Source organism: Apus apus, chromosome 4, assembly GCF_020740795.1.
Source record: "Apus apus isolate bApuApu2 chromosome 4, bApuApu2.pri.cur, whole genome shotgun sequence".
In the NCBI taxonomy this organism is placed as follows: domain Eukaryota; kingdom Metazoa; phylum Chordata; class Aves; order Apodiformes; family Apodidae; genus Apus; species Apus apus.
Genome location: NC_067285.1, coordinates 100253369 through 100380564, shown reverse-complemented (window position 1 = coordinate 100380564; position 127196 = coordinate 100253369). Strand labels below are relative to the sequence as shown.

At 39.5% G+C, this 127196-nt stretch overlaps 1 protein-coding gene across 4 annotated transcripts; it reads right to left on the bottom strand.

Annotated features, from left to right (window-relative positions):
• Positions 1-11894: 11894 nt before the first annotated feature.
• Positions 11895-48626, bottom strand: BOD1L1 (biorientation of chromosomes in cell division 1 like 1). 4 transcript variants are annotated; one of them, XM_051616847.1, is made up of 25 exons: positions 48012-48623; positions 47436-47560; positions 45981-46171; positions 44153-44773; positions 43546-43689; positions 42018-42187; positions 40862-40985; positions 40365-40509; positions 39607-39682; positions 32623-38755; positions 30650-30717; positions 29205-29265; positions 26402-26445; positions 25414-25501; positions 24308-24387; positions 23604-23688; positions 22689-22762; positions 21295-21370; positions 21180-21214; positions 19252-19297; positions 15975-16009; positions 15788-15872; positions 15192-15345; positions 14493-14636; positions 11895-13279 (listed from the first exon to the last, which is right to left on the bottom strand). In XM_051616847.1, exons 1-25 carry the CDS (start codon positions 48216-48218, stop codon positions 13171-13173), a joined length of 9120 nt encoding a protein of 3039 aa, XP_051472807.1. In that variant the 5' UTR covers positions 48219-48623; the 3' UTR covers positions 11895-13170. The 4 variants fall into 4 exon arrangements, 3 of the variants coding, with proteins under 3 accessions (XP_051472807.1, XP_051472808.1, XP_051472809.1); XM_051616848.1 differs by lacking the exons at positions 15788-15872; positions 15975-16009; XM_051616849.1 differs by lacking the exons at positions 11895-13279; positions 14493-14636 and having other exon boundaries at positions 15200-15391; positions 48012-48624.
• Positions 48627-127196: the final 78570 nt, after the last annotated feature.

The following is a 127196-nucleotide window of genomic DNA, read 5'->3' as shown; positions in this document are numbered from 1 at the left end:
ACCAAAAACCCCACCAAACCAAACCAGGACAGTAGGCAAAACCTCAGTTAGAAATCCCTCGGAAAACCAAGAGTGTCCTTGTATTTCTCCAGTATGTTTTTCACAACAAAAAGATGCAAAAATCTGCCTGTCAGTGAAATGGGGAAGGCAAAGGAGTGCTGGCTGACAGGATATTTTTGGCAATATTTTCAAGATGGCAAGTTCTGATTTCCTGCACTATGGATGAAGTTATTGTTGGCAGGAGGAATGACAGCTTTCTGCTCTCCCTGCTTGGAAAATAAGGTAGTTCTTGGTGTGGCCTTCTGGTGCATTATAATATTGTCTGTATTTTATGAGACCTGAATAAAACCTCCACACTTTTCTCAATACACTCAGCCTTCCAGCTCCATATAGGACCACTGTAGGCTGCTGTCTGTAGGAAGCATTAAAATCTGGTCTTCAGCCAAAAAAGCTGCTATCAACTGTCCTGCCATCTCTCCAGAGGACTTCTCATGTGACTATATTTCTTTCACATAGTGTATACTTTTGACAACATCTCTGTGTCAAAGGGACAACTTTTGAGAAGGGCTGCATAGGAGAAAGTGCTATTTTGCATTAGATATGCTCCCTTGTCAGGAAACACAACTCTTAACAAAGCAAACTGTTGTGCTTCATAGCTTCAAAAAGATGTCTGCAGTACAGTCTTCTGCAAAATATGCAACAAAGTCCTTGTAGTATAATCTCTTTGCCTATAGTTATGGTGGAGGAGACAAAAATAATCCAAAGGCAAAGGACCTTCACTTACAATGCTATTCCATCCACACGGCTTATTTTTTAATTTAGCTTGTGCTTCCTCAAGAGCTAACTGTAGGAAATCTCTGCAGCCGTAAGGTGTGTTGTCCCTGAAGCCCTGAGAACTGCTGACTGACTCTGGAAGAGCAACAGCACCTTTGGAGACGAAAGATGACATCCCTGCAGTCTATGAAAGCTGTGGAAGAACTTCCACCTTCCAACCCCAAATGCCTTGCTCCTTGGTCCACATTTGGCCAGGTGCACTACTACAGCTCCTAGAGCTATGTGGTAATACATGGTGCCTGCAGATGCAGGCCTGGGCAGGCCATGTAACTGCTTTGGTATAACGTAACAGCTACTTTCACAGAGAGCATATTAAATGTCAGAACACCTGCTTAATGAGATAGTGAGATCCTTTCAGTGAGAAAGTTCTGTCTTGGCTGGGATTGAGAAGAAGACAAGACTGCCAGCTGTGTAGCTTAAAAGTAGCCTGTCATCCACAAATCAGTGTCATGAGAGGAGTCTGCACATTGCTTTGTTTCAGTAGCGTAGCTCTTTGGACATGGTATGTGGTAGTAGTATTTCTCATGAACATCTCAGAGCCATGTTCTTGCATTTAATAAACCTGTTTTCAGAAAGTCTTGACTCTGAGCGTCATGATAAGACTAGCTTTTGAAAATATTGGGGTGTTATTTGCTCTAGCTAGCTTTGATATGCAACCCTTATCATGTGCCCCAGCATCTGGGCCCCAGCTGTCACACAGAAATCCCCTGGGCTTTTTCTCCAAGATGCAGAGAGTGCTTGACCATTTTCTTCAGGAACAGGCTTTATTTTCCCACCTGCTGGTTCAGCTGGTGTCAGATGTTGACTCTGTCGCAGTTCTTCTGTGCTGGGTCTGGGGAACCTGAAAGGTGATTCCAGTTACATCGGAGTTAACTGCAAAAAATGAAGAGTAAGGATGGCTAAGGAAAAGGGGATTATAATTCCTCTAATTGGTATTTTCAAAGCTTCTCTTACTATCTCTACTCTCAGTGGCTACTAAAAGTAAATGTAAAGGCCCCTTAAGCCTGTGTTTAACATGTTTGGATGTCAGCACATCTATGTACTTTTGCCATCCACAAAAGTTCTTGGTCATTGCAAGAAGATTGAGAGGAGGGAAAAATGGAGCTGAAAGAAAGATTTTTGAAGAAATAGAAAGAGGAAGCAGTCAGAGAAAGCGGCCAGGTCCAGCCTTATGCAAGAGCATCCAACAAACTGATGAAGGAATGGAAATGGAAAGGGGGAGAGGAAAGGAAGGAAGGACCAGGAACTGAGAGAAAATCAGAGAACACAGGATGGGAACAAATGAATGTTGAGCATCAAAAGACAGGTCAGATGAGAAGTGAGGAGTGATTTAGACTGGCAAAATGCTAAGAAAAAGGGGCTGGAAAATGAGAGAAACTAGAAGGTCTGGGCAAGGTACCTGTGATTGGAATGGATAGCTTCTAATAAAACTTCAAATCTTGTTCCTCAAGAAGTTTGATGTGCTTATAAACATAGACCCCTGCTATACTGAATGTAATATGCATATAGTGTAACTATAAACAGGACACTAGACAGATTTAGAGCTATGCATGGTATGCTATACAATACATTCATGGCTATAGAATTGGAAATACCTGTTCCTGTCAAAGCTGGCGGCATGCTGCTGTCTGACTTGTGCAGAGCAGCAGCTCAGAAGGAGCGGTTGGACGAGCAGGACAGGATATCCAGTCAGTGGTGTCTCCAGGGACGTGGCATGCAGGCCTTTCCTTGCTCCTCTGTCGTGCCCTCATGGGTCTGGTCTGACTCCCCCAGGCTGAGGGCCCCATGGAGTGCGGGTGTGCCCACGGTGCACGCTGTGCTACCAAGCAGGCACCAGTTGCCATCTAGTGGCTATTTTAGGACTATCTGTGAGTGGAAACCGTTTTCTTCCAACCAACCTACAATCCAGCAATCGTTTTTCTAGGACAGTTTTGCACTATTTGTCCCCCGAAGCCTTCTGACTGACTTGCACAGAAGCAAAGGGTCTGATTAGGGAGAATGGGCTTCCCTTTCTGCAACATCCATAGGGTCTGGCCTTGCTTTGCAACCAGGCAAGTTACTTGCCTGCCTTCTAGGTGTGGATTTTGCAGGAGGAGAAGGCTGGGAAAGTCTCAAAAAACAGTTGAGTGAGACCTCAGCCCTGCTGGGAAAAGGTTGGCTCCCTTACTGGCAAAAAGGCAATGCTTCCAAGGAGCTCAACAGTGCTGGGATCTTTGCCTCTTGCTCGTAGCAGTTCTGGCCCCTAACAGATCATTGGAATACTCAGAAAGTTTTTCTCATTATACTTTAGTATATTCATCCTTGCCAGATCCCAGCCAGACCAAACCATGATATTCTAGCTGTTGGGCAAGCGTAGAACAAACATTGATTCAATGGATGTGTTGCACTTTGGTGCACCATCTCTCCCCTGGTCAGTGAAAACTGAAGAGCTGGTACAGATAGACTGTTTCAAGTCTGATGCCCTTGACTGAAAACTTATTTCCCTTTTTTTAAAAAGCTGCCAATCACGTTTCCATTCTTTTCTTTGCAGAAGAAAAGAGGTAATATAACTTCAGAAATTTTGAAAAACGTGTGAAAAGAGAAATGAAGGGATGAGATCTGGGAAGGCTGCCCTGTATTCACTGGTGTCTTTGAACAATTCTACTGCCTCAAGAAAACAAATGGACAAATACCAAGAGAAGAATTAGGTGAATTTACTTATAAGTGAAATAAAAAAAAAACAAAACCCAAACCACAAACATTTTATATTTTCTTAAAAGGGAGACTGCTATGAAGGAATGCAAGAATTTTCTTCTCTGTCTCAGAGTGCCTCAGTACAACACGTCCCCACATCCAGTGCTATGATAGCATTTGCTTGTCTTTGTGTTCACTTGTGCTGGATTATTCCATTCTGGATTCTTGCCATTGTGGTATATAATCATAGCAGCAAATATTATCCAGTTGTGTTTTAAGTACTTAGTACTTACACCCTGATCCTATTGCTGTTTTCAGAAGCAAAACTTTCCCAATTCTGAAAGTATAATAAAATTGTATGAGCATCTATTATGAAGTTATAAGGTAACTGGATTGTGTTTTGTTCAAGCAAGAAAAATGAAGCTAGCAATATGTCTGTAACAGAAAAGCTTTGTGAATGTGTTATATGGCACAGCTGCCTTTCTCCTTTCTTGGCTACGCTTGAAGAGGCTCCTTGGTCTGTTGTCTCCAGGCTAAGACAAATTAATATACACCTGCAATGCTTGACTGCAGGACAAAAATCTGAAGCCTTTGCATGATAAAAAAGTCAGAAATTAAATAAAAATAAAATCATAGATGTCTTAACAGTGGAAACCCCCCTCTAGTTTTAAACACAGAACACTTTCCTTGTTTTATGTGTTTATTTCAAAATAGAAGAAAACTTTGCTTTATGCTTCCTTCTAAGTTGAGGCTTTCATGCTGTTTCTCCTTTTCCTTTTTTTTTTTTCAGCAGTGAAAGAGAGAAAGAAAATATATGAGACACAAAAATGGTTTTGATTTCTGAGAGCAGAACAGTAACAAAACTAGATTAAACAAAATGCAAGTCTTCAAGAGGGCAGCACCTTGCTTAGAAGAGATATGGTCACATAGGAAATAAAAGGCATAAATTGCAATAGAGAATTTCAGGTTAGGAAAAAGTGTTTTAAATTGAATTAGCAAGAAGTCTTAGGTGACACTGGGGACTGTCATCTCTGGAGATCTGTAGGTTCTGGTTAGACATGAAATACTTAGAATAAGCTGGAATAATCTGAACACCAGATCAGGCAGTCTTTGCTTCCTTCCAAGGCAGTGGCTACCAGCAAGCTGACTTCCAGAGGTGCCAGACATTCTTAGAAAAATTAACTAATTATAAACTCCAGGCCCCTCTTTGGCAGTCCCATCACACCTATTGCTGCAAGGAGTGGGGACCGGGAAGAGTACAACTTCCCAATGCCTGGCCCAGCAGCCCTTCATGCACATCCCTAGTGGCTTTTTCCTTCCACTTTCATATTTGGTCTCTGTCATCCAACCCTCCCTGATCCGGAAAAGGAGCTGGCATCTCACTGGGACCGTGTCCAGCAGTGCAGGAGTCCTGTTTTACTTTGATTAAAGAGTCCCCAAAAGGGTATTTCCTGTGCTTGAAGGCTGAACAGAGTTCTAAGTTCAAAATTAGTTGAAAAAAGTTTTATCATCAGTTTAATTTATTATTTTTTTTTAAGTGGCCTTACATTGCCTATTTACTTAGCCTGAAAAATCCTGGCTGAATAGAGTTAAATAAGCACTATATTACTGAGCAATTCTTAGCACTTGTTTATATAAAAAGAGCAGAATGAACCTATCATTGTCTGAAAGGAAAGTCACATTCCAGGTCTCTGCTTGCTTTGGGCACTGAAGCAGGAATAAGTATTTAATTTTAACATGTTTAAATTTATATACTGGAACTGTTGCTGGAGTATCATGAATGTGTTCACTGAGCGTTTTTCTCTTATGTATTTATCTTTATTAATTCATCCTAATATATGTTGACTTACATAAATCACTGCAGAGCATGTGTGACATTACAATAAAATCTAAAAAAGGAAGGGACATAATTAGAGGGTTGAATTGTCCAGCTGACATCAAGACTGATAGCTTTGATACTGCTCTGTTAATGTCAGTTACACTCTCAGCACACGCACAGAGGCAGAACCAAAGCCTGCACTGACTGGCTGTGTGATCAGCAAATGGAGCTTCTTTAAAAATAGGGCTCAGTTTTGGTCCATTCCTGTGGTTCACTAGTTAGGGAAGGCCCAAATTACCTTGAAATATGTGGTAGAGCATTTTATACTTAATCTGTTCCCACTGGCTGATTGTTCCAGGTAAGAGCTGCCCCTTGTGTATGGCTTAGCTGAAGCCATGTATAGACATTGTCCTTCCATGAGGAAAAGCCCAAAACATTGCTTGCCATGACTGCAGCAGGTACAGAATCATAGAATCATGGAATAGTTTAGGTTGGAAGGGACCTCAAAGATCATCTAGTTTCAACCCTCTTGCATGGGTAGACACACCTTCCACTAGACCAGGTTGCTCAAAGTCCCGTCCAACCTGACCTTGAACAATAATTTCCTCCTAATGTCTAACCTCAATCTACAGTCTCCCAGTTTAAAGCCACTATCCCTTGTCCTCTCACTGCAAGCCTTGTTAAAAAGCCCCTCCCCAGCTTTTCTGTTGCCCCTTCAGGTACTCAAAGGCCACTATAAGACCTCCCTGGAGCCTTCTCTTCTCCACGCTGAACAACCCCAGCTCTCTCAGCCTGTCTTCATAGGAGAGGTGCTCCAACCCTCTTATTATCTTCATTGCCTGCCTCTGGACTCGTTTCAACAGCTCCATGTCCTTCTTGTGTTGGGGGTTCCAGAACTGGACACAGTACTCCAGGTGGGGTCTCACCAGAGCAGAGTGGGAGGATTAGCTCCCTCAACTTGCTGGCCACACTTCTTTTGATGCAGCTCAGGACAGAGTTGGCTTTCTGGGCTGCAAGTGCACATTGCCAAACTGAACTCGTGACTGACAGAAAGTTTGTATTTCCCTAGTGGAAATAATATTTAATTTCAATATATTTGGTGACATTAAAGATTAGGGCTCTCAGAAAGCTTTTCTACATTATGCAGTGCCTTAACTTGCTGATACAAGATGTTGATGGTGAGGGCAGAGATGCAGACCTGCAGCACACCTGTGTCTGGCAGTCATTGTTAACTCTCAGCAGTTACATTAGTACTGTGAATGCTCAGTAAGTACAAGGCTAAGCTAAGCTAACAGTAAGCTCAGAGGTGACATTACAACCACCAGTCCCAGGCAAGTACTTCTAATAATTTTTCAGTACTTGCTTTTCACCTTTGCTTTCTAATCTGTGTCTGCTCTGCCCGTCACATCCTGCATAGCGTAAGTTTTTTGCATTGTACTAATAAACATCTAGATCTCAGTGCTAGCAGGGATCAGTAAAGTGACCCAGTCTGTCCCTCCTGCCTAGTCTAGGTCATTGCTTGGTTCTCTTGTCATTTCTTCATCACATTAACACAGAGGCTGCAAGTTTCACAATCTGTGGTTGTGAGATTTTGAAAAAGTATTACATCAAAAAGCTACTAACATCTCCCTCACTGCTCCTGCTTTGCCTTTCAAGTGTCAATGTATCTTGCTGCCAACCCCAAACAAATACACAAAATTAAAAAGAAAACCTCGTTGTTGGTGATGGTTTTTTTTTTTTTTTTTAAATAAACTTCACGCTTGTGCAAGAGCCACAGACATGACACCCACCTTGGAATTAAAAGCCTAAGCACTTCTTTTTTGGCAAACACTGGATGATGGATGATGGAACTTGTATGCCCCTAAGATCCATTTCCTCAACATGCTATGTACTGGAACAGTCATCTGGAATGTGGGAGATGAGACCTAGTTCATAGCTCCTGCTTCAGCAGGTAGGACATGTCATGTGATGTGAAATGCCTTAACAAGAGAGAAACTAGTATCTACCTTCAGATACCCTTGTCTTGCTTTCCTTGTGGGTTGAAGTCCCCCCATGCTCTAACCATAGCATAAAAAAAAGCCTTCTTTCTTTGTGTCTTTGGAAGAAGGGTCAACAAAGGTCCATCCTTGGTGAAACCTAAGCAGAAGGTAGATATAATCTTCCAGCACTACATGCTTGTCCTTGAGGAGCTAATCCTAGATGTTTCCTACAGGCCAGTGCTGTCAGCTTCCAGGACAGCCTGCTCAGCTTTGTGGATCTCATCTGAGGATCTAAGCCTCCTAATACAGGAAGTTTTGATGCTTAACTTGGATTCCTAACTTCTTCAGGGAGCCATCTGGTTAAATTCAGATGTTTCAACATTAGATGCAGTTTAATCTTTGAGCACAACCCCAGCCTTTACATCAGAAATGGGGCTTCAGTTCCTAAAGAACCCTGAAAAATCTTGTTGTATTTCAGAATTTAAAGCATCTCACTAGGGGATAATCCATGGCACCTCTCTAAGTCATCTCACTGTTAAACTGCCTGCACTGCTGAGAAGTGACACAGCACATTATATCTAGTCTGAATTAGCTTGGCTTCAGCTTTCAAAAACTGCAATGATCTCTTCTTGGTACATGGTAGACACCATGGATCCCTGACTACGTGGATAAACCATGCTGCTCCTGAGAAACTTCCTTATTTTATTACTAGGAAATGATAAAACCCACACATGAGCTCACTGCCTATTTACAGACCAAGTACTTGATACAGAGCTACCATAAACGTGTATGAGACCTGGGTGGCCCACTTAAGTGTATCCAAACCCATGGTACAATGGAAGGGTGATTCCACATCCCTTCTCTGCCACGTGGCCATCATCTTTATGCCTATTTGCATAGCCTCATCAACAGCTGATTTGGTAAACTGGTCACATTAAAACCTAATCTACAGTTTTGTTTTGCAGAGGGAATTTCAGGCTTTCTGGTCCAGCAGCCTGTGATTGTACAGCTCAACACTGGCACGGCAGAAGGCACTGGCCAAGGGGCAGAAAGGGGAAGGTGAAAGGTGCCTTGTAGTCCCAGCCTGATTATGAAACCCCACCCTGGCTAATTAATTGCACAGTCAGTGCCAAAAATCCTGCCCTACTAAGTTACAGCCATTTCAAACCGTATTTTTCTTCCCTGGTTGTTTGGCAAGAGTGTTACGTTCCTAGCTTTATATACAGCTATCTAGGGACTCCCAGAGAGACATTCACTTTTATTATGTTTTTCTTTTGGACTTTACCCACAAAGCCAGCAAGGATAAGACCTAAAAAACTGAGATTTGAAAGAGGAAGTGGATTTAAATAAGGAATAGCCTTTCAAGGAATTTTGATGAAACATCAGAATCTGGAAACAAAGACTAAAATGTAGATAGAACAGCCTTGGTGTTTAAACGTTCATATTTTAGTAGGAAAAAACACCCTACTTGAAACAGACCCAGGATTTTTGAGAAACTGATGGAAGTAATGGAGTGTGACATACATAGTTGGGACAAGGAATCTACTGGAAGAAGCAAGCACAGTATCTTTAAGAACTTGCCAAAACCTGCAGAAGGCTGACACGGGCAATTTCCTCTGAACTGAAGCTACAAGCAAATGAACTAGATGGAAGGGCTGTTGAAGTCATGAAGATAAGAGGCTGCTTAGAGCTGGTGTATGAAATGAACAGGCAGGCACTGTTGAGAATGCCTGTGTTACCAAGCTTGGAGTGGGTCTATGCTACATGAATATGCAGTGACCTTTGTTAAAACATTCATATTAAATCTTAAGACTGAAAACATTTCACATGGAATTACTTTAATGGGAAGAAAACAAAGATCTACCAGCTAAATTCATTCTTTACAATATAAACAGATACAGCTCCAATCAAATCAACTCCTGCTTTGGAAGGGTATGTAGAAGTCACTCGGTGTATCCCAGCTTCAGGGCAGCAATTCTCTTCAGACCAGTAACTCTCAGCATCACAGATGTCCCACCATCTCTTCCAAAAGAAATGAGTGACAAGAGTATGTGGTGGCAAATGGTCTTTTCCCAACGCTGTACTTGATATAGGTATTTTACTTTGTTCACTTCTAGTGTCCTATATTGGATTTACGTCATAGTGGACATCTGTTGATAGTCACTGTGGCCAGCAGCACTTGCTGCTCTTGGTTGTCAAGTTTTATGGGACAAATTTTTACTGAGTTTCTGGACAAACAAAGACAACTGAGGTCAGTGTGCAGCCCCTGAGGGATCAGAGCCCGAGGTTGTTCTGTACACCTGATGCTCTCAGAACATAGGCTGAGTGAGAAAAGAGTGGACATGTGTATTTGGGATGGATGTCACAGACTGAAAAACAAAAAAAAACCCCAAAAACCAAGTAGTAGATGTGTTACTAGAAAAGCTATTGGGATAGAAAACTGAAGCATTCAGAGATCTGCCAGGATCAGCAAAAACTTTGCCCCAGCTGCTCAGTGCACCTACTGACTTTGGATCAGGTTCTAGAGGGAAATTTCACCAGCTGCAAGAGCTACAAGCTTGCCAGACCCTATCAAAAATAAAAACTGCAAATGAACTTTTACTGATGACCTTTTGATTGGTTTAAAACAGCACATCAACATAAAGCCAACCAAGCAAAATCCATTTATTTGATCTAAAATCTATATAGTAAGTAACCCCATAGTATTTTAGGTTGAAGACAGTAAAGAGATGCAAATAACTAAGTAGAATGCACTAGAAAAAATGAAGAGATGCTGACAAGTAGCCACCAGGCAGCTGTTTAGAACAGGCAGCTTAGGTATGGCAAGAAGGATTCAAGTTCTTGTTCTGTAAAACGCAGCAGGGGGACTTGAACTCCATAACTCCTTCTTCCACCAGTGTTTCTCATTGAGTTAATATTTTAATATTCAGAGAAATGAAGCAGTTCCAAAGAAAGGAACTGGAAGAAAAAACAGCCACTATAATATTAAAAAAGTAGCCAAGGGGTTTAGAAATGTATTTGGGCTGCAGGGTAGCCATGCTCTTGCACTAAAGGTGGCCAGAAACTGCCTCAAGTGAATTTCTTAATAAAGCTTTGAGGACATTGTTTCATCACAGTGCAGAACAGTACTTTTTTCCTGAACTTTCTAAACTTTCACAGCACAGGGAAGTATAGCTGCATGCACAAGCGTCCAAAGTTCAAGCTGGACTAAGAGCGTAACTTCTGAACAAGATGGATGTGCCTCGTGCTGCACTCAAGGGAGAACCTGTGCTCAGGAAGAGCTCTGGGAAACAGTGTTAACTTGGAAACTGTAAACATTCAATGCCCAAGTTATGCTTAAATACAGCAGACCACTACTGTACCTGTAAAATACAACAGTAATTTAGATGACAGGCACATTAAATTACTAAGCGAAGAGAAGAAAAATTCCTAACATGGATTGACAGAGATGTGGCCTGGCAGAAATGTCTTATTTTGTTGAAAAGGAACAAGAGAATGCTATTTTCATACCATCCTGCAGGGAGTGACATGTGTGAGTTGCAAGAGTTTGCACAATTGGCACCAGCCCCCTCCCCCTAACTTTTATTTCAAATTGCTCTCTCACTGGAAGATACTTCCTTTAATGTCTTCATATTATGAATTAAATTAATGATAAAAGATACATTCCATAGACAGGGATTTTCCTAAATGTTATCCATAGCTAAGGGGAAAGACAGCAGAAGACCTGCTATGCAGTTTAACTCTGAGAGACTGTCACTGATCTTCAGAGCTGTATTTCTCTGCTGAGATCATTAGACAACAGACAGTCAAAGAGGATGTGACACTTAGGAGTAGGAGCTTTGTTAATCCTTATAATCCATCACAAGTGATGTGTCTGTGAAGCAGGCAAATGTAAACTGTACTGTGGCAGGAGAGGCAATTCCAGCAGAGAGACAAGAAGAGATGACAGTGACATACAGTGTGGTGTGGGCTTCCTGAGAAACCTCCTGAGCAATCTTACTGCTGAAGTCAGGTGTAAGAACAAAACAGAACACATGCAGGAAAGGACTCCAAATATGATCAGAAGTCTAGAAAGTACCAATTGAAAAATCAAACAGTTCAGCTTGCTTAGCGTTACAGAATGAAGGCTGAAAAGAAATCTACAATTTTGGTCTATTCAAACTGCAAGGGGAAAAAAAAAGGAAAAAAAGGATTCAACCCATCCCACAACTGCCTATGAAGAAGTGCATAAACATTTGTGTCACTAATGCACAGGTATGTATCAGCAGTAGGTTAGCTAGGTATGCATTAGTATGGCAGCAGAATTAAGGTAGAAATTAAAAGGAGTTAACTTTCAGAGCAAAATGGTTTTCTTTTTTTAAACTCAATCTTGTTTAGGAAAAAAAATTGTGTGTGCACCTGATTTATAGTGTACCAAGCCTGATATATTTTAGGTCCTTTCTCTACTGTTTATATACCTAAAATATGAACACCTGTAAATATTTAGACACTAATCAAGTAGCTTATAGATATGGCTTCAACCAAATACAGTTGTAAAAACAGGTTGTGCAGCAATACAATTAAAGGAAAATAAAATGTAGCAACTCAGATTTTTGGCAAACATTTTATAGTTTTTATATAAAAAATCTCAGTAAGAAACCAAGCAGAATATCTGACGGAAACATCTGCCTTACAACAAGTTCAAAAAAACTTCACAAAAGAAAAAGAAAAAAAAAGAAAGGTAAAATTCCATCCCCCCAGAATTCTTTTTAATTATAAACCAGAATATCAACAAAACACTCAAAATAATCTCAGATTGTTTGGCAACTTATCACATCATAACAAGAGACACATTTGATCATAAGAAAAGTTTAACTTTATATACAACTTCACTTGAACATTTGCTCTTACCAGAGTTAATATACATTAAAAAAAGATTCTGGCAATAATACCAGGTTCTATTTTTAATACCTGTGTATAAAATGTAACATAAAATGCTGAAGCTCTATAGTTAGGAGAAGTGACGTTTGATTTCCATGGGTCCCTCTTTGTTGAAAAAGACAAATACCAAAAGAACAGGTGTTTGGTTGCAAAATAAAACTCTTTCATTTCTGGGTCATGTTGGCTGTCTGGGAATACACCTAACCTAGTACTAATTGTTTCTTGAGGTTGGTAGTAAATTCACAGGTGAAAATATAATCTAGTAAGATTACATTTTAAAATTTTATACTTTGTCACCAATGTGAACAGAAAGGAGCAGAGTCCTTTTCACTATGCTAAACTACTTGAATGCATGCGAGAGAAATACTTGACCAACTGTCTGAGCACATTTTAGAGAACTTCAGGTTTTAGACAGCCCTGGGGGAGCAGAGGGGAAGTTTCCTACTGACATCTGCATAGAATGTAAAATATATAATTAAAAAAACCTAAGGTATATACTACAGTTTACAGACCAATGCTTTCCATATAATAAATAAAATGTCCATTGTCGATTAGATTCATACACAGAGTAAAATACAACCTATTTTTACAAGTTTATATACAAAGTGTATTAATAGGCCCAGGGGCGCCTCATGGGTTGGAAGCATCTGCATTAGCATGTCACATTGGGAAACCCCAACTTTCCAAGTCAGTGATAAAATATATAATTACTTTGTTTTTCATTCAAATACAAAGTAAACTTATTTTTCTTTTGAAATAAATGTACATAATATTCTGTATAAACAATAGTTTATAAAGCTGTTTAAAATGTAACTTAAAAGTACTGCATTGATTAACTTAGAGCTCTGAAACAAGCACGTGCAAATCCCTTTGCTTTAAAAAAAATAGAAGCACAGATGTTTTTTTTCTTTTGACTTTTCCATGAACAGTACTAGATGATCAAGATTATCGTTTTGCTTTCTTGACCGGTGTCTCCTCTGGTTTCTGCTGACCTTTTCTCCGTACCACTGTTGGGCTGTCTTCCCTTTTACGCTTGGCAGACTGCACCTTGAACCTGAAAAGCATTATTAAAAGTTCTTTTAACAGTGGTAGGACACATAAAACAAGAGTGATCAGGCACAATCCTGTTCAGAAGAAGATAAACTTAATGGGCCATCTCTGATAAATTACTAGGATATGTTATTTAAACGCTTACTACTAAAACATCATATACCAGCACAGACCATAGGGAGACTTTGCACACTCCCATCACATCTTAGCAGGGTACTGCATATTAATTCCATATATTGGAGTGCCCCAGGTGTAGAACTTGGGGCCAGAGATCTTCTTTCTTCTTCCTCCTCCTCTATTGTTTTGTTGTTTTTTTTTTTTTTTTCCTGGAAAGATTTGCAGGTTATAACATAATACAAAGAACTACATTTTCTTGTACCCTGTCTCACAAAGACAGAACAGAAATAGGGGCTTAAGTCTCACATACACAAGAGGAAGTAAAGGGCAGACATCATGTACCCTTCTCTCTATTTAAGCATCCACATATAAGCCCACCATATTTCAGTTGCAACCAATTTTAAGTGTGGCTTAAACTCTCAGCCATGCATAACTATGCAATGTAATTAACAAGAGAAGTGCATGATACACTTGATCCTGAGGTTCAGATTGAAAAGACTGCCACATTTCAGAGTGGATGACAACTAAATGTATTTGGCATACAGCACATTTTATAGGTAAACTACAAGATGAGTGGCAACTGTGCATCAGATTTATTACTCTGTTGCTATTTTACATTGTGGCCTCAACTTTAAAAAATAAAAAATGTACCAGGGAAGGAGGAGAAATACTTTCAAAACTTGATATAAGGACTCCCAGAGTTTCTCCTCTTTTCTCAGCTGATCACAGAAAGATCTTTGAAGAATTAGAATCATGTCATCATATGTTGCTTTAAGCTGAACTACAGCTGCTTTTTCCCCCCTCCAGAAAAAAAAATCACAGCTCAAGTTAAAATACTGAATAACAGCATTTTCAGATTCTCCCAAGAGGTTTCTGAGGACGGACAGAAAAGAATTCTAGTCTTCCAAATGTTAAAGAAAGGAAAAAAAAAAGTAAACAGAAGAAAATCCTTTAAAAGCTTTTATATATCACAAGAGAACAGAACGGAGCAACATTAGACTGCTGTTCATATTTGGAAGAAGTACATTACATATAAGGAAAGTATCAATGTAGTGGCTTCCAAAACAAATAATGGAAGTGGATTCAACTTTAATACTTACTGTGTTAATGGAGGAGATTTATTAATTTTTGTATCACTTGAAGGTCTTTTTTTTGCTGCTAGGCTCTGTCGTTGTCTAGGAGAAACTGAACTTGGACTGCTGCTTTTAGAAGTTGCACGTGTGGTTGGCTTGCTGGGCTGCTTTCTGTAATACAAAGAATGATGAATGTATATATAACAAAATACTTTTACCAAGTCACTTTATTCTTGCATTCCAAGTGCAGAAAATTAAGACTGCACAGTATTTGCAACAACTAAATCAAAGTTGCCAAAAGAAACTGTGAAAAAAACCCAACATTTGCATGCTTTTAGGCACAAATGGCAGTACTGAGCTGTACATTTTCACATCAAATATATACTGAGAAGGCTACCTTACTGACAATATTTAGTCTTTTAATAAATAAAAATCCTAGTTCTAGGTCTGTAATAATTCTAGTACATGAGTGTCCATGTTTAAAATATATTGCTTGTAGTACCAGCAAAAAAAAAAAAGAAGCAAAGGCAAACAGGCTGCAGAAGAGAGTTTGCTCATCTGGTGTCAAGAAAGAGCTCTAAATAGCTTCAGTATCCACCAGTTCAGAAACATGGAAAAACTGGTTACTGGTGATCAAGTTCATAGTTTGGAGTATAGGTTACATATGTCAGAAAAAGTCCAACAATATAGAAAAAGCCTGCTATTGGTGCCTCTACACACAGTTACCTTTGAGCTTCTAATCTTGTGGCCGATCTAGTTGTGGCTCCAGAATGTGCTTCATCATCTTCCTCACAATCTTCTTCCTCCCCTTCCTCCTGTTCTTTTAGTTCATCTTCAGAAGATGTTAATTTCCGACGTTTTCTCTCTGGCTCCAGTGTTTCTGTCCATGTAAAATTTTATACATGTGCTATAATTTTCCAAAAGCCCTCCAAAAGGATATGGATACTTAGTTTAGAAAACATATTCTACTCATATATCCCATTCTAAGTAAGTAATTTTCTATTTCCTTTAGGCTTCAACATTTTTAGTTCACGCTTGTTTGACTTAATCTTGCTAACACATTCACCAGAGTTTACTTACGCAGCTCACAGCCAGAATTCACAGAAAATTCATGAGGCTTTATAGAAGCATCTGGGATGTAGCAATTCTGACATGAGATTACAGCAATTTACACATATTTATATAATATTTACGCTAGCTGTATCTCAATGATTTTTCCTCGAGAAAGGAAAATTCAGGCTTATCTTGTTGCTGTTAGTACACAGAAAGGCACAGTATTATCTCCTCATTCTGTTAGAAGTAGCACAGTTTCAGGTTTTTACCAGCTTCCTCTGATTGAGCCACAGAACGTCTGGGCTTTCTTCCCCTTTTACGCACAATCATTTCTGCTTTCTCAGTTTCATCTTCCTAAAAAATAAGTAAGGCAAGAACAATTTAATTTAAATAGAAGACAGACATTTTTCATTACATAATCCTTATAAATGTACAAATTAAAATCGTTACACTTACATGTGTTGTTTCTGTCTTATTAGATATGTCTGTACCTAAAAAGAAAGGAAATAACAAAACTTAATCATGAACTTCAAATCTTCTGCAAATCAGTTTAAAACGTTATTTCAAACTGCCAACTTAGAACACCACAGAAGCTCAGAGAACATTTTAATTCTCTAATTTAGAATATGAACCCTAGCAATCTTGTTGCAGTGCTTAACTATGCTCATGGTGAAGCAACAAGATGACATTAGCTCAAAGAGACAATATTTAAAATTCCTGGTCTGCAGATTAAGTGACTTCTCTGAAGTATTTCTTAATTCCAAATCAGTACTTCTTACACACTGGCCTGTGCATGTTAAAATACAACCCACATCTCAACCTGGCCTGTCTTTGTGGTAGCTGCTTACCACTTCTACCCTGACTAACTCTGTGATGAGATTATTTTACAAGGCCTTTGAGTTTTGTCAAACGGACTTATCTGCAACACTGCAAGGATAAAGAACCTTGGCAGAAGAGACCCAACGTAAAGCAAATTTTTACACCTTTTATCCCTGCCATCAAACTGCTGCCTATTTTTGTTTTCTGAAAGCTACACGAAAGACGACACAAACTAAACTTGTCACCATTTAGAAAGAAGAATGTCATGGCAATGGATCAAAAATGGATGTCAAAGAGCAGAAAAATATTCTAAAATTCCCACACTAATTATTGTAGTTCCTTTGTTAAGGTTACAGGGAAAAGCTTTTACACAAAAGCAAATACAAAGGTGTTTCAGTATTCAACAAAGACAAGCAATAAGCCATGGGACTCTCCACTGTATTCAGTATTTTAGACAAAATAAGTCTAATATATAACAAACAATTATTACTTCTGTTGTGTTCAAAACACATACTTCAAACTTATGGTATGTCGTAGCAAATTTGTAGCAAAATATGTTTTTTGATTGAAGAACACACCACATAAGTACAAGACAACCCTCTCTTTAGGATGTACTAATGTAGTACTTTTGCCTCAAGATAAATACAAACCTAATATAAAAGTTTTACTAACTTTACAGCACCTGCTGCTGATTACTGCAAACTAATTTTAGTTTCAAGTTCAGTGTGTTACAGGAGGATGCTGCCTTCAGAAACCAGTTACCTCTTAACGGCATGAGTTGTACTGAGAAGAAACTCTGCTTCCCACTCTACATGTAAGTCTGTCCCTATCAGAACTGCAAAGAGGGATTCCACTTTGTTTTTCTCTGCCAGGGGTCTTCAACCCCTTTTTTCACATGAATGATAGCATGTGACAAAAGCTTAACAGGATACTTCATCCACTCTTCTTTATACCACTGTAACATCAACAACCTTTTACCTGGAAAATCAATTGTTACTTAACACACTAAATTAAGCTTTAAGTACACAGTCAGGTGTCCGTCCTTTTGAATAAAAAGCAAATCAAGATGCACTTTTATACCTTTCACACATTCTTGTCTGTTTTCTTTGCAGCTGATAGAAACCAAGTACTTCACAAGCAGCTAACCCTCTAGAGACAAGTCTGAAGCATTTGGATTTAAGCTGACATTTTAACAAAGGCAGAGAAAATAGGAAATAGTCTGTACGTGCAGTGCAGCCAGATTAATATTTCTGTAGAAGCAAACTTTTGGAAACTCCAGAAGATTTGTTGTGAATACTTGTTTTCTCAGACTTGTTGCACGAGTGTTTGTATTTGTTTATGAACAATTTTTTAACCTGTCTTTCAGGTTCATCTGCATCCTGAATGGATTTTCAAGCTTATTTTATGAATGGCTATAATTAAAAATAAACATTTAAACAAGCAGTGTAGTTCAGACTCCATACACATGTAAAATTAAATATGCTACCTAATATTCACTAAAGTTTGAGCTCTTAAAAATCACAGATGTTTGAACAGGAAAGAGGGGAAAAAAAATAATCTAACTTTAGTTTGAAGCACTAAAAGTACTTTTGTGAGTAAAGTTAAGAGAACATCTGCTGTAAGATCTTTAGAGCATGTGAGAGGGAGAAAAAATATCACTTCAAGCTATCACTAAGCTCTTTAGACACATATCCAGATAATCCAATTAACTGAACAAAAGTTCCAATTTGAACAAAATTTCTAATTACAGTGAATGTAATTAAATGTGATGTGTGTTTGATAGTAGCTGTATGAAAGAATCATAAAATTGGTTTGGGTTGGAAGGGACCTTAAAGACCATATAGTTCCAATTTCCCTGCATAGGCAGGGACACCTCCCACTAGATCAGGTTGCTCAGAGCCCCATACAACCTGGCGTTGAACACTTCCAGCAATGGGGCCTCCACAACTTCCCTGGGCAACCTGTCTCATCATTCTCTCACTAAAAAATGTCTTAATAATGTGTAACCTAAACCTCTCTTCTAGTTTTAATCCATTACCCCTTGTTCTCTCACTGCAAGCCCTTGTAAGAAGCTCCTCCCCCCAGCTTTCCTGCAGGCTCCTTCAGGTACTGGAAGGCTGCTATAAGGTCTCCCCGGAGCCTTCTCTTCTCCAGGCTGAACAGCCTCAACTCTCTCAGCCTGTCCTCATGGGAGAGGTGCTCCAGCTTTTTAGAACATTTGGCTATGTCAAATATTCAGTTTGAAATCTTGGTTTTCCTTTTTTTTTTTTTCCTGAATGTCTCTCAATCACAAAGAAAAACATAGAAAATACTTTAAGGCATTTTCTAAAAGAAATCAAGACATATAAACAACCTAATGCTCACATTTTAAAAGTATTTTTGAAGGTTAAGTATTTATTTTTAGACAATGATTTTTTGAGTCTGTCATGATTTTTTTTTTTTTCATACGTTTTCTTGCCATTTAAGGGTTCTTGAACTTGTATAGAAGAGATTCTTCTACAATTGCATTTTATTTTCTGTGGTTTTGGTATAAACAGAACAAAGAACTTTCCAGGCTGAACTATAAGCAGAAATTGAAAACAGTCACTCAAAACCAGTTTGGTGCAGTATCCACCTGACTCTGAAGCTCTGCTATGTGCCTATCCACACAAATTATTTGGTATATTCTGCAATGAACTTAACAGCGTTGCTGCACCTTTGAAATAAATTCTTACCAAGCTGCTCTTTTTAAAAAAAATTAAAACTCAGTAGAGATCAGGGACCAGTGTGCACTGCTCTCTGTTCACTCAGATGTTTTCACACACTGATAATACTGACTGCCAGGGATGATGTTTAGGAAGGACCCATGTGATTTTCTTGAAGACCCTCTATTTCTTCCATTGTTTATTTGTTAAAGCAACTATCACTTGCTCACCTGTTTGAGGTGTTTTTCCTCTACTTGCAAAGATAGGAAACTGCAACTGAAATTAAAAAAAAAAAGTGTTTTATTTTAAAGAAAGCCAGAAAAATCCAGAATTGTATTATATAAAAACAGAAACTTGCTCCCATTCACAATAGAATATATCTGCAAATCTAGAAAGCATGAACATTCCAATGAGCACACAGAAAGTTTGTACTGAGTTTCTTAATAGTAGCATGCATCTTTCCATTTATTATAAAGATCTGAAATGAGTCAAATCAGCCCATAAACAAAATAAATCATAACAGCTTCAGTAACTGATTGACACTGAAGTCATTACAATAAAAGACACAAAGTTAAAAGCAGTTTCAGGAAAATACACTTCTGAAAACTTAATTATCAACAATACAAGGAAAGTTTAGTGCAGTCCCTTTATGCAATCACACAGATTTGCATAATCAGAATTACTCAGAATGCAGGGAGAGCTACATGTAACTACATAATCTGCCTATGATGACTGTTCAAAAAATCCAGTTGCTTTAGTCACGAAACACTAGGATGTCTACGCTTCCTTCGAAGGAACAACGTATTCTCAAGGCAGGCTCGGGGAAACTGTTATGCCAAGACAGTATCTCACCTTACAGAACCACTATCTCAGATGAAGGGCAGATATCACTCTTCCTGGAGCCAGCCTGTAGCTGACTGACACACCAATCAGTCATCACTGAGAGGTACAAAACCTTTAGAATAGTCAAACTAGAACAAGATGATCCTGTTCCAGAACTGAGGGTGCCAAGGTATTTATATATCTGAGGGTCACTTTTAAATTATTTCTAATCCCTACCTGAAAAAAAACACCAAACTACCACAAAACTAAAAAAAAACCAACAACCTGTAACCTCACTAGTTCAAATTAGATTTCATTAAATTAATAAGGGGGTGGAATTGATTAGGAAAGATTACTCCACCAGACCAGCAGAAGGGACAGGACTGAAAGGGCTGCTGAAATGCTGCAGGGACAGAACAAGCAGGAACAAAAACTCCTGCTCTCTGTAGGCTAGGTAAATTCCCAAGACTTCTAACACTCATTTGCCAACTGGTGGATCACCAGGCAAGCAGGAAGAAAACATAAGCTTTAATACCACTTTATTTTTAAAATCACCTCTTTTCTACGCAGTGATGCTGATACTGACAATACAGGAAATCCCAAGAGGGAAGCCTCCTACCAGAATATATCCAACTAATCATACTACACAAATATTCCTGAATCCAGTACTACCCTGTGCTGTACTCCAACTGGATTGCAGAAATATTCCCAACAGAACACTTCTCTTAGTAGTGACAGTACCTCACAGGGGTTAAGAAATTAAGATACTGCTGAGCTTTGAAGGATAGAGGTATGTTTCATGAAGTCTTAAGCTACTAACCAGCATGTATCTATCTTTTGAATTAACTGTACACGTTTTAGTATCGATAACACAACTGAATTACATAATACTTCATTTTAGAGCTATTAAGAATTACTGTGAGCTATTATTATAGGTTCAGTAGAGAAAAAAAACCCTCAAGTTTTTCAAACAAAGTCACCCTTGATGTTCAGGCCAAAATTACTCTCAGCAAAAATTAAAAGATGCATGTGTACATGATCAGGATTTCACCCTGTATACAAGCATATTGCTAGTCAGTGTAACATTTTGATTTGTATTAAGTATGTTGTATTAAGTTTGATCCTGTTAGGCTATTTGCTGTGTTCAGACTTAACAGTATATTTTCCTGACAAAGTTCAGTTACATTAAGAGATACTATTAATAGTTTTGGTTTGCTTAGACTGAACTCATTTATCAAGCTTTCTGTGAGATGCTTCTGAAGTATCATTACTGAACAAATATATGGCTCTTGAAATACTGTGTTTAAATGCACCCAAACAAAATAAAGGCACTTACATTCCCAGTGCTCATATCAGCTTTTGACTCCCCACCTGAGGGAAGAAATATGAATTCAGAACTTGAATATCACTATTTTTCTTGTTTTCTCACACAGGTATTATGAACTACTTACCACCAGGCTGTACAGCTTCAAGCGGGTATTTACGAGGCCTTCCCCTTTTCCGTTTCACTATTACGGGCTGATTTTCCTATTAAAGGACAAAAATATTTTAATTACTGTAACTGACATTTAGTATTTGAGCAATGTAATGCAGATTGCTGCTAACTTCATAATGTGACAGTGGCAGAAGTAGTGTTCTGCAGTCTAAAAAATACAGGTGAGGCAGGTTTCATAGGAATAGACATTGACTGTTACAAAATCCATTGACATTGGCTGAAAAGAAACAAGACAACTCCCAGTTATACAAAATACTCCATGTCTGGCCTCAGGCACAAAGCATGCCTGAGAACACAGTGCCTTCTGCCCCCTCCCCTGCAACAACTGTTATCACTTGGTCTCACAAATGCTGCTGACCTACCCTATATACCCCACCACATCTTTTCAGTCTTAGGAGAACTCCAAACTTTGCATCTTGTGAGACCGTCTTTTCAATGCCATATAGCACAGGCTACATGTTTTAACAGGTGAGCAAGTGCTATTAAACAGTCAATATCCTAGTTATCCCAATTTACAGATTGGTGACATTCTCTATATAAACAGGGCCTTGAGTAAGGAAGGCACCTTAACTTTGAAGTTTAAGCTTTGAAAGACAGCTTTAAGTAATGAATACGGTCAGACGTTCAAATTGCAAAGATCCCAATCTCAGGTCACAAGATCTCCAATAACGAACTTTCTCCTAATTCCAAGGAAAGAAGGTTAAGTGCCTCATTCAGCATTTACTGAATTCTATCTTGCTGACTCAAGCGCTGAATAAACAAACATAACAATTTCTTCTTTAAATTTTCTTCCACTTCCAAATTAGAGGCAAAAAAGGCAAATTTCAATCCCCAATGTCTTTATGAGAACTGTGTCCATTTCTAGGGGCCAGCAGTAATTGTTATCCCTGTGGTTCAGACATTTATTTACAACCACCACTGTACTACATGATAAGCATATGCCTAATAGAGAGCTTAAAAATTGCTGAGTGATAGAATTTTTGTAAAGCCAAGTCTTATTTGCTAGTGACTAAAACGTTCACGTCAATTACAAGGTTTCCAGAAAACAGGATTTCTACACAACATAACCCTACAGAATTGCTCTCTATACAATTTGTAAGTAGTATCAAAAGTAGGAAGGGAGTTACTTCTGCCTCAATAATCAACCAGTGATGTCTTATGGTCTGCGAGTTTATTCTTTGTGACACAGAACTCTATGAATCTCTGGTACTTTACCATACCAAACATTAATTTTCACAGCTATACCTATGTTGGTGAAGTCGAAGTTTTAATACTTCAGTCAAAAAAACCCCTTATTTCCAGTGTGAACCAGCATTATGGCAGTTAGTTAACGTGAGTAAGACCACTCACCTCTGGAGAATTTTCATTTGATTCAAGACCATGCTTTTCCTTTTCAGACATCTCCTGCTCGATGGCAAATTCATCTTCACACATAGAAAACAGTAACAATGGATAAACTGTACATCTTTGTATTATTAGACAAAGAAGAAGGTACAAACCACAATCTTTGCACTAAAAGCATTATTCCTTTCTGTAGCCCAAAATTCCCAAAAAAGACCCATCAAATATTAACACTATTTGCCTTGTAGCAACAATATATTGGTCTGCCAGAATGCTTCTCTGAATACTAGATGAGTTAGACAGGTCTTCTAATTTAAGATAAAAACAGAAGTGTAAAAACCAACTGTAAAATGTTAAGATAAATACAAGCTACCAATCAATTTTCTTTCACATTCCATGAAACAGGAAGCTGAAGGATACAAGCTGTTTGCAGAACAGTTTCAGACTTGTCAACATGCTCACTGGAGAGGCAAAACTATTACAAAGTCACACTAACATTAAGGAAGATACACCCACTGTTCACACAAAGACAGACTTAACATTACATCAAGCTCAGTATTAACACTGGGGACACACCATCTTTTATTATTTAGTGTAATTAATAATTGAATTATGACAGTGCAAATTGCACACTCTTCTGGTTGGTTTCTCCAGAGAAACAAAACAGGATGGTGAATATGTCCATGTCCCCCCCCCCCTCTTCCCCCCCCCCCCCCATGGAAGGACACCTCTTATTTCTGGGCAGAGTTAGGAGAAGTTCCTCTTGTTGCATAGGATCATGCTATTTCCTTATCAATCTGTTTATTTGCAATTAACTTCCCTATCCAAGGTACACACTGAAGCAAAAACAGAGTGGATGGGCCATAGCACCATTAGCAATCAGTATAGGTTCAGAAGATTGCCCAGAATGGGCAGTTTCATTACCTTTTTCTTCCATAGCACTTTTAGGAGGTGTATGCATTACATCAATTTCTCTGGACACTTCTGCTGCATCATCTGAAATAACTTCCTACATTATTTTGAAACAACAAAGGAAGGAGTGTCTTACTACAAATTAAAGATAATTGCCAGTTACTTATACTAAAAAAAACCAAAACAACCCACATCCCAGTACATGAGTAGTTATTTTATCCATCAAGATGTCATAATGTCTATTAAAAAACTTTGATGCTGATAAGCTTCATTAAAATCAATGGTGGAGACAGTCCCAAACATTCTGCGTGCTTTTAAAAGGGACACCTATTTTGTCCTCAATTCCTGTTTTGAATTAGAAAGAGTCAGTCCAAACCCAGAACTTGGGTGAAGTCCAAGTTCTGCACAGCTGGAATCCAGCAATGCTCCATGCAATCCCAAGCTCCTAACTATTGTGCCCACTGAGCCACCACACCTCAAAGGGATTCAGGTGCTGTGCATAAGAACACAGACCCCTACATTTTTTGTTAAATTGTCTCCCCCTTGACAAGTTTAGTATCATTCTATAATCAGTTATTTTGTATTCAAGACAATGTAAAAGTAGTTTACAGTGAATAATGAAAATACCTCCCAAAAAACCTGCTATAGGAATAAAAACTCAGGCTTCCATCTTATTTATAATTGCAGAAAATTTTAAAAAATGTTGTTGAAAATACCTCGATGTTACCAGGTTTTGTTTTGGAACACTGACTTTGTTCATCATCTTTTCTGACATCCTGAGCAACAAGCTGGTTGCCTGCAAAACCAAACAGTTCAAGTGTTAAAAAAGTGCCTTCTGAATGTGTCAGATTTTGATGCCATTCTTATCACTATACCATTAGTGTGACTCAAAGACTCTGAAAAGCAGCATCTTAGTTACAAAAAATATGAACAGAAAGTTGTTAACTCCCCTTCAAAAAGACAAAATGATTATGAAAGGAGAATTCCCTGTTTCTTGTATGTTAAAGGTGGGGTTTGGTTTTTAGTTTGTTTTTAAAGATGAATTCAAAATTGAAATTTGAAAGGTACCACATCAAGAAATAAAACATCAAACTTAAAACTCACACAGAGAAAGCAGTTAATGCTATGTGGGACACTACAATAAATACAACATGGCTTCTAATTGCTCACTTAATAAAATCAAAATTCTTAAAAGCAGAATAAAAACTTATTAAAAATGACATTATTAATTAACCTGTTATTTTTAATTGTTCTGATGCTGAAAAGACAAAAGCAGTTGAACGCAGCGCTTGAACAGATATTATAGTTTGATAATTATGCCAATAAAATGTCTGCTTTTTTTTTTTAAGTTAACTTTATCTAACTTTAACTTAGAAATGTTTATTCCACTCAGTGGACTGACTTCTGACTGTTTGCTTTTAGATAGATAAAAGGTTACACTAAAAATTAGTTCTTTCCAGTCTAACAGAAGGAAGTATCCAGCCTCACAAAGTCTACTGAATAGCTAGATTTTCCTTCTGATGATCAGCTTTACTAAGCTTTACAAAGGATAAAATTAGTAATTAAAGACAAAATAAAAAAAGTTTACTCACTTACACGCAAAAAAGCTACTATAATACTCTTCTGTGCAGTATTAAATATATACCACACTTCAATCAAACATATTAAAGTGTAGTGTTACAAGTTGTCTTGGAACAATTGCTTTGTAGTTTGGAATTCCTTGTATTCCATTCTTTCCTCCAAAACACCATTTTATGGCCTCACGGCAGTACAATTTTGTTTTGCAACAGAAAAGCTTTACTCAAATTGGTATAGTTCTTACATTTTTCTTTATCTTTTGCTCCTGAAGATTTATATTGTACTCCTCCAGATCTATGTTCTTCACTTGACTCGGTATCCAAGTTTTCCACCTATGCATAAAACACAAAGATAAATCCTTACCTTCTTTTCTCCATAAACACAGAGGGGAGAAAGCTCTTCCTACTTGCTACTTTCAAGTACAACATGTATTAAAATGGAAAGCAGAAGTATCACAAAAGCAATTTATTCCTAGAGCTCAAGTAATGTTAGTAGTATAAAAAAGAATTTCTGACAATCAGTATTTTCAGAATTTCTAATTTATATTTTTAATGAAAAACATCTAAATTTTAATTAAGTATCCTACTATGTGCTTTCAAAGCAGTTTGTCACAGCAATTCACATAAAATATTTTTGGATTTAAAAGAAAGACACTCTCTTACATGCAGAAACAGAAGTATTATCTCAGTAGCACCAGAAATGTGGCCAACTCATCATAATAAACAAATTTACTACTGAAGTTTAAGAAACTACAACTACATTTTGTAGCTCGTCATTGTGTTAAATATCTCTCCTCCATAAGAAACATTTTACATTTGCAACTTTTCCACTTATCTCTCTTACATTCATAAGCTCCAAGTTCTTATGAAATCACAGTACAATACATTAAAAAAAAACAAATTTCTAGCCCTGATCAAAAGCCCCAGGAATAACCCCTGGTCTTGTCCTCCATTCTCAAGAAGGACAACCAAGCTTCTCTTTTCTGCCAGTTAAGAACAGTCGTCAAATAGTCATAGACTGTGAAAAAAACAATACAAGAAGATTTATTTACTGCCAAATTTGAAAGAGTAATTAGACATCAACCTACACAGCTGCACAGTCTCAATATACATTGACTTTGCATATACAAAAAAAATAATTTTCTTTACAGAATATTTAATGTAAATAGAAGTAAATGCAAGTAAGTAAAGCAACACAGACTTAGAGAGTAAATTTAAAACTCAAGAACTTACATGAAAAGCTTCTTCTCCTGCAGCAAAATTCCTCTGCAGCAAATCTATTAAAAATAATTACAAAAACAATCAGAAAAGCTAAACAAGAGTGAAGTATCATAGTATCCTCTACTTCACCTCTCTGAAAGGATTCCAGAGTACCTGTAACTATACAAAACTTACTTCCAATGCTGGAAATAAGAGGCATTCAACCTTCTCTTCAACAATATTTGGGGACCAAAAAAAACCCCAAAAAAACAGGATATGGATTTCTAAAGCATAGGATAACTGAGAATCATTTTATAGCTAAAATACAAGCAATCACGGGGGTGTCATTTTTAAAATATTGGTAACTCTGAGATTTCAAATGTAGTTCTAGGACTTAAATAAATCAGAATTTTATCCATCACAACTGTGGATGCTGGATCATGGGATGAAGTAAAACGCAATGAACACTATTGCCCAGGGAAGTCGTAGATGCCCCATCCCTGGAAATGTTCAAGGCCAGGTTGGATCAGACTTTGAGCAACCTGGTCTAGTGGGAAATGTCCCTGCCTGTACAGGGGGGTTGGAACTAGATGATCTTTAAGGTCTCTTATGACCCAAACCATTTTACGATTCCATGCTGCAACATTTTGCTTCCATAGAATTAAATTTTGCATAACTGTACTAGCGAGACCTGTAGGTGATACAGGACAGTCAGAGAAACTGTCCAATTGCTGGGACTCTACTTTATCAGTCAGTTAGATTACAGTAGAGTCTTAGCCTTCCGTAACACAAAAAAAAATGGAAATAATTATGAAAGCTGATCAGTTCTCTGTACTTTTCAAAAAAAATCCTTAACTTTCAAAGCCACTTCACAGAAGATTCATAAAGAGAATCATAAAGAAGCTGCTCCACTGAGCATGCTACAGTCCTCAGTGCCATAAGGCACTGAATTATTATTTTAATTTAAAAAGCTGCTTAAACATTCAAAGCAGTTTTCATTTTCGCTTCAAACAGGAACATAAACCTACATATGATCCAATAAAACCACTCTATTCTACATAGAATTTTAAATAATTTGTACCTAATTTCTTAAACCTCCATGTTTTAGCAACAGTTCTTCCACAGCTAAACTGCTTAGCTGCACAACATCTTTCAAGTTTTAAAGCAATGTCAAATGAAGAGCCAGATGCTACCCACTCAAGGAGCAATGATTTGTTTACATTCCAAGGAATCTTGGACTACTAAACTACTGTGTCTGCTATTCATACTCATGACAGGACACACATTTGTCTTTTAAACAACTTCCTTTTACATACGTTGAGATATATATATATGTGTATATATATATACATGCATATATACATAAAGAGAGATTATTGTGTGGTGGGGGAGAAAAAGAAAAAAACCCCTACCAAGAGCTACAAAGCATTACTCTTCAGTGTGTGTCATATCCAACATGATTTACACAACAAATGGACTTTTGTTAAACATTTTACATGGAACAAGATTATCACAGCTAGTTCAATCTGCACCTTTTAAATTTTAAGTACTGTCTGTCTGGGTGACTGAGTGATGTGAAGTGGCACAGTTTTTCAGGCACTTCAAAGAAACCTCACAGTAAAGAAAAACTGGTTCAAGTTTTGGATCTGCTGTCCTGAAGACCACATTCTTCTAACCCTTTCTCAGGGTTTACATCTTCTTTCTCATGAGCAGAGCATGTCTCTTATCACTTAGATGAATACACACTGCCATTAAACCAGGTATGTGAATCCAACCTACCCCAAGAAAAAAAAAAAAAGGAATTCAAAGTTTTACACCAATGGTCCTTTCTCACCTTACTTGTAATTTTGTTTTCTGTTTGGTAAATGGTGATTTTGGTATGCATCTAAAAATTGCAAGTGAACTTTCAAGTACTTCCTATCATAGCATTTAGGCTTTCAGCTGCAATTGCCTAGTAGAGGAAATGCATCTTTAACCTCTTTGGGCTGTATACACAGCAGCATGCTGGTACCTCTTGTCATTCACTTTAGTTTTGCTTGTTACTCCATTAACTGAGGATTAATGCTCATCTGGCTGTGTTGTAAACATCTCAGTAATGCATCTGGAGCACAAAAATCCATCAACATGGGAACAAAGTAGGGGTTTGTTTCTGCTTTAAGAGGAAAGCCAAACAATTGCAACACATTTTTAAAATACATGGTTTTAGGAAACAGGGATTTTTTTTTTATTATCTCTTCCATTTAAAATTAATTTAATACGTGGAAAAGGAATTACTGAGCACAGATACAAGTTGACTGCAATTTCTAGCAAGGTGATTATCTACTTATAAGCGCTCTTCAAATTTCAGTGGTTGGGCAGAAATATTTTAATCTTCTGGAGAGTCAAATATAGTAAATAAATAAATAATCTTTCTGTAAAGTCTCTGTGACTTAAAGTCAATTTACTGTTGTTATATCCTCAAAGGGCCTGCCACAACACTCAAAACAAGGATATTCTTATTTTAGAAGGAAGCATGCCATTCGTTGAGGAAGTTTCTCTATCTTTCCCAAACAAATATTTTTCTGTATTTATTGATTTTAAACAGAATGGCAGCAGTCTACATCTCTAAATCCTAAATACTTTCAACCTTTCCTTCATCACAACACACTGGAAGAAAAGGTTGACGCCTCCCTCTTTCCCAGAAATTAAAAATGCAGAGCCACATGAGGTCCTAGAAACCTTTCAGGAAGATTTCTGCAGGCTTTGCTTCAATCCCTGTAACACATGTCAAATATACAACCCTCCCGTTACGAGTCCAATCAGTATAAAAAAGTAAACTTATCAGTATAAAAGTCACCTTTTTGAGACTCTTGATTATGAAGACCCACATTTCCCTCTTCACTTCTTGAACTTCCAGGCTGTTGTGGCCGAACACAAAATCAGAGGAGAAAAAAAAACAAACACAGACATTCAGAACAAGTATGTCTCAATCACCTCCCTCATGTCATGTTAAACATTGCCTTATCATGATCCATAAAAGCCTTCACAAGTTTTCTTACTAAGACAACAGTTAATAAGGAACACTGGTATAGCTTAGTCACATTCCTGTTGAACAGTGCAACATCATGACCTTAGAATTAACTGCTACCAGAGTTCAGTTTAAAAAAGAGATCTCAAGGGAAATCTCAGGAAGTCAAGATGCAATGCCTACTCTGAGTTCCAAATACGAGCAATATTCTAGAAATGTTCACATACACAGAAAGATATATATCTGCAATGTATAACAAGGTACAGTGAACTCTTTTCAACTTAAATTGTGTTGTTTTTTTTTTAAATTCAAGGTATCAGTTGTATGTTATTGATGCATAGGTAAGTACACTTTTCTCCACATAGTGCCAAGTCAGATCTGAGCATTGTAAACTCACAGTGCCATGTGAACATGGCTACACTGACTCTTATGCTGTCTGCAGGGGGAACTCAAAACAGTAAATCCCACTAGACTGAACATGACTTGGATTTTCCTGAAGTGCATCGCAGGTGTCAAAACCATGGCTCAGAAACACTGGTCTGCCTGGAAGCTGAAGCCAGTAATCTTGCACAGATCCACCCTTTGAGAGATGCTTGGGAATCTCTGAACTATGTTCTCCCTAAAAAAGCTTATTATCAGAGTTTGGCAAGGTATGAATACATGGATTTAGTCCTGCATCTGAATGCAGAATTAACCCATGTGGAACCCTGGCTAGTATTGACGACAGCACAGACACAGAAACAGGCTCAGCTTTGGTCCTACACAAGCTGTAAGTGATGATGAGCCCAAATTCTTTTGATTATTCAAAATACCCTAATCTTCTGTCACAGCAGTAATGGGCTGTAATTATCCTAGTGCAGAATTGGCACAAGTGTTCCTCAAACACAAAGAGAACAGGCAAGTCTGAAGATTGGCAACTCTAAGTACTAAGGCATGTATGACTATTTTACAAGTACCATCACAAGCAACATACATACAATATGACCAATTCTAAAAAAACAAACTCGGCTGTTATGATCACAGGAGGAGCATGGCTGGGGGTGGGGGGGCAGGGATTGGCTCTAACAGAGAATAACATGGACCGCCCACAATTTAAATTTAAATGTGCTTAGAAAAGCACAGCTGAATAATCTTAAAAATGACCCTTTGGAAGTTTTGAAGTTCAAATGCCATTTATGTTTTACAAAAATCAAAAGATATAGTAAGAAACTCTAGCAAGATGTGTAACTATACAAGAAATAGTATAATAACAAAATTAAAAATAGTATAAATACCTCTTCAGTTCTCAAGTTAGTTTCAAATTCTAGTTCTTCTGCCAACTTTGGTAAATATGCATTATTGCCTAATGAAACACAAAGATGTTAAAATTACTGGATTACAATATGCTGTATTTATCTCATGCTACTATAGGATGCTATTTTTCAGTACCACCCCATAAGCACAGCACATTAATTTAATGCATTCTTGTAGGCAATTGAAATAATACTCAGTCAGTCTGCAGCAAATCAGCTCAAAACAATAATCTGGCATCTGCAAGAACACAAGTACTTCCATGTTTTCCTTAATTACAAAAGGATTGGAAAGTATGGGCTATCAGGATTTACCATAGCTTATTTATGAATTCCGACTTCGGCTTTGTTCCTTGCTTTTCCTTTAAAAAACACCAACAGATTTTCAGACCAAATTAGACAGCACATTACCTCTGCGTTACTTAATATAAAGAGTTAATACTAAGGATAATATTTTTCACTAAGTTACAATAAAATCTAAATACGTAAGTTCTAAAACTGTAACTTCTGAAATTATCTAGTTATCCAATTTCTGTAGAGCTCAGTAGCTCCTGTTAGTGTCAATGTCATTTCAGAAAATCTTAAACCTCTCCCCCCAATTTCTTTTGCCATAGGAACAGGTGTAAGTTTGTAACATCGAGAAACAGCCCATGCAGACAGCATCCTCATATGACTTCTACAACTTTTTGGACACCTACTTCAAAAGCCTGTTTATACAGCTTTTCCTAAACAAAAATAAATACCTATAGCATGATAATTCATCGATAAGGCATGTGAAGTGATTAAATTGTGGTTGCAGTTCACAGAATAAAACTGGTGCTAGCCCTGGCACTTACAGAGGCTACATCTATGGATGGCAAGGACTGAGCAAAGCACCAAGACAGAAATATCTCAGTGTAGCAGTTTACATTTTCACAGCTCATGCTTGTCTCTGTTATATACCTACTGAATAACATTTTCAAGTTTACTAGATTGGCATCTTTCCTTGACAAATTCTTAAGATCCAAAAACCTGCAGAGTGAACTTTCTCACCCTAAGTACCAACAAAACTAGAGGATAAATCCAACCTTTGAGAAACTGGACCTACATTCACATTATAACATGATAGTATATTTTTTAAGTAATAGCAAAGACAGTCATGAGAAAGTAAAGGTTTTAAAAGTAGTACTTAATTGGTATTCCACCTCCTTTGGTATAAAGATAAGCAAGTTTCTCTACTATATTTTTTACAGTTTAATTTCTCCAAACTGCATAATCTTGACTTCATTATGGCATCTACAGAATTTACTGATTTTCATAAACTTGGAACTTCAGCTACTCTGGAGGGTCAAAGAAGAGAAAGGCTGAAAACAGCAGCAAGTTCATTACATGGTATTTTAGGAACTAGCAGCCATGCAAGCTCCTTTCGAACATTAGCTTCCAGAAAAATGTATCTGGAAATGAATTATGACATCTACTATTATAACTTCTGCATTTAAAATAGACATCTATCCTCCTTGCTCACTTAAAAGTCATTTATTTGGGATGACTCGTGTTTGTAACACAAGAGGACCATTTCAAACATTCACAACAAAAAATCCAGCCTAGCAAGCTGAATCTGAATATAAGCATTGAAGAGTTACAACTAAGGATGGCCACCCCTACCCTTCAAAATTACTAAGTTACCTTTTTAAAGTGTTGAACATACATGTAAATGAAATGCATCCTCTTTCCTACAAAAGCATTTTTGAATTTTAAAACACGTTAAAAATAAACCCATTATAATTAACCCTTGCAAACCACTTAATATTTACTCACAATTTTAACCAAATGCATTTTAATAACTTTAATAGTTAATTTGCAACCAACAATCAGGTACATTTTAACAGTCTAAGTTACTTCTAAATATAAAAATGGTAAAATGCAACTATTTGTGACAGCTTATAAACTGAAGAGTTAAAAAAGAAATAAATCCTCACCTGAATTAAATGTTGTGTTACTTTTCTGAAAAGTAACCTTAATTCCAACATCATCTATTTTGACCAAGTCTCTCTTGTCATCACTGCTGTATAGCTCTTCTACATGCAACACAGGGAAGTCACTTTTTTCCCCTAGTTCTCCTTCTATTGTCGCTTCACCATGCTTGGTATTTACAGTCACTTCATTAGCAGAATCTAAGGAAAGAGCCTGTGTCCTAGGCAAGGGAGTCCTTATTTCAGAAAAGTCACTTTCTAAAAGCGAGTTAAATGTATAGTTTATATTCCTTAGAGATCCACTCTCTTCTGCTGCTTCTGAAATCACACAAGAGAGTTCTGATGTAACATCATCATGCAAAATATCTTCAGCTTGCTCAATCTCCTCACTTGCCTCTGAGGAAGGACTTGGACTCTCAGCAGTCTGTGTACTAATCTCCACACAAAGGGCTTCATCTACATTCATGAGATTCACTGAATTTTCATCTGTTGCTGTGATTTCACTTTCTGCTGTGGTCTGAGATGCTGCTGATTCTCCCCTCACACCACTCTCATTTGTTTCATTCTCTCTACTAATGACAAGCAAAGAATTATTGCTTTTTTCTGGGCTTGTATTTGATAAGATGCATTCGATCTGGTTATCAGTATTAAACATTTCCTCACTTTTATCTTTTACTTCTGTACTCTCAGCAGCAAACTGACTTTCTTCTATTACTGTAAAGGTGAAGAGACTATCACATTCCTCCATTGTGCTCAAAGTGATCACTGCCCCCTCCTCCTTATCTCCTAGACTTGCAGTAGTGTGTTGATCTTCATTGTTGGTGGCAACCCTTAGCACAGGAGTTCCACATTCTCCCACAAAAATCATAGAACCTTTGCCTTTTGCATCTGCATTGAAAGCAGCTAGTCCAAATTGTTCATCTACAGTTGCAGTGGTCTCCACAATCTTACACTCCTCTGATGCATTTGGAGAGATAACAGTATCTTCATCTTCTGCTACAACAAGCTGACTTTCAGCTTGTGGTGCTGCACTGATCAGGACTATCTCACATTCTTCTGCCATGCTTGTAGTGATCATAGCAGCTTCATATCTTCCTTCTGTTTCTGAAGCAGTGAGTTTGTTTTCATCTTGCATAGCTACACTAGACACAGGACCTTCAAAACATTCTGCTGTACTTGTAGCGATCATTACAGTTTCATTTTTTGACTCTGTATCTGACACATGCTGAATTGCCTCTTCTGTGACTTCACCCGACATTAGAATGACTTGTTCTTCCACAACACTTGTGGAAATCATTGCACACTCATCTTTTTCTTCCTTACTGCTGGCAGTTGGGTGACTTTCATCATCATCATCTCCTCCTGCACTGGATTCACTAGGCATGGGAACCTCATACATTTCCGTATCTATAGAAACAAGATTATTTTCGTTTATTTCTTCTGTTTGCACAGAGGGGAGCTGACCATCATGTTCAATAGCTGCACTTGACATAGGAGCCTCAAATTCTTCCACAATACTAGTAGAAATCATAGTGCACTCATCTTTCTCCTGCTTACTGTTAAAAGCATGCACACACTCTTTGAACTCTGTAGCTGTACTGGGCATAGGCACCTCTGTGTCTTCAGAGTCTATTAACATCACAGAGTTTTCCCCACTTTCATTTGCTCTTGGACAAGCAAGAAGAGCTTCTTCGGCATCCACAGCTGAATGTAAGGGAGCATCACTTTCTTCCACTGTACTGGTAGAGATAATATCACCTTTTACTTTTTCTTCTCTCTCAGCAGGCATAAGAGAATTATTATCTTCTATTGGAACTGCACTACTTATAGAGGCATCAAGTTCTCTGTTGTCAAAGGATGCCATGGCATTCTCATGTTCATCTTCAGTGCCAGATTGACTCTTATCTTGCACTGCCATAGCACTAGTCATGGGACCCTCACATTCCTCGGCACCTAAGGGAATCAAGGTACCTTCATGCCTTCCTGTCTGCGCAGCCAAGGCACCCTCATCTGCAACACTTGCACTGGTTACACTGCTTTCAACAATCCCTTTGGCATTTTTACAGTTCGTGTCACAATTGGCTCCTTTCTCTGCACTTGTCACACTGTCAACAGCAAGCTTATTTGTATTTGTGCCAGCCACTCCTGACTCAGCTTCCATTTGTTCAGCAACTATGCAGATAATGGAACTTTCATCTTCTTCTGCAGCTATACAAATCAGTGTGTTTTCACTTTCCATTCCTGTACAAGTAGAGGCATGTTCATTTTCTTCATTTCCTCTTCCTGTGCTGGTCACAATGTCCTCACCTTCTTCATCCTCTTCTTTTGAGCCTGTACTAGTCACAAAACCTTCATCATCACACAGACCTATACTGACCGTAGTGACACTAGCTTCTTCTTTTGCCCTGGTACTGTCCATTAGACTTTCACATTTTTCAGCTTCTAAACTAACTGCAAAGCCCTCACTGCTGTCTTCTAGCCCTGTGCAGACTACTGAAATTTCAGTATCATCTTCTGGAGTTATGCCTGTGCTGGTCACTGCACTTTCACCATTTAGAGTATCCTCAGATTTGTCACCACTAGTTCCAGCTGCAGCACCATTGTTTGTGACCACTGCAATACAGGCACCACTCACAGTGCTTTCTCCTTGGGCATCTGTACCACTCACTGAGCAGATAATGAAGTTATGAGCTCTTTCTTCTGCACCTGTGCAAGTCACAGTACCTTCGTGTTCTTTGACTTGGCCAGCTATCACACTGTCCCTAAATTTGCCTGAACTGTCACCACTTGTTGACCCTTCACCTGTTTCTGTCCCTGCACTAGTTACAGCACCATCGCTCTCCACTTCACCTAAGCAGGATACAGAACTTTCAAATTTGCCTCTATTTAAACAAGTTGAGGTTTTTCGCTTTTCTTCAGAGCCTGCACTAGTCACAGCATCATCTTTTTCCTCCATCCCAGCACTATTCACACTGTCTTCAATTTCTACTCCACTTGCATTGACTGAATCCTTACCGCTTTCTTCTGCATCAACCATAGTACAGTCACCATTTCCTTCTCCTTCTGTACTTGTCAGGAAGCTTTCACTTTCTGCTAATCCTTCAGTGACAACATTGCCACCACCTTCTTCAGCTGCTGCAACAGTACACTCGCCAATATCTGCTGCTGTGCTGAAATTGCTGCCCTCACTACTTTTTACCCATATACCTGTTGTGAAACCTTCATCAGCTTCTATGCTTGTGCAGATCAGAGTCACCGAGCTATCTTCTTCTGAGCAAGTGGTTGTAGCATCACTGTCCTTTTCAGAATGTGATGCACCCTCAGCTCTTCCCTCTCCTGTACTAGTTGCCATTGCAGTGCTCTCAAGGATCTTTTCTGTGCTAGTTCCTATCACAGTGGTCGTAGTTGTTTGCAGGCTGTTGTACAACAAATTAAGTTTACCACTTCCTATACTGGTACCTACAGCACTGCTTTCATTTTTATCTTCCATGCCAATCACGCTATTCCATTTTTGCCCACTGACTATAACAGAGCCTTTGACTACTTCCTCAGGAACTCTTTCAGACACTAACACAGAGGAAGACTGTATCATATCATCAACATCATGCATCTCGTTCTTTTCCACAGTATCCATCATTGTGCTTTCTCCCTTGGTGGAAGCATCTGCATTCAAGCACTCCCGTTCTTTTATTTTGAGGAGAAGTTCTTCTGCTGTTGCACCTCTACAGTCTTCAGTTATGTCAGGCACCAAATTTTCCTCTTCTATTTTCCATTCCCTTCCCTGAGTGCTTTCTAACTTTGCTGCTTCATCATAATCTTTTCGACTAGGTAACCCAGCTGTATTGCCTTCCATCACCTGTTCATCAGGCCAAGGCACCTCATTATCTTTTTCTCTACTGTTTCTCATAGTGGTGTTGTGACCATCATCCTTCATGATAGAACTCAGGACTGCACTATCTTGTTTTTCCATGTATACAAGCTGTGCTGCACCATTCTTCAAAATGAAAGTATCTTCAAATAAAGAAGTCTCATCTGAATTATTACATTCTTTTGACACACTATGCAAAGAGTCTGTAAAATCAGAGATATCCATATCCATGGACTTGGCATCAGCAGCATCTTCTCTGGAAGAATGAATTGCTAAAGGAACATCATCTGAATTAGAATTTATCACAGTTTTTAAATTCTTTGGTCTTCTGCTATCTTCTGAAGCTTGATCCTTACTTGGAACATTCAGTAAGATTCTACTGCTTGTTTCACACACAACGCTCATTTTATTAGCCCCTTGCTTATTGGGTCCTTGATCCACAGAAGCTTGTTTGGACAAAGTGTCTAAGGCACCAACTTGTGTATTAGGGTTATCTTCCTGTTTAACAGTTTTTGCAGCTGCAGACAGAAATTGCGAGTCACAAGCTTCAGGATCTGCCAGGCTGCGTTTTGATTCCTTCTTGGAAATAGGTATTTTTTCTTTTGCTGCATGCTTGGCATTTGTGGCTCGGAGTGATATTTCAATGTTTTTTCCTTCAATGTTAGATGCTTCTTGTACTTTTGTTTGTTTCAAATCAAGTTCTATCAGCTCTTCCTCATGACCAGAACGCAAGTCATCATTACTCATACATAACTTCTGAGGGGCTGGAGCATGGCTGCTTTCAGTTGTGCTAGCTGATTGCTTTTCCTCTCCAAGTAAATCTTGGTTTGATGTACTGCCTTTTCTGTTTTCACAGGGTATCTTCTTACTTTGTTTTTTATCCATTGCTAGTGTGACATTCAGTATTTTTTCATGCCCACTATCCACTTCTTTAATATCTTTATCTTCCAATTTGTTATTTTCTTCCTTCTTCTTTATTTCCTTGTTGCTATGCTTTAAGTTTCTGCTTTTGTGACCTTCAGCAGAGAGCCTTCTCTCTAGTTTAGAATTGCATAAATCTTTATCACTTCTATATTTCTCTTTCACAAATCCTCTTTCTCCAGAATGTAATTTAACTTTGTGACTACAGTCTTTTTGTGATCCCTGAGTTGATTGCGTGCCAGTTAGAAGCTCAAACCCAGCACCACTCTCCTCAAAAACTCTCTCTTCATTCCTGGATTTGTGTTGCTTATCTGAATCATTCTCTTCTGTGCTCTTATCTTTGTCTAGTTTCTGACCAGTCTCCTGTTTTGTTAAATTACCCTGTAATTCTGTTTCAGATGCTTTGGATTGTTTACTATGACTCTTTGACTTAGACTTGAACAAAATCTTGTCCTCCAGAAGGCTCTTAGACCTTCGCCTGTCTTTATGAACACCATCTTCTTGTTTCAAGTTACCATCAGAGTTAGTTGATTCTATTTCATGTTTATCTTCTGAGTAGCTTTCGCTTCTTCTGTATGATGCAGAAGCAAGTTGCTTTGAGGCACTTAAGGAATCTTTTTGTGGCCTAGAATCACTCAGGGACCTTTTGGACTTGTATTCTGCTCTTGATTTTTCTGTCGAGAGATGTCTGTCTTTTTTATTTTCCTTTCGCAGCAATTCTTCAGCTTTTACAGTTGACTCAGAAATGCTTCTTCCATCTTTTCCTGTTACAGATATTTTCCGTTCACTTCGGTGTTTACTTTTTCTTTCAGATTTCTCATCCGAGGAAGCCTTTATTTGTTGATTATGCTTCTGGCCACCATCCTCTCCTTTCAAACTTCTCTCAGATGAATGGAGTTCAACATCTTCAATTGATTTGTGAATACTGTCTCCTTTGTATTTGTGCTTTAAAGACAGTTTCTCTTCTAAAGCAGTTCTTTCCTTTTCACTTTTGTCTCTGTAAGCCTTGGCTTCTTTTCTGGCAGCATTTCTCATATGTTGAATTTCAGTGTCAATATCTTTTTTGGGGTGTTTTTCATTTTTAAATATGGATTTCTGCTTCTGTGGTTCCTCAGTATTGACTTCTGCTCTGTCCAGTTGTCTTTTTGGATCCTTTGTTTCGCTGTCCTGCTGGGCTCCTTCAGGCTGAAGAGAGGTGGAGGTTTTTCTTTTGTGTTCTTTTTCTGCCTTAGAATCACTTTTGCTTTCTTCAGTTGAATGCATCGGTTCTGATAGTCTCCTAAGCTGTTTAGAGGTTTCACTTTTCCCATGATTATGCTTCAAGTCTTTGGAAGAAATTTTTTCACAAATCTGCAAGATAAAGTTTTCATATGTATATAAGCACACATTACACGGTTCCTTCACTACACGACCAAGCAGAATTATTAAGGGCAAACTCCATAAAAACAATACACCAGAAAACACACATAACATTGCAATGAAAATTAACCTAAAATATAATCAGTAAGATTTCCATTTTCATTCTAGCTGTCTGCCATTGTGGGAAAATCCAAAGAAAGAGAAGTTAACCTTGAACAATCTGTTTGAACTTTAGTACCTTTTCGTTCACAAAGTGATTTTTCTTTCTAAAACTATTTAAAAGGATATTTAAATAGACAATTTCTAATACTCCATGAATTACTTTAACAAGCTGTTATGCTGTTTAAAAGAAACAAAAAACCCCTAAATCCATAAGATAAATACAGACTTTAATTTGAACTTCCAAATAGCAGTGAGTTTTTTGTGGTAAAATCTCTCACCATAAAAATTATGGTTCCTTTAGTGTCTGGACTACATTTTTCCTTTAACATCCCAGTGAGAAGGTAAAACAGATCAAGCTGCTCAAGTCCTTGCCTATAGGACAACTTTGCCCTTTTTAAAAAACCCAACATGCTTCACAGAATAGGGCATAAACTCTATCTCATGTTCTACAGTAATGTGCATCAATACTATATACACAGACTATATATTTTAGCAGCTACTGGAACTCGGCAAACATTACCAGAGCAATGTGAGATCACTAACACAATTGAAAGAACTTGCAGAAATAATATAACTTATAAAAAAGAAGGTAATATTATACAGTTTGGTATGGACATATGAGCAAGTACTATTACAATTAAAAAGCAAGACCATAAGTTCTGTATTTAAGAGACACATACCTCATTTGTCTTTTGCATTTCTTTAGAATTTTCTTCAGAAGGCTCATATTTCTTTTTGCACCCATCTTCAGCTTGCCTGAAACAGGTATTCAGAAAATTAAAAAACAGAAAAATCAGTATCAACCCAATATTAGTTGGTAAACTTCCTGCTTCTAAAGCTGAAGCAGAGAAATGCACTCTAAAAATAGTGAATCAGAACACGATCACACAACTTTAGACTATCCAATTTGCCCAAGGCTTTTTTTCCTCTTGGAAAATTTTGTGTACCGACTCCAAAGATATCCTCTAGACATCAGTACTTCAAAGCAGAGAATATTAATATGACAATATTAGTACGACAGTTGTCCCTGGAAAACTGGTATGAGATTTCCTTGCCCCATATATATCTGCATGTAGACAGATATGTACACATATATACATCTATGCAAAACATCAATTTAAAGACCAAGCCAAGTTGACAGACACACGAGATGCATGAGCATCTGAAAACTCTCCATTCTTATGCCTTTATCATCATTCTGTGTGAAAAGCCACATAAAAGCTGCTCCTGCAGTCTGAGCTGCAATATACTTAAGCAGCTATAATCTGATTTTCTACCTGTACTTCATGATCATTAGTAACAAAATTAAGCGAGTATTTTAAGAGAAAAATCTTTAAAATAGGTAAGGCTAAATGCAAAGTTGAAGAAAACATTTTCAACATTAAAAAATGACTACTCAAAAACGTAATTCCTTTTGAGCAAATACATATACAAATACCTTGAATCTCTTTTTCTTTTTCTGCTCAAGGCTACTTTTTTTTCTAAAAATTTCTGTTCTTTAAGCACATCCTTAATGCTGGTACCAGTAGCTTTTGACTCAAGGCTTCTTGATGAAGGTTCTTCTAAGTTCAAGACACTTTTTCCTAAAATAATACACAAATGGTGAAATACATAAGCATCTCATTATATACTGTTTCAGTTCCAAATGTCACTGAAAACAGTACACAGAGTACTGCAGTGTATAAGGGAATACTAATGAATATAGGTATTCATTGCATTTAAACAATGTAAAGATATATGAAAGGTTATATGAAAACGTGAAGACATGGAAATTTGTATTATTAATTTGCATTATATATTTTCCTGTTCCTTCATTGTTGAAAAGTTGGGTTTTTAAGGGAAGTTACTACAGACCAGATACTTTAAGCTGAACTTTTTTTCCAGAGAGAGCAAGTGAGAGCATAGCAGTGGGGGCTAATGTTCTACTTCTCATACCTTTAGCATTTTGATTTCCAGTTTTTAGGGACTTAGTCTTCTCTGCAGCCTTCTGTTTACGTTTTTCTTCAAGTCTCTCTCTGTTAATTTGTCTTCTTAGGAGTCTCTCTTCTTTTTCTTTGGCCTGGAGATACAAAACAAAGGAAACAATTTTTCATTGGGTCCAAGAGTATTCTTTGCCTACAAATCTATGTCTAAAAGCCATAGAAAACAGCACATTACAGCTTAATGAAAACTAAAGAAATACTTTAGAAATACTTACATGAAAGTTAATGGAGACCTCTCCATTAAGTGAAGTGAAACAGTTTCACTGCTGTTTAACACTGAGACTGAGGTTATGAGACCTTCTCAAATAATGCACCTTATCTTTATTTATTTATATATATGTATACGTAACATGTACCTACATATAGAAATACATATCGAATACATATTTAAAAATATATATCTAAAGAAAAAAGATCTAAAAGGCTGTTCCCTCTTCTAAGTGCTGGCACTTCTTCCAAAGAACATAACGTACAAGCTTAAAACTCTCCTTCCATTGCCAATGGCTGCAGACATGCTTGAAATTACTAATTTAACGGACAGCAACAACTACATTTGTAAAGAAATGATGTCATGAAGTAGTAAGGGGTCAACACAGGTCCAAATTACACAAAACAACTTTGAAGACAGGCTGCAGGTAGACAAGGACTACTTTTTTCCACCCAGATTGTCACTATGCACATTAAATCTACTGAAGCTAGATTCCTCATACTTGCAGCAGTTCTTATTCTCCATATCAAATTACTCAGTTGAGAAAGATTCCACCTAATGCCATGACTCTGTGAAGACACAGCATATAACCAGTAAATCCTCTGTCAACACCCAAGACCGTTCATTTCAGAGTGGGGGGAAAAAAGATGGAAAAGTGTATCATTGCTTTCACCACCAGAAACTTTCAGAAAATAAGCAGCAGAGTGCTTTGCTGGAGAGCAGATCATGCAATATTGGCCAAAGTCTGAAGGCCTTGTAACACAAGGAGAAAGCAAATAAAAACAAAGTGAGAAGAAACAGAAGACTCCCTCTCACAAATCACCACCAAATAAGAAGTGGAATTTATGTGCTAAACAGCTTAAGGAGATAGAATGCAAGCAATGACAAAATCCACACTTACAATGGACTGACGGCGTTGTTCTACAGTTCGTTCATCATCAGAATCACTGAAGTACTTGGAGTACAGGAAAGGCTTGCGAACGTAAGCGTGACGAACAGGCTTGGACTTTCCATCACTCAGCTCATTAGCATGAGACTTTGTCTTACTTTGGCTGGTTTTCTCCTCTTCATCTGAAAAAAAGGCCAGTGAAGTGCAGAGATACATTGATAAATTAGGGCAGCGCTTTTAATGTAATTTTTGAGAAGCCAAAGCTACTAAAAAAATATATTAACAATAGTTTATGCTAAAAAAAATAAGTTTAAAAAATAAAACCCCTGGACATCAAAATAGCACTAGGTTATGAAAACCTGGAAGGTGTGTTCATGTACACCATGCAGCCAAAAACTGCAAAATACAAAGGCCAGAATAAACTGGGAAACTACAACTGGGCTTACCCTCTTGGCTGTTATCATGTTGCTTTTTTACAAATAGTATTTAGTAGTTAACAATGCATGAGAAATCAGAATATAATTTCTGTCATGTCTTAAATTAAGCTTCTTGCCTATACCAAAAATATTTCTGCAATATTTGAGTAGGTAAAAACCTAAATAGGCTTACTGAGATACATGCACAAAACACAGTTGTTTATACTCGTGTAAGTATTATTTAAGTAAAAATAAATCTACTGCAGTTTTATCAGGATTATTAGAAACAGAGCAAAACCACTTGTGCTCCATACTACACACGTTATTTGTATCCCTGAAATACACTTAAGGAGTGTTTTCACTTCACAAATATTAGTCATAACCAAATGCAATTGTCACATTCAAAGGTAACACCACAGTCAAAGAATATACAAGTAATTCTAAATAATATTTAAGTAATTCTAAATAATATTCTTTAGGCAGAAAAGATAAGCTCACAGCATACTAGAGACAGCTAATTCAGCTAAGGCACTCTCTATTATGATGTGGAAAGTCTTAACTAACTGCAAAAGCCACATATCCACAGAAATCAGTCTGATGTTTGCAGTAGACAAGGAGAACACAAAACTGTAACCCAGTCAGTGAAAAGATTTGGTGTTTCCAAACTCTTAAAGCTAGATCCATTCCTATTCCTTCCACTGCTGTCAGGTAGAATTTGGAAATTCCTGTTATCCTAAAGCTCTAAAACCAACCTGATCTGCAAATTCAGCTACAACCACTACCCTGGGGTCACAACCAAAACACTCCAATGTTATACCAAATAACACTGGGAAAAAAAGGATAGGAAAGTGACATAAGCAACAAAAACACTTAATAGCGATAGCTATGAAATACAGTAGTACAAAAGTAAGATTTACAACATTTAGAATACAGCAAGCTATTAAAAAAGTATTTGAAGTATGTCCATTACTTATGTTTTGTAATTGCACATGCCACATTCAAATTACTTCTCATGAGTAAGTACAATAAAACATAGGGCAAAACCTCGTATTAATGATATGATGCACCCAACGAAAGCATTGCTTATTCCTTCTTGCTACTTAACAATCTAATTATTATACCACCTGATGTGATCTCCCCTTCTTCAGTACTGTCAGAAATTACAGCCTCCTCTTCACTCTCCTCTTCAAAGGAAGAAAGGTCACTGGTATGGACAGAGCTGACAGTGATGTCACTGAGTACATCCATATCTGAATCTAATGACATATCTTGCAAAAGAAAAAACAGAAAGAAAGGGCTGTAACTGAGAAACTTTTCTTATCAAAACATTGATTTTTTTCACTGAAAACAAAACTATCTTAAGAACAAGAAATAGAAAAAAAAACATAATAAATTTATAACACCTTCCTGAAATGTTATCGGGCTAACTGTGGTTTACTCGAAACAAAAATCAGCCTGGGGCACAGGCAGAAACTTTAAATGCAGACTGGAATAATTGAGAGAACTTGCCATAATAAGGCAGACAGCAGGCACACTCGAGGAACCAAAGCTCATCTGATTGCTAACACTGTTACCTCAGTTAAGGGAGATGAACCAAGACTTAGCTGTGGCCAGCTAGAGAAATTTGCCAAAACTAGCAGAGAACCTACATTCCAAATACCCTTCTGACTCAGCACGTTTAGAAGTGCCCCCATATGCATATTTTAAGGAAGAGCATTGCCCACAGCATACCTTCTTTAGTTTCTTTAGTGCTTTCAGTTGTTTTATGCTTATTGCTATTTTTTTCTGGAACTAACTGTTTCACTGGTTCTGAATCTCTTGCTTGCTTTTCTTCTTTTGATTTTGTAGTATCATCACTTTTCTTTGAATGGTCAGACTTCTTGTCAAGTTTTTCCTTCTTTTCTTTTCTTCTTTCACCTTTTTCGCTGCTGTCTGGTTTCTTGTCGCATTTATCAAATAATTTGTTCTTTTGATCTTCACCATCCTGTTGCATTTCTTTACTTGTAAAAGTCAAATTGTTAGTATCCTTTGCTGAATTTTTTATTTCTTCACTTTGACAGGGAAGCTCATTTACATCTTCACACTTTGCAAATGTTTCAGCCCCTTCTCCAGAAGGATCACAAATTGCTTTCTCTCTTTCTGCCAAGTCCTCTGAGTTTCTCTCTCTATCAGTGCTACCATCCACACTCTGCTGAGATGAGAGTCTTTTTGTAACTTTTTCATTGTTCTTGTGATTTGAGTTCTCTGTTGAAGCCCTGGCAGCACTTGCTTCTTGGTTAAGAGAAGTTATTGTTTCCAAAATGGACATTGCATCACTAGCTACGTTGCCACTGGAAGCTGTAGTAGAGACACCTTGAATAGTAAGAAAGAAAATAGTCTGAGTTCATCTTGGTTTCCATAATTCCATTCAGACAGAATTTTACACTAGTGAGAGGAAAAATAATAACGACTTTATTTAAAATAAGCAACATTAACTAAAAGTTCTGCCTAATTTTGCATCTAGAGGTTTGGGGCTAAAGAAAAAAAACAAAAGAACAAGTTGCATTCCCGCAGTGATTATGATCTGATTACTGGAGATTTGTTTTACTTTGTCACATACTGCTATTCCTAAGACCAGCTAAAGCAAGCAGAGGTTGCCTATGAGAAGGATGTTCTGAACACAATCCTTGTTCAACTTTATCATCATACCAAATGGGATGATGACTCTGGAGAAGCACAATACAGAATGCTGCAGCAGCAAACTCTGTATTTCCTACCTCTGGTATCTGCATAAACAACACGGAAAACGGCCTCAGCATATTGATTATATAACAGGACTATCAGAAATGGTTTGATACTCTTCTTAAAAGCAACTCTGAAGACAGATGAAAAAGGGTTAACTGGACTAGTAACAAGAACTGCAGCTGGCTTGTTAACCCACTTACTTTAAAGGAAGTGGGCCTCACAGGAAAAAGGCTAGGATTTAAATAAAGCATCTGGTTACAAATAGATGGACTGCTGTGGAGTCTCTTAGGAAGAGAAAGAATGGACAATTATCTGCAGGAGTGTTTAGAAGTCGATACCAGGCAGCATAAATAAAAACCATAAAGAAAAAGTGCTGTGTTTATAAACAAACTAAAGACTGGCTGATTTACAGCAGAACTTCTACTCCAGAGAGGACATGAGCCATGTAACTGCATTAAAGCAGCTGTCTCAGATAATTTCTTTTCTGATTTACCAATGCATTAAAGAAAAAATGAGTAATTCTTCTCTTACAGCTATGCCTTATATGATCCTTTAACACTTACAGGGCCAAACCCCAAGATCAACTTCTTTCCTTATGATCCCTTGTAATCTCAAGCAAAAAGGACAAAATGACATGCTGGTACATGGCAACACCTCTCTTGCCTTCTATCTTTATGCATACAGTAAGGGACAAGTGTTATGCTATGCTGCCTGGAGCTCAGCTCATCAACAGTAACGCTAACAATTTTGTGCCAGCAGCAAACCTAGTTAGTATTTCCACTTTTTAGAAAAAACAATTTTTGCTAGCAGACTGCCCAGAGAAATGGGAGAATACCTTGTACTGCAACAGAAGCATCTGTTTTCTCCTCACTTGAAGCTGTGCTGGGGCCTCCCTCCTCTTTGTGATTCAATGTTGCTAAAAATTCATGGACAGCTTTTTCCACCTGAGGTCTGAATGTGTGGTTGATCTTTGGGTCCACAACCTGAGAAATAATTCTGTCAATTCCAGATTCCAACATTCCAGACCTGGAAAAAAGTTAATATGAAAAATGACTTTTCAAGAACATTTTAATGAAATATACTAATTTCGATGTGACATAAGCACTCTTAAGAACCTCCAAAAAAACATTAACATTTTCTCAACACTGATGCAGTGATGTCCTGAGCCACCTGTCTGTACTTCAACAGCTCCCTCTATGCTTTATGAATTAAGAAAAAAAAAAAATAATGCTAGAGAAACAATCTAACAGCATGGAATTAACACAAGAAACAGCCTGTTATGTCATTATTGCTTATGCCTACAAATGTTATCTAACTGTAAAAGCAACACTTGTGTCATAGAAGGCATGAGGGACAAATGACTACTACACCAGTCACCATCACCTTAAGTTATGTTCTGCCCACTATAGCGTGACCCCTCAAGAGTTCTGCAAGCTTTACAGCATCTTCAGTAAAATAAAATAATTTGCCATAGACAGCTTTATATTTACAGGTTCGTTCTAAACCCCTGTAATCTTCTGTGGAACATGCATTGACTAATGCAATTGCACATCCTAATTGCTTATTTTAAAAAGAACAATCCCCCACCCCCAAACAACAACAGCTCCCATCAAACAAAACAGTTCTTTGGTACCAGTTATCAGTTGTACCACTACAGCATATCTGAGTAAGTTTGTTTCCGAACCCCCCGTGTCTGACCCACTTTAGTGACCAAACGCATCTCACTTTGAAGAAATTCCATCATGTTTCTTATGACTCTAAGTTTTGAAAAAGAAAATTCTCATAGAACAATGGAACATCACGTAAATGTCTGGCACCATTTGGCTGCAACAGCAGTTCTGAAAAACCTCTTCCTTTGTCTAGACAGATTGTCATCCAGATTTTGGGTTGAATTTAGCTTTGTAGTCCACAGAGCTTAGTATGTCAAATCCTTTTAATTCTCCTTAGCTCAAAACTTCATGGTAAGAGGAATTTTACTAATATCTCCCTTAAAAGAAACAGTAAAGCCAGACTTTAGATAGGACATTACATCTCAAGTTAGAAACAAGCTTTCCACCCCTGCAACAACTTGGGTCAGGCAAAAATATAGTTTCTGCCCAATTCTGACTAATGCTGATGGTGACCTGCTATCTGAAATAATAATATAATAATATTTCAAATGCTCAAATAAAAAGCTTCTCCAGAAGTTTCTTTGAAGAAAGCAGGCACTTTACAGCTGACCTAGAGCCTCTGTCACCTGTTGTGGTACCTGAGCACGTTCAATCAGAGAAACCACAGGGCTGCCACTTACTTGAGAACCTGCTGCCTAATGTTATTTCTCAGCTGGTTCTTGTTGAGATGAGGACTCCAGGTATGAGTTGCCAAATGATTGGAAACAAAGTTGTCAACGCGCTGTCTCAAGTTCTGGTAGGCAGGCTAGAAAGCAACAACAGAGAGGTTGGGCGAGAGGGTTTTGAGGAGCAGTTACCCTCCCGGAGATCAGGCTGGAGGACCCTAGACCCCAGCCGGACTCCCCGAGGCCACGGAAGATGCAGCTGCTCCCACTCCTTGAGGCGGTCACAGCGTATTCAAGACGCCCGGATCGCCAGACCCGCTCCACAAAACCAGGCGCGTTTCTGCCGCCGGCCGGCCCCGCTCCCTCCGAGAGCAGGGGCTCGGGCCGGGCCGGGCCGGAGCCCCTCGCGGGCCCAGGCAGCCGCTCCCAACCCCTCTCAAACTGCCGCCGCCCCGGGGCCGGGCCCCGCCGCCCTCGGACAGGCCCCGCCGGCCCCCAGGGTGCTGGGGCGCCGGGAAAGCCGCCGCCGAGGCGCCGGGGCTCCTCCGGGGCTCCTCCGAGGCGCCGGCCGCCGGGCCCGCCCGCCCCCACCTTGGTGTCCACGTCGGCCAGGCAGTCGCGGCGGAACTGGTCGAAGAGTCCTTGGCTCTTGAGGTGGTTGACGATCATGGAGACCAGCTCGGGCTCGGCCGCGCCGCCCCCCACGGCCGCTCCGGCCCCCGGCGGCGGCGGCGGCTGCTGAGGGGGCGGCGGCGGGGGCGGCGGCGGCGGGGGCTGCGGCTGGGGGTTGCTGGCCATGGGGGCGGCGGGGCGGCGCGGCCGGCGCGGGGCGCGGCTGCCGGCGCTGGCGGCCGGACCCCGCGGCAGGGCTTGTTACCGAGCAGCGGCCGCGGCAGCGCTGACCCCGGAAGCGAAAGGGAACGGAGGGAGGAAGAGGCAGGAGACGGGGAGGGAAGCAGCGGCGCCATCGGCGCGGGGCGAGCACTGCCGGAGCCGCGCGCAGCAGCCGCGGGCCCTTTAAGGGGACGGGCGGGGCGGGGCGGAGCCGCGCGAGGCCCGCTCCTGGGGGCCCGGCCCGGCAGCGGGAGGGGGTGGGGGGGGGGATGGGAAGGGGGCGGCCCTGGGTCCCCGCCCGCCTCACCGGCAGCCCCCGCGCCGCGCGGCCACGGCTGGGCCCTGCGGGCAGCGCGGCGGAGCCCGCCGCCCCGGCCGCCCGCCCGCCCGCCGCCCCGCGCCGCCGCCGCCCTGCCCGGCGCTGCCCCCGCCGCTCCGCCCCGCCCCGCCGCCCTCGGCCCGCCCCTTCCTGCGCTGGCCGCCATGGCGGTGCGGGCCGCGCTGCGCGCTTCCTCCCCGGGGCGCGGGGCGGGGCCGGGGGCGGGGGCTCGCCTCGGAGCGCGGGAAGCGGCGCTGCGCGGTGGCGGAGCGGGGACGGGCCGGCGGCGGAGCGTGTCCCGGGCCCGGCTCTGCCTCGGGGCGCTCGGGCCGTCCCACACGCATAAGGGAAGGCCTTGACAATGGGCCCCGGTCGCTGGTGCTTCCTTAGGCCCTCAGAGGCCGTGAGAGGCCTTGGGTGAGGCAACTGCGTGACGACATTTAAAATGCGGGAGGTTTAAGCTTGTTTCCTCTAGGTTTCGGTTAATCCCCACCGGCTTTATTCAGGTGGTCTCTTGATTGCAGCTTGCTTTGTTGTGACTTCCTGCGTTTGTCTCGGCGTGGCAGTCACAACTGTGCAATATGCTGTCCGGGAGTCTCGTCAGGGACTCCGATTGCACTTGTCACTCCTCTTGTCTTCGGTGCCCGTGGGCTTTGAAGTTGAACGCAGTGCAGACCTGCTGGCTGGTGATTCCCGGGCTGACCCAGTATGACTAAAACAGGACCCCAGAGGATGTAAGAGAAAACAATCTGGAAATAACAAAATTCACTTCACTACAGTGCTGTCTCCCTGGGTGGGGTTTGGTTCTTCCTGCCTAGGTGGCTGAGCTCCTGTCCCAACCGAAGTAGGTAAAAGAAAGCATAAATATGTGCCTAAAATACATAGAGTGGCTGGTTTACAGCGAAACAAAAGGGACTTGGCGTTAATAGTGTGTTGGTCACACACATTTTGTGTCATAATGAGTAGAGATCTTGTCCAGCTACAAATATTCCAAGTTGTCTGCAGTAATCATTAAAAATCAATTTGATCGTGAAGGCAAGAGTGTCAGAATGGTTATTTCAGACTTAAAAGCAGGATAGAAGAGTAAAGCTTGCCCCGAGTTTTCCTACTGTAAACTAAGTACTCCTAAACTAGAACTTCACAGAAGGACTGTGGTTTTTTGGTTTTTTGGGGGCTTTTTTGGTGTGTTCCATCCCATCCCCCCCAATCAAGGGTCATGCAGAAAATGAGAAAAAAAATATTTTCACAGCAGGAGCAAGATACCTGCCTCACAGAATGGTACACTATTCACACACAAGATGTCATGGGCAACCTGGAATATTTGTGGCCTTTGTCTGAGACTATGTCAATGAATGTGCTTTGAAGGAAACATGCTGAGGAGCAGCAATCCATTAATGAGATTTGGGAATTTAAGGGCTATCAGGGACCAGTTATGCCCAGTGGTCTGATAGTATTGCAACAAGCAGTACGTACTCTAATTGATTCAACTGCTGAACGTGAAAAATTGTTCTGTGCTCTGAGTTATGTACCATCCCATGTCTCATGCACCTTATCGAGTGTTGCTGGCTCGTCAGGTATCTCATTTATCAAATAAAATATCTTTATCCTAAATACTGGCAGAAAATGGCTTCTTTGTTTCTGGGTCCAACTGTACGTTGTCCTACAGGAAGATGCTGTAAAGGAAACTGGAACCATCCTATAGATAAAAGATTAATTTGAATTAAACTGAAATCATCCCTTTGTTTTCTGTTTTAAGGATGCTTTGCAGTCTTACGTTAGCTGAGCTATGGTTGCATGAAGTGTTGTATGCTAATAAAAAAATACATTATTTGTTGGCTGCACTATAATAATAGGCAGGCTTTGGTTGGAAGGGACTTTTGAAGATTATCTAGTCCAAGCTCGAAAATAATATAGCCATACAAAGAATTAGGAATGTACAACTAAATGTTACACCATCTTGCTGTTTTCAGCAAGATCTCATGGAAAGTTATTTATTCAAGTGTAACTATTTCAGTTTTCTAGTATTCTTCAGTACTTGTTTATTTTGTACGTGGTATTTATCCTTGAAGTTTACTGTAAGTATTACTGTTATTTGCTGTAGTCATCCAGTGATGCCTGATATGCAATGGTAGTAAATGTTTTTATTTGTGAGAATGGATGGAAAAAGACTTTTCAGATCATTGAGAGAAACAGTTTGGAGTAAATACAAAGGATTTGATTTTTTTTCCGAGTTTTTTTTAATGAGTTGAGTAATATCCTTGTTTATCTTCATAGTCCCAGTTAATTTTCCTAACCTATATTTCTGTTATGACTTGAATTTGCATGTGCTTCATAGCTTCCTTATGCTTGGAGCAGTTCTTTTTCTGGACAGTCCTAAGAGTACCTCTCCTTAACTTTTGCTGTCTCCATAATCACCTTGTTCTTTACATTTTCAGTTACATAAACTGTTTAATTACAGATAGTGTGATTTCAGGTTAACATATTTTTGTCTCAGGTTATGTTTGACTAATTGAGGACATAACTGGAATGAGTATGCCATTTCCAAAGCAGAAAATTCGCTCCTAAATAGTAATACTGTTTCTGGTAGTAATGTAAGTCAAAACAAAACACATGCAGTAGCTTCTTTTTTAGAGACTGTTGCAGAAATCCTGTTCTGTGAATGCCTCCCACAAGCATCAAATTTAGAGTGGCTAACATCCTGAGATGATTTTGTGTGTGTTAAGAAAATTAAACTCTCTTAAAGTCAGTTCGCACCATAGGTTATCAATTGGTAAAGAACTCAGCAGGTTAGGTGAACTTTTCTGTGTTGTGTTGTTTGTGTGTTGTGGTGTGTTGTTTTTTTTTTTGTTACCCCCCCCCCCCCCGGGAAACTCTTTTGTGCATTTTTTTCTTGCATCTCAACAACTTTTTTAATGCAGTGTATGCTGATAATCTAAATTTACAAAGTATCTGAAATCCAGGTGACTGCTCGATTAAGAAGGTAAAAATCAGTTGAGAAGGTAAAAATCCTTTGCTCTACCTAGAAGTGAAGGACCAATCTGAATTATTTTGGTTTTGAAAAGAGATATACTTCCTCCATGATGAACTCCGTGTTGCAAAGTGCTCTCTAAAGATAAAGTGTTGCTGGTGGTGTTTAGTTACAGGGTTGAAAAGCTTACTAGGTTCATGTTCCTCTTAAAATCTCTGTAGTCTTTTACAAACAAGGCTACACAGAAAGAGGAGCTGTTTGAAAGCAATTCGAGACTTCTAGTTAAAACTAAAAACTTTTCACCAGGAATGAGTGAAATGCCTGAGCAGATTCTTGGACAGTAAAAGCTCTAAAGCTGCCTGATACCAGCTAGAGATCTCCCTAGATGAATTGCTCATTTTTTCCTCTACATATGTGGTAACATGCCTGGGCCTTCCACCATCTGTGTTACCACAGTTGCTCCATTCTCTGAAGCTTATTTTCTTTTGGTGTGTAGCTTAAGTACTGTTATTTGTGGTACAATAAAACCCAGGTCTGTCAATGATGAATCAATTATTTCAATCTCCTGATGCATATTTCACATTTGCTTGTCCCTGTGCATAAGCAGTATATTTCGTTATTGTTGCTAGTTAAAGACAGTCTGAGATTTTCTGATGCTTGCTGATACGGGATTTCCCCCCCCCCCAAAAAAAAAAAAAGCCAAAAGCAACACCAGTTACCACAATCTAGTCCACCCTGTTTTGAAACAGCAGGGAAATGGTGCCAGCATTGCTGAGGTTTTATGCTTTGTCAAGAACAGCACATGTGGCTTCCGCTGAGCTGCAGTGTGAAGTGCTGTAGTTGCAGGACTAAAATGTAGCCAAGACACAGATTATACCTTCAGCTGTAATGTATGTCAGGGTGATGCCCATATACTTACATGGGAATAGTCACCGTGGGTGAAATGCTCTTGGGCTTCCAAGATTGGAGGGTATGATTTCATAATATTTTCTGATTAAATAAAGAACATTTCGTAAATTTTGTAGTTGTTTAATAAAGCATACTTGAAGTGCTCTTTCTGGCTTTCCAACCGTGTTTCTTTCCAGGTGTTTCTAGTGTGTTTATTTATTCAAGGGCATATTTACATACATATATGGTGTTTTTTTCATTTGGCAGTGGCAAGTAGGCCCTATGTGAAAGGTGATGTTGGTGGCTGTGTTATCCAGTTGCATGACAGAAGTATTTCCATTCAGCTGCAGGCTGCCCGTCCTGAGTGTTTTCCACAGGCAAGTCTTTGGTAAGCAAAGGACTTGTCAGATATGAAAACAGTTACTGGATAACACGTTTTCAAGTGATGAAAGGGAAGCTTTTATTTAAACTAGCCTGTCATGACTTTGTGCTGACACTCCTTAGTACTTTTTGGTCACTTCTAAAGAAATTCCTTGAGCAAAACTAAAAGTACTGGGAAGTCCTAGTTCCCCCACCAGAGCTGAGCAGGGTGATTATTGTCAGTGACACTTTAGTTCAACGGAGACAGTACGTGGTGGGCAGCTCCTTGAGTTCAGATAGATACACTGAAGTGCTCTTTAAAAATACTAAGGTTTTCAAGTTCAGTAGCTAATGCTTTTGGTTGTATTTACTGGGAAGATTGACTGGTTAAGGTTTGAAAAAAAAATTGTAAAGTCTTCTAAGTTGCTTTTCAACAAACTGCATTTTCTAGTACTTTTTCATTGATTTGCAGATAAATGAACTTATATTTATTTCTCTAGCTTTTACATGTAACTGTGATTTAAATTTATACCTATGTAACTTTAAAAAAGGGTAGCTTTATCTGAAAGGTTAGGATTCTTTTTTTTCCCAGTTTCAGTACTTGTATGTGCTACCTTGTTTGCAGATGATGCTTTTAAAGTACATTATTTGAAGGTACAGCTGTGCCTCTTTTCCCATTCTTCGCATTTTACGTCTCTGTCGAGGCCAAAGAAAGTATTCCTGGATCACCAAGTTTTGCAAGATGAGTAGAACCTGCTTAGCAGATGGCAGTTGAGAGCAAAACCAATTACTGTCACAAATAGCTTTAATCCACAGATTTACTTGATTTTTTTAATTATTTTTTTTTCTTCTGCACTGGGAAAGAAATCTTCGATGGCAGATGAAGCCTTGACCTGCTAGTGAGAGGAGGGGCTGTCCCTGTGGCCGTGGCTGTGACTAGTGGTAGAGATCTTTGTGCTGCATCCTTCCAGAATAAAGAGTGGAGAGAAGTACTAAAGCTTTCTTACCTCTTCACAAGCAATCAGTGACTAATTGATGCAATATGGCAGGGATTGTTATTGGCATCTAAGGGATTGGACATGTAATTCCCACTAACATGATTGATGGTTTCAGCATTTTTATTTTTTCTTTTCCTTTTTTGAAATGTATATTACTGCCTGCTCGAGAAATACCACTTTATTTCTCTATTCAGATGAAAAACATTAGAATGAGTGACTGTGCTCCCTTTAATTGACTTTTAGTTTGCTGTTTGTTTTTGACTGGAAAATACATGGTTTTGCTATTTATGTACAGAGAGATGGAAAAAAAAACTTAATGAAGGCTTGTTCCCCAGAGAGCACAAGAGATTACACACTCTTTCGCTTTTGCCTAAGTATAATTTTAAAGGTAAGGTAAAATGGTACAACTTAAAACATGAAAGCAGAGTGAGTGGATACAGGAAAGCATGACACCTTTTATAACAGCATTCTTTGCTGACTGCAGTAAGGTGAAATCAAGGTGGAGACATTGCTTAAATGGGTTGCAGGAAGCCTCAAATGGAGCTGATGGACTGAGTTTTGCTTTAATTTGTAGCTAGTGTAGTTCCATTGAAGTCAGCAGGGAGATGGATCAAAGCAGGACTTTGCTACTAAATGACAGGATGCTCAAAATTGCTCCTGCCATCAGTTTTGCAACCTTGGTTGTAATCCTCAAGTAAAAATTAGAGTTATTGTATCCAGTGCAAAAATAGTATTTTCCATGGAAAATTTTGAAAATAATGTTTAGGAAAATAGCATTTTAGAAAGGAAAAATAGATAGTAACTGGGGCTCCTGACTTGTTTTTTGTTGAGGATGCCACACGTTCAGATGAAAAGGAATACTAAGTCACCTTCTGACAGCATTCTTTTAGGAGAGGTGGGTTGGAGGGAGGGAGCAAGATGAGTGATTTTGTTCCTGTTGACCTACTTTCCATGCTTGGTTCCTTGTACCACTGAGTGACTAAGAGAACTCTCTGAAGTCACTGGTGAGGCAGGAGTGTGCAGAGGAAGGGCGGGTATGAAGGAAGCATAGGTGAAACACCCCACCCTGCTATGTCTGGCTGTGAATTGAGGCTGTAGATCGGCTGCAGTCAAGGATGTTCCTCCATCCCCAGTCCACTGCAGATCCTACTGGATACCCCAGCAGCACCCCTGGGATCCTTGACTGGATTTTCATTGAGCAGGGAGAGAGGAGGAGAGTGTTGTACACCTAAGGCTGGTCCTACTGTAAATCCAGGTGGCATGCCTAAATGGGAGCCTGGAGATTTCCTGCCTACCCAGAGGAGTACCCCAAACCATTGCTCCTCAAGGCCAAAGGCAGCCCTCAGGACTCATTTGGAAGAAGGTGGGATATGGGAAAAAAATCTGCAGTGGAACAGCAGAAATAATAGTGAGTGTTCAAAATCTTTCTTCCTCATCTATTGATTTGCACAAAGAGGAAAGGATTTTAATGTCTTTAAGATTCAGGCTTTTCTGCCGGATTTCATTAAAGCTGGCCAACCATTTCAAAAGTGATGGGGCAAGGGTTGGAGAAAGGCTGATAAATAGCAAAATAATTGTTTCCTGGGGGGGGAAAAAAAAAAAAAAAAAAAAAAAAAAAAAAAAAAAAAAAAAAAAGTCCGGATCTGCTAAGATATATTGTATATGGAGATAACCAGCACTGAATATACTCAGAGACGAGCTGCTTTCTGAATAGGAACTGATGTGGGAGTCAGACAAGGGGAAACAATCCCAGACTGGTGCACCCGCTCCCTTATGCTGGGGAGCCTGAGAAATGCGAGGTTTTCTGTTTCATTTGTTTAAACGGAGGAAAATGGAAACTCAGGGATAAGTATTAACAGTCTCACCAATGTCAATCTCAAACATCCAAGCATTCTAAGTTTGATCGTACAGTAGGAAGAGAACACTTTTTAATGTGTACAAGAATAAGAAATTTGAATGTACTGGTATTTTTAGCTTTTATTTGCTTCTAGAAAGGTTTGAAACCTTTCTGAAATGGAGAGGTGTGATGTTTGCTGCAGCAATTGGATTTGTAAAAAAACACTGAACATTTTTTGTGCTCAATAAAAAGGAGCTATTGAGGCTGTAAAGGAGCAAAACAACTTTCTAAGAGCCTTTTCCTCCTGTTCTAAGAGTATGCTGGCTGGAAGGAGGACAGGCAGCTGAAGCACAGCACTGCTGTCGTACAACTCCTGAATACATGTGGCTTGTCTGTGTCCCCATCCAAGCATGGAGGGCAAAACTGCTTTGTCTGCAGCCTCTTTTGTAGACATGGCCTCAGGTATCAGGAACCTGTCCTTTTCTTGATTTTACCCCATGGTCTTGGTTGCTTTGTATTAATGATCATCACCTGACTGGCTTCATTGATGTCATACAGCTTGTTTTGTAAAAGTAATTCTTGAGAGAGCAACATTTCATTTCAGTGGATTTATTTTGTAGTTAGAAATGCCTTAAAGCTGTCTCTGCCGTGGGATCTTTTAACCAAATGTATGATGCACTTTACTTAAAGGCAGTTCTAATTTCTTTCTCATCATACACTGACTTAAAAGACATATTCTTCACTTTTATCAGTAGGGTGCTGGGAAAATTTTGAGCAATGCCACTCTCTCATGTAGAGCCTGTGCTCTACTTGTTCCTCTGTCCTAAGGACTCCTGAGCAAGAGTCTGTTCTCTGTCTCTCTGTCTTTTCCTACTGCAGTAACATCAATGTTTCCAGCTATCGCCAGTAGATGTTTCTGTAGAGGGAAGTGCTTCTGCACATGGCAGAGGTCAAGGTGTTTTTTGGCCTGCTGAAAACTTCTGTCAAGTTCAGAGGTTGGTAGCTGGGGCACCTGGCTTGAGAAGTGAGGACAACTCTCCTTGGGCCTCAGACTGCTGCCCTCAAGTGACAGATGCAGTGAGATGTTTTGCAGTGTTTATCACTGATAACAAAACATTCCAGTCATGCCAAGGCTGCTGGCATCAAAGGAAAGGATCTAAAGTGGTTATAGTTTTCTCATTCTGAACGTTGAGTACAGATGGAAGTTTATGTCTTTGACTCTCTGTAAGTCTGACGTCCTTTCCCAGGACTGTTTGATTTCTCTCATGAGAAAACAGGAGTCTGAAGTTTTCCAGAGTTTTGATTGTATCTACTTCTGTCCATTAATGAAAAAAGCACCAGCTTCCAACTCTCCCTTCACTAAGACAGCATGAATAATTGCCCATATTGGACAAGGATACTTGAGTCTCTGTCTCTCTCTCTTTTTTTTTTTTCTTTTCTTTTCTTTTTTTTTTTTCTTCTTTCTAAACAAATTTGCGAGTGCTAAAGGGGAAAGGAGCTTCTCAAGACTGGTGCTCAAAGTCCTGCCTCCTAGCCAGTCTGTTAATGTTGTCCCATAGTCTGTGTATTCAAAGAACAGAACAATTCTGTGGTCGATCTCCTTGCATTAGCTTGGGAGGTGTTTTTTTCAGCTTTGATTACTAAGTGATTGTTAAAATCAGCTTTGTTTAAAAAGTAATACGAAGATCTTCCTGATAAGATCTGGATTTTTTTTTTTTTTTTTGGTAATTTAAAATATCCTTCTGTACGTATTTGTTTCAACCAAATTTGTTATTTACTGTTTGTTGAAAAGAGTCTGAAGAGGTAAGCTTATCACAAATGCGATGTACACACACTCCCCATAAACTAAAATCCTCAACAGCACAAGAGAAATTCCTTTATAAGCCTGCAATAAAATATTTCAAGAGAGGAAGGGAGTCAGGAGAGAGACACATGAACTTTCAGACCTCAATAAAGGCTGGCAATAATGAAAGTCTGTGAAATCTACCATTCCAAAAAAACATCTAGAGCACTAGATTATGCCTTGACTTTTCTTGCTGAAATTCTGTTAGTTGTAGTGGCAGAGCACTGCATGTAAATTGGAGTGGGATTCTACCTTTTATATAGCAGAGGAGGGAAGGACAGAGTTGCCATATGCCGAATTTTTCATTTTGCCAGAGGGACAGATTAAAATAATGTATTAGACAAATAATCCAAACCTTTGGGGCAGGTGAAAGTATTTCTAGATTCTCCTGGGATGTATGTGATAGATAACTCCTCTGATATTAAAACACTCAGAATCAATGGGGGAGGGAGCTTCCACATCTGTTTCCTCTATAGAGCGATTTTCAAAATCTCTTCTTGTCACAAAATAGCAAAGAGAGATACTTTTGGCTATGAATTTAAGAGGTAGATCCTTCCTTCCTTCCTTCCTTCCTTCCTTCCTTCCTTCCTTCCTTCCTTCCTTCCTTCCTTCCTTCCTTCCTTCCTTCCTTCCTTCCTTCCTTCCTTCCTTCCTGCCTGCCTGCCTGCCTGCCTGCCTGCCTGCCTGCCTGCCTGCCTGCCTGCCTGCCTGCCTGCCTTCCTTCTTGCCTGCCTGCCTGCCTGCCTGCCTGCCTGCCTCCCCTCCCTGACTTCTCTCCCCTTCCTCCCCTCTCTCCCCTCCCTCTTTAATATCTCTCTCCCCCCTCTACCTTTTTTAACTCCAACTGCAGTTAGAACTTACTGCTCACACATTTTATTGAAATACTGCTCTGTGTAATTGCAATGCTATGTAAGATGGCTGTTTGCACTGGCATATGAACAAGTTAGAAAAATGTAAATAGTGCATTAAATTAACAGGGATTTTGGATAATTTTAAAATACTAATTTTATGCTTTTTTGGATCCTTTTGCTTGTGGGCAGACAAAAGAAACCCAAATTGTGGATACTCAAATTATTCCATCTACTCATCTAGGCTTATTCTTCCATTCTTCAAACCAGCTCCCCACAGACACATTTGTATAAACAGAAGGATACTAATTAAAATTGCCAGGGAGACATGATCTATTTAAAGTCTCAAAGCACAATTTTACTTTTAGGTTTCATATTGTGATAGTGTGAAAGAACAAAGTTTCTCTTCAACGTTTAAATATAATGAAGTGAAATTTTTCGTTAAGTATGCTATTGGGCTGCTCTTATCTCTGCTAACATGCACCTGATTTCCTTTTCTATCTTGTCTTTGTTCATTGTTAAATCTCCAGTGGTCTTTCATGTTTTTTAAAGGACTGCAAAACGCATTAAAACTTTGCAATTGTTTATTTCCTTGTGCTTTCCCATTTACCCTCCTTTCGCAGTTCCCTCAGTTTGACATAAAGTAACGAACTTCAAACTGCTGTCTATACTGATAGTATTTACATGTCTATTTATTCTAGGGCTATTTATTTCTTATGCTGACATATAGGTATAGATCTGATGTATAGATATATTTTTTTTCAATCTAGTATCTTAATTTTTCAATCAAGGAAGGACGATATAATTCCTTTTCTTCTGGTGCATAGCAGTGGTCATAACTTTTTTTTCCAGGATGACAGTTCTCTTATGATTTTTCTCCTTATGTTTTCTCCAAGATGTTGTAACAAAGTCTTTCCTTGGGGACACCTATGTAATTCTGTAGCTAAGTATATTTGAACCTAATTTTTTTAGGTCTTCAGAGGTAGAAGCTCTCCAGTATTCATATAAGGGTCACATTCTCTTCTGTAGCTTGAATATTTTGAGACAGCAAAGCTATTGTTTGTTGTTGAGGGGAGTCTTCCCATATACCTTGTAACACGAGGCAGACAGTAAGCCAGAGAGCTCATCCAGCTTTCCTCAACCCTAAGTTTACTTCCATGACAAAGCTCTCTGTACAGTGGCATGTGGCTCACACATTTTGGCTAGACTTGCTGAAGTGGACAGAATTTGTAGGCCCTCTTCAAAAACATGTATAGTTGCCAATTTGGAATTTGTGTCACTTGCTGCAAATGGCAATTCAGAGACAAGGATCAACAGCCTGTTTAGAGGGTGGCAGCTGTGTTGGCTGGAGGGGCAGGAGGAAGCAAGAGAGTAGATGAATGAATGACTACTACATACCTATCCAAAAGAAATAACTTGCTTAAGTTATCAGCAGAAGTTGGTGGTTGGAGACCTGCAGGTTCAGTGCATATGTTTGCACTTGCAGCCCAGAGAAGTTCTTTTTGCTAGGAGCATGATTGCAGCTTTTAAAAATTATTATTTGTTACAAGAACAAACTGTTTTCCTACAATTTAGGAACTCCTGGTTTTGCTTAACATGCTTGTGAAGGTCATGGCATTGCAACACCTGGTTCACTTCCCTTTGAATTTGAAATACGTCTTTTAATGTGACTGACAGGAACTTGATCCAGTTTATGTGCAGTCCAAAAGCATTTTGCTGAAAAAGTTTGTTAGTGGCCTCTACCTCAATGCACTCCTGTGCTGCAGGCACAGTGGTAGCAACATACGGTTGAGTGGTGGGAGAAGGATTCCTTAGGAGAAGTGAGACTTCGGCACAGTTCCTGCAGTGTGGTTTAATGCAGAGGTTAGGTGCTAGTGACATGGTACTAGTTCCACATGAGGTCTTTTGGGGCTGTACAAAATTAATCTGTCTCCAGATGTGCTCTCACTTGCCTTGTGTGGCTTTGGCTGTGTGCTGGGAGCCAGGCAAACTCACATGGCCCTGGTCCTGTGTCCAGTGGCCTCTTGCAATAACCCCTGAGTACATCAGGCTGGATTTTCAGATTTGTGGAAAAAGGACATTTTGCTTTCAATTCAAACCTCAATGAAAAATACGTTTCCAAAATCTGAAAAAAAAAAAAAAAAGGCATGCTGAAATTTATGTTTTAGGTTTTATATTTTCAGGTCTTTAGTAGTCCAGTTCTGGGGTCCCCAGCACAACAAAGACATGGACCTCTTAGAGAGGTCCTGAGAAGGGCCATGAAAATGGTCAGAGGGCTATAGCACCTCTCCTATGAAGACAGACTGAAAGTGTTGGGATTGTTAAGCCTGGAGGAGAAGGCTCCAGGAAGACCTTATTGCACTTTTCAATATATAAAGGGGGCTTATAAGAAAAATGGAGAAAGACTTTTTACTAAGGCCTGTAGTGACAGGGCAAGGGGCAATGGTTTTAAGCTGAGAGAGGGTAAATTTAGCTTAGATATTAGGAAGAAATTCTTTACCGTGAGGGTGCTGAAACACTAGAACAGGTTGCCCAGGGAAGCTGTGGCTGCCCCCCTCCCTGGAAGTGTTCAAGGCCAGGTTGGATGGGGCTTTGAGGAACCTGACCTAGTGGAAGGTGCCTCTGCCTATGGCAGTGGGGTTGGACCAGATGATCTTTAAGGTCCTCTCCAACCCAAACCATTCCATGATTCTATGATTCTGCGGTAATTTAATATGAGCTCATCAGCTGAAGCTGACAGAACCAGAGACCTGCTGGCTGAGTATGTTTCTTGTTCTATCAGATGTTTTCTTCCGCAGATAAAGTAGGTGTCTTTGGGGTTTTTTTTAGCACATGACTTGGTTTGGCATGTGAGAGCAAGGCTGGCATCTGCTGGCATCTGCTGAAGTCAGCGGCAAAACCCCCCGTCGATTTCGGCAGCGCCTGGGTTGCACTGCCAGGGCTTCCTTTTCTCATCCCGGTTGCTGCCCTCCGTTTTGTCAGCAGGTGGCAATCTCGACTTTTGGTCTGAACTTCAGGAAAGTTCTGTGTGTACAACACACACTCTTTTTCAAAAAGCTGTTTTGCTTTGCATCGGGTATTCTGACTGGGAGCTGGGCGACATCTCGTTCCAAATCTCTCTGAACATTTAAACGCTTACTTAGTCATCAAAGTATTTTTAAAAGCAGAACTTAGAAAGCCTATTGCTTTACAAGTCGTTGTTCCTTTCCCATCCCCAGCTCTCGATTGTAGACATAAACTCCCACAAATCAAACCTGAGCTGTATAAATTGAGTTGTGTGTATCATGTCTGTGACTATGAACCACAGATATTAATGAATATGCCAGTACTCAGACCTCATAAACTTGCACGTTCTAGCATCCGGACTTAATGTCACTTGTTAATATTTCAAATTAATCTTGTAAAAGATGATGAAAAGTGAAAAAAATTCAGATATTTACATGCCTGTTGTTAAGTGTTTGCCTTGCCTATTAGGTCCAAGCAATCCAATGTTCTTTCCTCATGGAACAATTGGCCAATAACATACCCAAGGTCAGCAAGTCCTTGAGCTCTCTGCTGTGTAAGTGCCAGTCTTGCAAAGCAGCTCTAAGGGTATTTCAGCATTGACATCCCCTGTCCATGCCCCTTTCTGAAACCCCTTTTGCATACCAAAATGTACAGCAGTGCATGGTTTCGTATGAAAAGAAATGAATATTGATTTGTTTGCCTAAGCTTTGGGGGAAATTTGAATTTCTCTTTGAAATTGAGAGAGACATATGTAAGTCTTTTCAGAGCAGGTATTTTGATTTTAGCCTTGCTGTCTGGGAGACACAAGCAAGCTAAAATATCTTGTTGGTTGCTTGTCCTTTGGCTGTGGCATGAAAAAAAGCTTTTCATTGTCTAACTGCCATTTGCTCTGGACTATTAATACCTAGAATCTGTTCTTTAAAATATGGTCTGCATTCTGACAGCTTGAGGAAATTTGATGAGGATTATTAGGAAATTAAGTTACAGCTAAGTTAAGCAATTACTCTAAGGGCATGCAGTCCACCAGGACAAATGAACCTGCACAGATTCATTATGTCTGTTGGTCGAAAGCAGGGTATGAAACATTATTTTTGTTCAGTTTAAGGACAGAGATGGTTTTGTGGAGTTTGTGTAGGTATAATAAAGAAAAATGTGCAGGCCACTACAGTTTCAAGGTGTAACCTCTCAAACAGAGTAGCTATTTTTAAGAACCTCCTCTGCTTGGATTATGACCTGCCACATTGCTCTGCCTATGCCTGAGTGTGTTTCTCCTCTGCTCAAGATGATGCCCAAGCAGCCGCTGACAACTTGGGAAGCGCCGTCTGCTTTCACCGTGGGCAGGCAGCTGGAGCTTTCATGCTGGAGCAGAGTCACCCAAGTTTAGGTTAAAATAAGAGCATGCAGTTAGCCCCTGGCAACCTGCAGATGCACTGGGCATTGTATTGCCCTTGAGTCCTCTTAGCTGTGCTGGGACCTGCCGTGCAATTTCCACATTGTCCCTTAGGTAATTGTTCCAGGTGCTTGGATGCCATGGTGACGACTTCTGTCAAGACAGATAAGGAGGAACGGTTGCTGACTTAAAACAAGTGGTATATTCAGGCCTGGAAGAACTGCTGTTCTGAGGCAGCACTTGAACAACAGATGTTTTAAAATAGACATTTTGGCTGGAGAGGTTTTGCAGTCTCTGTCCTCAGAGATTTTCAAGACCCAAATAGATAAAGTCCTGAGCAACCTGTTCTGATGTCACAGCTGATCCAGCTTTGATAAAGGGCAGGAGCCCAACCAGGGCAGGATTCCCTTCCAGACTGAGTGGCTATGGTCTTCCACATGGGCTGCTGCATTGCCTTGTGGCTTGAACCTGGTCAAGCCCTGTTGTGTCTACAAGTCCTAGCCCTAAGAGTTACACCTCTGCAAGTCCTATTAATTTCCAAATTTTCCATATTCAAACAACAGTTAACCTTCAATAGTTGTGTGAGTTGTTATCTCATATTACTGTTGGGGAAACTGGAAAAGGCAACCCTGATAATGCAGCTGCTCAAGGAAGTGTTTTCCCACCCCAGATTCCTTTCCTGTTTTGTACTAGAATGAAACTAGGACATTTCAAAGGAAAGGTAAAGAACAGTTTTTCACAGTCAAGAATAGCAAATAACTCACTGGGAAGGGCACTTATGGGGCATGTAAGAGACAAGGTTAACATCTCTTGGCCAATGAGGCACAGATCTTTCAACCTTTAGGTATTTTAGGGTTGCCTATTCTTTTTCTAGTGGTTACCAGAAGTTTTTAGGTTCCACAAACTTTCTTGGGCTTCTCCTCCCAATAGAATGTAGTCCTATTAGAATTTTCCTTTCTTGTTAATCTGGCTTTTTATCAGAACATGCCTTTTATTAAATTTCACAACTGTATCTAGCCAGGAAACACCAGCTCCCAATAATGAGCTGAAAGTATTGGACAACATAGTCTCTTGTTTCTGGGAATGGCATTGTCTGAACTGAGTGGCTTATGTAGGTGGGAATCACTGTTCACTTGAACTTGAAGCTCAGGTTATCAGTGAATGAAATCCAGACACCACAGAGTCTAGCAGATTTTGCATTCCATTGAATTAATATCCCTTAAACTCCAGAGTTGCTCTATGTCTAGTTCGTCTACAGAAATTTAATGCTGTAATAATTTCCTTTAAGAGTAAAAAGACAAAACATCCTTTTTTTTTTTTTTTCCTGGAGGAATTTGCTTGTAATGCAAAGCAAGAACAACTCCAAAACAACTGCCCTTGTCTTTTACATGTTTTTGGTTTGGGTTGTGGTGGTTTGTGTTTGGTTTTGTTTGTTTGTAGGTTTTTTGGGATTTTTTTGGTGGGTTTTTTTGGTGTTTTTTTTTTTTTTTTTTTTTTTTAATATACTCCTTGGTGCAAGAAAATTCCCTCCAAATATTAAATAAAAGACCAATAATCATCTACTCGTCTTTTTCTATCAATTTGTTCACGCAGTTATTCTAAGCAGTAGATCAGATTAAAAATCTGACAAATTGCAGTGTTTTTCTTTGAGACAGAATCAGGTTCTACAAAGGTGTCTCAGGACGTTGTGACCTCCAACTAAATGTGCAATAAACGGCCACGGATTTTTCTCCAATATTTGGACTTAAGAAAACAAAAGAAACCAGGCTCATGAAGAACAAATTCTGCTGGACTTCTCCAATGTCCCTCTTTGATAAAAGCAAATGTTTGGTATGGTCCCAAAGTGGAAGCTGCTGGAGTAGAGGCTACCAGGGAGAACTGGAAGGCAGAGAAAATGTCAACAATTGTCAGTGCTGGGAAAGGGGCTTGGGAAAGTTCATGGCAAAGTTTCTATTCCATACATTCATTTATATTTTCTGTGAAACATAGAGCAGCATGCTGGCTGGCCAGAGTTGGGAGGCTCTGTTCGGACAGAAAAAGTCTGGGACATAAGGTGGAAATGAGGACGGGAGAAAGAGGAGTGAGTGGTATGAAATTAAGTGTTTCAGAATGCAATATTATGTCATTCTTCTGTCCTCAAGGTAGTTATCATGAGGAAATTCCTGAGGAAGAGAGAGATCTAGGCATAATACCTGAATGAATCATGATTTCAGTCTTCTAATATGATGAATCTGTGAAAAAACAAAAACCAAAAAACAGATAAGGTGCGTCAAAAGAGGTGCTTCCAGTGGAGACAGGGAATTCTTTAAAATAATTAAAGCCTGGAAGGGAATATGGTTGCTCTGTATAGCTACATGGTCTTAATACTTCTGTGATTGGTTCAAAACACTGTTGTAGTTTTCCTTTAAAAATTATGCCATTGAGAACTCCAGCTCCGTGTTTTTGCAGAAAGCTTGATAGAGCCAGTTGCCTGCAAAAAGCAAACAGATTTGCTCCAGGACTTACAATTTTTTTGGAGCATGTTTAGGAAACCTTGCAAGATGAGTCTTGCAGAGTTTCATAAAAATTTCTGTCCCATGGGAGAAGAACAGTTTGGCTAAGCATGAGGTTCATTAACTTTTGGGTGACCTTTTCACAGCAGATACATGGCTGTTGCAGAAGCAGGTAATGAAATGCTGATAATTTTGCAAAACCAAGAGCACATTCCATAAATGTGGCTAGAGGCAACAATGCGAAATCTGAAGAAACAGGTTTCCTTCTTCTCACTTATAGTTAAAAAATAAAGCTGAATTCAAAGACAAATCAAATTGTGCAAGATTCTGAATATGATTTAAAGAGAACCAGTGTTGCTGCAGGTTTTGTTTTGTTCTTAGCATGGAGACACGGTATTTTCATTAAATTATAAATGGATTAACCTGTCAGGGAGTAAAATGGCATACTCTACTCAAATTCTGCAGCTATTTTGGGGAAGGTGACAAATGTGTGAGTGGAGACTAGGCTGTTTTTCTTTTAACCCCTTCTTCTCCCTCCAGAAAATGCCCAGTAACTGCAAGCAGAAAAGGCAAGACAGGTGTCTGCAGAGGGGTGGAGTAACTGAAGATGTATTTTCTTTTAGTGGGAGCACTTGGTTGTAAATAGGAGGGGAAATATCCAGTAACTTGGGATCTCAGGAGCACAGGAATAGAGCATGCAACAGATCTGATTATATTTGTCTTGGGAAGGATCTGCCTTGCAGATCTCATCTTTGTCAGGGTTTTCTAATAATACATGTCCAGTAATGCACCCCAATGGTTAGTTTTTTTCCAAAACAAAAATCTGAAGGAAAGTCTGTTAGTTTATGTGACCAACTATAGGCAACAATGCTGTCACCAAAGTTGCATTTTCCATCTGAGTCCAAGTGAACCAGAAATCCTTAAAATACACAAAATCTCATATGAAGTGTATTTTTAGTGCCATTGTTTTTTAGTAGAATGGTTATTACAAGTCTCACAAGAAGTGAGACGTCCAGCTTATGCTTTGTTTGCAGTGGGCTTGAGAAAGGGCTGAGAAATTCCAGTCTGACTCATGAACATTTCTTTATACAGTTTCTTGGGGATTAAGGTAAAAAAATGTATTTGTCATCCTCCAGTCTTATAACAAGAAGTTTTGAAGAGCTATCTCTCATTGGTGAAAGTCCAGTAAAGGCATCATAGGTAAGTGTAAAGGCTTTGTGGGTTTTGGGTTGTCCTGTAGAAGTCAGAGGTCTGCTGTGACATCAGGTGCAGAGATACACAGATCCTTGAGGGATGTGAATCCCAAAGAATTACCACAACAGAAGCTTAGTGTTTCCAGTACCATACAATGAAACATCAACAGCCTGATTATAATAATTCAAATTACTATCATCAAAATAGCGAGATTTCTACTTAAAAAAAAATTAATTTTTCCAAAATATATAGCAATAATCAGATGTGGGGCTGAGCTGTTGTCCCTGACCTCTGGAGATAATTGGGCTGAAGCTCTGTGGATCAGCCTTTTCAACAGATATTTTCAAGCATGAAACAATGCATTTAAGATGGGAGAGAGAGGAAAAGGGATTATGAAAATCCCAGTGAGCCACCCTGGCTTTCAGTCTAGTTTATTTGGTTTACTTTTCCTGAGTGTTTCCATGGGGAAAATGGATAAGAAGCATTGCAGGTGTCACATTTTCTGACCAGAGCACTTCCGGGTTTTATCTGTAACCTGAATTAATTTTAGAATGGATTATATAGTGATAATTGGCTCCTTATAACATTCTCCCTGATTTGCTACTCCCAGGAACATTTTTGGCTGAATTAGTTACAAAGGTTTAGCAGCCTTACAATGGGGAGTTTGCAGCTTCTACACAAGCATTTTTCTTGTTGTATTGAAGACTCAGAAATTTTATAACCTCCTAATTCAGAGTTCTAAACTCCCATATTGGTACATTGAAAATAAACTGGACCACATTTAGTCCCTGTGTAAGTGCCCTCAGCAACAATCTTTAGTGGCTTGAATTTTTTTGGTGAAGGAGAGCAGAGGCAAGTCTATAGAAAAAATTAATAAATCTGAGCCTCTGTGCCCTCACAAGTGGGCTATATGGCAATGTTAGTAGCCCAGACATTGATTGCAGTGCTTTAAGCTTTGTCAAGATGCTCTGTAGATCAGAGCCAGTTCACATTCACACGATTCAAAGCTTTGCCAGTGAATTTCAGGGACTGCAAGGTAAAGGTGAGCCAAGCACTTACTTTGGGCTGTGTTTGTATCATGTGTTAAGTCTCAGTTTGGGCTCAGCTAGAGTGTTAATGCACTGCTATTTCATCCTCAAATACAGGTCTCATCTGGAAGAGAGAGATACTTAACACATATGATGCAAATGTAGCTTTTAACACACTAGAACAATACCTCTCTACTGATTGTCTATGCATGTTTATAGATCTGAAATTTGCTTTACAGCAAAAAAACAATTCAGCATTGCTGTTAAGGAATATATTTAATGAAACTAAACTGCACTCTGATTATATCAAGTCATTAGCCAGCTTAGAGCCCATGGCAAGGACATTGTCTCTAGTCGAATGATAGGTAGATGTTCAACTTCTGTTTTAATGCTTTGATTGTTTTATAAAAATAATGCCCAGTTACTACCAGAGTGAGATCCTTTAGGAATACGCATTGTTAAACATCTTCCTTAAAAGTTACGAAGAAGTTATACAGGACATGTTAATATTATGAGTGTTGTAAGCGTGTTTTAGAAGTGCTTTGTGATGACATATGAAATGTTATAGTGCATGGTGGCAGATCTGATCTTCTTTAATTTTAGGATATAAGTGGAGATGATCACAACCCCTTTAATGTGTCAGAGCAGGGAAGTGGAATAGAATTGGGAGTAGATGAGTGAGTAGAGAATAGAAACTCATCAAATATTGTGATGTGCTAATGAACAAGAATTGCAGAAGACAGAAGACAGCAGTGGGTCTCTGTAAAAAAAAATCCCAGTTGGAAAAGGGCTTTTCCAGGTTTTAATTGATAGCAAAGAATGAGAGGAATTTTCTTTTTATCATCCCATTACTCATATAAGGAACAGAGAAAGTAATTTTTGAAAGTTGTCTTTTCACAGCTGAGAATCTACCCTATGGCTCTCTGCTTTGTTTCCATGCCCTCTGATTTTCGTGTTCCAGATTGCAGCATAGTTGCCTGGCTGAAACTGGAATTAGTCCTCTAACCACAAATAATGTCAGAGAGAATGAGGCTTTGCAGTGTAGTAAACCTACACAGGCAGTGCCAGATGGCTTTTACAGTCCAGTTTGGCCCATGAGCGTTTGCTCTTGTGAGTGCATGTGTGTATTTAAAAAAAACAACAAACCAAAATCTAGTAGCTGCTGGTAACTGGACCATCTGGTAGCTGTTCCATCCAGTATAATGTCATTTACTTTTTTGCTTTTCAAGCAGGTCTGTTTTAAATGGCTTATTTTAATCACCAGAAACCTCATATGTGCCAGTCAGTCATCTAGTAGTTCCCAGCACTCTTCCCTCTGTGCAGCCTCCTTCTGTCAGCTGGGGTTTTCCCCAAGATGCCACTCACACTGATACCAACTTTGTCTCTTCCCCTAGGCATCTTCCAGTTTTGCATATGTGCTGCGTTTTTTCCAGTGGAAAGCAGTTTCTGTCTCAATCATTTCCTTTTCATAAAGAAGTCTGTTCTTCCTAAATACTCATGTCTTTTAGCAACCTTTGTTTGGTCTCGTTCTCTGTTAGGGTGAGATTTGATCTCATCTACCCTAATTACTGCTTTAAAAATTTAAACAATGAAATCTATGTTTCTTATAAACTTCCCCCTGTGCAGCTGAACTGGTTATAGAGCCGTGCAAGTCCCCAAAGCAGGTGCATGGAAAATCATGCCTAACTGCCTTTATCAGAGGGGAAAAACATTTCAGTAAGTAGATCAGGAGGAAAGCACACATGGCTGTTGGCTAGATAGTTTCTCCAGTATCACCCTTGAGCAAGCTGAGCACCTGAGGCTTCAGTAAGTGCTATTGTTTAGCTATTTGTGCTCTTACCTAATGGACTGGACAGGATTCAGGGTCATGCAAGGAACAGCTACACACAGTATGCTTTCCTATCTAATCAGACTATTTTCTCTAGCTTCTTCACATCTGATACGTGTATTTAGTATCCATGAGATAGTGTTGTGATGTACTTCCCTCTGGTGAAAAAAGCTTCCAAAATGAGGCCTCTGCTGTGAACTCTTATGTTTGTCTCTCCCAGATACAGGTAGGGAAAAGGACTGTCAAAATAGCTACCTGCTGTACGTGTGCAGATGCCTGAGCTCTTTCTCCTTATCTTTAAAATGCACAGCAGCTTTCAGATTCAGCTTATCCTTGAAAAAACACACTGTCGTAGGGAATGTTGTTAATATAGCACAGGGCAAACTGTATATTCTTTTTCCTTTCCCTCTGACCATAATTTCGATTAGCAAAATGCTGCAAAGGGCTTGCAAACAGGGCTGTAGTTTGGTGCGCTCTCACCCCGCAGTCCCCCTGCAGTGGCAGCGCTGGGTTGTGCGATGCAGATGTCGTAATGCGCAGCGTTGCTCCCCAGATCTGTGCTCTTGATTTAACAACTCTGCATTCCTAGCTCACCCATAGGCATGTGCAGGCTATATCCACCACCCCAGTACAGCTTTCTCAAACTATATGATTTCTAAAAGTGAACACGGTAGATGGGGGCTTGAAAGAGAAAAACAAGAAGATGGAAGCCTTCATTTTTAGCCAATCTCTGTCGGATAGCAGGTAATAATAATCTGAAATGAATACTCTGCCAGTATTTTTTTCATTGTAATCTATATAGTGTCATTTTAATATGTTAAAGAAGTCCTTTTGGCTAGTCAAGGGGTGAAACGGTGACATTTATTCACAAGAAATGCATTTCATAACACGCATTTTAAATTTCTGCTTCCTCTCAAAAGCTAGCACAACTGAGTATACACTAGCACTGCAGGCAAAACTAAAACACATGGTTGCAGTTCCTCTTTATTTTAAACTGTATAATATTGTATCTTTCCATGTGAAGACAAAGTTCGTGTTGAATTAATACATGATCAGATAATTATAACTTTAAAAACATATCCTAGGATGGAACTGTATGAAGCCAGTATTATAAGCAGGATTCTCAGCAACAGTCATCCCTGCCATTAAAGTACCATGGCATTACTGTGAAATAGAAATGTTTTATTTTCTTACTACTCACAGCATAGTCCAAGACAGTCAACTGTGATCGAGAAATTGGATTGGCAACATATTGTATCTATCACACCATAACACTACTGAGGCTGCAAATTATAGCTGTTTGGTTTTACAGACAGGATTTGTAGGTATTTTCATTTATGAAAAATACTATAGCAGTAACTCTAAGAAAAATACATATAGACTGTCATATTTACTGGCATCTGGAAGAAATCAATGGGCACAGGTTCATTGCTTTGTACATGTGGGAGCTCTTGTCTAGCAATTCCCTTTCATCAGAATTTAGTCCCAGTTTCAGAAAAGAAAACCAGTGGTGTGAGAATCTACCAGTTAAAAAATGTGCTTCTCCTGGTTTTGTGGTATTCATGGGAAACTATCGATGGTGTGTGGCCTTAATGTATTGTCAATAACAGTTTCAATAGATGAAACCAAACCTTCAACATCCTCTTTAATAGGAAGAAATTAAAAGAAAAAAATTGAGGTTTTCCCTATCGCTTTTGGCAAAACATGGTTGGGTGCACAAAAACCCCCAGAGTCCACTATGGATATTAAATACACTCTTGCATAAGCTTGCAGCTCTCAAATGAAAGAAAAGATCCCTAAGTAATAATCACATCAATATTTGCTCTTACAACATTTTCCAGAACTTGGAGAAGAAAACAATTTTTGGCTGATGTACCTGTTGCTTCCTTGGTGCTTGTGGTTTCATTTACATACAGGCACTTCAAAAGAATGGCAGCACTGTGTAGCAAGGTGTTATCTCTGAGAAATATCTATGAAGCAGTATAGTGACACCACTTGCCAAAGAGGGATAAAATCCCTAAATTTTGGTCCTCCTTAAAAAGCAGCAGAGTATGGGCATGTAGTGTACAGAATTTAAAAGCAATAGCCCTGAGGATAATATCTGGGACCTGTCAGTGTTTCCTATGACATTGTTTCACTTGTAGAGTCCCTGAAATATTAATTCTTTCTTTCTGCCTATTTAAAATACATTTGCAACCACTAGATAAGAGGTTAGACAATGGACAACTGACTGCCAGCCAAACATATATATTTCAAACAAGCTCTTGTATAAGCAGTGTAGTGATATAGAACACTTTCTGCCATGTCCAGCTATCCTGAGGACCCTAGCTGCATCCTGGAAACATAAACCCATTCCTGTGACTCCTTTTTCCTGCAAGCAGTGGCAGTCCTCTAAACCTGCATGGAAAGGTTTGGCACTCTGGCTGGTGCAGCAAGCATAGAAAATGACATGAGCCCACACAGCATATATCTTTTCCTTTCCCCAAACCAACCTGCAGAGCTCCAAAGAAAATTCAAGGTTTTGGAACTCATGCTTCAGATTTCTAGTGGCTGGGGTTCAGTTTGGCTATAGTGTTAATTAAAGCTTTGTCATAAATATGGTGTTCAAGGTTTCTATGTCTCTGTCATAACAGAACTTCCTACAGATGAAGGTTACATTTGACTATGTTGGGAACAGAGATTTCTTGACAGCCTGTCTAAGATTAGATCAAACACCCACAGGAAATTAAGATAATCCCAAACCCACTCTCTTCCTCCTCAAGTGCAAGTCTTTGTACTTGTCTAAGTGGCATAAAAACACTTAGAGCTGATGTGTAAAGTGCTACCAAGATTGAAGCTGAACACATATACATGTATGTGAACACAGTGTTTCAGGGGATGTGTGACTACTCTCTGTCATGACACCTGGGACACTTCTGGTTGGACCTCAACTAGAACACCTGGAGCAATGCAGGCCCAGGCCAGCTGGAAGCAGGACTAGAGGTGGTTAGCAAAGAACACTGTCAGTGAGTTCTTGTTCCTTTCCTACAACAGACCAAACACCCACCATTTTGAAAAACACTGACTGAGTGTAACAAGAACAGGACCAGCAGCACACTCAGAAATAACAGTATGTGTGGGGTATGAAAGGCAAATGTGTGGGCAGGTTAATAAAGACTTACCAGTGTGAAACAGCAGTGGATATGACACCTGGAACTGCCTCTTTCAGTAATGACACTCAGTAGCTAGGTTCTATTTTGTTTTGCAAGCAGCTAATCCCCACACTGCAGGTGTCCATTAGCAGTGTAGTGTGTTGCTGGTGGCTGTATCCCTGCTTTCTACTGTACCTGTGGCAGATTCCTTCTCTTTCATCTCAGACCTCCTACTCCTTAGACACCAACGCACAATCCCATTTTCCTACTGAATTGGCCCTTGTTCCCTCTTTGTCCCCAAACTGGAACCTCCCTGCTTCCCTTGTGCCCCCTCCTTGGGTTGTGCATCTCTGCAGAGCATGCAGAAACCCAGGGCATTGCTTATATCAGCAAATACATGATAAGAATAATAAACTGCTGAAGGAAGAGGTAGAAAGTAGTGCATGTTACCTGCTTCCCAGAGCTGCCCCAATGCAGGCTCTTGGCACATCCCCAGGATAGTGATGATTTAAAATTATTTTGTGTTTTTAGTGGGTTTTCTATCATAACACAGATTGCTAACCTGTTGTTATCCTTCTCATAGAAGAGGTTTCATTTTCAAATTATAAAAAATGCTGGAACAATTTGTGATATTTCAATAATGAGGTATCATTCTGTTCCCTGTTCTGAGGCAGTTTCAAAGAAGCAGATTATCAGTTCTCTTCTGGGAAAAATCCAACAGATACTGGTTCAGGGGTTTGTGTAAGCATTTTACATAGTCTTCTGAATTTTTTTCACTGCTGAATCCTTCCTTGTAGCTTCATGAGGACTATGCTTCACCCAGTTTGTGCCTTTCTATATTTTTTCACCAGTGGAAAGAAATAGGAAAAAAAATCTAGTCCAAATAAAATGTAAAGGGAACAAAAAAAAATATCATGCCTTAGAAATATCTTATTTTGAATTACGCAAGAAAGGGTAGTTCTACCCCAGTGGTCACATCCCTATTTCATCCATTCTGTGGATGGTTAGAACAAGGGGAGCTGAAATCAAGCGTTTCTTCCAGTGAGTTACGAAGAACGTCGGTTTTGAGCCAGCAAGCTATAAAAATGAGCAAAATTATATAAAAACCTATTAGACATAGCAAGAGATAATGACGATAATATCCATAATGCACTGTTTCTGCCACTTCATTCTGCATTAGGGACTATTGTTGAGAGTGATCTGCCTGACCAGAGGCAGGACCTGTCTGTCCTGTTTCTTGCCTGGCTGCAAAGGCTTGCCTGGCTCAGTGTACCATTCACTGACCAGACACAGTAAATCAGAACTGCTCTAGTGAACCCATGATGGCACATGCTGTAGGTGGATGCTACAAACCTTTTTTTTTTTTACACAGCACCTGCCAGATAAAGGTTCAAAGAGATGAACTGATAGCAGGTCCAGTCTGGATGCAGGCCTGCAGGGCTTTGTCCTGTCTGCATCCCCAGAAGAAGAAATGCTCTCTTAAAGCTGTAATGGCAGTCTATGCACCTATTTTGCTGCTTCCCTTAAGCTGCAGAATCAATTACCTTCCTACCTGATGGTTTCATAGTCTGTATTTTCTAAGGGGTTCAGTTCCATAGAATCTGGCCTTCTGTTTTTGACCTGGGCCAGGCTGTGGGTATATGTGTGTGCCATGCAGCATGCATGCAGTGATTATTGCAAAAGATAGAGGGTTTATATCTGTCAATGTTTTGAGGACAGTAATGCTGCAATCCAGGCACGTGTACAGAAGGTACAGTGCAACAAAGACACTGGCTATCAGCAACAAAGCCGAAAAGTTTTGAGATTTCTGTGCAAACACTGTAGCAGAACCTAGGTAGCAGAAATTTGCATTTGTTCAGGATTTTCTGATAGCTACAACTACCAGTACTAATTGAATTTGCCAGATTTTTTGTCATACTATTCTTTCTGGGTTTTTTTTGCCAAGTCTAATGGTGGTCCTATGTGTCTGTGGCCAGGCATCACTGGAGAGGAGGAGGCCATACAATCCAAAGGTGTCACCAGGATTTACAGCCCCAAAATAATCAAGTAAAGGGCAAGAAATAAGAGTCTCCCACTGCTGCCTAACTTTCCTCAAAAGGCAAACTTTGCTAGTAGCTGAAAACAAAATATGTCCAGACTCAGTCTTGGCTAACCTGGTGTGAAACTCCTATAGCTGCTGGGCAGAAGGCTGCTAGGACTTGGGAGTGCAGGCATGTGTGTTATCCCAGCTGAAGAGCTCAGTGACAGCATGAAATGGACCGGATGGGGGAGCTGCACAAGTACTTTAGTTCTCTAAGAGGCTAGAAAGGCCCTAACTTGCTTTACTAAGATAATTTTGGATTGCAGAAGACAGCAACAGGATATTTTTTAATTTGCTCAGAATACTTGGCTTTCAGCCTGTATTTCATTTTTGCTGTATATCAGACCTCTATTAGTTTTATCTTATATACTTATAAAACAATGCACATTAGTTAAATTCCTGTTTTACTGTAGAGTAGCTCTTCTAGTACATTTTGAAACATTTTCTTAAGCAAGCATTTGTAAGTGAATATGTACTTTTTGATGGTGCACATCTCCTTTTTCACCTGCTCTGTGTCACACAGGTAGCTCCACTCTTTAGCTTGTAAGTGCTGCTGAAACTTGAGACCATTCAAAAAAACCTGTAGCAACCTGAGGATGAGTGTACCTGGTGAACAGGCCAGTCTTCACCTAGCCCATTTAAATGCTTCACATTTCTGGGGTGCCAAAAAGAGGGCTTGCTTCTAGATCTGATCTTAGAGGAGCTAGCAAATTCAGAGCCAACCAAAAGGCTGCTGAAACTTGGCTTTAGGATTTTAACCACATGAACTGAAAGAGAAAATGTAAAGCTCCTCTACATCTTCTGGAAGAGATGTGAGTTGTGTGTGCCTGACTCTGTCTGGAGGCAGGAACTGACCTGCTTCCATCCACAGGTCAAGTTTACCCCTGCCTATACTCTTAATCTGTAAGCTATATTCTTATGTTTATAATAAATACATAGATTCTACACCCTGTACCTATATTTTCTGTTCTGTTGCCTGTTACATTTGCAAATTGTGTGGATAAGGAATCTTTTTTGCTGTCTATGCAGCAAGACCTCTTTGCAATACTCAGTAAAGAATATAATATACAAAATGTTATTAATTTTGTCAAGTCCCCAAAACATTAGGGTAGCATAAAGACTTCATTGTGGCAAAAAGAGCACTAACAAGATTACCCAAATTCTCTAATATTAAATACTACAATTTTAATGGTATGTATCTGAAGACATCATGCACTTCTAGTTCTGACAAAATTTCATATAATAGTTCAGAGAAGACCTTACTTTTAGAAAAGAGTGAAACAGAGGGGGAAAGAAGATTCTTTTCATCTCTGGTTTGGCCAATTCTAGTTGGAAAAAAAAAAAAAAAAAAGAAAAGTTAGACCAAATATGACCAGCTTTCTTCTTATTTATTTAAAGCTCCCTTTAATTGAAATATCAATGAATATGTATTAGAAACTTGAATTAAAATAAACAAATATGGTGTAATAATAAATATGCTGAAATCTGAAAAGTATTTTGGAAGCTAGGAAATATTTTCAGCATCAGTGGATGCATTCCTGCATGTCTCTGTTTTTTTTCTTTGCAATGTATATATTTCAAATCCAGCAGTTTGTGTAGAATGTGCGGTAATACATTCAATTTAAAAAACTGCAATCAGCATTAAAATATTTTTGCCATTAACATGAGTTCAATCTGAAAGATAGTAAGAGATAGTGTATTTGAGGTTTATTCTGGTGTTGCTTCATAAGCGCCATTAAAACTATAGTTAATGTATGTTTCATTGCATTCTGGATTAATCTCCACTAATTAGCTGGCTAAAAGGGTCCTCATCTAAGCTGTGAATCCAGGCTGTGTTTACACTGCAATATATGGCACTGCAATACCCTCTGTGGTCCTCATCCTCAGATGTCAACTGCAGCTGCAACCCAACTGCATCTTAGGGTGGAACTGGAATTATTGTTGTCCCTCTGCATGCCCTGGCTTCTCCTGCAGGAAAACCTGAGCCAGTGGACTTGGAGGAAGCTCCAGCATTTCTTTGGGCTGCAACAGAGCGAGCAGGACTGCAGGACACACCATGGATTGCACTGTTCTGTGGTACAGACATACCCCAAACTGCTGTCTGATCCTAAGGCTGTTGTCTGAGATGCATTGGATAAACTTTCTTCTGCAAGTGTCTCTCTCCTTGTGTTGACATTATCCCCTGAGCAGGCCCTTAACTTTCAGGCAGCTGAAATCAGACAAGGTGAAACCCACCCTAATGGAGTAACTCTTTTCGGTGGCCTGCTAAAAGCATAAAGGTGTGAAATGTGTGACTCTGCTGAGATTTTGCCATTGGTTTGTATTGCCTGTGAACTGCCTCTGGGTGTCCTGGAGCTGGATGCTGGGAGTCCTTCTCTGACAAATGGGTTGTCTGAGAGTCAGAGCTTGTTTCCCATGAGAGTCTCCATGAATGATCCAGAGGGTCCACTGTCTCCTCTTCTTGGGGTACATATTGCAAGGATGTGTGACTCTGCAGGGCTAAACCACACAGAGAGGCAAGGGACCTTATTGTGCCAGTCCTGCTGGGAGCTAGGAATGAGCTCAGTGCTGAGCTCTTCATTTCTGAGTATATTTTTTTTTGCCTAGAAGCAAAATATTATGTGCCTTGGGGACTTTACTATGTGTTAGCAGATGAAATGCCTCAAGACTAGATCAAAGCTTTAAAAATCTGCAATTTGGGTATATGCAGCTCTCAAAGGTTGAAGCCCTCAGCTGCTTTCTGTGATGCTCCTCCATGGCCAGTTATGCTCAGTCTCTTGTGTTTCTGTTCTGTCCCTGTATAACTCCTAACATTACTATATTCTCACAGATCAGACCTGTAGAAACTTGTTGGAGTCCTTATAATAACCTCTCTATATCTCTTGTCACCTGAAAATGAGTACTGACACTGCCTTTTACTGCTTGCAATCTGAGACAATAAATCAAGTGCACTGTCACACACACAAATCCTCTTTGTTTTGTCACTGTCTGGCTTTTAATTCACCTCAGACTGGATATTTTTTTTCTGGCTTTAGACCTAGTACAGCAAATAGATGCATGCCACATTGCTAATATTTTAAGACTTTAAAATATAAATCACTGTTACTCTGGGTAAATGTTATCCAGAATGGCCTACACACAAATGACAACCTTTAAAGGTGGAGAGTAGCTACAAGGTAGAAAATATTATGCTTTATCACTGGAGTGGCCAGCTACTAAAGACTGTGCAGACACACATCAGCATCTAAAACTACTGTTGGTTAAAGAGGATGATCTGATCAAACATGGATATTAGAAATGCCCTCAGACACTGTTCTGCTGGCTAAAGGCATTTAAAAAATCAAATCATTGTACGTGTGGTATGTCAGGACTTCTGGTACTCTGTGTCCCTGTCTTCTTATGTGAATGCCTGGAAAAGGTAGCAAGAGAATGCCACAGTGTCTTCAGGTATTCTGGATAAAATCCTGCAGCTGTGGGAGACCACACTGTTTCCTTCGGTGTGGCACTGAGCAGCTGCAGCATTTCCAACATGTAATATCCTTCAGAATGGAGGCAACAACCAAAGAAAATGCAGCCTATGTATATGAGCTTTCTTTGTGTAATTGAATCATAGACTGGATGTGGCAGTGTATCTGTTTCAGGCTGGGGGCTTCTTTCATGTGTTCTTTTGTATCAGACATCTGTGGAACAAGATTAACATTTTAGCTGCTCTTTTATTTTATTTTTTAAGAGATTAATCCTTTCAACACAATTTTTGATAGACCCACATTGCCTGATTTCCCATGTTTGAAGTGACCTTTTTTCCTGCTTCTCTCTAAGTGAAATTACTGCAAATTCATTATTCATAGCATCAAGACAGACATCCAGCTGTAGAAATTCATGAGGTTTTCTTCTTTGAAAGTATTTTGAAATCTGCAGACTTAGCTTAAATATACCAATACCTCATGATAGTGTCATCAACAGCATTCCAGCAAAGTACAGTGAGGCTATCTTGGGAAGTCTGGGGAAGCTATCTGCTAAGGAAATATATATACGTGACTAAGGTGGTAACTTTTTCCTCTGCCGTGGTGAGTTCTTGATTAAAGTTTCTGGAAGCTGCTCTTATCAACAAACAAGCAAATACTTGACCATAAAAACCACTAGCTTACTGGCATGTATATACTTTTTGCAATGATCCGCTTTCTCTGATGAAAATAACTCTAGAGGTCAATGCTTGCTTGCTCTTTATCTGTGAAGAAATCTGAAAATACAAATAGCGATTTCAGATGCTGAATTATCATACATTTCCCCCAAGTACACGTGTACTAATATTCTTTAGGTTTATGAATCATAGATTGCCAGGTTGAAAGAGACCTCAAGGGTCATCTGGTCCAACCTTTCTAAGTAGGAACATAGTTTAGATGAGATGGCCCAGCAGCTTGTCAAGCTGAGTCTTAAAATTGTCCAGTGTTGGGGAATCCACCACTTCCCTGGGGAGATTATTCCAATGTCCGAATGTTTTCATAGTGAATTTTTTTTATGATGTCCAATCAGGATCTCCCCAAGTGTAGCTTGCAACCATTAGCCCTTGTCTTTTCCATGTGACTGTAAAAGGGGAGTCTCCATCTTCTTGGCAGCCACCCTTTAAGTACTAAAACATTGTAATAAGATCTCCCCTAAGCCTTCTTTTCTCCAGGCTGAACAAACCCAGTTCTCTCAGCCTTTACTTGTACAGCAGGCTGCCCAGTCCTTTGGTCATCTCTGTGGCCCTTCCTTGTACCCTCTCCAGCCTGTCCACATCTTTTTTGTACAGTGGGACCAGAGCTGAACACAGTATTCCGGGTGTGGCCTGACAAACACTGATTGGAGTGGGATGATGAGTGTCTTGGCAGTTCATGTGCACTGCAAGCTGTTCATAGGTCAATAGCCCAGGGAAGTGCTTGAGGTCTCAGCCAGAATGGTGAGCACTTGCCTCTGACCTAACACCAGTACTTTCACACAGAAAGCCCCTGAGATGCCTGATTCTTCCACCCAGACATATCTGGTATGGAAAGAGGTTTCTGTACAGACAGTAGCTTGCAGTGAGTGCCCAGACTTTTCTCCTGCAAGTAAGGGCAGTACCTGCATGAAGTGTACGCAGATTGACAATCTCTATGTCAAGTGCCAAAGTTGAAGGAAACAGAACAGTTAAAAGGGTGTGGAGTATTAGAGGAGCTGCATCTGAGATTCACAAATGGTTTCAGAATCATATCTGAGTAGTTAAAATCACCTATAAGAACCAGGTTTTGATGACCTGAAGCTTGCTTAAACTACCCAAACATTGCTTTGTTGGCCTTGTCTTGGTTTGGGGCTCAGAAGCAGATGCCCGCTGTATGACCTCCCTTGGAGACAACCCTTCTGTTTTTGACCCAGAGACATTAGACAGGGCTTCCACAATCACCATAGTTAAGCTCTGTGCATTCAACGTTCTCCTTAATACAGGGTGTAATCCCTCCACCTCTTCTTCCCTGAGTATCTTTATGTCAGGAGTAATTCTCAGAGAGTAGTATTGTTCAGTTTCAAATATAGTCAAAGCTTCTTGTTTCCTACAGTACACTGATTAAGAAGAGGAAATCTCACAGGTTGCAGGATTTAGCTCAGGAGTTTGGTTCACATGAACAGCCACAGTCCTTGGATGAGTAATTGGTAAACTTGTCTTCTTTTAAAGTTTTCATCTCTTAGGAAATATTGGGCATGCAAGTTTTTAACTCAGTGTGCCATTTCCAGTCTTCTAATGAAAACTGATAAATGGAGAGAAACCAAGACCCCTAACTTCTTAGAAATTAAAGATGTATTCTAATGTAATATCTACAGCTTTCTAATGCATAGATGTGTATATATATATATATATATACACATACATATATATATATATATATATGTATGAAACTTGTGAGAAGATTTCTCGGAGAGTTTTGATGAAAAGTGAAATTAAATCTCCCATATTTTTCTCCAACACTGCAATAAAATGTGTCCTTATTCAGTTTTGCAAATATGAGGTTAAGACTGTCTCATATGTGATTGTTTGTTTAGGCTACACATTTGGGCTGTCAGAATTAATGAAGTTTTTTTTCATGTGCTATGAGGTTTTTGTTCACTTTCTGAGATGAAAAAAAGTCCCTGCATCTCAGGCTAACTTAGATACCTACATCCTGCGTGAGTGATCTAACCCTGGGTTAGATGAAGAAGGGGCATCACGGTGTCAGCAGTTACTTTACAAGTCTAGTACAGTGCTTTTCTGTCTATCAGGTCTGGATCAGTTTTGCAAATATTTGGCAATAAATGAAACCAGCTGTTTGTGTATTCAGTACTAATTTGATTTTTACTTAATTCTGTTACATACAGATACGTATGAAGGTAATAGGATCTTTGCCATTTGTAACAAAAACACAAAGCTGATTTTTAAAAATTTATTGCTCAATGTGATAGGTCTATGATAACTGTCACTCTTCTTACTTGTAACACACACAAAGCCAGTAATATTATAATACAAAAAGAGTTAAAACTGGGTTTGTGTGCCAAAGAAGTGACTGCTCATTTTTAATAGGCCATCTGTTTCATTTAGAAATTGGCTGTTTATAAATTTCCTTTAGTCAGTTAAATATTGGCTTCTTCTAGCAATATTGAGAAAAACCTACAGGATCCAACTAATAAGCTATATTCTCTTTCCACTGTGAAAAAAAAACACAGATGAAGAAAAAAGTGGGAGACAGGGTATTAAATATCTGCAGCCAGGTGAAGCTGTGAGGTGTAGGAAAAGGTGGGTGAGGAAGGGAGTGCAGCACCTGTCCAGCCCCCTGGACAAACCTCCCCTTGCACCATGATGATAGGAAGCTGTTACTGTTGGGAAAAGTAACAGAAAAGAAAGGAGAAGGGAATCTAAATCATTATGGTGGTGATCTGTATTTCCCATGATACTTCAAGGGGAGATCCAGGGTATAGTGTGTTTATAGGATAGGGTTTAAAACAAGTTGATGCTCTTTCAAATAGGCCTCAGTACTGAAATTTCTGGAAAAGTTTATTGTTATCATGCCATTTTGGAGTGCAGGGAGACACAGCAGAAATTCATTTTTCATTGATTAACAGCTGAGTTACTGTGAAAGATTTGCTGGAGAAGGGATACTGGTGGTGTCTTTGGGAGGCCTCTGATTTGTGAGGATTGCAGCAGAGTATGCAAGAGAAACCAAGAATATTATTTAAAGCAGAGGACTGCAAGGATGATGAAACAAAAAAGGGCTGCAAACAAGATTCAGTGGCTGAAAGTGAAGTGTCATAATTTGAGAAGCTGTGAACAGATTGAACTCCTTACCAAAGGGAGACTAGGGAGATGGCTTGAAGGAAGGGTGCTTAGTGCATAACAAAAATGCAGCACGGTTCTTGCTGAGAAAGACAGAACAAGATGGCTGCAAACTGAAGTTAGATAAAATGAATCCTGAAAGAAGATGCAATTTCTTAGCAGGGAGAAAAGGAATAATTTATCAAGGAGTGTGGTAAATTCAGCATCTCTTGATGTCTTTATGGCAAAAGTAAAGAACAGCTTTATGTGGAATACTTAAGCAAGCACTCAGAATAAGTTATAAAACTTGCTTGTGCAACGGGTTATGCTGGGTGGTTATGATTGGTTTTTTTGGCTTTGGAGCTAGTGCATGTGTGAAGTTCCCCATTTATTTTCTTCCACAGAAAGATAATTAAAACCTCTGCATTGTCCCAGCATATTCATTGCTACTGATGTTCTGCATTAAGAAATGTCTATAACCAAATCTTATTAGTTATTGCAGTGGTCAGAGTTTACTCCCTTTCCTTAAGGATTTGCCTGGAAATATTTTATTTGGGGCTGGGTGGGGGTGGCAATTATTTGCTCTTGGAAGTTAGAATCATTCTCAGTGGTTGGTTTGTGCATGATTTTCACATGCTCAGGGTCTGCCTGACAGCCAAGTTTGAGATAAGAAAGGTGTTCTCACCTTGCCTAAGTGCTTTGATGCCCCATGTCGTGTCCCCTGCCATCCATCGGTGCTTGGGATTGATCCGCTCCTATGTGAGCCTCAGCTGTGCCCAGAGACATTGTCTCTGGTGCCTGCCTAGCTGTGCTGGGTATCTGCAGGATTTGTGCTGTGTTTTAGTTGTTTTCTTCCACTGCTTAGAGCACAAAAGGTGCTGGTGTCACCTGCCCACCGTATCCGATCAATGCACTGCTCTTGCAGGGTCACAGGAGAATGCAACCTGCCTGGTGTGACTGGCATGGCGTGACAGCTTAGTTTCTGCCTTGCTGAGATGCTTGAGGCCAAATGAAGGTACTGGACAAAGCAAAATGAATAAAATGTTCCAGCTTTGCAATATAGGAAAGTGAATTTAATGATCTGTTCGTCTATTCTGGCCAAAATGAAGTGACAAGAAATTCATAACCTTTTAAGAGGTATAGTGGCTGCGTGACAGAAGATGTAATTCCAGTCCTCCTATAAAACTACCTCAGATGCAGCAAAACTTACAGAAAGGAGATTAATCTGTTAACTGCTGCAGGTTTTTGAAGTAATTTCAATAAAAACCTATTGGTTTCATTCTCTTACTGGAATTTTCCCTAAGAAATGGATATTTTATTATGATGTTTGTCTTGGAATTCAAATAATTGTAGTTTTAATGTACTCAATTACTTTTGTTATTTAAAAAGTCAGAAAGCAAACTGATTAGAATGTTAGAAATTCTGACTTCTTACTATCCAAACAAATTCAATTGGTTAGCAGAAAAATTTGCATCCATATTTTACTGGCAGCAGTAGACTTGTAATTGAGTAAAAAAAAAGCAGAGAATTGTTTGAGAAGAATAAGAACAAAATAATTTACTCACGTCTCTGTACAAATTGTGCCTTAATATCTTCTGATTTGAAGATTTTGTCATTTATTCTTTAGAGAACTTTTGATAAAACTCCTCTTTTCTTTTCTACTGTGGGAAAAGTGGGAAATCAAGTTACCTTACTGCAATGCTTCTTTGGAAAGCCAGAAGTCAGGCAGTACCAAAAATGAGATTTTTAATACTATCTTAATTTAGAGGTCCTATTGTTACAAATACATGAATTTAAATACTTTCCACAATTCAGTTATTTCTGTGTTGGATGTAGATCTTAATAAATCATGCTTGTTGCCATAGTTGATTAAATGAGATACATAATGTGGCCAATTTAATGTTCTAGTAGGAACACTTGATGGAACCTTGGCCTCATGGAAGTCAATGGGAATTCTGCCACTGGCTTCAGCAGGCCCAGGTTTTTCACATCAGTTTCGAATGTGCGTGACTAGTGTGCTTGATTTTCAACCTTGATGTTTGGTTTTGCACTTACATTGGAAAAGAACATTTTAAATCCTATCAGGAAGGAAGCCAATGCATGTTCTTAAACCTCTGGTACTATTTCCTTTGGAAGAGCTAGACAGAGAATAGTATATATTTTTTCTTTATTTGATAGCAGTTTGTTATACTGAAATGAAAAGCATTTCAACTTGAATTCAATTTTGTATTTTCATATGTATGTGTCTATGAATGTGTGTATACTGAGGTTGTTTCCAGTTGACTTAAGATACAGCTAAATATGGGTGACAGGCATGGTAGGACTTTTCTTTGTAAACCTTAGCCCATAAGGAATTAAAGCCTGGTAAAATATCTCTCACTTCTTCAATTCCTTTTTCGTGTCTGGAAATTCACAGCAGATGGCCCCAGTTCTCCTCTCATTTACACCATTCTGACTTTTCTCATTTAGGTCATAGTAATGTGATTACCAAGATAGGAGAGTGAGATCAGGACCTACATTTTGGCAACTGGCTCTGACTGTAAAAACAAGCACTGAGTCCAGTGGAGCAGTTTGTGACTCTGATAAAACCTGTGGGAATTTTATTGCTTGCTTCACTGAAATCAGGATGTCACCAAAACATGCTAGGGTTCTTCTATAGTAGCCTCTGTTCACTTTCTGGTAATTAGTGATGGATGGAATATCCCAGAGAAACAGAAAATGAAAAGACATCACTTGCCAGTTATAGAGCAATCTGATGTACTTAGTCTTTGCAACCTTTGCAAAAGTGAGTTTTGTTTGTGTGATTTTTAACTGCTACTGCAGCTTCTGTGAGGTAAGAGCAGCGAAATCTATGCCCAGCAATACCATAGGCAAAGACCTGATCTGACAAAATAGAACAGCAGATTTAATTTCCACTTTGTGTGAGAGATATTTAGCATTTCTACTAAGCTGTAATATGGCAGTGTGCTGAAATCCATAAATGCATAACTTTCCTAAACTGCAAATTTATTTATACTGAATTTGCTAGGTTTCCATAAAATTGCTGTAGAAGCTTTGTGGCACCAGAACTCTACATAAATGCAATTTGCAGGTTTGTCACTTTTTCAGCTATATTTTCCATCCTTCTCATCTTTGTGTTATGGAGAGATACTGACTTTGTGGAATCACTGCAGAAAGTTATAAATGATGTATGAAATGAGAAATCCCTGCTCAGAGCACAGAACTTAATCTATGCTATTTGCTGTGAAAGTCAGCTCAACTGCAAGCAGAAAAGCCCATCAAATCCAGAAGCTACAGACTAAGAAAAGCAAAGCCCACTCTAAGAATTTTTTTTTTCGCTTTGTATCTGGGATAAGCCAGGGCACGGTACTATGGGCTGCAGAAGGTTGTTGGGAGGGCAGACATTCACAGCTCAGACGTGCTGAGGTGTTCTGCACAGGCTGTGGGTTGAGGAGACCCTCCTTAGCTGAGTGAGAAGATTCTGTGCTTGCACTTAAATGGGAAGGGGGGATGCAAGGAAGCAACTGTGGTGAAGAGGGGAATGAGCTTCATTCAGTCCCACATGTGCCCATCCTGCTCAAGTCAGGCAGTTTTGCCTTTGGCTCAGTGGGAGCAGGACTGTACTTTCCCATGATAGCTGTATCCACGTTATAAGCCCATTTCTGCAGTTTACTGTGGTATAACTTTGCCCAAGTGTGGGAGAACAGGATCTTGGAAGAAGGTCACTGCAGAACCACTGATGAAACAATATTATAAATTCCCCCAGGATTCTGCAAGTCAAGTGCTCAGTGTCTTTGTGCATAACATGGTCAGAGCAATTGTGTGGGACAGCTGGTCAGCACAGTGTTGGGCCAGCATTGACACTGCAGCATGCACAGAAGCTGCAGCAATTGCTGTCATTTGGGAGGATCCAGCACCTTGGAGAAGTAGGTGCTGAAAGAGCAGAAAGTACTGCTGAAAGGATACAGTGATTTCCCTCTCCTCACCCATTATAGATTATTTCAAAACTCCTGCATAAAAGTTACAATTTCTGGACTGGGGACAGGGAGCTGACTGCTTGTCAGTTGTGTCTTTCTACAAAGAACGTATTTTTTGCAGTTGTATGAAACTCTGTTTTCCATGAAAATTGTTTTGGCAGAAAGTTAAATTAGCCTTGCTTATGAATAGGAATAATCAGTTGTTTTGCAGTACAAGCAGCTTGCAAATAGCTTCAGTGGTTCCTAGGATGCAAATATCTCTGCCAAACGTTTGTAGTGGAGAACACAATATACAGGTAGCAGCATGCCTTGGCTTTTCCTGCTATTTATTTCCCTTGTCCTTGGTGGACTCACTGTCCATTATGGCTAGCTGACAAGGAGGACAGTGAGCGAAACCAACTCCTGTATCCCAGAATCAAACGCAGGCAGGAGGAGAAAGCAGCAACCTTCTGGTTGGAGGCAGAAGTGGACAAGTTGTAATCCTGCCTTTGGTAATTAACTTTTCTGGGAAGCCATCTCTGCTGATATCCCCTGCACTTCCCTGCAGAGCTGTCTGTGGCTGCAGACTCCTTGTATCTGCTGTGCACCACAGTGCAGCCTGAGTCCTGTAGGATGAAGTGTTTAAATGAGCACAGAGGGTCATCTTGGAAAGACTAGGATTTATTTACAGGACAGTTGGCTTGCAGTCTAGCACACAGAGCTACTGCTTACTCCTACATAAAATAGATGACTTGGCACTTGGCAAGTGTTACAGGTATTGCTAAAGAGGTGTTTCTTGGCTCATCCATCTCTTGCAAGGTGCAGAGGAGCTGTGGCAGCTATATAAAGAGTTTGGGGAAAAATAGACACATGAGTAATGGAGTAGTAAAACTCAGTTCAGCTCCTTGGCACTTTCAAACTCACCACCAAGTCCTGCAGCTCTAACTTGGAAAAAAAAATCTGGAGAAGTGAAAGGGATGTTTTATCTTGGAGAGGTTCCTGACTGCCTGCTGGTATTAGGGGTAGGTGTTCAGCAGTGCAGTTCCCTTTCTTTGGCTATGTTGGCTGTGAGTAGGGACAAGTATCTGCTCTTGGTATCACAACTGTTATAAAATTAATCAGAAACTTAAAGAATTCTAACTGCTAGAAAGATCTGCTATATTGTCAGGAACAGCTTCTAAAATACTGAAAAAAGCTATAATCAACTGCTAAAGCACATCTTGGGGAATTAGAGGGGTTTACAAATAATCATTAGAATAAACTGCTCCCTGCCATGAGGCACATCTCTTAATATGTCTGCTATGTCCCTTTTGGCTTTCTCAGTGCATCATCAATCATGAATTAAGGTCAAATAAGTTTAGGACGAGTGATGATGACAATCTTGACTAAGTTTCCAGAAACGTGAAGGACATGATCCTGCGAGTGAACAAGTGCAATGAATTCTATTCCACGGAAATACTCAGATTTCAGTACTGGTTCAGTAGATGCTTTATCAGGAAAAATATATTGACATTACTGTTAATATATACACATATGTTTAGAATAATGCAGATAATTATGTAAATAAAAGGAAGAATAATTATTGTAGAAGGTGGATAGGCTTCCTTCCTATTTTTAAAGTACTTTACTGTTCATATGATGTTCAAGTTTGAAGTTATATCAGTTGTATCAGGGCTGGGGACACTCCAGATTCAAGTAAGTAAGCATTATTTTACATCTTACTCTTATGTTTATTGACTTTTCTCCTAAAATAATTTAGACTCCTGGATCAACTTTTATTTGTGTGTCTTTTTGTTTCCAGTATGATGTGCTTCGTGCCTCCTTTTCAACCATGATGTTAGTGCCAGTTCTAACTTTTAGCATAAATAGATCTTCCTGATGCTTATCCTCAGGTGTATCTCCAAAAAGCAGCCAGCTCTCAGTTCCTGAGAAACTCTCTTCTACCCAGATGGGATGATGTGCAGGTGGAGGAGGAACGTCTCTAAGAAGTGCCTTCAACAGCACCAGTGCTGAAGGAAGGAGGGCTATAAGTCCATCTTAGTCCCATCTCTCTGCACTGAGTGAGGATAACAAACCTGACAGCCATGTGGAGAGCAGAATTCTGACCAAACCTGAAAAATGCAACTTGATCAGAAAACAAAAAATAGCTTAGGTACAAGGAGTGCTGGTGGGAGCTTCCCCAAACCTAGGCAGGAATAAAGCTTTAGAGAGGGGAAGAGAAATGAATGTGAGCAGGACAAGGTGTCTGCAACATCTGCAATAAAGAGGAATTCAGTCACCCCAAGGAGCAAGCCTCCAAATGGCTCCCTGGGCTCACTTAGGATGGGCACAGGGATACTTCCCCAAGGCAGCTGAGATGGAATTGCAGGGTCCCACAAGGAAGCCTTATTACTTGCAGCCTGTCTGTTCTTTGGCAGTGTGCTGAATGCAGTTTCCATTCTGTGCTGTTTTTCAGCCTTGCCTCCGAGCTTTATCTACCAGACTTTTGTTGACCTCCTATGTATTTTGCCTTATCCTCTGGTTTCTCAGCTTATGTTATTTATTGATGTAGCAGGTTTTTTGAGAATAGAGTCTGTATGTTTTTTTATAGCTCTGCACACCAATCTTACATTATATAAAGGGTACCGCATTGAAGGGTTGTTAACTGTAGGTGCTGTTTTCTGTTCAGCAAGTTACAATAGTTTTTTCTTCAGTTTCTAGCAACCCGAGTGAATAAGGTGTGTACCAAAAATCCATCCCAAGATGTGGGTAGATAATAATTTTTCTAGTGTTGTTTGGACCTGTTTTGGTTTTTTGTTTGTTTATTTGTTTTTACATTAGCCAAATCTGCTTTATCATTCTGAGTGTAGGAAGGGAACTGATTACAATCAAATCAGAAAAGGATTTCTAGTATGTTCTTCTAATAAATAAAGCCAAGCTGCTGTGCCAAATTATGTAAGACATGGTATATTGCATTGTTCATTTTTTTTCCAAAAACCATGGTGCCATATGGACTTAAAAAATTAGGACTATTATATGGATTTCTGCAGTGTAATTGGCATTGACACTTATATTGATTGAGTAAATGAAATAACATGCACAGTTCTGAGAGTCTTTGCAGATTTGTAAGATTACAGTGATGATGATTCTATGTCAGCAAAAAACTCTATAGGAATTTCTAATGAAGCCACAGTCAGTTCATTAATATACATATTTTTGAAATTGCAGTCCGAACAATTGAATTCTCTGCATTGAACACTGTAATATATATTGTTGTGAGCTACATGCTCTCAGATCATTTATGTGAATTACAAGAAAATTATGGACGGGAGAACATTTTGTTATTGTGCTTTTCATTCAGAAACACAGCCTTTCACTGATGAAAACTGAAAACACTGAAAATTAAAATGTAAATGCATTTGTCAAAAGAAGAGGAAAAAATGGAATCCTGAACCTTAACTGCTTTTACATTTTACTTTTTCAAAAAGCAATTTTGGTATTTACATCTCAAAAGGACAAGTAGTCAAGCTCTGTAATATCCATTTAGATTCTTATTAATAAGTCACTGGCAGTTTTTTGCTGGCAGTCTGAAGATTTGTTTTAGTGAAGCAGCACTGAAAGCTGTGTGTGTGTGTTTGTATGTGTGTGTATTCTGAGAGACAAACAAAATAAATATACATATATTTAGTCTTTCTGTCCTTTCTGTTAAACACGTTCTTTGTTTTTTACAGGTCAGTGCCGCATTAGATAGGATGTGAGTTACTCATGCCTTTATAGAGAAGAAATACAAAGCAGAGAAACACTGGTACTAGAAGCTTCTTTACAATGAAATTTAGCAGTTAACAGAAAGGGATAACACGGATAATTTAAGTTTCATTGCTGCTGGATTTTTTTTCCTTTTATCTTCAGAAAATTGGGTTTTTTTGGTTGGCATCCTGACTTTACTGATGAGATGGAAGCAGCCCCTGAGAAGATGATCTGTACGCCAAAAACGACTACGGACTCAATCTCCTACAGAGGAAGAGTGCTGGAGGAAGCATGGAAGCAGGCAGGCTGTGCAGCTAACTGAGACAACTTGTGCTTCTGGTGCTGCTGTGTAATGTAAGGAAAGAAGAGGCTGATTGTATTATCTGAGACTGTGCCTCTTCATATAGTCCTTTTGGTATACACAGTCAGAATAGTTCTAGCTAAAATCTATCCAAATCCTCTACAAGTGACACGGGTAGAGAATAGAGAAATCCTTTGTATAGCATTTTCACTGCTCCTGTAATATTTTTCTTAACATTGAAAATGCATTTCTTCTGGTATGCATTTTCTGAACTCCTCCATCCTGGGAAACAGTGTTAGACCTTCTAGATTTATGTGACAGGGCTGATTGACTTGAGAACCTGATACTGAAACTCCTGCCTGTGTGTAAATTATAGAATCATCATAGAATCATAGAATGGTTTGAGCTGGAAGGGACCTTAAGATCATATAGTTCCAACACCCCTGTATTGGCAGGGACACCTCCCACTAGATCAGATTGCTCAGAGCCCCATCTAAACTTCCCTTGAATACTTCCAGGAAGGGAGCATCAACAGCTTCCCTGCACAACCTATGCCAGTGTCTCACCACCCCCATAGAGAAGAATTTATTCCTAACATCTGATCTAAATCTCCCCTCTTCCAGTTTTAATCCATTACCTCTTGTCCTCTACAAGCCCTTGCAAAAAGTACCTCTCCAGCTTTCCTGTAAGCCCCTTTCAGGTACTGGAAGGCTGCTATGAGGTCTTCCCAGAGCCTTCTACAGGCTGAACAACCCCAGCTCTCTCAGCCTATCTTCATAGTAGTGGTCCTCATCTTTGATGATCATCTTTTATCATCTTTGTAGCCCTTCTCCAGGAGCTCAATGTCCTTCTTATGTTGGGGGCTACAGAACTGGACAGAGTACTCTAGATGGGGTCTCACGAGAGCTGAGTAGAGAGGGAGAAACACCTCCCTTGACCTGCTGGCTACGCTTCTTTGGATGCAGCCCATAGAAGAGGCACCAGAAGAGCAAATGGGCACTGCTTTTCCTTCCCTTCTTTACACACATCCCTAGTGATTCTGGCTACAAAGTGGGATGCCGGGGTGGCCAGACACCAGCCCTACACCCACAACCTTCTGCCCCAAAAGGAAAGGAAGGGGACCATAACCCAAAGATCATATCCTTGGTTAGAACGTCAGAGTGCTATTTCAACACAAATCCTTCCTCCACATGGTTAAACAGAGATTCCTTGACTGGTCAGTTTTTACAAGATAGGAGGCATTTTGGCCAGTCCCTTACAACACTTGTTGGTTCTTCCTGCCATTGGTATGGGTAAATTACCCTCTGTCAGGGCAGTGAAGAAGGACAAGTGTCTGTTTTGACTGACCCTCTCACCACACTGTGATGGGAAGAGGGAGGCAATGTTGGATGGGCAACAATACTGCACTCAGTGAATTTGTGTATGTTCCTGCAGTTTTCTACTTAGAGTGTGCTTTTAAGTCATTAACACATGTTAACACATGCCCATTAATTTTAGATCCTCTGTCTTTTCTGTGCTTAGCTTGGAAGAATTCAAACTGAGCATCCAAAATAGAGTAGATGTGTTTGAAGTTTGGCTTAGTCACATCTGTCTCTTTTAGTGTCCTCTATCGCATTTGGAAGACAATTTTTGTCTTTCCTTAATATTATTAAATAACTTTCATATTCTAAGGTGGTAAGAAAGTATGAGGAGCTCACACAGTATTGTACATAGCAAAATGGCTATCACAGAGAAGTTGTCACCAAGCAAAAGTTATTGCCTTTTAGGATCTCAGATACTGAAACGGTTAAGAAAATTTCAAAGTAAATAGCATGTCAAGTAAAGAGATTTTAAAATTAATAACTATTTATGGTAAAAATGTTCACAGTATTTTTTTTTCAGAATAGAAGAAAATCTGCTTTAATTATCTTTCTTTAAAACAAGTTATTGAAATTGTTCTGACAGGTTTTGGGTCTTTTTTTTGGTAGAAAGAACCCTTTACTGTTAGTTCTGTTTAAGTATCTGGTATTTCTTTTTACTTTGAAAAGAAAATTACTTCAATGCTTCAGCTGCTTCAGATGCTGGAATATCTTGGGCTATCAAAACAGAATACAACAGTCATGATCAGAAATATTTTGCCTTAGCATGTAAGCAATTATTTCTATAAAATCATTGATATTCGTAGCATTTAACAGTCATGTTTGGTGAATTTATTTACATCTTTCCAATGTTTTATGCATTTCTTGTTCCAGTTTCATCTTTGTTATTTCTGTTCCCGTCTATCTTGAATTTATGATTAATGTTTCTTTAGGCAACAAAACAATACATTCCAGAACAAGAGTTATGCAAAGCCATAGCATTTTTTGAGAAATAAAACAAGTCAATAAAATATCAGTATTCATAGCAAGTTTCATCTCCATGCAAAAGATCTTGTAAGTAAAAGTTATGCTTGGGCTAAAATAACAACTGTCCAAAGAAGAAAGAATAATGGAACAAGCAGTAGGAGTTTGTGGAAAATTCCACTCACTACCTGGACGTGGATACGATTGATAAAGAGGACAAAAGAACTAATGGCATGGATTTAATGGATCAAATTTCTCTTGTGCAGTTCATCTCTTCATTAATGGCCCATGAAAAGTGAAGACCAAGAGATTTGGACCAAAGAGCTGCCAGAGACTAAACCAAGCATTACTTCTTGAAAGATTGCATCATTGATGCTTTAAATTAAAACTTTATTGCTGTTGTAAAACATCTGTGAGTTACCCAAGGAAAATAAAGTATATGGTGTTCAGAGAGTGGTCATTATTATTTCAGCTAAAGAAGAAGTGTCCTTTCCCCTTAGGAGCAGTATGAACTGGAACCCTCCGTAGGCCTTCTTCAGCTGAGGTTCCTGGCCAGAGACTGTTCTACCTTTTCCATCTACATCTGGCTCTTTGTTTCTTTTGCAAGAGATGAATCAAGCTTTGGGTCACACCCTCAGACCCTACTCAAGCAGCAAAATAAAAAAGAAGCATAATTTTTAGGGAAGCAAGATAGTAGTTTTCCAGCTGATCTAGGACAAAGATGGAACATCCTCCTGCACACAGCACAGGGATACCATAGGAGAAAACCCCTCTGCCTCAGGCTGCTCTGCACCTACCTGCCCTATGCCTGAAAGGCAAATACTTTGAGACCCAAATAGCAGCACAACTCACAGAGGTTTTGGTTGGCAGTTTTTGAGCTGTGGTTCACTAATGGGACTCTTAGCAGCTTGGTGGCCATGGGTGGTTAGTCCCAGGAAGGTATTTGTGGAGAGCATCCATTGCCCATTGAACAGCGAATTATTCTTTGTGCAAAACAGAAGGTAATGTTTTAATGAAGATTCAGAGGTTTGGAGCTCCATACTGTGATTCAGAAGCACTCAGGTCCAGCTTCAAAATATTTGTGTGCAATAAGTACCTTAATAATTGCTGGGCAATGTGATACAGTTTAGCTGCAAAGAACTACTTTATGCTGGACAAGATTGTCATCAGAGGCACTAAACCAGAAGACCTCCTGTTTCTGAATAAGAGAAATACCCTCAGCTGAGAAATCTGGTCACTGGTAATACCCAGGCAGCTTGAGAAACATACACTTCTCTGTGGATATCAGGGAATGAAACATTTGTAGCTCTTCTGCTCAAGAACTAGTGGGACTGCTTTCCAGGACATAGTGTAAGGATCTCCTGCAAAAATGATGTTGGTGGCTAAAACAGGCAAGGCTGAAGTGCATATACGGAAAACTGTAATTTGAAGTAATTTCCTGAGCTCTCACTTACATATGGAGGAACCTAAACTCCACAGCTGCCTGATATTATATATTTATTTTTTATTTTACAGTGAAAGCTGGATCACTTGTGAAGGGTCTTAGAAACCCCATCTCAGCTTCCTGTCCTGCTGGAGATGGGTCAAATCAAAATGTCTCATGTCTCCTCCCACATGAGAGGCCCAGTGCTGGTACAGGAGCTGGAGTGGGGTGAGAAGGTGAGAGAACATCTGTTGTCTCTCTGACTGAAGCTGTTCCATTGTGCAGAAAAACCTTCAAAATTCTATAGATTGAAGAGCAACCAAGAGAGAATGCCACTGTATCATCTATCAGTTTGTATAGTCAGCTGGCAGAAGGAAATCTGCATACCATCCCTACTCCTACATGTATCTGCATGCTTTTATATGGAAAAATCACTGGATAATGTAAAAAAAAAGTAAAATAATCCGACCCTATACCTTTTGTTTGCACTTTTTGTTTAATTGGATTGTGTGTGAGTGTTCTGTGTAGGAGGAATCCTTATCAGAAGTATAAAGCTTTTCTTGCTGAATGGAAAGATGAAAACATGCTCAGTAAGCTGCTGTATCTGTCTCATGAGCTAAGCTCTAAGCTGACCTGATTGTCCTACAAAACAAAGAGCTGCTTATAAAATATGTCTTAATTGCTGAGAAGGTACAAAATGAAAACCAGTTGGTGGTGATAGATTCCACAGATCCCTGCTACTATCTACAGAGAAAGAAAGTACAGGCACCCTGAGAGACTACCTTGTAGTCTATGTGCAGCACAGACCTTTCAGAAAACTCTTGGAAGGATAAAAATTCATAATGCCTTTTCTCCTCATCTCTGTCTTGTTCTGTGTCCAGCTGAGGCCTGACTGCACATACAGCCTGGCTTATGCACCCGAGAAATTCAAGTCTCAATGCCTTGCGGGTTTTCTGCAAGGATTTTATTCAGGCTCTGCTCCGTTTCCTACATTTGAGCCTTTTTTGGTTTACTGATGTACATTTACAGCTGGACAATTCCCAACACTGAGAAGCGGTATGCAGAGCTTTTTACAAGGTTAGAAAATGAATCTGAAACTTAACAAACCATTGTTTATCTCATTATATGCATCTTCAGAGAGCCAAGAGCAACCTACGCAGTGCCACTGCTCTGCGAATTAATTCACGGCTGATGAAAACAGATTGTTCTTACAAGCAAAAGCTCTATTGTTCGAATGTCCCATCGCGAGTCCTGCAGCCCTGTATTACCCATTGCCTGTAGGAGTCACAAGACCTTCAAGGATGCAGCTGCCAATGTAGCCTCAGTGAGCACAGTACCCTTTATGCCTGGCTAACAAATTTACTTAAAGGAGCATTCACTTGTAGGCTGGCATGTTTTTTCCCATTTTTTCAGATGGATGAATGTAATGGCAGCCAAGGACAGATGAAGGTTTGAAATATTACAAGCAGAAGTCCATTGCTAAGATAATACAAAACCAATTTTTGCAAACATATCTCTGAGGAGGAAATAGGCTAGACATTATAATGAGAATTTTTTCTAGCTGTAAAATTTTGTTAAGATGCAAGCAAAAAAAACCCCCACCTAACCCAATAAACCTATCAGACTTAACTCAGTACTAAGACTTCAGTCTTAGGACAATACTCTTTGAAATTGCCACATCATTCAATTTTAAGTGATTTGCATACCAAATGCAGAAAAGTTATTAACTGGAAACTTCCCCTCCACCCCCTCTGAGACATACAGTGAGACAGCAACAGAAATATGATGGATGTAGTGGATGATTGCTTGCTGAACCAGTGTGTGAGAAACTATGCTAGGAATAATTCATGTCAAGATATGGACTTAACTAAAAGACGTATTAAAAACAATATCTTGACAGGTTTAATATCTTTCATGATACACGTAATCCATGACTTCTAAGGCATGTGATTATCTCAAAACATGATATTTCAGTAGAACGTGAATTTTGTGAAGACCTCAAGAGATGCTTGATCTAATGTTAAATCAACCTTTCACAAAATAAAGGAAACTTGAAGACATTCTGAGGTATGGTATGGCCTCACCTTTATCTAATACTGCTTCGAATCAGCAGCGATTCCCCAGGGAAAGTGGAATAACAACGGTAAGAAAAAAGGAAAAAGTGACCCAATAGTCAGGATAAGAAGGCATTTTGGATGAAAATACATTTCATATAAACAAAGGCTTTACTGCTTTGCCATTCTGACAACCCACTGATGCCAAAAATACGCTGTGTCTGTTAATACAGCAGACATACATTTCACATATATGTCATCAAAGGGGAAATTTTGCAATACTTGAAGTGACAAAACATTAAGCTGGATGTTTAACAAATAAAAAAGTCAGATGATGCTAGTGGGTAAAACTGGCATTGTTCACTACTGTGAATAGTTTTCATGTGAAGAGAATAAAATAAACTATAAAAAGGCCTTGTGGTTGTTGTGAGAGATATAAGAACAGTAACCATGGCTTGCAGGTTTGCCACTTACCTGTACCTCACTGTGAGCAGAGACTCTGGGTGAGGGGACAGAGGACTGATCTGGGACATGGGGACAGACTGAGTTAATGCTGCTCTGGACCTGGCATGGGATTATGGGCATGCCAGTTTTCCCATGTCATCTCTTGTTTGTCTCAAAAGTTTAGGAAGCTGTCCTTGACCAAAGAAATCTTTCTGTATTTTGCACAGTGACTGGCCAATTAAATTAGCTAATAATAAGTAAACAATATAATATCTCTTCTATTCCATAAAAGAAGATTGTCCCTGTGAAAAGAAATCAAGAGAGCTGGGATCAGAACATAGAAGGGGCCAAGTAATTCAGCTGTATTTCATACAAAAGATGATCAGGACAGGTATCACCGAGGGCAGGTATAAAGAAGATTGTTTCTCATTTCTCTAAGATGTGGATCTGCTTGATTTTTTAAATTTAATTGGGTCAAATTTAGCAGACAGTAGAGGAAAAAAATCACCATGTTCTGTGGTGACATGGAGCTTAACAGATGCTGACCAGATGGAAAAAGCCATTTTTTTTCAAATGATCTAGTATTTTCAATAGAAAAGTATGGCGTTTTGTGTGTTTATTGTACTCTCCTCTGAAAAAATTTGCTGGTTCTAACCAGTGATGTTTTTATCTTTCCATAAATTAGGCAAAGGCTGAGATTTATCTTGTGATAAAAGTATAATATACATTCTTACAAACTAAGAAAGCCATAACATAAGCCCAGCAGTAATAATCAAAATGCCCAGTCCTCTCCTATTGCTTTTGTTTATCAGTTTACAGGTCTTGAAATAATAGAATCCAGATAATAAAATGGCAAATAAAAATTACTTCCTATCTGTAATATAACTTTCTATCCAGCAAGCAAAATCCCAGCTTCCTGTGACTTATCTGAAAGGGTGATTTTTTTCTGCCAATGGCCATCTGGTCAGAAGCTTCTTATTAATACCTATAATCTTCTTCTTTGATGCCTTCCAACATCTCATAACTTAAGGAACGTGTATTTCTGTGCACAAGCATTTAGACATATCAATAGAAAAGAACACAGTTTTAGTGGCTGTGAGGAAGACAGTTTGATAGCCAACAGTCACAGCTTTGAAGAGTCTGACTTACCTGTAGATCAGTCCTTAAACTTAACCAACTGGTGGAAAAAATAGGCAGCTCCCAAAGAATAATAGGCAAGGAATAATGGAAAGGCAATAAACAACTCAGAAAAATACATAAATCATTATTTGAAGTGAAATAGTAACAATCTCACTACATATTTTTAAAGAAATTCAGTTTTATTGAGGAATCTTTAGTTTGCTACTGTCATATGAATGAATAGTTAAATATTTGGTGTTACAAAGTTTGCTAAAATCACCTCTCTGCACTCATACATGGGATGAAAATTATTTCCATCCGATTCTCAGAAGGAACTTAGACATTCAGAAGTTGAATTTTAGAATCTGCCTTTGTAAGGAAGTATGAATTCATTGTAACATTTGAAAAACTAATTCAGTCAAACTACCTTTTATCTTGGAACTTATTACCAAAGAATCTTGTTGTGTTATGGGACCCCAGTGCTTGACAAAAAGAGATGTACAGAGTGTCCAGGTTCTCGGCTGGTCGGTATGTGGCATTGACTTGGCTCTGTTTACACTGGTAATGTAAAATCACATTACCTATGCGTCTGACCCTAATTAGTCACAGAGCAACCTGGTGAGATTATTGGGATGTAGGCAGAGGCAAGAACAGAAAGAGGCAAAAGAACTGTGAAGGGTAACAAGGAAAACATCTGTTAGTTGAAACTCTGCCATAGGGAGGGGGAATCTGAATGGAAAATGTACTTTGGTTCATGGGTTGGGGCAATATGTAAAGCTAGGATTAGTCAAAACTTTGCTTCATCTTTCAGTTTCACCTTTAAAATGATTCAGGTGATTACTTCTTCCATGTGAAATAAATTGAGGGCTATTTGGATCAGTAACTTTTCTATTCCAATGTGCAAATTTTGACAATATTTGTTTGTTTATTTATTTTCTCTACCTGAACTGAGCAAAATAACATGCAGGATGAGATAATTAGATCCCAGTGGTGAATTTTAATTCTTTTAAGATTACCTTGCTGAGCACATGAGCAAACTGCAAACTTCAAACTTCTTATAACAGATGGCTAAAACAAAAAAGGAGACTCAGTCCTTCCAGCTGGAAGAGGGAGGTTGATATGTTTTTGTTTAGGACTTTAGTAAGTTGAGATGGCCCATTCTTTCACAGACACTTCTTTGTGTGAGCTGAATCTAAGCTAAAATAAAATGGGAAACAGAAGCTCAAGCAGCAACATCTGGGAAGTGAGAAAATACCTTCCCATTTTGTCTTTGTTTCATGTGAGTTTAGAAGGCAGGAACAAACAGAACGAGGTGAAGAATTAACAAAAAATGGCACAAGAATAATGAGTTTCCTGTTCAATGCACTCAGCAATAGCTTGTAGCCAGAAGATTTCTAGGAGTGCCAGTGTATGTCTTTCTCTGAAACTAGAAAGATATAATAACAGCCCTGGTTTTCTAGTGGTCCCACAGGATGTGATACAGATCTGAGATACATCAATAAAAATTGAATTAGATTTACAGCTCTGCCCTATTACCTAATTATAGCATGTTTGAAGATATATGGTAATTTATCAATAAAGAGAGACCTATTGAACATGTTAGTCATAGACTTCACACTGAAGAATATTTTCATTAATCAAACAGCTAGATAGTTAGCCTCACCATTTTACTTTTAAAGGAAGGTGAGTTAAGTTTCTTCTGTACAGCTGGTCTGTCTCGGTTCCCAAACAGAATATACATGAGTTGAGAAAAAAACATTCTTTGTTTAAATGCAGACCACGTTTGCAACTTGTGTTAGTCTAGTGACTCCAGTGAGTTTACAGCAGGCTGGAAGTCAGCTCTGCATGTTATATTCTGTTTCACCTATTTGTCATGTTAGAACACCAGTCCTACATAGAAAAAATATTTGTAGGTTGCAAATAAAACAACTAGATGCGTAGGGAAGAATGAGCAAAGATTGCCCAGGCATCTTTACATCCTTTTGTGTGTGCTGTATGATATAGTCTATAATTATGTGACTATATGTAAAAAAGTGCTGGGTGGAGAAGAGCATGTGACCCCATATTTAAATGCATTGACAGGCAAGAGGATGTTTTTTTGGGGTCAAACTTAATGGTGGCTTTTTTTGAGTGCGTAATTTTCCTGTCGGTTTTTGGCTCAAATGCTATTGTATTCTTTTGAAGACATTTATTCCTGTAAACTGAGGATATAAGAGTATAGTTCAGCCAGACACAGTGTGGCTGAGCATCTTCTCTCTGCCATGTGATAGGGACTGCATGCTGCACCTGTGCATGAGTGATGCGCCCTCCCCCCTGTTAGTCTCCCCAGAAAATCCCTCACTGGGTAGCCTTTCTTGTTCAACATGCTGTAGGCTGGCCAGTACACACCTGGACGTTACCTCTGGTCCCTCTGCCATGGTGTTCCTCCAGAACCATCATTTTACTTTAACAGTGATAATCTCAGGGCTTATGGTCTGTGCCAGGGATACAGACTAAGCAAGCTATGCCAGCACTGGAAGGTGGTACTGCAGCTGCTGCAAAAAGTGAATATAGGGATGATAGTGAAGACAGTAAATTGTCTGGGACACAAAATTTACAATTGTAATGAGGATTTGTCTGTTGACTGTTGTCGTATCATCCATCAGCTATTTCTGGCCTTAGGCAACAGTCGTACTGTTACTCTGTTAACAACTTCAGTCTGCTTCCTTCTACTTTAGTTCATTGCTTCTTGTTTGCTTCAGTAAGTTTCAGCACCTAAAAAAGTGATTTAAAAAATGGATGTAAAGATTTTACTTATGGATGCTTCATACATGGGGATTCACCCACAAAAGTGTAAAATGTCAACTGCTAATCTGTTTTCTTCTTGTTGTGTAAGACTTGGCTGCATAAATGAACCAATTTTTCTCCCTCTTTAGAGTATTGTTTTTTGTTTTTTTTTTTAAAAAGAAAAGGTCTGAAAAAGTGTTTCCTTCTCAACTATGAGGTGTTATATACCACATTCTTCAGAACCAGACTTGTAGTTGCCTTCAGAACCCAAAAACTTGAGATATACTGGTTTCTGAATTTTCTTTCTAACTTATCTCTCTCCAGTGAATTCAAACTTACATACCACCACCCCTTCAATTGCTCATGGTCATGGCATGGCTTTTTTTTGGTAGCAGACACATTTATTATATGGGGTAATGGCTTTAAACTGGAAGAGGTTAGATTTTGGTTAGACACTAGGAAGAAATTCTTCACTATGAGGGTGGTGAGACACTGGCACAGGTTGCCCAGGGAAGCTGTGGATGCCCCATCCCTGGAAGTACTCAAGGCCAGGTTGGATGGGACTTCAAGCAACCTTTTCTAGTGGAGGGTGTCCCAGGGTTAGAACTAGATGATCTTTAAGGTGCCTTTCAACCAAACCATTCTATGATTCTATGATTTCATCAGCAGTTTCTGCATACACTCCAAGCTAGTGCTCAGCATTCATCCAGTGCCCAGGAGGCTGTGCATAAGGAGACCCAGTGCCCATCTCCTGTACCATGGCAGAGACACAAAACCCATGATGCCCTTTTGAATTTCTAGGGGAGTGGAGAGAGTTAGTTCTCCATCTCAGTTTTGGAGATGAAGAAACCTTTCTCCACACTCATCTTTGAAGATACATGAAGTAAACATTAATGAGGTCAGAAATAGAAGAGCTGCACCAGCATGGTTAGAGGTACTCACATAAGGGAAATATATGTATACTTGTTCCTCTTCCAAAGGCTTTAAAAAATACATTTCATCTGAAACAGCCAGTAGAACAAGCGGTCTGGCAGCTAGGGTTGAAGTGGAAAACCACTTTATTTTGCTTTGTTCCTCATTTTCTAATGGGAACTCTTTAAGGTGTGCATATGAGCAATGTTTTGATTGCAGCTTCATTTTTATTCTTTCATCATAATCTGCTGGAGGAAAATAGTTGGGCAACTGAGTGTAAATTTCTCTCTTGAAGATGTCATTTGCTGGGGCCAAGCCAATATCTCTATGAGGCATGACTTGATAGTTGCATAGACAGTTTTGAATTCATTAGTTCCTGTTCTTTTCCTTCAATCTTTATAACTGAAATCATTTTCCCAATAGCTCTAACAAATCATTCTGCTTCTCCATTAGCTGTAATGGTATTATTCTTCAATGAGAAAACCCTGCATATTTTGCAAGTTCTTAAATTCCTGCTTGTGGAAACTTGGGCTGTTATCCCTTTGTAGTGCTTTTGAATTCTGGAGATGGAAAATATCCAGGGATGTGACAATGGTGCTGTGTATTGTCTAACATTTTATTTCCACCTGGAGAACAGTAAAAACTCCTCGGTAATGAATAAAGCATAATGTTAGAGACCCCTAAACACTGACATCTTCCACAGAGCCCACATGACTAAAAGTAATAAGAATGTAATGAAAACTCTCCAAATTTTTTCTCCACTTAGGATGCTTATTGCATCCTAGTTTTGATACTCCAGGACCTTTTGGAGAAGTGTTGTTTCCTTTTTTTTTTTTTAATGTATCAAGCACATATCTTTTTCGTAATAGACAGTAACTGTAATTGCAACAACTACTGCAAAATCAGCACCTCTTTCTCTGCATGTAATTCTATCCATGCCTCAAGTTTCATCTTTTGGAATGGATGTGCAGATGAACAGAAACTACAGCACCTTAACAAAATTAGTCCATGTCTTTGCGATACTGATTATGAAAGCAGAGTCTCAAATTTGGGCATTTTCATCTTGAAAGACCTTTATTTTAAGTTTGGCCCTAGCACTTAACATTTATTTGCAAAGTTTTACAGTTTGCTCTCCTTTCTGTGTCATTTCCAGGCATTTACAAACATTGATGAAAGGAAATCCAGTCCCATACAAACAAAAATGTTGCTAATTTTTGTGTCACCCCAGGAGTTTCTGTAGTGCTAGTTGCTAGGCTTATGAATCAAAGCTGATTGATAGACAATACTGAGCATAAAAGGTTTCCTGGTGTAACCCTGTTACTTTGGAAAATGCTTGGTCATCCTGCTCTGGAAAGTTAATTGAAAGGGAGTGTTCTGGTCATTTTCATGCAGAAGAACTCACTTGTTTTGTTTTGATTGCTTTTTCCCCCTAATTGTTTTAATCTAATGAAATGCCAATTAGCAGAAAATTAAGGCAGACCAGCATTATGTGTTCCAAGGAACCAGCACACTCATCTCGCCCTGGAATGCTAGAGCTTTGTGTCTTGTCTCTGATAGTAGAGGTATCAGATATCTAGGAAAAATGTAACTAGTCCACTTCCAGGAAATACTTTGGTACTTTCACAGAACATTTTAGCAGCTTCTAACATTTTTCTGCTCAGAGGCTTTCTTAGACAGAATAAGGGATTCTGTGTTGAGCTGACTTCAATGTATTCTTCTATGAATGTGTTGAAATGCATTTTGCTCTCATAAGAACTTCTAGCAACTGCAACATTCTGCATCAAGTCAAACTCCAGATAAAATGGTTTCATTTTAATGCTAAAAAAACCATGCCATATGATTTTCTTTCAGAATTTAATTTCTCTTATCGTTTTGGTTTTCTTTCTGTCTTGGATTAGGATTTTTTAAATTAGTTTTCTGTACAAGAGAAATGGAGTGTATGCCCAGGTGTATTTATGGGATTATACTAGTTTACTTGAGGGAAAAATAAGTAGTCTTATGATTACAGATAATTTGCTGTAATGCTCTTATTTTATAGCAATCAAAGAGAATAAAGACAGAATAAAATAACAGGCAGAAAAATCATTTGTTATAATCCATATAATAGAGCAAATGCAAGATACTTAATGGCTGACTTTGCCATAAATTTGTTATTTCCTGATTTTAAAGCATTATTGTTTGTAACCTGAATGCTACATTAGTGCAAGTTTTTATATGTTGGCAGCTTACATTAGCCAAAAATTTATATGGCAGATTTTACAGCTGCTTAATACCTCAGTCAGCACTAATACAAAAGAATCTCAAAGTGGGACAAAGTTTATACCAAGTTTAAAGGAGAAGCACTCAGAAGTCCAGAGAAGTCCCCTGCTGTTTCAGACTTCTCTTTTTGAAAGTGAAGCTGAATATGTGGCCCAACAAAGCTCTTCCTTTAAGCTGCTGAGATTTCCTGATTTTTGAAGCAGCAGCCTTTTGTGATTTAATTTTTTCCTCCAAAGTTAGAAGAGAAATGGAAAAGCATAAAGATGTTAAAACAACAAAATGTAACAGAAAGTTTATTTTTGTAGGGCAAATCTTTGGAGAATGTTTATTTTTTTTCCCAAATGATTTTGTCTCTGCTGCAGAACTGACACATGAGTGCATTGGTTATACCCTGTACAATGAAAATTCTTGACATGCATGAAATGTCAGCCAATAATGACAAATAAACAGCTCCAGTTCATAATATAGATAATTTTTTTTTGGCACAGGGCAGTGACTGAATTTGAATTCCAACATATGCCAGGGAGAAAGTGCTCATCAGGATGCTAGAACAACACACTGCCTGCTGAGATTAAGTGATTCAGTGAGGACCTGTAAACTGTGACTCAAAGAGACACTAGATTATTTGTGTAATCACTCAAATTTAAAGAAATAGCAGGACCATTTTTTTCAGCACTTTTATCTTCTCCCAGAGAACATATGTATTGTCCTGTCAGCACGACCTGTCTCTTCCTGTAACTCTTCTTCTGGCAGAAATGTGTCTCTGTCACTGCAACAACACAGCAGGCAGCAGATACCAATGGTTTTACATTGTTGTCATATCCATCCACCTGCTTTGTCCTGGAAAGCTCTCATCTTGAAATGACTGGCAACATCAGAAACCTTGGGGCATTGTATCATTACTGAGGCCAGAGTTCCATTTTTTTCCAATTTTTTTTGCACCATTTGTTGAACAGTGAGCTGGTCTGGACTGCACAGCAGGGCTAGATTCACCCACAAGTTGGAGGGGAGAGTGCACGTGGGCTCAGATAGTCCATCACCTCTCCTGGAGACCATCCCCTGCCTTTGGAGGACCAGAGTGATATTCTCAGAAAAGCCATGCCCACATATCTTTTAGCAATGTGACTTGGGGAGTTAGAGATGCAAAGATCACCTGTAAACCTACATGCTATGGTTCTTGGCTCTCAAAATGACCTACTGCTTCCAGGAAAAGGGGAAGTCCTGGCTAAAGTTTCTAATTTTGAAGCAGGCTTTAGTGTTCCAAGCACCAGCAAAATCACTGTCAGCCAGTCTCCATGAGCATTCCCCCTGTTGGAACTGTTCGGCTGGCTTTGGTTCAGGTCAGGTCTAAGTTAAATACTAGTTGGTCTGAGTCTATAGTCCTCTGATAAGTGTATTCAGCTGAGATCTAGGAAGATGAGGTCTCAGTCCCTGCTAAATGTTTAATGCCATGTGCACAATGAATAGCTCCCACAGGAGGGATTCCAGGCACAGAAGAGAAAAAAATCAAATCATCCAGAAGAATGGTTTGAACCTAGCTCTTTGACATTGCAGGGATGCTCTAATTGGATTATCAGTTCCTGTGGGGTGGAACCTCCCTTGCGTTTCTTTCTGCAAATGTAGTAGAAACATTTGTCTCCAGGCTTATGGATTGTAACCCCAGGCAATAGAAGAACCCTCTACATCTCTCACTAAATGGGTGAGCTGATGGTCAGCATTGTGTTGTTTGCCTCTGTATTTTACACAGAGTAGAGTAGAGTAGAGTAGAGTAGAGTAGAGTAGAGTAGAGTAGAACAGAATAGAATAGAATAGAATAGAATAGAATAGAATAGAATAGAATAGAATAGAATAGAATAGAATAGAATGAATATTTTAAGTTGAAAGGGACCTGCAATGATCATCTAGTCCAATTTCCTGATCATTTCAGGGCTGAACAAAAGTTGAAAGCATGGTATCAAGGACATTGTCCAAATGCCTCTTAAACATGGACAGGCTTGGGGCACTGACCACCTCTCTAGGAAACCTGTTGCAGGGTCTGACCACCCTCTCAGTAAAGAAATGCTTCCTAATGTCCAGTCTAATCTCTTATGTTTGGTAGGTTGCACTGAAAATACCTGCATCTCCACACAGCAGTGCCCATAGCTCAGAGCTGGAGGCACCTTGACAACATACTACGTAGTAAGTGGAGAAAGTGGGGGGAACCCTGATTCCATCTTTGTTCAGGAAAATCCAGAGAAATTTGCCAAAGTAAGTGCTGAGCAAAGAACAAATTAAGACTTCAGGATCTGGCCCACTCTCAAGAGTCTGAAAAAATATAAATAAACAAGATTAAATTAAAAAATGCTTCCTTATTGTGCTGAGGGGAGCATATGTGAGATACCTCCTACTGAACATTGCACTAAGTAACTCATGACCATTTATTTGGCTATTTGGATTAAATAATATTTAAAATAATTTAAAAGACGCCTATCCTCGACTTACGCGTCCTTTCACATTGCATTTCCCAGTTCTTCCTACTTCTTACACTTTTATTAGTATCACAGAGCAGCAGTAAGGCATAAAAATGGTTTCCTTTGAAATGAAACTAAACTGGAAGGTGCTCTCCAGAAGCACACCTGGCCCATTCTTGTGCTAGAGCTGAATCTAGAGAGTCAGCCTAGAGCTTGTTGAAGTCAAACACCAAGATGTCCATTGCTCAGCATTGAGCAATTTGCTCTGCTGATCCACTTGTGTTGTGCTCATAAAGCCATTTCAGACTTCATTCTACCTACAGCCAGCTCACCCAGAAGCTCCTTAATTGTTGTGGCTTTGCTGAGGAAGGTGGGGACATTGTCCTCTTGCTATGGCCATTGCCTGGAAGAGCGACAATCATTCTTCCAGGCTACTGAGCTTTATGGCTATTGAGGCTATACATTTCCCTCCCTTTCCCTACACACAACACACAGTAACAACCATGTTTGGGAAGGGCTTTACTGTGGTAGAAAGCTTGTTTGTTTCCAGAATCATAGCACCTCTTCAAAGAAGAGCTCTGCCATCTGCCTTGCTCCTTGCTCTCTGGCTGCCTGCAGTAGCTGCTGCCTGACTGCTCCCTGCATGAACCTGCCTGTCTTCCTCTTTGTGTTAAGTCTATATGCTGTTCAGTCAGACCTTTATTTCTTAACTATTCTTTTCTTTTTCATGAAGAGAGGGACAAGATAAGAAGGAGGAACTGATCAGTTTCTTTGATACCCTTCTTAATTGTATGGACCCAAATACAATATCTTCAATTTCTTCTTTCTTTTTTTCTTTTTCTTTTTTTTTAATTTCTTTTATCTAGTGCAGGTATTGAATTAATAAAATTTAATCTCAAAGTGCTGAAACAAATGATTAGAGTGCTATTTAGCTATCAGGCACTTTTAAGGGTCATAGGATAATTAACATGTAATCTGACTGCAAGTAGCATTTTGAATTATTCTACTGATATCTTTTATTCTCTTCATATTGCAAAAACTAAAAAATACCTCCACCCCTTCTTTTTTGTTGTAGAGGAGCTACATGCACAGAAGTGCCTTTGTGAAAAGGGGAATTTTATGATCAATCCTAATATGATGTGCCACTGACATAACTAAAGACTGTGAATGCAAGATGACATCTGGGTGGTATTAGCAGAATTTATATTAAATTAGAAGAATATGAATATTTAGAATAATATGATGTAGAATATGTGACCAGTGTTTTGTACAGTAGATCCACAATTCAGCTATTCAGCTTTTTGACTTAGCAAAGAAAAATGGGTTAAAAAATAAAAAAGAATGAAGCTTTTCTTTACTTGCTACTGACATAAAATTGCAAAATAGCAAATATTATATTATTATAGATCTTTCAAAAGACTATATCAGTTTTGGAATGACTGCTGACTTTACATTTGGGCTGAATTCAAGAAGGCACAGTATTTTAGAACCTGATTATCTCTCCTAACTTGCTCTTTATCTCAGTGGGTAGAATAGAGGTAATAATTAGAGAATTAAGCTTTGCTCACTCAGTCATGAAGTGCACAAATTCACTTGCTGTTTCATATTTATTTTCCAGCTGGAGGAGTTTAATTTATTTTTGCTTTCTGCTGTGCCCACACCTGACTGACCAAAGCAGCTTCACTAAGGTCCCCCTGATCTGTGGTATTTAACCCTTGTATCTCTTCTGATGGCTGTGCAAAGCAGACAGCTTTCCTCTGAGACTTATGCCAGAGCTCTTTAGATATAGCTGCCAGTGACTGCCATCCCTATTTACCCCTTAATCTGATAGGCACACTCATATTCCCTTCAGTGGGATGAGGAACAGGAGGAGGATTCTAGTAGGGCTGGCACGGGCCGGTCTACATTCAGCAATATGTAATTCTTATTCATATCCTATTACTGCCACAGATTCTCCCTGTCAGATTCATAGGTCACAATCATTTTGCTTTAAAAAACCCAACAACATTGTTTTCAGTGGGCATAAATGATAATATATCACTGAGTGATACTGATGAACAACAATAATGTGTTCTTTTTTATTGTTATTTTCTATCTGAATCCAGATGTTTTCTGTGGTCCCTGTAGGCAAATATTCTGTCCGTGAGAAAGTCCCTGCTGGCTGTCACAATGCAATCTTATCTTGTGAATGGTTCCTTAAATATCTGCAAGGTCAGAGAGATTAAATGTTCTCCTGGGAAACTCAGGAAAAGTAGAATGTCAGCATCACCTTTCGTCCAAGTGAAAAGTTAAATGACATTTCCAGTGATATTGATTAGATCATCTTTGAGTGTCAAAACAGAATGGCGATTTCAGTGTCTGCAATGAAATGCAAAGGTTGAAGCAGGAGACTGTGAGAGTAGACAGTATTTCATTTCAAAAGACATTCAAGACTGTGAATCAGGAGTTCTCTTTCCTCAGACTGCTTGAGTCTCATCACTGGGGAGCTGTATTTTTCCCTCTTTCCATTTGCGCAGGTGAAATTGCGGACTGAGGGGACCATGTGCAATGCTACCACTTTTCTCATCTAAGGTACCTTCTTCCCTTGTCTCCTAGGCTGTTGTGCTGGGGCAGAGCACTTCATCTGGGATGCACCTGTGCTGCACTGTCAAAAAGGACACTTTAAGCTGTATGTGAAATTCATTACTTTTAAGATACCTTCATCTCTTTTCAATTCATAATGCCAAACAAGTCAATCTCAGCCCCAGAAAGCTGGATGTCTCCCTGTCAACACAAGCGAACTGCTGCTGCATTAGAGAGCTGTCTTCTGAATATTCTGTGTGACAGCCCCTTTCACTGACTCTGGAGTGTGGTATGGCAGGAAGGGCATTGTCTCTCTCTTGACTGTTTAGCATATAATTTGTTTCACATAATGTATTTCATACCAATGGTGTCCTTACAACACTTCCTGCATTAAATAGAGCAGCAAAATAAAAAATGACCAAAGAAGGTAGGAAGGAGGAGGAAAAGAGAATGGAGAATGGCAATTTTCATCTGGGGTAAATTGACAGTCAGCTGCACTCAAGTCCATGGAGGTATCCCGAGTCCTGTAGCAGATTCTCCAGCCAAGAATCTATCTTACTAATTTTTTTTCTGAGGAGATTAGAAAAGTGCTGAAATAGGAAATTACAGACTGTTTAAACTTGCAGATCTGCAGAGGAGGTTTTGGCACCAGAAATGGTGGGCGTTTTGCCGACTCACAGTGAAGATGACAGTGCTAGGGAAGGAGAACTAGAGAAAAAAAAGGCAGAGAGAAGAGATCCTGAAACAAGCCTAGGGAACACATTATGTTAAAGGGTGCCCCTATCCTATAATTAATAAAAATGTATCTTTTGTTCTTTTTGAAATACATTTTATACTGCAATTCTGAAGCAGTAAAATTGAAACAAGTACATTTAACAATACAAAGAAATCATCTTCACATTCTAACCCATTATAACTCAATTCAACTTCATTATTAACAAAGTAATAAAATAATCTTAATTCATGTTCTGATTTTCTGGATCTTTATATAATTGGTAGATGATGATCTGTGCACTGACCATTTTTCAGTTTCAAGATTATCTCCAGGTTCAGATCCCAGGCTCTCATTTGATCTTTTGTTGTCCTTCTTGACCTTAGTCTTCACACTCAAATGGCCATTTAGATTCTTCAGATTGCAGCCTAGGAAAGAAAAGGGAGGGGAGGTCTATCTTTAGCCCGTCTCTTCTGTAAACCCATATTGTTCCTTTGCTATTACAGAAAGAAATTGGGATTGTAAAAGTCTGTGTTACATTGATCGCCTACTGGGGTTCAGGGACATGATGGGTTTTATTTGATTTCACTTACACTAATGTAAATTAGAGGGAGCTGCATTAAAGCTATCAAAGGAAGCAGCTGCATTATATTGGTGCAAGTGAAATAGTAAGAACCCTTGCCTCTCTCACCGCAGTAACTTTTGCCCCTTTGCTATATCCTCTGTGGAGTTAGAATAGGACAAGATTTACTGCACAAAAATAACTTTTCACATTCTTGTATGTAGATCCAGAAAAATTTAGTCTAGCATACTATCAGGATGATTACTTAAATTTTATGCAGGAATCACTGCAGCAGAAGGATGTGTTCTTGCCAAAAGCAAAAGCTTGGGAATGAAAAGAGAACTGACAGACTGGCAAAATGCCATTTTTTGTCTTCCTTGATTTTCTGTGACTTCAGCAGCAAGGCAAGTGTTTGTGTTTTATTTTATTTTATTTATTTTTATTTTATTTTATTATTTTATTTTATTTCTAGAAACCCAGATATCCTATATAAGATGCTGCCTTGAGAAAAGCTGATTGCAGGGGCTCTGGGGGTTACAGAGCTGCACAGGAGAAGCTGCCTGGCCTTTCTGAGTGGCAAAGGGAGACAGCATCTTTCAGCTTTAGTTTACTGATGGTGGTAGAAACAGAAATGAGTCTCATCTAAGTCTGTGACCTGTCCTCTCAGCTCCAAGGAGGCTTGAAATCTAAATGTGGTTCTAATCTTCAGATGCTGAAGGGACTGGCAGAAAGTCAGTTCCTGACGGTTTGCTGAGACACTTAAGGCCTCTGTCTCCTATTAGTCCTGAAATATAAATAAAGATATTGCATCTTTTGCTCTAGAAAATTCTGCATGGAGCCTGCATTGATTTTAGCACTGCAAAATCAGGAGCTAAGAAAATATGTGATTATGGGCCCACATCAATATTTTAAATAATTTTCTAATACTTACAACAATGTACAAATACAAAGAAGGGGGTTTTGTTTTGTTGTTTTTTTTTTTTTACTTTTAGGAGGTACCATGTGTGACAGTCATCTCTCCTACATTTAGCTATCTAGTCGAAGCCAGTCACCCCGTCAATGGAGAGGGAAAGGCATTCACGGGCAGCAATTAATCTAATTCTAAAATAAGGTGATAAGTGATCTGAATACCCCTCTGGAGGGATCTGTCTGACAAAAGACAGAGCACAGACAAGAAGTGTAGACAAAGGCTTAATTTCAGACCTCTGAAGTTAGGGGAGACAATTCCATTCAGGGTCATTGATGAACAAAGATATTTAACAGGCACGAAAAATACAGATGGCCCTGGGTGTCAGTCTATGTAAGAACAACTGCAGGTTACAATGGAAGCCGGTGAGCACTAAAGAGCCAACATGCTGTGGGTGCATTGTGAAAAGTGTCTTGGATGCTTTGGCATGTTGGAATAGCTTATTGTCCTTGACTGGATACCGTGATTAGTTGGAAGATACCTGGTCAGCTCTTTGACGTAAAAGAAAGTGGAAAGAACTCCAAAACAAAGGTGGAAGGAGATACATCTTCATAAAGCCTAAAACACAAATGCTGAGAAACTCCTTGCTAGCAGGTGTTGCAAGGACCAAAAGTGTCTCACAACAAGATTAGACCGATTTGTGAAGAGTTGGGTGACTCTTGCACAGAACTAATTGCACTGGAACTCCAATGCTGATGGACTGAGGGGGCTCTGAAACCTAGAAGCCTTAAAGGGCAAATGTTCAATTCAAACATTTCTTGCTTCCTATACTGTACCCTGACCACAGGCTGTCGTTACAAACAGGTTTTTGAGAAGCTAGGCTTTCACTTGTCAGCTGTAAGATTCTTCTCATGTCCTTAGTATAGCTTCTTAGACCCCAGTGGATCATTTATAACAGCAAAATGTTTGGCTTCAGAGCCTCTCCAAGGAGGTTGCAAGTGAATTTGGACAGCAGTGTGTCATGACATCGTTGTCATGCAAGAGTAGCAGCTCATAGAAGAATGATATAAAGAAAAGGATTTTGATGGTTTATAAAATATCTCCTTTGGACAACTTTTTTTTTGCAGACACTGTGGGGAATCACAGAACATGGTTCAGGTCTCTTTTTTCTTTTTGTTGACAAATTATTGCTATGTTTTCTGCAAAGCACATGTGCAACCAAAAAAAATATAATCTTTGCCATAGTCTATTCTTACTCTGAGATATCTTGGATTTGTAATGTTTGGTAGTGACTATAAGGAAATCAATCTAATCTTAAAGATTTTATCATCACATGGCATGCCCTGTCAATTTCTTGATGTTTGTTTGTAGTCTTCAGGGTTTCCCAGCATTGCTTCTGCTTGTTGCTTTGTTTATACAGCACATTAGAAGTTCTTTTAGCCATATGCATTGGCATTTGTGTTGAAAGGTGGATTTTCTCTGATTTTAGAAACAGAATTCTCCTTTTGGTAAGTATCAGCACTTGAGAGAAAATGTTTTTTTGTCAGATCTTCATAAACAATGTCACCAATAAAATTTCAATTGGATTATTCCTTGACTTGTCACTACCTGTTCTTTCTCTTTTCCCTAAAAGAACCTTAATTTCCGCTTGGGACAAGCTGACCTATTTTAAACTCCAGTCTTCCTCCTCACATAATTTTTCTTTTCTATGAATAAAAATATTTATTGATTCTTCTTTAACCACAGCTTATTAATTAGAGTGGTATTTGTGAAGTAGTGTGGTGAATATGCTGCCCTTAAGCAAAATGAGTGAGATCGACAAGTTATTTCTCCAACTAGTTTTAATGATTAAGCTTATATGACCATTTCTTACAATTCTCCACATACTTTGAGACTGACCACATAGTTTCATTCAGTGCTTCTTATTTTTCTCATGTTGTGAAATAACAAACCAGAAAAGATTAAAAACAAGGTATTATTGAGTGACTTTATTTTAGTTACTTTTCAACTAGATTTTGTTCACTGACCAGACACACATGGAGCTACCTCATGGGGGTCAGCAAGTGACTGCCAGCAAGTTACCAGAAAGGAGGCTGATGAAAACAGCGGGAGCAGCCAGAAGAATGACTGTATAACCTTGCAGCTTACATGGCACATCCATCTTCTAACCTTTCTAAAACAGAAAATTGTGGTTTGAAAAATGTCCATAAAGATGTAGACCTTTGAAGCACATATGCTTAAATCTGTAAAGGTACTTAGGTGCCTAAGACTGAACCTCAACAGACATTTAACTCTTACTGAAATCTGTTGTCTAATGGGATTCTAGCCCAATAACATATTTAGCCACCTAACTCTTTACTTACCTTGAGGCTTAGCTGAATCTAAAATGATAGAAATTATTTTAAAAGTGCAGCTCCTGAGTGGTGCTAAGAAACTGAATCATGGTAGATGAGAGATTGGATGAGCAGTGTAGGGCAGTGCTTGGAAGAGATAAGCTTGTGCTCTGTCTTGCACCAGCACTGGTCCTTCTGTGACCAGTTCCCACTCTGTGGGGGAAAAAAAATCCCTTTTTGTACATTTATGTATGCATAGGAAGGGGCTGGATTAGTTTTATAATGGCTGAGGGAGCTGAACTGGCTCTCTGGGAGGTCAAATAGCTCCTCAGGGACTCAGAGAAGCACTAGAGGAAGTAAAAAGTAGAACTGAAGAGCATTCAGGGGACTGACAATTTAAACTACGGTGAATTGTAGCCTTAAAAGTGAGGCAAAAATTGGATCTCAGGCTTGGTTTTAGAGAATTTGGGTTTTTGTTTGTTTGTTTGTTTGTTTTCCATGTAGCTTTGCATCTTCGGGGCTGGGCTATTGTCCAGGACCCCTTGTGGCCATCTGCTCTGTGATGTGCTGAGGCTGGGTGTCTTCACTGCCTGCGTGGGGAGCTCAGCTACAAGCGTCTGCTCTGCAGATGTCTGCATTTTGTCAAATGAATCCTGAGGTCTGGCTCTCTGTTAGGTGGCTAAAGTCATCACTTGGATCACCTCCACAAACACCAGTTATGTCCTGTAGTTAGTATAATGCAGATTTCAGGATAAAAGAACCCGACAAGGAGACTTATATGTGCAGGACGTGGCTTGCATTTGCACTGAGCCCAACTTACATTAAACAGATGTTGATAAAGGTGCCTTACAAACCAATTAAATGCAAATTAATCACAATATAAAACAGCCTGACATTGCCTAAGTGATGTATGGTGGCTTTAATGTAAAGGGGTAAGGAAGGTACCACTCTGGTATGCTCATCTTTTAAGAACAACCTGTTTCACGTTGCAGCCTGCCTTGCTGAACCTGATTGTAGCCTATCTCCACGCCTTCTGCTTAATCCAAAGCATGATTCAGAGCACTAGGAAACTGGTACATTTGCTCCCTTTCTTGGCTAAGTCAAAGAATGACCATTATCTGTGAATGTGGGATAAGTGGAAGGAAATGGTGTGAGGCTGAGCAGCACTCAGCCACTTATCTTCCACCTGTAGCAGTGGTGAAAAGCAAAATCAGGTAATGACAAGAAACAGCTGCTGGCGACCTTGCACTATAACATGTTAAGAGTCATTGGCTCAAAGACATGTCTGGGGAACAAAAGCTAGAATATGTACACAGTGCTGAAAGGGAAAAGATGTCATTTCTCCCCTCTTTCCCAAATTTGGATAGGATTTCTGGTTACTAAAAATAAGAAAATCAGGATAAACCAGGAATGCTATCTATAACTGAAGCCTGAAAGTGGAGAATGACTAGCACTGAATTGTAGTTGTACAGACCAAAGCTTATTTATTGCCGCTGACTACATTAAAAATCTGCAGTGCACACAGAAGCCAAACTTCAAATCTTGTCATGCTTAATAAAATATTGAATTAAGCAGAAGTGAAACTACCTGCCATATCTAAAAGATAGTCTCAATGCCCTTTCAATGCTTTCTTTTAAGACCAAGTACAAAAGGTTTTCACCTTACTGTAATTAACTTTTTATCATTAAGATTCAGAAAAATTGAATTGTGTTGGACACAGGTCATCATAATGAGAATTTAATGGATCTGTATTACTATGCAAGTTAAGCTTTGAGTATGTGCTAAATGCATTACATTACCATTGACCTATGCAAATTTCCATCTCTGTGACTCTTTTTCTTCACTGCTGCTGCATTAAGACCCCCTCTCTCTCCTCATCTCCTTAAACAATGATTTCCTCATTTTCATATTAATTGCATCAGTTAACTGAGATAATGCTCCCACTGAAATGAGCAATAGGATGAATCACTGAAATGATGCAGTTATTCTTTTTGCTTAACCAATTTCACAGGACATTCACAAAGAACTGCCTTAATTTGACTTTATATAATTGCTTATCATTAGGCACAGCAGCCCCATGAAGTACCTTTATTTATTTAAGTCTCATCTCTGATTGATGGAAAATTAGTCACTTGCATATCTGAGGAACACAGATTGTTCTGCTACCAGGCAACTTCGTTGTAGAATACCCTGGAGAACTTCAAAACAAGCAACTGCTAATGCATACTGAATATAAAATACGGGGAAACAAAGTGCAACAGCTAATGACATCCAGGAGTTCCTGTAGAACAACCATGATGTCACTCAACTGCTTTACCTGCTCCTCACTAAATTTCCTATGTGAAAGGGGAAAGACAGATGTTGTTCTGGGAGAGATTATACATCTGGCTGTAGCCACAGATACCCTCTGCCTGTTTTTAACATCAGTGATGACTGTCACACGATGTGAACACTGAAGGTTATACCATCTCTCCTTTTAAAATTAACAAAGCACCCTGCGTGGTTTGGAATTCAGTCAGAAAGCTTTAATCCACTTCTTATTTTTAATATTCTTAAAGTATTTATTCAGGACAGCTCAAAGGAAACGTTCACGCTTTTCTTCTTTGTAACGAAAAGGGTGTGTGGGGGGAATTAAAATTTCTAAGGCAAATTATGCTGTTATCATCAACTGACATACTCAGAAGGAAACTAGAAAGGATGCCATCTCCAGCATAAAAGGAGCCATAGCATATTATCCTATCATGGGATTTGAGTTGAAGGATTGCCTCCAGGTCTCCTCGAAGCACACTGTGTACTTTTGTCCCTGTGGATGAGACTACCTGTCATTGAACTAGATATCAGCAGTCATTAAATCCACCCCGTCATAATATTGTTCTTTCCAGACATCAATACTGTGATTCATTTTTCCCTGTATATTTGCTCCTACCCTAATTCTGCACGCAAGTCTGCTGTCTCCCTCCCCAGCAGAAGCCTGGGTTAACCTTTCCCATCTTGCTAGGCTGTTGTGGCTCCTCAACAGCACAGCACCCAAATGGCCCCTCTGATTGATGCCACAAATAACCTCCAGCCACCTGTGCTGGAGTCGGAAAAAGACTCCTAATGACCTGAAAGAAACAGCAAAGAATTATACTGATTATTTCTTCAATGTGCTGTGCTTGGAGCTATATCACATACAAACCGAAGAAAATACTGCCTCAGGGGTTTGCAGTCAGAAGCGTCTCCTTGGAGGAAAGGCTGTTTTCAATTGTTTGGAAGGGTTAAATTTTGGGTTAATTCTGTTTCTCTTGAAATGCCGGGTAAATGAAGAGCATTTTTGTTTTGTTTTGTTTCCTGTTTTATCTCTGCCTAGGATACATGCAGGCAAGAAACTGGTCCTTGCCCTGGCCTGGCATTTTACACATGATCAAAAAAATTAGATTGCCTTTAGTGGTAGGTCTGAGACCCGAGAAGCAGCTTTTCATATTAGCAGTGAAAAATAAGCGCAACTTTCTAAATGTTACATGATGCTTAGGTTGAATTACAGGTTTGCAGGTTTTCACGGCAAAACAGGATATGCCCTGAGAAACCCAGATATCTGTGTTCTATTGAGTTAATTTTGAAGTTTGGAATAATGCCTGATCATAAAGTTGGCAAACTCTTATTTCTGGCCACCTAAAGGTAAATTTGAAAACTAATGCCAAGGAAAAAGCCTCATGCACTTCCTTCTCTAATGCTGTCATATTCAAAGATTCTTTGAACTGAATAAAGTTTTTCCCATGATCTGGTGCACTGTTTTGCCATGTACCACCAATGATATCATACATCAGGAGTATAAACTCAAACCCACTGTCACTTTAACCACAACATGGGGGCTGGCCTAAGGTCAAGGATGGGCTTGGGCATCCTTTGTATGAAGATGATGTCCTTATTGATACTTCCAAGGAGTCTTCATGCTAGTTCAACTGTCTGCATGCTAGCTGCTGGGGAATGCCCTGCCTTCCCCATGAGTTTTCGTAGATCATCCTTGCTTGTAAAACAATTTGCTATAAGGAATTAGGAGAACATTTCCCTAACTGAGTGCAAAACATGGAGCTATTCCGAGGCAAGTATTTGCAATTAGGAGACATCATAGTCTTAGGTATGCTTAAGTACCCCGCCGTACACCCTCATTTGTCTGCAGCTGCTTATTTCAGTCTAAAATGGCTAAAATTAATACAGTTGCAGGAATCTTTCCCCCACAAACTCTTAACAGCAGCAATAATGACTGTGTTAAATCAGACCTCATTGCAATGTAATGAAGCCTGACTGACATATTGCAGGTATGATACTAAGTAATTTCATAAATTATTAAACTGTAATTGAAAGTAATAGTGCAGATTACTTTTCGACACGCTTAAAAAAAGACCTTGGCATGAAAATAAGGACTGTAGCTTGACTGATTGGAAATAATGATCAATACCTTAATTTTAACAATGGCTACAAGTTCCAAGTTTAAAATTAGAACCGAAAAATTTTTTAATTTTCTACCACTCGAGCTACTCTGACACTTTGACTTCCATTTAACTTTTAAGTAAAGAGGACAAATGGAAATATATTTTACCTCACAGAATGGGAATATCTAACAATTTGGTATCAGAAATGCTGAAATACTGATGGAAAACTGAAAGTTTAGAGAAAAACCCCAAACTTTTCCTAGAAATATTTTTATATTTAAAAAATGCATTTTCTCTCTGTGAGCAACCTCAAAGGAAAAAGTTGCATTTAAAATCTTGATATTATATAAACTGTACCATTTTTTTTGCTTTTGGACATGTTCTGCTTCCCATTTCACTGTGGTGAAAGGTTATTTACCATTATAAATGTTTATTTGTGCACACACCTTGTGAAACCAGCCATACCCTTGCACCTCTGCTCACTTAATGATATTTACTCCAGATCTAGTGGCTTGATGCATTTAGCCAGAGATTTGAAAACAAGGTCAACAAACCTTTGGGTTATTTTTTGATTGTTTAGCTTGGGGTATTGTGGGCATGAGCTGCATAAGAATAAAGGTATTTATTAGATTAACCTGATTGTTAGTATATTTCACGTGGGAGTCTCAGGGATTTTTCTGACGAAGCAAAAAATCAAGTGTTCTAAAGGAAAAGTCAGGTTCAGCAACACTTCTATTGACATGCTGACATTTCAGAGAATGCATGCATGAGGAGTAAAGGAGAGAGGGGCACTGCAGCCTAGTGGTGAGGATACCTGGGTACATACGGGAGGCTGCAGGTTAAGCCTCCACTCCCATTGAAATGAATTTTTGCCATCAGGAGATTTCAGTACTACACAGTGAGCTAAAACCACTGTCCCCATAATTGCATAGAGATTATGGTATAAAATACCCAAGTCATTCCACTGAAGACACAAAAAATATTGCCTATTTTAATGCAATCATGCTTCACAGTTTCTCACTCACTTTATTGGGTTTCCTAAAGTGAAGCACTTTCAGTTCAAGGACATCTTCATCTTTAGCTCTTGTTTATTTTTCTTGTCACTGGTCTATTGCTCTCCAGAGGAACATTAAGCATCTCAATGGCATGGCTTACACGTGAAATATACAGTTGCTTCAGCACAGAGGGCTTCATTTTAGTGCTCATATTAGTGGGTCCCTTGTGAGTTGATATTATGCCATTTTTGTCCTTAGATCTTCTGGGGAAAGCTATCATCCAGTAAATTGCCTTAGTCAGACAAACATTACCAGATAGATCTCTTCCTGCCTTTCTCAGCAATGGGCTCTGCAGAAGGAAAGGTCATTGTTCATTCTCTTTCACTTTATCCTGCTCAATTGTTTCTCATTGTATCAAGACAGTAGGTTAGTTCTTACCAAGGTAAACTTAGGAAATAACACTAACATAAACACACAGCTTAAGTGAACCGAAATACCCCATGGTTCAGGGAGAGTGCGTTGACTCTTCCAGGAATTTTATTCATTCACTTTAATTCTGCCCTGCACTTACCAATGTACAAACCTTTTCCAACCTCTTGGTTTTCTGTCTCCACCAGCTGAAGCCCATAGAACAATTTTGCAACCTTCCCATGATTTGGAAATGGCTTTGCTCCACATCTGCCGAGGGGCAAATGCTATTTAATTGTCTTTCTGAGTAAGAAAAATGATAAAGGGTTTCATAAAAAGAATGATAAAGATATAGAGTTATCATCAATTTCTCACTGGGACTAGTGTATCCATAAGCAGAATAATAACTATTAGTATGGGATATATAAAAACTTGGTCTGTATCAGGCTGGGATGGTCAGGAGGGGATGGAGGGGTCATTTTTTCTCTCTTCTGTAGCTGTGCTGTCATATCCTCATGCTGCTTCTCCAGCTTAAGCTACCAATGTCAGGCAGGCTGAGCCTCTGTCCTTTCACGTGGCATTTCTGACTGACTAGTCTAAAACAATCCTTGCCTGTCTTGCTGACTTAACCAAGATTACAAATTCTATAAGATGATACAGTGGTTAGAATGTTCAGGCCACCGCAGGCTCCTGGGCTCTGGTGGTATAAGTCTCCTTCAAAACTCAGAGCTTTTTTTTTTTCCCATTAAATTCCCTACAGATTTATCTTGTTGGTGGGACATTTGAGGTGATACCAGCATCAGCCAGGGCCTAGTTAAAGAAGCTGGCAAGAGCAGTTCCCTGTATGGTAGTCATTATTTCAATTTTATTCATTTGTACTGGAGCCAAAAGCCATGCACTTGAATTTGTTTAAATATAATTTGGAGTGGCTCAGTTTAACCCAGATTTAGACCAAGCCTTGAGTATGTGCTGAAGACTGTTCTCCAGGATCCTGAAGGTAGGAGGCTTACGAAGAGAGTGAGAGCTTCTAAGCTGCAGGCTTTCTGCTTACCTCTTTTCACTCAAATCTTTCGTCTTGCTTTGGTGTGGTGCTGCAGAAGGGAGAACCACAGGCACAAAGTTCAGGTTCAGCTCCAGGGCTGGGCATCCATTCTCACCCTGGGAAGCTCCCCTTCAGAAGCCAAGTTTGATGTTCTGATCCTAAAATGGACAGAACAAAACTAGACCACTTAGCATTTCTCTTTTTACATTCAGACTTACAGAAGTAGTCTAGAAATTTCATTTGGGAAATATTGCTTTTTTTTTTTTTGTATCCTTTCCAATAGCACAAACAGATCAGACTTTTGGGTTGATAGTTTGTTGGACCTGTGTTTACCTCAGACTTGGTAATTCTGGATTTAGAAATCCAAGCCCTTAAGAAAATGCTTGCTGCACATTTTCAGATCTGCACACGTGCAAGAGGTCCAGTTGATCTAGGATGCTGCAAAAGTTCTTCCCACAGGAAAATTGATTTATCTGTGCTGAAAATCCTGCCTCCAACAGTTAAAAATTAAAAAAAATTCAGTTGTTTCACTTGCAACTGTCAGGCTTTCACTGGTGAGCCAGAGAGACGGTGAGAACAGACCTCGAGCAAACCTGGTTCACTTTGTGCTGTAGGAACTAAAGCAAACCACCTTTTCTGAGGAGATTTTTCTTGCTTCTAAGAGTCAGAAGGAAGCTGAATAACAAAATGCCCCATGCAGCCTCTCAGCTCAAGCTGATACATGCTACACAATGTGTGCTTGGTAGCAGTGCTCTGAATCTGGAAGAGAGGGCATACAGCAAAATTGCCCACAGAATTTCTCCCATATTTTCAAACAAGTCAGTCAGCGTTCTACTTTGTGGTTCTCTTTAAAGCCCCTGTGGCAGAGTACATACAGAGCAAAACGTTGCTAGCCATTACCAACCTTCATATGAATCTGCCTGTCCTGCAGCATGTTTCTAATGCTGCAGATGTTACACTGAGTTAAGCCAGTCCAGTGTTCTGGCATTGGCTGAAACAGGTTGCTCTGGAAGGTGTTGGAAGATATTACTGTGCAATAAATAAGAAGTTAGAAAGATTGGGGATGACTTCTATATCCCCCAACTCTGCTTTTTCTCACAAAATGCCACCTTCTTTCATAGGAAGCAAGCAGACTTTTTCTTCCCAACATCAAGTTGGAAAAGCTCTCATCTCTGTCTAGAGTTCAAGGTGGATATTACTAATCTCTTCCCTCTCTGGATGACTCAGAGTTTCCCTCAGACATCATTCCTGGAAAAAAAACAAGGTATTGGAACACTTGTGGTCTGGGTCCAGAGTTGAAGTGAAATTTTCTCTCATCACAATAGCACAAGGTAATTGCATTGCATGTGCTTGTGTGGTGTTAGTTGCAAAAGGTCAGTCAGATTCTTGTGAATCTCCTTCAGTTGTATCTTGCCAAGCCTATGACAAATAGTTGTGGAAAGCCTCCCGTTTTACAGTGCTAAGATGTTGTTTCAAAGCAGAGAAAATATTCCTACTGCATTGAGCCTTGTAGCCTGCAAATTTCAATCACTCTCCTACCTGCTGTCCTTAAATAGCACCTCTGTTCATGCTTCCATGCTTCTTCAGTTGAGAAGGATCTTGGTGTTGCTCATTTAACTGCTTCAGCATCAAAACCCCAGAGAGTTTTTCAGATGTGGTGAACATTGTACCTGTCCTCATTTGCCATCACTGTAGAAACAAAGAAATAGTGATAGCAAGAGAAGACACAGTTTTGTCTTCTAAATGAACCTGTATAGGTGTCAGGCAGAAGAAGCACTGCACAGGGTGTGCAGACTTTTGTCACAGCTCTGCTGTTGGCCACAGATCCCCAACAGCTGCCACACAGGGGTGACACTGCCATGAGCTCAGTCCAGAGCACGCCAGACTGGCTGTTTAGGATATGACTTCTGAGGACACTGGATGTAAAGAGCTCAGCTTCTGACTATATATGTCTAGGTGCTTCTCAGGGAAAGCCATTGTCACAAACTACTGTGTTTTAGCCAGTTTTTCTCCATGTGAATAGGCGAGCAGTCAGACAGAGAGTTTGCCCAAGAGGCTGTGCAGTCTCCAGTGGAGATTTCTGAGATCCATGTGTCGCATCCTGAGCAGCTTGGTCTGATCTCCCAGTTTATTCTGGTTTGAGCAGGAGGTTGGCCTTTAGGCCTCCCAAGGTCTCTTCCACTCCGAGTTTTCCTGTGATCCCATAAAGCTGTACATATTGATATGAGGGTATCACAGGAATATGTGAGAAGAGGGTAGGAAGCAGGAGTGAAAAAAGTACTTCGGTACTGAATGAGAAATGCAACAGTGAGAAAGAGGGATGATGTAACTAGTGCTGAGACCTCAGCCATGCTGCACTCCACAAGAGCTGCCTGTGTCAGCCAGTCCAATGTTGCACTTTGCTTTTGCTGGTATTTTTAGATGAAAAATCATGTCCTCCAGGAGGTACAAAAGTGGGTGATGGAATGACGTGGCACATCCCAGATTCCAGCATGTCCCCGCCAAGAGCAGGGAATGCCTTCTGACTGTGTAATGCTGTGCAGAGGCTGAAAACACTAGTCTCTGTTTGGCATGACCAGAGTAGTCCCTGGGAAGGTTCTCAGGCAAACACATTTCAGTGTGGCTACCAAGCTGACAGACCTTGGTGATGGCAGCAGTGGTTCATGTTATTCCAATGCCAAGCAGGGCCAATCATGATGTCCATCTTTCACAGAGGCTTGTTCCCAGATCCAAACATGCACGTGGAACTTATTTTGAGTAGTCTGTAGGCTGATACAGAAAACATCCAGCTCTTAGGAATAACCATTTTTTATTTCTGACTGTTGCTAGAAAAAAAACTGGGTACATTAGGAGATCATGCAGACACAATTAGTTGGCAGAGCTCGCCTGCAGTGGTAAAAGATGTGTATGAAACATTTCTGAAACTTTGTGTATAATATCACCCCTGTATGAGTGCACAGAGCACGTACCTAAGGATATGTGTGCCAGTCTCCATAGGCACAGACAGGCACAACGTGGAGAAGTTTGAAAGAGATAAAACATACAGCCTTTTGAAATTTATCTGCTAAGAGCACAAGGTAATACATAAAAGGAAAATTCATTTTCTATGTTTACAGTTTATGTTAAATGCCACTGTAGATAGAATCTCAGTCACAAACGCAGACAGTTTAGTTCAGGGTGATTCGATTACTAGCTTTTTTAATGGAAATGTCACTATTTCAAAGCAGCAATGCTGAGTATTAACTTCAGGCATGTCATGTGGCAACAAGTTGGACTAATCTCTCCTGTCACAACTGGTTTGGTTCCTCCTTTTTTCATTTCAAGTTTAAACGAGGCTAATAAAAAAGTCTCAGCAGTTGTGCACAAATAGCAGCAGATGGGGCACGAAGCCTGTGCCCCTCCCTGCAGTAGCTCAGCGACAAGAGGATGATCACACAGGTGACAGAAGTGCATCAGTGTGATGTGACAGATCATCGGCGCTGCTCCACCAAGGGTTTTGTAAATCCCTGGTGACAGGCTCAGGGCAGGCACCAGGCAAGCACTGGAGAACTTGCTATGCTTCAGTCCTTGGAAAGTTAAGAGCCAAGCATGAGAAAATAGCTGAATAGGTATAAATAGTGACTATCTGGTCTGAGAAGAAGATGAAATGCTTAAATTCCACATTTCAGCTCTGAGCACACTTTTATAGCGTAAAAAAGGCAAAATTGTAACAGAATTAAAAGACATAGTTTATGTGAAAGTTTGCTCCTCTGGCAAAGCTCCTGGAGAGGAATTTTAAAATGCCCTTTTCATTATGGGTCATAAATAATAGAATATCTGCCATTGGTAATTGTGTAGTTTATTTTCATTACATGACTTGAGGTTTTATTGAGTTTCCTTTAGGAGCACATCAAGTTAACTTCTGCACAAGCCTTTTGCAGGCCTGCCATTACACTGGCTCAGTCACAAGGTGAGGCAGCGAGGAAGGAGCTTGTGGAGTCAGATGCTCCAGCTGACCTTTGAGGTCTTACTTTGCACAGATTATACCCCAGGAGCACTCCTTTGTCCCCTGAAATGTAATCTCTGCTCAAAAATTACCATACAGCACCAGGCTGTTGTTAGTGTAAACAACACTAAAAGCCCTTTTATACAGTTATTTTGTAACTCTTATCTATAAATCCCTTCAATGAAATATCAGACAGTTATTCAGCTGTGAAACTACGTAGAGGGGACATTTTCCTTAATCCTGGGTCAGCATTTTCTGGCTCTCTGTAAACACTATCTCACATGATGCTTGTTAATAGGCTTCCTCATGCAGAAAATTCTTGGCAGCCACTGGAAAAGTTCTCCAAAAGACTGATTACTTTCCCTTTGCCTGAGGCCAGCTGCTGATCAGGGCCCTTACGTAGCATGACAAACACAGTTAATATCAGAACATGCAGCCAGGACTGAAACAGTCATGCACCAGTTAAAGCTTGGCCTACCAACACCCCAGGAGGTATATTAATATGCTATGACCTGTTGGTACTAGTTTCCAAGAGCTCTAAAAGAGGTAGATGAGATGGAGGGTGGAGAGAGCAAAGGATGAATTTAGCTGGAGTTCACCCAAGGGCACACTGCCATGGCCTGACAGCACTAATGGGACGGACTGTCCCTGCCAGCTTCTCCTAGGGTGTCACAAATACTGCCTGTGGCCCAAGAACCCATTGCAACCCAGCTGACACCCCACCTGCAGGCTGACATCCCAGCTTGTCCCCAGGGAGTCGTAGCCCCAGGGAGCTGCCTGGCTGGGGGTGTCCTTGGCTGCACTCGAGATGCCCTGGTCTCTGCTGGGGCAATGGGATGAGCTCCAGCTGGCAAGACCTTGCCCTGCCACCCCCCTGGAGCCTCAACACCATTTGTAATTAAGAAGCTCTTGGACTGACTTCTCAGACTGCATCACTTTTATTTCCTGACCTAAGAGCACAATTGCATGCTTGGACCATGATGAATTGTGCCATCTTCTTTCCTGAAGACAGTCTCTAGACAACATAAATACAGGTATTTCTGGGAGAATGCAGAAGGTTATTAACTGTTGGTAGTGGGAATTATCCGACATGTACCGTGCTAAGATGGATTCCTAAGTACTTTGCAAATGTTGCTACTTGTGTTAACCTGAGCTCAGCAAAGCTGCGGAGAAAGACGAAATGCAGTAATTGTAACAGCAGGCAGTGGCACCACAATAACTCAGGACGAAAGAAATGTTAAGTGACCCTCTGAAGCATGCGGGGTGGGGGAAGGGCAGGGCAGAGGGGGGAAGGTGTTTAGCAAAGCCCAGTAGATTTTGGCTAAGAGAGCTATAATGGTTAAAAAAAATTGTTTTGCAACAATTGTTGCAAAGTAATTATCTTTACATGAGCTGTCAACATTTAAACTCTGACAAAGCTATCCAGTGGAATTTTACAGTCAAAGTACTTTATCTGGAGCCAAAATGTAGGGAAAACAAGTATACATATAACAGTGGAAAATAAATCTCCAATATACCCTTCCCAGGACTTTTGGGTGAGACATTTGATGGATCTGAGCAAAAATAAACAAACCAATATTTAAGTGGTAATAACCTTGCAGACAACAAGGGCCAGAAACCAGATCATGCTTTGAAACAGAATTTGTATCATAAGATAGGTCTGCATTACCATGATCAGCAAAGTGCTGCGAGTTCACACAAACTAATAAAACTGTATGTGACAACATCTCTTCACTAAACTCAGAATAAACAAGTTCAAGATCTCTTTTCTCTGTCTTACAAGTAGAGTTCCCCTGTGATCTAACCTTTGTTTACTGTGCCTGCATAAAAATTCCAATTTATCATGGTGTGATAAACACTTCCTCTAATCTCAATAAAAAACATCAAGTTTTACAAGGAAAACATTGGCATGGGCTAGACATGCCCAGAGTTTACTTCGCTCTAAGGACCCTAAGTCTTTAAATGTTTTTTTCTTCTTTTTGGCTTCCAGATCTTAGATGAGACTTCCATGTACATACTCACATGCTGAATTTCACTTTCTCCTTTATAAATATGACTGAACCAGTTACAGTTTAGATTTCAAAACATAGGTGAGTTATTAATGGCTGACAGACAGAAAGCTCTTTCACTTTCATTCTTGCCCACATTTTTTTTTCCTGGGACTCCATTTCTCATCTTTGCTCACACTGATGATGTGTCCTACCGAACAGAGCAATGGAGATAACAACTCCTCTGTACAGGCTTTGGTGTCTTGTGTTCCTAGCAGCTATTCAAACTTTGCTAAGAATGGAATATAACTGAAAAGAGATATCTGAATGAAAATGTGGCTTTGTGCAACCTGGATAGATGGTGAAATTAAATGCATGTCAAAATAAAGTGATACATGTAGGAAAGACATCACCCTAATTTCATTTGTAAAATGAGAGGTTCTGACCTAACCTTTACCAGTTCAGAGAGAGACTTCAGGGATACAATTGATAATTCTATGAAAATGACAGCCTAGAGCTCAACACTGGACAACAACAACAAAATTGCAAATGTTAGGAACTACTGGTAAAGCAAGAGAGAAGAGCACCAGAGTTCATCATTATGCCTCTATATAAATTCGTGGTGCGTCCGTGTCTTTATACTATTCTGTTCTTTTCATCTCATCTCAGAAAGAATATAGCAGAACTGGAAAAAGGTTCAATTGTCCTTGATTTTCAAGGGCTATCAATATATGGGGTATGTGCTGTGCGAGGAATAACTAAGTAAGCTAAGATTCTTCTTTCTGGAAGAGACAATTTACAAGGGATGTGCTATAGGGCTATAAAATCAGGACTGAGGTGGAGAGGATGGATGGGGGTTGATGGTTCACTGTTTCTTCCACTGTAAGTACTAGAGATCATCAAAGTTAGATAGTAGGAACAAGCTTCAAAACAAAGAGAAGCAAGTTATTCTTCATGCAGCAGGTAAGCAGTCAGTGATACTGCCTGCCAAAGGATGCACTGAATACTAAATACTTAGGGGGGACCAAGGAGACACTGGACAGGCTAATGGAAGAGAGATACATTGGGGGTTACCAACTACACAGAAGCAAGACAACCTGAGAAATCCCTGAACTGAAAATAGATGGAGGCTGGGAAAGTATCACAGAGGGGTAGAGTCTATTCTTGCCTTGTTCTTAGTCCTCCCTAGTTTACACCATTATGGCACTTGTAACCTTGAACTCTCTCTCCCATTGAACTTGGTTCTCACCAGACTGGCTACTGCATTCATTCAGTAGCAGTGCCCTAGCACTGGGAGGATTCTTAGTCTTTATATAAATATATATATATTTTACATTTATGCAGTTCCTAGACTGCATTTAAGTCCTATTGACCTATGTATTAACGTGCCTTTATGTATCAGGCCAATAAAGTTCTGATTTCAGAGGTGTTTTTGGGTCTGTCAGTATAAATATGTCCTTTATGTTCACAGTCCAATTCTGCTCATTTATCTTTTTTTTTCTATCTGTGCTTTTCATGCCTGTGCTATGTAATTTCTATTGCAAAACAAAGGAAAGGCCTTTGTAATACACAAGGAAATCTAATTTGCTTTTTTACAATGGACCTAAAACCTGTGATTGATGTGTTTCAGTAATTAAATTCTGCTACCTGCAAGTTGCTGAATGTGAGATTTAGGATGGCAGGCAGGAATGAGTGAAAACGGAAAACATATTAGTGACTTTTGTGTCTTGTGCTACAGAGTTCAATATTCCACCCATTTATGTTTGAAGAGGTGAACAGCTTTGAAAGACATGAAGACAAC

Excerpts from the sequence above, each read along its gene's own strand:
- BOD1L1 (XM_051616847.1), bottom strand. The coding sequence starts at position 48,218 with ATGGCCAGCAACCCCCAGCCGCAGCCCCCGCCGCCGCCGCCCCCGCCG. Across the intron at positions 26,446-29,204 it reads TAATCAAGAGTCTCAAAAAG|ATTTGCTGCAGAGGAATTTT; the intron begins GTGACTTTTATA and ends TATTTTTAATAG. Across the intron at positions 15,346-15,787 it reads GGCTCAATCAGAGGAAGCTG|AAACACTGGAGCCAGAGAGA; the intron begins GTAAAAACCTGA and ends TTACATGGACAG.